The sequence below is a fragment of the Python bivittatus genome, unplaced genomic scaffold, assembly GCF_059951505.1.
Source record: "Python bivittatus isolate LINGU-HERP-01145 unplaced genomic scaffold, Pbiv_v1 ctg000310_np1212, whole genome shotgun sequence".
Lineage (NCBI taxonomy): Eukaryota > Metazoa > Chordata > Lepidosauria > Squamata > Pythonidae > Python > Python bivittatus.
The window spans coordinates 4,567,337-4,711,515 of NW_028277054.1; the positions used below are offsets into that span (position 1 = coordinate 4,567,337).

At 43.7% G+C, this 144,179-nt stretch overlaps 2 protein-coding genes and 1 long non-coding RNA gene across 5 annotated transcripts; 1 reads left to right on the forward strand and 2 right to left on the reverse strand.

Annotated features, from left to right (window-relative positions):
- Positions 1-29,424: 29,424 nt before the first annotated feature.
- Positions 29,425-35,317, reverse strand: ZNF574 (zinc finger protein 574). Of its 2 annotated transcripts, XM_015889507.3 has the most exons (3): positions 35,256-35,317; positions 34,441-34,574; positions 29,427-32,811 (listed from the first exon to the last, which is right to left on the reverse strand). In XM_015889507.3, exon 3 carries the CDS (start codon positions 32,789-32,791, stop codon positions 30,125-30,127), a length of 2,667 nt encoding a protein of 888 aa, XP_015744993.3. In that variant the 5' UTR covers positions 32,792-32,811; positions 34,441-34,574; positions 35,256-35,317; the 3' UTR covers positions 29,427-30,124. The 2 variants fall into 2 exon arrangements, with proteins under 2 accessions (XP_087996022.1, XP_015744993.3); XM_088139896.1 differs by lacking the exon at positions 34,441-34,574 and having other exon boundaries at positions 29,425-32,811.
- Positions 35,318-42,167: 6,850 nt separating this feature from the next.
- Positions 42,168-104,418, reverse strand: POU2F2 (POU class 2 homeobox 2). Of its 2 annotated transcripts, XM_088139897.1 has the most exons (16): positions 104,273-104,418; positions 65,258-65,323; positions 63,379-63,413; positions 63,205-63,261; positions 60,245-60,382; positions 58,522-58,722; positions 58,050-58,155; positions 57,416-57,507; positions 56,524-56,685; positions 54,983-55,124; positions 54,156-54,304; positions 53,700-53,876; positions 52,131-52,197; positions 50,915-51,086; positions 50,373-50,446; positions 42,168-47,365 (listed from the first exon to the last, which is right to left on the reverse strand). In XM_088139897.1, exons 1-16 carry the CDS (start codon positions 104,370-104,372, stop codon positions 47,016-47,018), a joined length of 2,088 nt encoding a protein of 695 aa, XP_087996023.1. In that variant the 5' UTR covers positions 104,373-104,418; the 3' UTR covers positions 42,168-47,015. The 2 variants fall into 2 exon arrangements, with proteins under 2 accessions (XP_087996023.1, XP_087996024.1); XM_088139898.1 differs by lacking the exons at positions 50,373-50,446; positions 58,522-58,722; positions 104,273-104,418 and having other exon boundaries at positions 47,198-47,365.
- Positions 53,771-65,605, forward strand: LOC112541653 (uncharacterized). The gene is made up of 3 exons (XR_003085640.2): positions 53,771-53,862; positions 63,571-63,738; positions 65,277-65,605. It is a non-coding gene; the product is annotated as an uncharacterized LOC112541653 (long non-coding RNA).
- Positions 104,419-144,179: the final 39,761 nt, after the last annotated feature.

Genomic DNA, 144,179 nt, shown 5'->3' on the forward strand with positions numbered 1-144,179 from the left:
AGTGGAGTGCTGTCCGCTATTCCATATCCTGATCTAACAATAGGGCTCTCTAGTAGCACAACTGCCAACCATTGTCCACAAGGCGCGAATGGCCCTCCAGCCCCTGAAAACTATCCAGAGGAATGACATAACATTTGCCATAATTTCCTCTTGATTTTTGGTCGGAAACAGAAAACAGAAAAACCGGAGAAACGGGTGAGTCAAGCCTCAAGAGAAGCTAAGGAGGGCCAGATCAGGTTAGAACTTGGATGGGAGACTTCATGGGAATTCCAGGGGTGTTAGCTAGAATTGGGAAGTGGAAGATGAATCCCAGAAGGCAGGGGCAAGCTACTCCTGTATTCCTGCCAAGAAAACGCAATGGATGCAGTTGTTTTATTTATTTATTTATTTATTTATTTATTTATCAAACAGATTTATACGCCGCCCATCTCACTATGCCTGTGACTCTAGGCGGCTCACACATAAGAAGCATAGAAACAGGATTGACTTAAGGGCATCTTTATAAGCCTAACTCACCTAGAAATGCCTCTGGAACACGTAGCACACCCGACAAAGTAAAATAAAAGATCTCCCAGAAATCTTGCCCGCTGTCTCCTATAGCAGTGTTTCTCAAGCTTGGCAGCTTTAAGATGGGTGGACTTCAACTCCCAGAATTCCCCAGCCAGCCCTGCTGGCTGGGGAATTCTGGGAGTTGAAGTCCACCCATCTTAAAGTTGCCAAGCTTGAGAAACACTGTCCTATAGCATCACTACATTACTGCCTTATTGGTAGATAAAAGTACGGCCTGCCAAACACTGGTTTTCTTGCCCCCCCCTTTTGCACACTGCTTCCCACACTCTCCTCTATCAACTGCCTTGTGCCGTACTGGCAGAGACACAAAGTTTTAGTTTCTAGCCTGGCCATCAAGGGCAGGGTAAGCTATTTAATTTGCACCACGATGTTCTGTCAAATGGGTCAGCGGTCTCTCAGCGTTACCTGCCCAGGGTTGCCGGACCTGTCCGTGGACTCTGTTCTGGGAAAGCTAGAGTTGCATGGATCCTGACAATCCTTGGTGTATCTGGGGAGTCAAAATTGCATCCCTTGATTAGGAGTGGGCAAAGGTCTCTCCTGGTTCGCCCCCAAACTACTGGACTCTTGTGACTGCTTCCTTCGAAGACGCAGACATCTTTGACATTTCCTTGGAAATAATGCTTGACGGAGGGGAGGGGGCCATCACAGCCCTCCATTGTTTGCAGAGTTGCCTACGGGAACGCTATGGGTAGTTCTTCCCCTTCCCCTGGCATTTTTTTCATTAACCACCTTTCAAAGTGACTGGAGTAGTAATGGATCAGGTTTTTTTTAAAAAAAAATAATGTGGGTGGAAGAACAATAAAAAAAAAATCAATAGTTTGTAAGATAAATGGGGACTCGTCATCTGTCCGTGGTGATAAACCTGATCTAGAAGAGGCCTCCCATACACACTTTGCACGCCCCTTCCTGCAGTGTCTTCTGCCAAGGGCCCCCCCTTTCTACCAGCTTCACAGAGCTCCCCCTACAGGCCATTGCGCACTCTGCTACCCATTTGACACTGCCTTTCACTTCGGCAGTTCCCTCCTTTAGCTGCAAATCATCCTTTGCCTCCAGCCAAAAAAAAAGGGGGGGGGGGTTCAATGCCTCCTTGTGGCTGCTAACTCCGGCCTTCCCTAAGCTCTAGGCATCTTTCCAACCGCTGATGCTGCAAAAGGACCGGCACCCTCCCGGTTGTACATGACACCTGTCCCACTTTGTGCTGAGTCAGCAACACTTCATTGTCCGAGCGCTGTGTGTTCACCTTGAGCATTAATGTTTATTTTCCATCCATCACCGGCAAATAGGAGGGAGGGGGGATATCGATGTTGGCCTCCTTGCTCCCCACTCCTTTGGTCGAGAGGAGGCGAGGAAGAAGGGTCAGCGCTAAAAAGCAGGCTCTCTACTCTAAAATCCTATTTGGGGGGAGGAAAAGTCCTACAGACGATAGGTTAGCCCAGCCAGAAAAGAATTAAAAAAGGAAAACCTCAGATAAACCAGTGAAGTGTTCTGAAAGGGAAGGCATGATGCATGCTTCAAGGCATAATGTCTCTGAATACTGGTTGCTGGAGGCAAACAACGGAGAGAAAGGGCTTCAGCCTGAAGGCCCCACTTCTGGGATTCCTGAGGGCATCAGGGCATTTGCTAGTGGGGGAAAAAAGGCTGTTCTAACCTTCTTATCTGAAGTGCCCTGGCTGGAGCCAGCGAGCCCGAGACAGACACCCTTTCCCCAGGACTTAAACGTGGCTTTTCTACCACCGTAACACCGTGAGGGCAAAAACCAGCAGCAAATTCTCTCCCCTGGGTGCAACTCTGAATGTTATAGGACACCAGCATGAAACGATCTGCAAACAAAGAGGGATGTTGACATTTGCAAATCCAACCTTTGGCTCAAATTAAAGAAGAGGTGGGAATCTCTCGGTTGCCTTTTCCCATTTAAAGAAGACAACCAGGCTGTGGAGAAGAGGGGAAACCAGATCAGGATTGGGACCCAAGGGTGGAAGGGATGTCGCTTTTTCCTATAGCTGGCACCAAGAACCAGGATATTCTGTCTCATTTTTCTGTCATATGGATTTTTACAGCTCAGATTCTGGTAGCCCTCCTTTCCTTCCTGTCATTATTGCCAAACTTCTCTTTTCTCCACTGCCCCAAATGAAAGATGCAGGCACCGCCATTTTGGCCAGGAAAATGGTCCCAGACAAGTCCCTTCCCCATGCTGCAGTCATGGAGAGCCCCTCCCCACATTCTGTCACAGAAAAATGGGAGGTCGAAAGGAATTATGGAACCTGCATATCCAAGCTAACTTGTCCCACAAAAGATAGGAAGACTTTTGTGTCTTCTTCAATGTTCCCCATCAACCCTGCGGGCCTAGACCAGTGTTTCTCAACCTTGGCAGCTTGAAGATGTGTGGACTTCAACTCCCAAAATTCCCCAGCCAGCAGGGATGGCTGGGGAATTCTGGGAGTTGAAGTCCACACATCTTCAAGTTGCCAAGGCTGAGAAACACTGGTCTAGGCCCACAGGGTTGCTGTTTAACAGCAGACCAAACTAGAGACCAGTAACAGGAAATGATAGCAACTCTTTGGAATCCAATATTCCATTTCAGTCTCTCAGCGCTTTGCAGAATAAGAACTCCTGTTCTTCCGACCATCAAGCGCTGGCTCCAATTAAGGACTGTGCCTCCCAGCAGGCATTTGTGCTGTTCAATAAACCAGTCCTTTGAAAACGCACCTCGAAAATTAATTAGAGATTCATTTAGCAAAAGCCTGCAAACTGAATTCCAGAACCAACTTCCAGGAGTTTTCACACCAAGCCTTTTTTAAAAAATGATTTCTTACATTTGCATGCTGAGCGAAGAAGATGAGCCTCTGGCTAAGCTCGTAGCATCAGCAGTTGGCACTGGGCATTTGCCAAGATGCATCGCTCAGCAGGAACCCACCATAAATCTCCCAGCCCCTCCCAGCCCCACTGCTCTTCCCTCTCTGTTTTTGAGGTCTATTCACCTGGCCTCTTGAGTGAAGCACATCCTAACAGCTTTTGCAGATCCCATATATTTAAAGCTACCAGATTGTCTTCGTCCCCAGTGAACTCTTGGCCCAAATTCTGCCTACAACACTTCCTTCCTTCCCCACAAGCAGGTCTTCCCAGAGTGGTATCTTCAGGATGATGGAAGGTGAGCTCTGTGAGGTGTCCACGCTACGGGTCAGCAAAGTCAAAATGGCAGCTGTTATTGCTTGACTGAAGCCCTAGCCCTTTAATTTCGCAGCCTTCAATTGCGGGGTTTCAATCATACAACTATGGACATCATCTTGACTTTTTTTGACACCCCCCCCCCATGGCTGCCCTTGTCCCAAACATCTGAAACATCTGAAAGCTGGGATATTCCTGGTTGGTGGGGTCTCACTGGCCTTGCTATAAGTGAGCATGTGCAGAGTGCCTTTTTATCACTTTGCTGGTGCCCCAAAATCTCAGAAGAGGAGACATGGTTGCCCCAGGCATCAAAGAGGCCAAACGCATAGCCCATCTTAGCATTATCAAGGACCAAGCTTTATACCAAGGCAATCAAGTAGGAACTGCTGTGGGCAAGTTCTCCAGCCTGGTTCGACTAATGAGGAAAACAGCATCTTTGCACCATGTGACAACTGTTGCCAGGCAACAAGAAGCTGCTAACAAGGATGCCATGGTTGCTAGGCAAAGCCATCTGCAGTGCCGCTGCCCTTCCCAACTGAGTTGCCCCTTCTCCCCACCAAGGGGAGAGAGTTTCTTCAAAGAACGGGAACTGGGCTCCACCACAAGGTTGGAACAAGAAAGCAATGTTGCTACTCCCCTTTCTCCTTTGCCTTCCCACCCCCTGGGCCCACCAAGGGGCACTGATGCGGAGTGATGGGGAGAAGAACTTTAAGTGTGATTCTTTTTTCTCATGGGTCACGTCTTGCGTTTCCACCAAGAGTCTCACACGCAAATATATCTTGCATATTGTCACCTTTCTTGTCCCAGTCCTCCCGTCCCATCTATGGAACACCTCCCATCTTCTCTTTGCCAGATGCTCCTGGAAAGGAATCCAATAACCCCCTTGAGGAATCCTGACCCATTCTAGAAATTTCAGAGCTACATTGTTTGGTACATAACACATCAGCTAGTCCTTACGCCTTCCAATATGGCCCAAACTCTACAGGTAGCTCTGGAGCTAAAGTTTATTGGGAGCCATAGGACTGCCCCCAGCCCCCATTTGCACACCCGCTTCAAGGTGCCGCCAGACTCTCTTCTGTGTTTGCAGTGTGACCCACACAGCTAATACTCCCGGGATAATGAATAAAAAGATCCTTCACGTGGAAAAATTAGCAACATTCTCTCTTTCTGTGCAACTAAGCCACATCTCACAATGAAAGGGCGAGGAAGAGGGCAAAGATTTTGTGCAGGTCCAACAACCCCATTACAGCTTTCTTCTTTTATCCTGTTCAGCGAGCACTCTTCTCCGCCCCCATGGTTTTTTTTTTTTTAACTTATGGGTGGTAATTCTGTATTCCCATGACCTTTTTATAGTGGACTAGACCAGGGTTTCTCAACCTTGGCGACTTGAAGATGGGTGGACTTCAACTCTCAGAATTCCCCAGCCAGCAGGGGGAATTTCTCAACCGCCAAGGTTGAGAAACCCTAGACTAAGACTGTGCAAGTTTTTCTTTCCTTTTAAAGGCTCAAGAGCCTTCTCCCCTGCATACACTGCCTCAGGCCAGCCTTTGCCAACAGCTTGGAAATTTTGGACTCCGTTTTCAGGTGCTGCTTAACAGAATATTTAAATGTCAAGCTCTCCCTCATTGACTTGCATGAGCGCCATTCATATTCACAGCACATTTGAAAAAGAATATTTGCATCAAAGTTCAAACAGCAATAGACCGATTCCACTTCCTTTCCCGCACCCACACCCTACGCTCTGCCACTGGCAGGTTAACAACCCTGAATGTTTTTTTTAAGTGCACATAAACAGGACCACCAAACCAAAAAAGAATAATAATAATTATCGAGCACATCTAAATACCCTAACTTTCCAATTTCTGAATATTTCTCTCTGTACCTTGTTCCCAAAAGACTCAATAAAGGCACACTTTGAACGGCTCTCTGGATCATGCTAACACATGCTTTTTTAACCACGAGTATTAAACAAGCCACATCACGAAATGGATTCGTGCAACATGTTACGTTGAAGCGGCGTTTTACAAACCATGGTGGTTGGGTTCACCAACACCCTAAGCCAAAACAAAACCACATAAATTCTAGATCAGTCTTTTTTTCAAACTTGACGACTTTAAGAGGTGTGGGCAACTCTTTGTCTTTACCTTGTCTTTACTTAATTTAATTTGTGGTTTTTAATGGCTTTTTGGGGGGGTCTTCTTCTTCTGTACGCCACCCAGAGTCACTATGTGAGATGGACAGCTATACAAATGTGATAAATAAATAAATAAATCCCCAGAATTCCCCAGCCAGCATGAATGGACTTCAACTCCCAGAATTCCCCAGCCAGCATGCTGGCTGGGGAATTCTGGGAGTTGAAGTCCACACATCTTAAAGTTGCCAAGTTTGAGACACACTGTTCTAGACTCTAGCTTGATACAATATATAATCCTCCACACAGACAATTCTAGATTTAGTCCCAGTAGCTCCAAGTAGGGTTGAGAAGGATATCTACTCAAACCAGTGTAGCCATTACTGACCAGTATAGGCAGTACTGGGATAAGACAGACTGAAAGGAGTACATTCAATTGTTCATTTTCTTGATTTATGCAATTTTCTTCATAATGCATTTTTTAAGAGGGGAAAAGTTTGCCGTTTCAAAAACTTCCTATGAAGGCTCTCGGTGAGACTCTCAGAACGAGGTTATATGAAAGACAAGGGCTACCTATATCCAGCCAGGACTTGATTAGCTGCCTAGAAGGAAGAGCAGAAGTGAAGGGAAGATTGCAATTTCTTTTCCAGCAGGCCTGCTAGGTCTTTAGAAGCTGTGTAGCAAAAATAAAATAAATAAATCAACAGGTGTTCTTTGTACCAGCAGGAAACTGCCATGATGAGTAAAGTGTTAGATGTAACTCTTTGCCAGTCTACAGGTATTAAAATATAGAAGAATTCTGCCAGGGGAAAAGACAACAACTCCATTGGGCATCAAAAAGACACAACTGCAACTCTATGTCTGTGCACTCCCCCTGCCGCCATGTTTTGAGCACAATGCTGTGACATACAAATAAGGCTGGGGTGGGGGAGTATAGCCCCCACCCCCATTTTGCCTGGAAGTTGAAAATATGAAATGTTTCCCCTTCTGGCTTCTCCCACAAGACCATCCATATCTCCAGCTTTCTGATGCAACGTTTCCACGGCCCTCCCCAAAAGTGCAGAAAACATTGGCTAATACGTTGTCCTCACACAACCTTACAAATCCATTATTATTCCCCCTTAAGTAGGCTCCTGAAACAGAAGGACTCCGCAGCTATATATGGAACAAAATTCAGCCCTCTCCATCTTTCAGGTCCAATTTACACATTCAGCAAAGAGCGAAGAGCAGTGTTTCTCAACCTTGGCGACTTGAAGACGTGTGGACTTCAACTCCCAGAATTCCCCAGCCAGCAGGGCTGGCTGGGGAATTCTGGGAGTTGAAGTCCACACGTCTTCAAGTCGCCAAGGTTGAGAAACACTGGTGAAGGGGCTCCCAGATTAACCTGCACCAATGCAAATTTCAGAGAAAAGCCTGAACGGCTGAACGTTCGCCCATCTTTTCAAAACAAAGTCTACCCACCTTTAAAAAAGAAGTGTGTCAGATTAAAGGATTCCATTTAATGTCCTTAGCGGTCTTCTTCCCACTCAAGAGGGGGATAATCACATGTGCAACCCCCCCCTGCAAACTTGGAGAGTGAAACAATGCAATGCGCACTACGCTTTACTACCGGAAAAAAAATATGACAGAGCCTACCGATATGACGCACGAATACACCCCAACCACACACATTTAACTCAGGCCTTGCTTGCAGCTTAATTAAGGACTTTCTATTAAGGACGGCGGTCGTACAAGTAAGAACCCTCCGTTTAGAAAGACAGTGAAACGGAGCAAAAAATTAAAAATAAAGAAAGCGAGGAGCTGCTATTATCGTGAGTAGGTGGGAATGAATTAACATTCTTTGACATGTTTGTTTTCTATTTATAATGCGCTCTTTGTTGTTCACCTCCTTGCCTCCACCAAACCTTCCAGGTCTCTGTATTTATTTGACGGTTCGAGCGTATTAACTGTACTTTCAGCATATCAAATGTTTCCTGGGCAAGACACAATTAGAAAACGGAACAGCCCGCTAAGCTTCTTTGGAATCAATACATAGCAGGGGAAAAAAATGAGAATGAAAAGATAATAAAGCATAGCAGATTAGCCCCCCCACCTCCTCCCAAGTATCCTGGGAGCCTAGAAAGGTCTTTATCTGCTAGGTGTCTGGCAAGTTTCCCCAAGGAGAACATTTTGAAGGAGCCAAAACCAAAATAGCTGATTTAATCAAGAGACCTTCAGAAACAGCAAAGGGCTCCTTAAATCTGTTTTTCCCTGTACAATGAGCTGATGGCCCACGTCCAACCACTAAATTTTGGTACACGGGTAAGCAAGCCACGGAGGGTGCCAACAGAGCTTCGAGGGGGCACCTCGCTTATGCCTTGGCCACACAACGGATTCTGCTCTCTCAACAAGGAACCCCAAAAGAGACTTTCTTGGGTTCACCCTGGCAGGGTTAGCCCAACACGCTTTTATTTTTTTAATACAATTGTTATTGAAGAAAGGTTTAACAAGAGAAAAACAATACAAATATGAGAAAAGAAACAAAGGAAATAAGGAAGAATAGTGAATAAGTAAGAAAGGAAAAAGAAAAAGCAAGGAAAAAGAAAAAGAAAGAAAAGATGATAAAGAAGCAGCTTCCGATTTTGACAGCGGTTATAAATGCATTTATATTTTATCCACTCTAAGGTTACATCATCATTTCCTTCTTTCCATAAACTACCCTTTCTAATAATCAAACCCATATATCACAAGTTCATTTTTTTCTGTTTTCAGTAAAAAGTCTATAAGGGATTTCCAGTCACTGATAAACGTAGTTGTTGATCTTTCTCTAATCAAGCAAGTTAATTTTGCCATCTCTGCGAGTTCTGTCATCATCACCAACCATTCCTCCATTGTGGGTATTTCAGAATCTTTCCATTTTTGCACATATAATAATCTCACAGCAGTAATCATATATAAAAATAATCTTCCATGGCTCTTTTCTAATTGACTGTCCATTAATCTCAGCAAGAAAAGGTCTGGTTTCAGTTGAATGTTGATCTTTAAAATTCTTTGTATCATTATATGTATTTGAACCTAGAAATTTCTGGCTTTTTTACAAGTCCACCAGGCATGATAAAATGACCCTTCACATTGTCCACATTCCAACATAAATTTGAAGTACCTTTATACATTCTAGACAATTTTTCTGGCATCATGCCTTGTTAAAGTACTGATTCAACCTGTTTCCTGGGCTTGTACAATGCCCTAACTCATAAAGTAACCCATCAGGCAGGGACTGCAAAAACAGCTATCTAAGCTTAACACGTTGCACAAATATAGCCACTAGGTGTTTAACTGACCTGGTTAAACATGTACTATGAACCAAACATGAGGGCCCTTGTGGTCTATCTGTCTAAGATTCAGACTGTACGAGGTGAGCTCTTCCAGAGCTTCCTTTGCCATTCCATTGAAATAAAAAGGAGCCTTTTGGTCAATTTTTCATTTCCTTTGGTGGACAGAAGCAGTAAAAAACAGCCATGTACCTTTTGGGAGCCTGACAGCCCCACTTTGCTTTGGAGAGGCGTGACAAGACCCACGCTCTAAAAAGTAGGCAGCATCAGGACAAAGAAGTGAGCAAGACCAAGACCAACATAGAATGTAAAATTAAACACAGTTGCTAGGATTACTTTACATCTATTGAATAATCTTCTTGCTCAATCGCATTGAACATTTCAATTCATGGCAAGTCATTCACTGGGAGCCCTACCCAAGGCTCAGGAGGGACATAGTTCTAGCATTTCAGCTGGTACCCTCTTGCTATAAAAATGTTTTTTTTCTATACGGAACTGGACTAAGGTCCCACATGGTTGCAGAACCTTCAACCACATCTGGATGCGGCAGCTGCAGAAGAAAAATACCAGTAACTTACGATGGTACCCGGCAGACTCAAACCATGGCAGATCTGCTTGAGGATGGGCAAACTCACTATTATGTGCAGCTCAATCTTTTGCCACTCCATGGAGCAACCACTGCCTGCCTCATTGATTGGGAACCTGGATTATTTCTCCTGTCATATGTTAGGACGGCCGTTCTTAGTAGGAAACCCTGATTAGCCGCAGGCAAAGCCTTACTAAGAGTTTAATGGGATCAAAGAGCTCCTGCCTGCAGAGCTACAATGCCAGCACGGGGAGGGTTGCTGAGATAATCAGCTTACCAAGATGCTGGTTATGCCAGCTGCCGTATGCTTTTCCGGATCGAACACATACCTTGGCCGAGCAACACAGATGCATAAAACTTAATCGTAATAGCATGTTAACTTACGGTGAATGAGATCTTCCTCAACCTTGGGGTTCAACAACTACTGAAGCATGTCTAAGACCACTTTGCCAATGCTGTTCTCCTTCACTCCTGTTCTAGCACAGCAGCTGATGTCATGCAAAGTGGTCAGAACTTAGCAAGTCATGTTGTCCAAAACTTCTGTTCTTTTCAATAGCCAAAGCTCTCCTGACACCCCTGAACCAAAAAAATTCTTGAGATGACGGACCATTTGTAGCTCAACTGTCCTACAGATATAAGCCTATTTCTGAATGGTGCCACAGGGAAAATTCCAGAAAATCTAGTTAACAGGAACAAAGCAGTGATAAAGAAGAACAAACATTTAATCTGTGCTACACAAGACTTTATTACATTCTGACTGATGGTTGAGGGAGAATAAAAATATTGCGGAAAACATTTGGTACATCTCATTATCCCTGAAGTCTTTCTTTTCTTAGTTCTTCAAAGTAGAGACTGACTTGCATGTATTGTTCAAATCCCAGCTTTCCACCAAGAACTCAACTGTACCTTCAGATCAACCGCGAGAGTCAGGTTATACCAAGAGATAGTAACACACCCAAGTCAACTGGTGAACTTCAAAGAATGGGGATTGGAACTTGGATCTCCTCCCAGTTCTACTGCAACACTCAGGATGGAGATTTGTGGCCTTCTAGAAATCACTCCCTACAGTTCCCAGCATCCCTCTGTATTGGCAATGCTGGCTGGAGCTCCTGGGAGTTGTACCAACATCTGGTGAGTTTCAGATTCCCAATCTCTGCTACATCTAGTCAGAGTCAATGCTTCTTCTACTCCACACCAGACTATATTTCCAGGATAAAGTACCATCCTATGACAACATTCTCCTTCTTCACAACACAAACAGAACCCCTGATTTTTTTTCACAATAGGAGGACTATCCTAAAACAAAATACGATACTATACAACAGGCTGCCTTTCCACCAAAATCACATTGTATGAAGCAAATATGCTCTTTTAATCTTCTATTATTTATCTACAATCCATAGGTAATGTGGAAACGGAAGTGTGCAATACTTATTTCCCCTCCCCAATACCAAAATCAGGTGCATGTTGTAAAATATTCATTTCTTTGTCCAATTATTTTCCTTAGATGAATGGAAATCTTTTGTTTCTGAAACCTTTTCCTCTTTGGACCAATAAAGTTCTTTGTACTTTGCTTTTTCCTTGAGGAGGTTTTCTTTTTTTTAAAATAAAAAGTCTGAACACACAGAATGTTGAAAAGGAAACACATCTCCCTCCAAAATACCTTCCTACGATCTCCCAACTGAGGCGCAAGATCCTCTGAGTAGCAGTGCAAAATTAGAGGGCCCAGCACACAAAAATTTAACTTCCTCATTATTGCACTAAACACTTATTTAACAAGCATCCCCACTTCCTCACAATCACTCCTGTCTATTCATACCCCATTCTGGCCTTCTACTACTGATTTCTTTGAAATCACAGCCCACGTCGCCTTGACTCTCATAAAATGCTGTGTATGGAGATACTCCTTGCACAAAAGGGGACTTTTACATCTTGCTGCAAACCACTCCAGCTTCAGGAGCTGGTGAAGTCAAAATGGCAGAAAATCTATCTACTGCTGCAAATGAACTTTAACTAGCTTGGTATCAGGCCCCAAATGGTGTGAACCTGGCTTAAAAATTAGCCTCTGAGCTAAATGACACCTTTTAGAAGTGTAGATAGATGGCCCTTTAATTTCCTGACAGCCAGGCATACACATTTTCCTTTGCCTTCTCCTTCTCAAGCCATTTCACCACACAAACAATAAACAACAAGAACACCCCACAGCCCAAAGGATTGGAGGAGCCCACCCTTTTCCACTCCACTTGCGCTCTCTTGGAGCCCCAGGAAAACTCTGACACCAAGGCCTTGGCCAATCTGCTCTAACTGTCACACCAATTGAGTTGTTGACTTGGATCCATCCCTGTCTTCTTCATGGAGCCTGATGCCCTCTCCGGGGGGATGGAGAGAAACTAATCCAAACTGGCAAGAACAGAACTCTAACTTCGCCTCCTCCATCCTACTACTGGTAGCCCCAACAACTGCTCAGCTGGATGTTTTGGGGTGCTGTGTTCAAAAAGGAAGGGACACAATTTGGCAAGTCCTGATGAGGAGGGAGCTGGCTGGACATAATACGTAACAAGACAACCTTCCAATTAAACCAAGAAGAGGGAATGGTGTGGGATATGGGAAGAAAACTAAATGCAAGAAAAAAGCCCCAAGCTGGCTGAAGGAAGTAGGGAATCTTCACTTCCACCCACTATGGAACCTTTAAATTACCCATCATTTTCTTTAGTCCACTAATAGCCCTTAATCTGCTGTTTTACACTAGCTAAAAATAGCTGGCTCTGGTAGGTAAAAGGAACAAAGAAAGTAGGCGTTGCAGAGGTGGCTTAGCCCCACAGAAAGACTACCACCGTATCCCAAACAGGGAAGCAAATCAGAAATTGCCTATCATAGAGCAAATGTGACAGACATCACATTGAGAAGGTGGTGACTTCCCCCCATGGGGATCTGTGGAGAAGGAGATGGGCAAGATGGCACAAGGGTTGGTTCACACCAAGGAAGTCCCCAACTGGATCTGGCTAAGAGCCAGGGAGATGGAGTTAGGGTGATTAAGAACAGAGTCGTAGTTGGAAGAGGTAGTAGGAAAATAAGCAAGCATCAGTACTGGAAGGAAAGTTCCATGAAGGCAGGAAAAGATAGCCTATCTAGTCGTACTCCAATTATTCACAGCTCAACAGAGGTGTACGTTGTGATGACAGCCCTGCAGGATAACCAGAGGTAGAACAGAACATGGCCTCTGCTGTCTTTAGCAATGCTGCAGAGAGAGAATTTGTCCTGTTGTCCTATAAGAAAACAGGTGATAGAAAAGCAGCAGCCACTCACGTGTCCTCTTCCAGATATCTACTCTTCATCCAAAACCTCAGCCTGGAGAACTGGTTGCTTCAGACAGATTTGTAAAGATAGGAGATTTCTCTGACAGGCATACCGTACTAAGATTGGGACAATGATTCAGGATTAGAGCACAAGTTGGCTGGTGGGAAATTCCAGGCTGAAAGCCAGGATCTCCAGTTGAAAGAGGATCAGGTAGCACATGATGGGGAAGATTTTGTCCTCAGTATTTCCTAAGCCAACTATGGTAGAGATCCTGCTCAATTTCACAGGCAGGTAATCTGCTCCAGTGGGCTGGGCCAATTCTGATGTTTCAGAAGCATCCGAGTGGTTTGTGTGTGCAAAATTCAGAGAGGGAGATATCCCTGTCGTCACTGTCCACTGTTGTTTATTTTAATGGGAGATTGAAGAGAGCAACAGGTTGTACTTCTACTGTTTGGAGATGGAGAGAAAGTGTGTGTGGTGTGTGCGCGCGCGTGTGTGTGTGTTCCCTCTGGGGCAGAAAGTGGAACTGTAAAGCAACAGTTCCCGTGGTTGTTCAACCAAAAATGCTGGAAGCAAAGAGAAAGGAGGAAAAAGGGTTTTAGCTTTAAGAGAAAAAAAAAGGAAGCAAAGAATGGGCAAAGGAGCTAGCTGAAAACAGGAAACATATCCAAAGTTTATTTCTAGACCTATTGATGTAGAAATGCTATTACTGTACTACTGTGAGTAAAGCAATGATTCCCTTATAGCAGAACGGACTGGGAAATTCTGGGAATTGAAGTCCACACCTCTTGAAGTTGCTCAAGGCTGAGAAACACTGCCTTATAGCGTGGCTGTGAAGACTGTCAAAAATAACATAAATTGCACCTACGGAATATTGTTAGAAAGGTTCTCAGGACCTAAAAAAGAGTCCTACGAAATCTGGGCCTCCGAACCCCACCTTCTTTATCCAAAAATGTGTCCACCAGATCATTTTTGAAGTCTATAAGCAGGATGCCACACCCTGTTGGTCTCCAATACACAGTATAGCTAGTATCAATGGGTGCTTCCAGATAAGGTGTTTATCGGGCCCCATTCATAGAGCAACACAGTGCTTTTGGGCTGGTAATGCCAGGCACATTCTGTCTGGAAGGATCCAGCGGTCGCCTCCCTTTTTTGATTAAGCTAGCCAAGTTGGTGGCCATCCCACCATCTTGTTTACATGGGCATTGGTGGGAGAAGGGGCAAGTGACATCACGTATGTCACAACTTCATTGTGCACGTGACACAGATTCTGTAATTTGCATCATTTGTGTGATGGTATCATATGACATCATGGGCACGTCATGATGTGACTCATGGTTAGTATTGGGTATCTCTGTTCATGGAAGTAAATTCCATGGTTTATGTAATCAACGTGCCATCAAATACTTCCCTTTCATTAATTAACTTGAATCCCCATCATTTAGATTCACTGGATTATCCCATTTTTTAACATTATGAACAATGGAAAAAATCTTTTCCGTATCCACTTTCTTCATGCGTAATTGTACACGACTTTATCATGTCTCCTCTTCCTTACACACGTGACAAATAATAACAACTTTTCTAAGCAAAAAAGTTGCTTCAGCCCCTGAACAACTCTTTGATGAATTTGTTAACACAGAGACTGGCTTCAGGCTTTCTATTCAGTACGTTTAATCATGATTTATCAAATAAACCAGAACCGGCTGCATTCAAAACAATACATAGTAATATATTCTGGTTTAGAATCACACAAATTGGCTTCCTGCCACATACTAAGCCAACATCAAACAAACCACTGAAAGCCTTAATGGGATGTACGAACCAGGCCATCCATAAGGATTCCCAAGAGGCACAAAAAGTTATGGATAAGGGAAGGGTGGATATACAGACCACAATCAGGGTGCCAAGAAAAAAAGGCCCCAGTGCTTTGGAACAAAAGTTTTGGAATGTGAATTAGCTTTTTCTTTTCTTCCTAAAGCTTTCGATATATATTAAGGACTGGCAAAGGGAGAGGCGATCCAGTGAAGCCGTAAACAACACCCCTTTTCCCCCAAATGCAGCTAGTAACTTGTGCTGATTTATTTCCACCGCTGAAGAACAGTAAGCAGAGCTGTGGGAGAGGCTGAAAAAACTGCAATAAAGGAGATAAGGATCTAAGAAATGCAAAGGATCCAAGACCTCCCTCATGATGAAGGTGGCAAAAAGTAGATTTTAGAGATGGGAGAGATATTCCAATCAGGACTACTCCAGCAAGGAGTCTATTAAGCACTAAACTTTAGGCCTAAAAGCCTGGGAAGGTCTTAAAACCTTTTTCTCTACCTTCACCAGCAACCCTTTTCAAAAATCCCTCCTGAACGTTCAGGCTACTGCAATGGAAGTCCTGTTAATATCACCATCTCAGCTGGAGTCCCAGTTAGAGTCTGCAGCCTTTCCAACGACCCAGGTAGGCCAGCCAGAGGATGGGAGGCCCAGTCGTGCTGACGCTGGGTGGCACGGAGGCCCCTTGCAAGAGCTTAGGCCAACTGGGGAAAAGAGAATGGCTCCCCGGCCTTGAGGGAGGAGGGGGAAGGCCAGGGGATGCGAGGGGAGAAACCGAAAGAGTCCTGGGGTAGAAGGTTGCTGTGAGCTGGCCTCTTCCAAAGGCTCAATTGTAATCCTTCCTAGCTGTGCCCATGGGCCAGCTGGGCAGGCAAGATGAGAAGGGGACGGGGAAACAGAGGCACGGATGGTGCAGGAGGGTGGAGAGACAAAAAGACATCTGCCAGGCTGCCCCTCCACCCGGCATATTTTCCCCCTGCGAGAAATCATTTTGCCACCACTCCATCCAATCCCTGTGAGCTGCTAGGGGTTTCTCCCTTGTCCAAAACCAAGGAACCCCCTTCCTAAATCTGCCCCCCCAGGAGGAAGTCAACCTTTACTTTCTTTCCATGCCCCCCATCCCTACAGGCAAACCTTCCTTGTTCTCATATGCACCTATACAGGCCTTCGGGCTTAGAGCAACCAGGCTCAATAAAACTGGAGAGCCCCCCCCCAAGATAACAGCAAAGTATTTCAGACTTACGGAATCCGTGAACTGCGCCCCCCAGCCTCCTTCTCCTTGCAACTCCTTTCTTTGCGGGGGGGGGGGGGGAGGGTGGCAGGGAGCTCACTTTCCTTCACAATCTTATTGTTGGGGAGAAGCCAAGATTCCTCTTGCCAGTCTTCTCGCCCCCTTTCGCTCTTTCTCTGGAAAAGAAAGCCGTAACAGCCCCCCAGCCAGCACACACACACACTCACTCACGCGCACAGACACACACACAGACACACAAACACACTTCCGTGCAATTCCTCTTCAATGGAGAATCCACGAAGAACTCCCGGCTGGCCTCTCCATCTGGGAACCCCCAGCGCCGCAAGGCTGGAAAGGGGGTGAAGGATGGCGGGGGAGGGAGACCGGAGCGGTCCCGGCGGGTCTCGTTTCTTCCCCCTGCCTCTTAAGGCCAAACTGTGGGGCACAGCGAGTTAGGGGGGGCGGGGGGGGGCTAATCAGATGTCTCAGGAGTCAAAGCGCCACAGGCCCCCTTCAGTCCAGGGGGAGAGAACTGTCCGTAAAAAAGGAAACTCCCCATGTCCGACGCTCCAGGATGCTGCATCCCCCCTTTCCTGGGGGGCTAGGAGCCCCCCTCCTCTTCCCCTGCCCCGAATTGAACGCGATCGCCTTTTTTCCCCTTCTCCTCCTGCTGGCGAAAGCAAATGTTGATCTTCTGCGAATTGGGTGGGGAGCGACGCAGCGCCCCCCCCCCTGCTCTCCCTCCCTCCTCGCTTCCTTCCTTCTCTCTTTTCCTACGCTCCGGCGGCGAGTCTTCCCGATTCCGCGGCGGCGGCGGCGGCAGGTCGAGTTGATGGCGAAGCTGTAATCCGCGGGTCCACGTCGGGATCGCCCGGAGCGGGTGGCGGGAAGGGCTCGATGGAGAGGAAAGGACGGGAACCGATCTTGCTCCGGTCGCCCCTCCCCTCCCTGGTCCTACCCCCCCATCTCAAAGCCAAGCGGGGGAGGACGGAGGCTGCGAGGGGGGGCTGCCAAAACCGCAGCAGCCGGAGCGCTCCTCGTCTTCCGCCTCCCCGCGACCATCCCCGGCCAGCTGCGGCCCCGGGGAGAGAGAGGGACGGCGGGCGGCGCGCGCGGGCGGCGGCGGCGCTAAGGGAGGGTCCCTGCCTGGGGGGCCGGGGTTGGGAGAGGCGTTGGCCGGCGGCAGCCTTTCTCTTTTTCATCCGGCTCCCGCTGCCGGGGCGGGGGCGAAGGGGGGAGCGCGGCGGCGGCCGGAGGGGAGGGAGGGAGGGAGCGAGCGGAGAGGAGAGGAGAGGAGAGGAGGAGAGGAGCGCATTAGCATGCGCTGCGGCGCTTCGCCGGCGCGCACAGAATCCTGATGAGGCGCCGGCCCGCTGCAATCCGGACTCACTCCGGCGGGAATCCCAGGGGGGCTTGGCTGGTGTCCAGCAGCCACCTGTTGGTTGCGTTCCCCGCCCCCGGGATAAAAGTGTAGCCATTTCTGGGGAGGGTGAGAGGGTGAAACAGGAGCGTGCCTCTGAGCATGTGCAAAGCTTCCAGCCACTGGGTTGCAGACTCGTGTTCGCAGGCCAAGTGGAATACCTGCGGATGAAAACAGGCCGGTGCCCGTATAGAAAGGAACTAGGATTCCCCGGGAGTGGGAAAGTCGGTGGCCCTCCAAATGCTGCTGGACTACAGCTCCCGACAGCCCCAGCCAGTATGACCAATGGTGAGGGACGCCGGGAACTCTTCCTCACTCTGATGGTCTCAGCTAGCGTTTCTCCATCTCACTGGCTTTCAGATGTGTGGACTTCAACTCCCAGAATTCCCCAGCCAGCATGCTGGCTGGGGAATTCTGGGAGTTGAAGTCCACACATCTGAAAGTTGCTGAGGTTGAGAAACGCTGGTGTAAGTGATCCCACACTTTTGCCCCCAAATTTCCACTTGCATCTCTCACTCCAACCCCATCCTCCCCTTCTACAATAAGATATTTGAGAATGGAGACATTTGTGCCCCAACAAAGTATCTTTATTTTAAGGTATGTTCTACCATCGTTTGTATATCGTACCCACCTACTCCGTAGAGCCAAGCCAGGTTACAATACAGAAGCACCAAAACTTACAGGTAGGTGAGTGAGCAGCCTCTCCCCAGTTTAGCTACCAAACCAAAACATCTGAAAACCTGCAGAAACAATTAACGTCACCCAGCCTCGGTATATGAGAGCCTGTCTTACTTCAGGGGATGAAAAGGGCCCCAACTGAAAATATCCGCGTCCTGGTTCTGACTCTTGTGCCTCTCAAACAATTGGGAGCCTAAGGATCTTCTCTTGGTGACCGCTCCAGGTGGGTAGAATCAGTTTGGAAGAGATTATCATTCACTTGTTAGATTTCTATCCCAACCTTTCATTCGAGAGCCCATGGCGACAGAGAGAGCACTCTCTTCTATTTCCCCCACAACAACATCCCTGTGAGGTAGGCTGGGATGAAGAGAGAACAGCTGGCCAAAAGTCAACCGGAGAGCTTCCATGACAGAGGGTGAACTAACACCTGGGTCTCCTAGTCCAACACCTTTGGCAGTCAGAAACTAAGCCTGGGCTTTATAGATTAAAACCAGTGCTTTGAGCTGGACTCAGAAATCTTTTAGCAGCCGACGCAGTGATAACACCGCTGGTGTTCTGCTGCTAAAAGGGTCCGTTCCCATTAGCAGCCGGGCTGCTCCGGTTTGGGCCAACTGTGGTTTCCAAGTCACCTCTGGAGGCAGCCCCACGGACAGCATTTTACAGTAGTCTGAACACATGGCGAGGAAGGCGTGAATCGCTCTCCAGAGGTGCCTCAAGTAGAACGAGCCGCAACCTGTTAAGCCAGCAAGGCGGGAGCAGAGAGGCCAGGAGACTCCTTGCCCAAGCCATGAACCTGCTCCTCCAGGGGGACGATGACCCCGTCCAATGCCAGCATTTCGGCAATTAAGCTCAGAATCCAAATTCCCAGAGCTCCGTTCTGAATTATGTTTTCAATAGCAGAGCTTCTGGAAAGGGAAAGAACAGAATAATAAACACGAGGTCTCCCAGCATGTGTAAAATTCTTTTCTCTCATTAGCAAACGGCTACAGCCTGTCTTTATATGTGTGATGTGTCAGCAATTCAAAACCCTTTGAATACATTGATTATCATCTCATTCTGAATGTCCCTTTCCACAAAAATTGCATCCAAAGTGGCTTGCGATATTTAGAAACAGAATGAGGACAAAACATAAAACAGCCGTGCAAAAGGAATGTGGGCATCCAGTTTTGAAGAACTGGATAATCCTCTGGCTGGAAGAACTCTTCTTTGTGGAAAACATTTCAAAAAAAGGGGTGGGGCGGGGCTATTTGGTTGAGAAAAAAGATGAGAAAAATAGAAAACATGAAAGGGATTTGAACTAAAAAATACAGTCAGGAGGGGAAGGCATTTCCCCCCCATTTCATTTCCGTCTTTCACAACATCTATTATTAATTTAAGAGAAGCAAAAAAGGAACCACTACACCAAACTGCTTTCTGTACCCATGGCAAAATAAAACATGCAGGGCAAATTTACACACGATACTCAGGTTCTCTCCTGCCTCTGCTGAAATAGGCCTTCAGCTGGGTTCACACAACAATCTTACATTGGTTATGGAATTAATCCCTGGCGGGGGGGGGGGGGGAGTTGGACAATACATAGAACTGTAAGCTAAATGGGCAATATGTGTGTGAGTGTGTGTGCACATGTGTGTGCCTTCAAGTCATTGCTGACTCCTGGTGACTGCCTGGACAAGTCCCTGCAGTTTTCTTGGCAAGATTTTGGAAGTGCTTTGCCCTTGCCTCCTCCTTCCTAGGGCTGAGAGAGAGGGACTGGCCCAGGGTCCCCCAGCTGGCTTCGTGCCTAGGCGGGACTAGAACTCAGGGTCTCCTGGTTTCTAGCCTGGTGCCTAAAGTGCTGCACCAAACGTCGTTTCTATAGCTCAGATTTTCTCACCCTCGCATGCTGTCTCAACTCACTCAATTTCTCTCTTTTGCTGGCTTATTTCATCCACTTTATCACCCGCTACCTCTGTTGCTCGCACGGCTCCCCTGCTCATCGCCTGCTGCCTCCATCGCCTGCTGCATCTTCTGTTGGCCCCATTGCTCACTCCATCACTTACTCTTCTTCATCAGTCTTTTGATAACCAGAGATTGTCCAAAGGGCTGGTCTTCCCAAGCCTGCCCAGTGAAATCCAACTCCTTCTGAATCTCTGTCTTCTAGGTAACACAAACTGGTTGCATTGTATTTTTCATTCTTTGAGGGCTGGATCTTCCGCATACAATATTTGAATTTCAGCTTGCATGGCTCTGCTGGTTTATTTGACAAATTTCAGTGTAACGATGTGTTTTTTTTTAATCAGTTGTATTCTCTACAGCATGTGCTTTTATGTTATGTCATCTATAACTTTGTGTAGGTTATCAGAAATTATTTTTAAGAAATACAAGCATAAACTACATGATCTAGGCTTATGAATGCAGACATCGTGGTCCAATATTTCAATGCAGAATTTCTCAGAAGAGAGAAGTACTACATAAGAGAGTCACTTCTTTCATTTCCCTCGTGAAACTAAGCATGTATATATAAGTGGAGAAGATTGAGAGGCAAGAGAGAAAGAGCATGTAGGCAAGCAAAGATGATATCCAGTTTAGTATGCAGAGCATGTCAGAAGAAGGTGAAGGCACAGATCTACCCTGAGAAAAAAGCTTCAGACAGGATATGTTAAGCACTGCCATTTCTAAAATCCACACACTGCTAAAAAGGCTTTCACATTTGGGATTGGTCTTGCTCTGTTTTGCCCCGCTTGGCTGTATATTTTTGTAAATGTTCACCATTTAATCCAACATACATTTAATCTGTGGAATTCACTGCTGTGGGATGTAGCGATGGCCAATGCCTTTACGGTTAAAGGGAATGTGTGGAAGAAATACCAATGGCTATTAGGCATCACTGATCATAAGAGAGGCAGTATCGTGTAGTGGTTAAGGAGTGGGGAGATCCAGGTTCTAGTCCACCCTCAGCCACAGAAGAGAATTTGGACCAGTTGCTCCCTCTCAGCCTAACCTGCTTCACAGGATTATTACGGTGGTGATGGGGGGGTCATGTCCTGCACTTAGATATGAATGTATAACAAATAAAATACTACAGCAACACATCCAATGGAAACTCCATGCTCAGAAACTGTTTTCCGTTCAACAACTGGAGTAGAAGGCTGCTGTTTTAATAATCAACTAGTCAAAGCACACATCTGGGTTTTGACATTGTAGGAAACCAATGCTGGGCTGAATGGACTTCGGCCTGATGTGGGAAGATAGCTCTGATGCTACAAGTCCAGAACAATTAGCCATAGTAACACTTAACATTTCTGTCATGCTTTAAAGCAGTGTTTCTCAAGCCTTAGCAACTTTAAGATGTGTGGACTTCAACTCCCAGAATTCCCCTGGGGAATTCTGGGAGTTGAAGTCCACACTTCTTAAAGCATGCTGGCTGGGAATTCTGGGAGTTGAAGTCCACACATCTTAAAGCCACTGAGGTTGAGAAAGACTGCTTTAAGGTGCTTCGATTCACCCTAGTTTGATCCTTACAACCATCCTGTAAAGTCAGTGTTGTTATGACCCTGGTTGCAGTGTAATGGTTGAGACAGAATATTTATTTATTTATTTATTTATTTATTTATTTTATTTTATTTTATTTAATTTGTCCCCGCCCATCTCCCCACAATGGGGGACTCTGGGCGAATGTTCAGGTTCAGTATGAAGCTTTTTAGCAGATAGGTTACACCAGTTATGCTAACTCAATGGTCCAAAATAAGTATGCAATTGAATGTCCCCCGGGGGGTGGAAAATAGCAAGCTCTACTGCCTTTATGCGGCAAGGCACCTGATGATGTACTATTAGAAAAGACATTGAATTTGGTGGCTCTGGGGCCTGATCCCAGCAGGACTTTGTTTATGCTTTCTGCGTGTCTGCTTTATAAATAACTACTTGGCTAATCATAATGAGAGTGATCAAGATTATCTCTGAACCACCAATAGCACAATACAGAATCCAACTACATATTATGGGAGCTACGGGTTTAAACATCAAGAGAAAGGGATTCAGGTAGAGGCGGCAAGAGAGGGAACCTAGCCAATGTTGACTGTTGTTTTTATCATTTGTATTTATTTCTAGGGTCTCTTTTACAATTTTAACCTGTTATAACTTGCCCAGAGTCTTTTGAGCTAGGCAGGCTATAAAATAAATAAGAGCCAGTGGCTGCAAACTGTGACCATCTGGCTGGTCGTTTACTGGATAAAATTGTTCATATTTGCTCTGAGCTGGAAGTTGGCTGGACAACTGGATCTGATGAGATGACAGAGATAAGTGTCTTATAATGGTATCTGGGAAGTTTTGACCCTGAAAATCTCAAGGAAGTGGCCAGAGTTCTTTGTGATCTTAGATCAGCCATTGGTGGACTTGACCCCTGTCCCTCCTGGGTAGTTAAAGGGAGCAGGCAGGGAGATGGGTCTATGCCATCCTGAAGGCCCATCCTAATCCACTATTCCTGGCTAGCTACCATCCTATCTCTTACCTTCTCTTTATGAGGAATGTTGTGGCAAAAAAAGTGGTAGGGTGATCATTGAAACAAGAGAAGCAGACTATCTGGACCTATTGCAAACAGGTTTCAGGACCAGCCCTGGCTCTATAACTGCAATTGCCTCATGGATGATCTTAGGTGGGAGTTGGAAGGAACACAGCCATTTATATAGCCGCCTCACCTTGTGTGAGTTGGGTGGCTATATAAATATGATAAATAAAATCAATCAATCAATCAATCTCTGTGCTACTGGATCTCTCAGTGGCCTTCGAGGCTGTCAGCCACAGTATCCTTCTGAGCCACCTTTGCGGATGGAGAGCAAATGGTGCTGTGTTATGCCAGTTCTGCTCCTTCCTGTGTGGGCCAACCCCATCGGTAGTTACTGGAGGAAAGAAGTCTGGCTCTTGGGCATTGCTTTATGGGGTGCCCCAGAGTTTGGTCCTCTTTTGTTGAATGTCTGCATGAAACAGCTGGGAGAGATTATCCAATTGAGCTGAGTTCAGTGCAATTCAAGGTGCTGATATCAGACTGCCTGTGCTGGAGAGATTCTGTCCACGCAATGCAAGCAAACACTGAACGCCTGTTGGAAGTCCAAGAAGTAAAACAGGAGCGGGGTCCAAAACAGGCATTCTGTTGTAACCCTTTGTAACAACTTCCCTGCAAAGGTAGCTTCCCCTCCCTCCTGCCCCACTCTCATGGCCTCCAGAAGCTCGTAAAAATGGCTATCCAAGAGGCTTCTGGGAGCTGATTGTTTTATAGTTGTTGGTGCCAGGTATGAATGTTATTACTACTACATAAAGTTATGCTTCGGTTTTATGGTAGGTTGCATTGGCTCTGGCGCCTAGACTCCTCGAGATGAAGGTGGAGGGTAAATAAATAAATCAGGGGACCCCAGAGCCGTCCTTGTCAAGAGGATGGTGTGTTTAATCGTAAGTGCGCTATTTAAACAGATGACTAATAGAACAAATAGCTTGACTCAAAGTAATTTGAAAACCCTTCTCTTCCCTCTTCCTTCCCTTTTCAAGGCTTTTGTATGCCACAGGGGGACCAGGTAAGGAAATAAGCTAGTCCAAATGTTAGCAAAACATGGCTTTGGAGGATTAATTAGCCAGGTTGCTGAAAAGGTAGGTAACAAATGAACAGACACAAGAGCAGTATTTCTAAGAAAAAGTCTAGGCTAACCAGTTGGACATATACAATGTTTGGCTGAGAAACTCACAGCCACACTGAGCTTTCTGGAACGGCATTTTTACTTCAACAGCAGCCAGATAGCCTTAGAGACGAGATATTTCAGGCTAGCAAATGGCAAGGAAACACCACATTCCCGGTGTTTCCTCAGAGCCCATGTAGAACCAGTTCGGCTACTGGAAAAAGGGCAGATGATTATACCCCCTTCTCTACCAAAACCTTTGCTAGTTTATGTTTTGGTGGGGAAATTATAAGGCTAATAGGATACAAGAGTTAATACATGCAATCATTTAATTGCACATTTGTAAGTTCTTAATTTTATGAGAGCCAGTCTGGCGTAGTGGTTAAAGCATCAGGCTAGAAACTGGGAGACCATGAGTTCTAGTCCCGCCTAGGCACAAAGCTAGGTGACCTTGGGCCAGTCACTTTCTCTCAGCCCTAGGAAGGAAGCAATGGCAAACCACTTCTCAAAACCCTTGCCTTGTCCAGGCAGTCTGTGAGAATTGGACACAACTGAATGGATTGAAAAAAAAAAGTATATGCACATTCTGTCAGAATGGTATATACAGAACTGAGAGAAGATGGACTGTATATACCAGTGTTTTTCAAACTCAGCAACTTTAAGATGCATGGACTTCAACTCCTAGAATTCCCCAGCCAGCATGTTGGCTGGGGAATTCTGGGAGTTGAAGTCTACGCATCTTAAAGTCGCTGAGGTTAACACTGATCTAAAGTACAAAAGTCCGTAAATTCAATTCCTGGGAGAGGGCTGGAATCCCATAGAATAACATCTTGGTTACCTATGTCTGATGAGTCCCCAAATAGGATGAAACCAGTCACATGGTGCCTGCTTCTTGGTGGTCAATGTAAATATATGCATTGTCATCCATAGTTGGTCCTAAATAAGGCTCTTTAATATTGGTTAAGTGGAAGTGAGGAAAAAAGTGTGGATTGTTACCTAAGGTTACAGTAGTATTTTTCATGTGACAAACTTGGCGTTATCTTCCAATGAGGCTCAAATCTAATTAAATTCCATGGCCCGTATAGCCCTTCTGACCAACTGTCTGGTCCAGCAGGAACAGAGTTTTACTTTTCATCTTTAAATTTTGTATGTTGTCCTTCAAAACTAGAGTCGTAACTTTTAATAGAGTGCAAAATGAAATCTTTCCAAGGAAGAGTTAAGAACAGTACACATCCTGATTAAAATCTGTATGTGTAACATTTACCATCAAGTGGTTTACAGCTGGTGCAGTTAACCTGTGCCATTTCATTAGCATCATTAATCTAATAGGAAATACAAAGGCAGAGAGGTTGGGGAGATTAAAAAAAAAATTAATCAGCCTTTCTCGATGTGGTGGCCTTCAGATATAAAGGCAACTCTCATCACCCATAGCCATTACATCTGGAGAAGGCAGTTTGAGGAAACTGGGTTGTGTTTATGCAGTTTTGTTATGCCTGGCCCACAAAATTTGGGGGAGTTATAGTTCAGTAAGGATGTAGTTAGGCCTCACTCCCCACTCTTCTGTAGTTTAACTAAATCTTTGACAGGCAACATGAGGTGAGGAAGCCCATCCATGGTTGCTCTAAATCAATGGCACGGTTTCCTGCTATTCTGAGGCAGGAAATACATGAAAACTGAAGTGTAAATCCTAAAATAGTAGAGACCTCCCCAAACTTGCTTCCAAATCCACTTGTATGGCATTGCCATACCAATTGTGCATCCACACTTTGCCCATTGCAGCCCTCACTCTCCCCAAAGCCATTCAGCATGGCAAAGCGTCTAGGCCTATTCCTGCCTAAACAGATGGAATAACAGGAAAATCAGTTTGCCTGCAAAAAAAAAAAAAAAAAAAAAGTGGCATGTCATATTATGAATTCTGCCCTTCATTGATTTGGGTAATTAGAGCCAGTCCTGATTGCAGAAAGGCTGAAGTCCATGTTGTACAGTCTCTGACATGAGCAAGGAGAGGCCACCTGGGATACCGCATTAAGTCCAGAGCTATCACTTCACTGTAGGTCTTTCAATAGCCATTAGCACTGAGCTGTATGGAAACCCAAAGAACCCATTTGCAGCAGTGCTCTGAACAGTAATGTTTTGTCCCTGCCTTCTTCCTACTTGCTTTTGTTTGAGGCGAGATTCCTATCTTAAATGGGCATCAGGAGCCATTGCAGGATTCATTCCCAGCAAACTGAAACACAATAGTCTCTCTTCATTAATACAATGCTGTAGGCTTACCTCCCTCCAACTCAGAGGGCATGACTAGATCAGAACATATTACAGAAATGCAGACAGAGATTTTCTGTCCTTACTAAAGAAACAAGATGGCAGAATTGTAGCAACAGACTTTTGCCCAGGTAAGGTGGACTAGATCAGTGTTTCTCAGCTTTGGCAACTTGAAGACGTGTGGACTTCAACTCCCATGCTGGCTGGGGAATTCTGGGAGTTGAAGTCCACACGTCTTCAAGCTGCCAAGGTTGAAAAACACTGGACTGGATTATCTCCAAAATCCTTTCAATGCTACATTCAATGACTCTCTAAGCTACAAAGCATATTGCCTCATTTTGAGGAATGGAGAAAAAATACCTCAGCGAGATGTTTAGAAATCACGGCTGGATGAAACATCCAAGGACCCGTTCCTCTCATGTTCTTAATTATGTGATTGAAAGGAAAACAGAATATACTGTCTGTATGTGTGAGTGTAATTAATACACACACACATATAGTAGAAAAGAAATCTAATGTATTATATAAAGAAAAGAGAAATGAGAAAAAAAGAAAAGTCCCCAGAAAACAAACAAAAAACCTTAAATAAAGAAAACACCAAAGAACTAAACAAAAGTAAAAGCTCAAAATAAAAATTAAATCTAATTCTAAATATATGTAGGGAAAAAAACTATTTAAAAACAAATTCTATCACTATTAAAATTAAGTAACTTCAATTTCAACATAATTTAACTTTTAGACAATGCACTGAACCCAGACCAAATGGATTCATATTGTCCAGTTTTGTATCACATTCAGTCAAATGAATTCAAAGGCCTCTGAGAGTTGACAAATTTTGTGAAGCCAACTTTTAAAATCTGGAACACCTGCATTCTGCCAGGAGACCATAAATCACCTTTTTCACAACAGTTCAATCTTGATATATCTGAAGTCCTTCATAGCCTTAAGGACTTTAAGACACTTTAAGTCCTTAAGGCTATGAAGGACCAGATATATCGATTCCAAGTGTTTGGAATATAGTTTTTTAAAAAAATATTTAACTCCCTTAACCCTTAACTGCCAAGGCTGAACAAGCTGTGTAAGAGCTGCCACCTTTCCTGAAGTGAAAAAGATAAATTTCTCCCACAGGGACCGTACATATTCATTGAAAACTTTGCTTCAGTGACTACTTCTAAAGCATGTCTATTTCTTCTGTAAACTCATCCATCATCTCACCTTCTCTGGGGTAATGGCCTAAAATCTGTCCCAATGTTAGGATATTTCTCTGTATTAGGTACTCAGTTATTGTGTACACTACTACAGTATCCTTTGGGGGGATGAAAAATAGTCTATGTGTGCATGCACATGCCTTCATGTGTGTATACAGATAAAAACATGTATATGCTTGTGTACATCCCTTAAAAAAAAAAAAGCTTCTAAATATTGGAGAACATAGTCCTTCCTTCCATGCTTAGTAACATCTGCTCCAAAGTATTCCTTCCATAAATCCTTAATGTGTTCCAGTGAACTGGAAGGTACACTGACTTGTGGAAATGTATAGAGGCATAAGGTAAGGGAGCAACAGCAGGAATGAGAAAAATGACCAGAAGGGAATCCTTCCTCTAGCCACTGTGACAAAACTGAAAGCATATCATCAAAAAAGCACAAGAGGAACTGCTCTGCAACCCCAGGAGAATGGAATACTTGTTATATGCAACCCCAAAGGTGAACGTTCTTTGATCCAATCCATATTTACATGACTGAGCCTTCCTGTCTGGTGTCCTCAGCACCATGGCCAGCTCCTTAACTAGCCAAACCACTAAAGAGGAAAATGTTAAGAACTCCACCTTAGGGCACCCCATGGCATAAAGCTTTTTCTACCATTCTTGACATCCAAGATTCAGGGACCCTTCTCCTCCCACCTATACCCATTCATCTTGGGTGTGGAAATGGGAAGAAAGGGTAGGAGAGGAAAAACATCTGCTCCAAAGGCCACAATCGGTCTGAGAAAGGAACTGCCTCTGGGGGAGATGGGCAGCATATAAATTGAATAAATAAGAGAAATTGTGCTTTGCAACCTAGAACAACTCTTCTGATCCTAAAAACATTTAATTTGGGTTGTAAAAGAAACAGGTTTCTGGCTGTATTGCCACTTTGCACTTTTACTTAGCCCCTCAATTTCACTGGCTCATCATACTTAAAGTAGGGCTGGGCAATTCTAATTCAAACTTTATCTCTGTATCCCACCTCTAACTCAGCCCCTTTACCAGTTTTTTTAGGAATGGCCATGTGTTGAAATTATCAGTGTGATAACAAAAAGCATGAACAGTAATTATAGATAAAATGAAATCCCCATATTCAAAGCTCACACAAATGGGAGAAGACACCATGGAATGCCCATCCTGCTTCTGATCTCTTCTGGGGTACATGACTAACTAATGCTGGAAGTAGATTGCTGGGCGAAACAATTTCTTAGTAAAATTCAACAGGACAATTCTGGTGTACAGGCCCACCTAGTGGACATTATGTCAAACTGCCCTCCTCCCCAAATAAATAGAGAAGGGCCTACAAGATGTATTCATCACAGCAAATTCTTTGCCAGTCAAAAAACCCTCACAATATGTAGACAAACCCTTACGTTTCTCACACCTCTTTATTTTCCATTAAAGCCAAGACTATCTAACTAACACTTCAGCTGATTATATCAGGAAGGAGGGCACAAATTGTTTCATTCAAAGTTTAATGGCACTTTTTAGTGTTATCTTAAACTCTAAAAAGGAAATACTGTATCTATTACTTATTTACTTATTTATATTTCGAATTTAGACACCGCCCATCTCATGAGGAAGTGATTTCTTTCCAAAAATGAATGACAGCTTTTGCTTATTTTTTACTCTCAAAAAGACACTTTATATTTAGGGTTAAATGAAAATTCTGCAGCTGGGAATATTTAATCTCAATCAAGATTTCTTCATGTATAAATAAATGTTATGACAGGCACTACCTTGCAATAAGTTTCCCTCTTTCAAGAGCAAGATGGAGGAACGTCCTTTTTAAAATGGTAATTAAAATAATTAACTGCTTTCCAGTTAATCAGGGACACTTTCCTAATTGATCAAACATTTCTCATCACCATAATAACTAATTAGATAGACATATTTGTCTTAAAAAAAACTCACTGATCAGTTAACACAGATGATTACAAAATACACTAATAGGTTGATAGTCTCTTTTTATACTCAACCTTACTCAATCTCCATTACCACATTTCACTCACCCTGGGGTTTCCTCCTTCCCAAAATAGAAAGAAAAGCTACACTCAATTAAAAAAATCACAAGTACTTTAATTTCTATTTTATTTTAATATGAAATAACAAAACACTCCCACAGCCATGGGAATGAGCCCAGTTAGCAAGAAACAAAATAAAAGAAGCTATTATGGATCATGAATGATATCTGAGAGATGGAGACCAACAGCAAACAGGGAGAGAACCCCACAGTGAACAGAGCACTCAGTCAAGAGGTATTTACAACCCAGCTTGATCCCAAGTAGGAAGGGAACCAACAACAACAACCCTCCCACCCCCCCACACAAAAAAAATTAGCATTAGAGGGATGCAACTGTGGAGAAGGTTGCCATGGGCATTGCTAGGGCTAAGGGTTGCCCAAGTTGTAAGAGAAAATGTTCCATTCTGCTGAGTGGGAAAGAACTGCCCAACACCAACCAGAAGGGAAGGGAAGCATCAGACCACACAATGGCATGGAGTGCCCAAGCCAACAGCACGGCTATCGCAGGAAATTGAGTGGAAAGTGTGTGGGAGAAAGCGACACCAGCTCATCTACAGAACTGGTGAAAAATAAAGGATGCAACCCCATTCCAGGAATGCAGAGAGCAGCAGGAGTATGGATCAAAGGCTGAGAGCAGGAGTTGTGGCAGCTACACCAAAGCCTGGGGAGGGGGAGCCAAAGAGCAGCAGCTCCCAGTCCACATCACGAGACCAACTGCCCCTCCTTACTCCCCCCAGCCCAACTCAAACTCCCCCAATCTGGACATTTTCCACTTGGATATTCTCAAAGTGAACACCTCCATCCGTTGGGTAGATTTCAATGGTCTCCACAACAGGGATGGTCTCCATAATGGTAACAGTGTTGCCATAGACTGGTTCGCTCGATGCCGCTGAGGCAGATGATGTTGCTGTTGCAGCAGCTGCTGCAGCTGCAGCTGCTGCTGCAGCAACAGCCTCTGCCATGACTTCCTGCTCATGCTGCAGGCGCTGCTGCTGATGCATTTTACGATGCTTCCAGAGATTGGAGAAAGAACGGTACGCCTTGCCACAAGCATCACAATGGTACGGGCGTTCTCCAGTGTGAATCCGCTTGTGCTCAGCCAACCGTACAGCAATAGTAAACGCCTTCCCACATTCGTCACATTTAAAGGGCTTCTCCCCAGTATGCAAGCGCCGATGATCCTTGAGGTGGGTGGACTGCCGGAAGGCCTTCCCGCAATCTGGGCAAGGGTACGGACGCTCACCAGTATGGATGCGACGGTGGACCTGCAGCGACGTTTCTGTACTGAACAATTTCTTGCAGTCGCTGCATTCAAACGCCTTCGGGCAGGTGGGGCGGCGGGGGCGGGGTGGGGGGGGTTCAAGCACTGGCGGCTCTTCTTCTACCCCTTCAGGGATTTGGATGTCCCCGTGCAGCCGTTCATGGGCTCTCAGTTGCACCGTCGAGCCAACCTTCTTGCCGCACACAGAACACTCAAAGTGGCGACTCATCTTGCCACATTTATGCTCCTTCAGCTGCTCAGCAGTGACAAAGGCAGCTCCGCAGCCAGAGGTACAGCGATGTGGCTGTTGGCCGGTATGGCTCAGCTGGTGAACCTCCAGCAAACGGCGAAGCAAAAAAGAACGACCACAGGTCTGGCACTTGTAGGGATACTCCCCGGTGTGATGATAGCGGTGCATAAGCAGGCGGTAGGGCCGGTGGAAGACACTGCCACACTCCTGACATTTGTAAGGATAGTGGCGACTATGCACCAGGAGATGCTGCTGCAGTGTGGAAGATTGTGTGAAGCACTTCTGGCAGATGTCACAGCGGTAGGGACGCTCACCCGTGTGCGTCAGGCGGTGGCGCTGCAGATTGGCCGGTGAATTGAAGCTCTTGCCACACTCCTTGCAGTGGTATGGCCTTTCCCCAGTATGGGTCAAGAGATGGTTGCGCATGTGGGACTTCTTCTTAAACATCTTGCCGCATGTCAAGCACTTGTGGCGGCGCTCCATCTTGTGGGCAAAGCGCTGATGGCGTGACAGCTGTGTCTGTTTGGGAAAGGCCTTGCTACACATCTGGCACTGGAACTCATCGGACTTCTGCTCCTGAGCACTGCCATCAATTGATGTGATAGTGTTGTCCACGGAACAAATGAGGGCCAAAGGGACCACTTCTTGCTTTTCTTCTGATTGCTCTGAGGCTTCTGGTGGCTCTTCCTCAAGTGGCTGGTCCTCAGGAGGAGATGAAGGCAATTCATGGGTCTGTGTTGAATTGGCACTGTGGGAGCGCCGATGATAGAGGAACTTCGTCATGTTGATGAAAGTCTTGCCACAAGTGCAGCGGTACAGGGGGTTTGAAGAATGAGTGCGTCGATGGGACAACAGCACTGCCTCAGTGCCAAAGCCCAAGCCACAGTCCACACAGAGGAAGCGCGACTCCCCACTGTGCTCCTCTCGATGTTTCTCAAGGGCAGCTGGAGATGGCAGCACCTTACTACAAAGTGGGCATTTGAAGGCACCCTGCCGATGACTCCTCATATGCAGCTGGAGCTTATGGGCTGATGGAAACAGCTGGTCACACTCAGTGCACAAATATTCTTTAGTGGCCTGCTTCATTTTGCGGAGTGGCTGCTCCCCAGGGTTGTTTTTAAGTTCATAACTGTGATCCGTAGCTGTGACACTAGTCTGGATTTGTGCTGGCACAGCACCGTTTTGTACACCCATTAAACTTGGTGGCAACAACTCCTTTGGCTCTGCAGGGGAAGATACAGGCAACTCTCTCATTTGTGCCCCTGGGGTTGGCTGTATCACTTGATGTGAGGCCTGGTGCTCTAAGAAGTCTGTGGTTGACTGAAACAGCTGGAAGCACTCACCACACTCATAGAGCAATAACTGCACAGTTCCACAGGAATCTCCTCCATCCTCTGGCTTACGGTATGAATGCTCCAGGTTTACAAGCGCCTGACTCTGAGGAGGAGGAGCTGCTGGTCCTGGTGGCTTGCGGTGGCTCTGGCGGTGGGCAAGCCACACATCCTGACTTGTAAACAGTGCTTTGCATTCTGTGCACTCATAGTGGATCTGACTGGAACTCAGAGGTTTGACCAAAGGTTCTGGTTCATGAGTAACCATTTTCAAGTGCATCTCCTGGTGTTCAAGCAACTGACTTGGAGACATGAGGATCTGTCCACACTCCAAACACTGGTACTGGCTTTCCTGCACAGTCACTGTTTGATAGAGACCAGCCTCGCCACTTGCCATCAACCCAGCTTCTGCCAACCCCACTACTTCATACTGCTGCTCTTGGGAGCACATGTGGCTCTGCTGATGCACCAATGCATCCTCTAAGGAACTAAACTGCTGACTGCACTCTGAGCAGACATAACGGTGCTCTACATACAACAGAGTTTCTTCGGCTGATTCAGCCATCATGAAAGATGGCTTCCAGTGTGCTGGGAAGAGAGAGAGAAAAAATTAGGGAGCTGATTGGTTGAGACTGTGCTTGGAACATCTGGTTGATTGATAAGAACGATTAAATTATTTTAAAAGTGCTCTCAGTCATGCAGACTTTTAAAACGACCATTTGTAACACAAGTACTTTCAAATCCATGGGTGGCAGGAAGCTACTCAAAAGCATTCTTCTCTTTTGCACAAAATTGCAAACTGCTGTGATAAATGAATCTGTCATCTTTAAACAAAAAAAGAAACCTTCCTCCATTCAATTAATGACCAAGATTATACGTATTATGAAACAGACAGTGTAAAGGTCATTGACAAATTCCCCAGCAAGAAGCTTGAGCTGTAAGAGCAAAAACTGCAAGCAGCGCTGTCCAATATGGACTGTCCCACTGGAGTTTACTCTCAAGTAAGGGTATAGAATTCCAGTCTTCATCAGTCAACTATGGGTTGCAGTTGGTTAAAAGGGAAAACCATTAATTATCACTTGGTTTATTTGAAAAGGTTGTTTGGTTTATCTGGTTAGTTTGGAAGGCTTACTTCCATGCGTTACTGTTTCAGGATATGAAAAATAAAATATTAAAGATGTCACTTCCTTGTAACAAAGACTTCCAGAAAGTGTAACAATGCAATAAAGAAAAGAGAACATTATTTGATTCCTGTTCAGGTTATTTGTCTGCCATATCCAATATTGTTTACTGAGACTGACACTGTCTCTACATCTCATTAAACATACTACTGCTCCTTAATTTGGGATTGTCCTCCAACAACAATTAGGTGATCAATCTGAATGCCAATCCCATTTCAATTTTATACTAAATTATTCAGGATGATAAAAACTCATGGAGGGACTGCAAAAAGCTCCAAAAGGAAATTTCTAAGTTAGTAAATGAATTTCAGGGCAGGGCTGTCAGCAATTTATTTTTAACAGATTATAACTGCAGACTTTGTATGCATTGTTTTCAGATTTTATTTTAACACCTAGTTATTTTAATGACAGAAAATTCTTTTTAATACTACAATGGAATCATTTAAAAACCCACAAGGTTCCCTTCTCCCAACCAGCTGTCTGAAGACACAACTTTATTTTCTCTAGCCTCAAGGAATCATAATATTATATGCTGAAGAGACCTTATAGGTTATTTAGCCCAACCTCCTGATCCGAGCAGGAATTTATTAAATCAACCAAGGCAGGTGGCAACCCAGTCCATATTTGACAACTGCTAACAAGGAGGCATCTACCACTGTTCTAGACTAACTTTTCTACTTCTTACCAATTCTTACAACCAGAAATTACCTCTAATATTCAGCATGAATCTCATTTCAACCCCTTGGTCTTTCTCCTATTCTTAGTTTCAACAGAGAACAAGCCTGTTCCCCCTTGCACATTACATCCTTTAAAATAACTGTACACCACTATGTCATCTTCCTTTAGCATTTTCTTTTGCAAACTAAACAACCCAACTCTTTTAACTGTTGGTTTCCAGACTCTTATCAACTTGACAGCAATCCTCTGGCACCCCCTTCAGCTTCTCAATGTCCTTTTAAAGAACAGTGCCCAGTAGCAGACCCAATGCTCCAAATATGGTCTAACCAATGCAGTTTATCTAGTTTCTCTCACATACCTTCCAGGCCTAAGGTCAATGAGCAGCCCAAGAAGGACTTGTGGCCCTAGAAACTCATCCAGTCTGGCCTCTTTCAGCAACATGCACCTCGTTTCGTAGCAGAAGATCCTTTCTGAAAACTTGAGTTTAAAAGACTACAAAGAAGACAGCAGAGAAGGTTGCAGATCATTCATCCACCTCAGGCCAGAGCTTCTGACCCACCCTTCAGAATCAAGGAATTCCACTCCTCCTTCGATTCTTAAGCTACAGCATGAAGCGGAAAACCCAGCTCTCACGTCCCTTCACCTCCACGCCTTTACAGTTAGCATGGGCTAACTGTACCTCACTTTCAAAGACAAGCCCTCTCGCTTCTCCTGCAATGAAGAGCCCCCCCGACGCTCGAGGCTCACTCATTTGTGGCAAGGATCCGAAGCCACATCCCCAGATGCAACCCCCACCCGGCCTTGGGGCCTGTTCCCCCGCCCTTTGCCTACCGGGCTGTTTTGCCCAGGGGCACGTCCCCTTCTCCCTCTGCCGACTTTAGCCCCCACCCCACTCCCCCTCACGGAGTTCTGCCCCTCCCATGCACGCAGGAGGGTTCCTACTCCCACAGCCTTGCAAAGGAGGGGGAGAGCATCTCTCTTCCCTTTATCGCTCACACCCTCTCACGTTGCGCGCTCCGAGCTCCCCTCCCCCACCCCGGCGGGGGGTGGCGGCCCGGCTGCTCAGCCGCCCTCCCCTATAGGGTGGGGAGGGCTCTAGCCTCCCTCTTGTCTCCCTCCCCCTTAGTTCCCCCCTGCACTAGGGGCGCTCTCCCCCAGTCCCCCTCACCTCACCTTTTTCTCCCTTCTGTCCCCCACAGCCCAACCTTCTCTCTCACCCTCCTGCTCGAGCAAACCGTCTCTGTATTGGATGACAGGACGCAGCGAATCCGGAGGCGGCTTACTCAACGCTAGGCCAATCGGCGGCCCCGTTGGTGCGCGGCGCGCGAGCCTTTGCCCGAAGCCTTCGGGATTCGCATAGGGCGATGTCATAATGACGTAGCCCTGAGGCCAGAGCCAGGCGGCTCCCTTCCCCTTGAGAAAGTGGGCGGGGCGAAAAGGAAAAGCGAGGGAACCGGCCGGCTGGGCTGTACCAACGTGAGCGGACCGGGGGTGGGGGCGTAAAAAGCGGCGAAGAGAGTGGCCGTTGGGCCGAACCAAAATGCTGGGCGAGCGTGAAGGCGGCGATGGCCGTTTCAGCGGTCGGAGGAGCGAATGCGATCGTATATATATTCGTTCAGGAGATTTATCCCGCCGTCTCTCTCACGCACCGACACGGACGTTATCACTTAAGGCAGGTCGACAGAGCTGGCCCGGACGCCTGGCGGTCAGCGGCTCCGACGGCCTCCCGAACCGCCGCCACGGAGGCCGGAATAGCGCGCGGCGAGGCTCCCGGTTGCTCCCCTCCTCGGACATGGATGTATTACTAATAATCATTAAATTAGGAACAGGTACACCCCCGTGGCAGGCGACTCGGTCTCCGTGCAAGGGGCCGTCGGGTCCGCCGGGGCAAAGGGCGGGAGGCGACTTTTATTCGGGGCTGGGAAACGTCCGAGAGCTTCCCCGGCAGTCTCCGCTCACGGTTGGGAACGGCGCCCGGTGCAGAAGACCTTAGTGCAGCAGGGCCCCCTTATCTTCTCCGGCTGCTGCTCTGATCTTCTTGGAGGAAGGAAGACAAGTTCCGTTAAGAAGGCCCTTGGCCAGATGTTTCCTCTTTACCTCTCCAGTTGCAGCTCTGAACTTCTTGGAAGAACGGGAAGGAAGATGCATCCCGTTAAGAAGACCTTTGGGCAGATGAGCTCTCCTGACGTGCTGCAGCTGCTGCTCTGGATATGGAGGACAGGGAGAAGGAAGGCAGGATCCTCAGCAGGATTTTTTCCCCCGGCTTCGTTGCACAACAAAGGTCCTGATAAGCATCGTGAGGGAGAGGCTGAAGCAACCAGAAGAGGAAAGAAAAATGATGGGTAAAAGCAAGGAGGAAGGGCAAATGAAAGCTCTCAGAAAAGAGGAGGAAGATGGAGGGAAAGTGAGCGAAGGGACTGCTTAGAGAAGGAAAGATTGGAAAGGGAGATCCGAAGATCTGACCTGGTGGAGAAGCACTATGAGGTTGTCCTACTAATGGTGCAGTTTCAGGTCTCCCAAGACAGAGAAAGAGAGGGAGAGAGACCCGGCATGCATTTCTTGCCATTCAGTTACCGTATTAGAAGTCTTCCTAGAGCACAATGTTTAAAGTAACTTTTCCCTTTATTGTATATTCTTGGAGCACAATACTTTCACTATGTACTTTCCCATTACTTCCCTCTTCCTAGCAGATTAATTTGCGGCTTGGATGGACTGCAGATCCAGAATGAACACACTCGCTTCTTATTGCTCTTCAGAAATGATACCCCTTGACATTATGCAAATAACTCCTGCCTGGCTTCCAACAATCTGGGCTTGTACAATGTCAACTTATGGCTTATCAGCGAGTCTTTCCTCCCTGTCTTCTCATCCTTTGCAAATTAGTGAGGCTTAATCTTTGTACCATTCATAGTAATTTCCAGAACTCGGAGCTCCTTGACCTTTGTAGTAACTAAAGAAAACCTCACTTGGAGACCCTTTTCTAAGGATGTGTATCAGATTCTGGCTTGAATCAGTTTTTTTCCCTAAGATCCTGTGGCACATCAGGCCAAAGCAGAGTGATAAAAACTAAACTGAAATACTTCCAACATTTTGGGAAGAATTGGTCATATCAGGGCTGTGAAACAACCAACACAAATATGTTTAAAAAGCAAAAAACTAATCTTTGCCTTTGTTTTTTCCACATACAGAAAATGCTGTGTTTCAGGTGGGACAGGAGATGAATGATAACCAAATCTGTCTTTTAATCATGGGGAATGGTCTAATAGGCTTTCTCCAATCACAGAACTCAGGAATACAATGTCTCAGTAGTGCTGCATACTTTCTCTACTATTGATAATGTCTCTTTTAATACTGAATGTTTGAAAAATGTTTTAGTCTAGGGACATCTAGTTCGGGGAAGGGCAAACAGGTCAAGATAGTGGCCACGGCCATGCAATCAAAGACCTACCTTTTTTTATATATACATATCACATATGTGATGCACATAAAAAAGGGTGGGCTTTGATTCCACTGTCATGACCACCATCCTGATTTTTTTGACTGAGTCAGTGAGAAAGCAGAGGTTTCTTCCACCGAGTATTATTCCAGCTTCCCAGTTTAGCTATTAAAATCTTTCTTCTGATCCAATCCATTTGTCTATATTTGTGTTCCTTCTTCAGGAGTAGGAATAGTCAGTCTTTTGTTGTTGATACATTTTAAAAACATTCTCACTTCCGTATAAATATTAAAGATGCAAGCATCTGCTGATTTTGGATCAGGTGACTATAATTAGATGGATATTGACATTTGTCACTGCAAAATTTAAAGTAGCAACATGGAACAGAAGTTGGATCCACACAGGCATTGTCCTATCAGTGTGTTAACTGTCTCATTCCTGGCATACGTGATGCGTGCTCCAACTTGTCCTCCTGACATTGCGGTCTACCACATTATCACATTACTGTGGCTCTGCTGCTAAACACACACATTCCAGTTACAAAGCTCCATTAGCAAGCCAGCAGCAGCACATCAGAAACCACAGGAAACACTGATTTCAGAAATAGCAAGCTTATTTCCACCCCCTCATTATGTGCTTCACAAGCAGGTGGAATGAAATTTCCTGTACGTTCCTCCCATGGTCGTGGGTTGTTTCTCTTTCATTGGAGAATTTGTCTGTTGCACACCCTATTTCCCAGCTCTCATTCTCAGGCCAGCCTGAGGAAAAACAGTAACAAGATGAGCTGCTGCCATGCAACAGCAGGCTCAGAATTCACAGCTTGCTTAATTGCTAGCAAGGAGACTTGTCTGCCGTGGCTCCCACTAGCCTTTCAAGTGCCTTGGCCTCCTGATACAACCCAACCCTTTAATCCTCCGTTGGTGAGAACCGCCTACAAAAAAGCACATTGGGCGTAGAGAATTTATGAACAATTTGCAGATTACTGTACTTGAGCTGGGGCGTGACAGTGTTCACTCCTTTCCCTCAAAAATCTGTTTTTCTCTTCAGGTGCTTTTATGATGAGCTTTGTGCTTGACCTTCTGTTCCACTTTGCATACTAATCCAAAATGCACGTCTCTCAGTTCTCATCCCAATCAGATCCTGAATGCATCTAGAACATAGCTGCTGGTGGGGCAGGAGATGCAATTGGCAGTAGTTGCCTGTACTTAAATCAGGGACCGCTTCCATTCCATCTGCCTCTAGGGCACAGGAAGACAACATGGCAATGGTTTCTCTGTGAGCTGCCAGGATGTTTGGGTGGTTTGTCTGAAATGAGGCCCAACCAGACTGCAGCCACTAAAGCAGTGCCAGAGGTGTGTCCACCTGCAGAGGCATCTTACCACTGTCCATCTGATGGGGTTCAGTACTTCCTGGTAACTGGAACTTCCATGCACTGCCCAATATAATGGACTTCAAAGCTGAAGAAAACAAAATTGGTAGAAGTGATCAGAAGATGTGTTTGTTAGGACACCCTGTAAATTCTGTTTTTGAAGCAAGGCAGTTGTACGGAAAAAGCCTCGTGTGGAGACATTCTTGGGGAAAGTGTCTGACCTGGGTTACTTTCACAACCAGGGGCAGGTGGAATTAAAATGACAAGACTTTAAATAGCTATCAGGTTATCCACTAATGCCGCTCTGTTGAGACTAGATCCTCTTTTTAATGTTTACTCATCTGCAAGCACAGTTTAGCAAAGGTTCTCTGCAATTAAGTTTCCCCTTGCAGGTTGTTCCTGTTTCATTGCTTTTCTGTTCAGTTTGCTGAGGGATTAGTGGTGATTTACCACTTAATTAGAGTGCTTCTGTTCTCTGCAAAGGGGGGGGATGGCAGCTTTAATTACTTGTTTCTTTTATTTTTTTTTCCTCTTTATTTTATAATGAGAAACTGCTTTTTCACAATAAAAGAAGGGGGGGAAGGAAACCAGTTATTAATCCCCAACCCTCAGCAGGAAAGAGAAATTGACTAATTGATACACAATGAATCTCTAATCTCTACAGCAGCACTAAAACAAGAAAAAGGGCAGCTTGTCTAAGGAAGAAACTTTTAAACTAAAGATAGAATAATCTTCAGTAGTACTTTAGTCCATACTGGAAAGGCTGATGCTACAACTGGATTTTACTGTAAAAATACAGGTTTACACCTAGGAGGGCACATATAACACCGCTGTTACATGAGCTGCATTGGTTGCCAGTCTGCTTCTGGGCCCAATTCAAGGTGTTGGTCATCACCTTAAAAGCCCTTCATGGCACAGGACCAGGTTATCTGAGGAGCTGTCTCGCCCCGGTTACTTCAGCCCGCCCCACTCGGTTCAGCAGAAGGGGCATGTTGCAGACCCCACCAGTCAAGGAATTTCAACTGGTGGGGCCTAGGCAGAGGGTCTTTTCTGCTGTGGCCCCCGCCCTATGGAACAATCTGCCTCCCGAGGTCTGGTGTGCCCCCACTCTCATGGCCTTCAGGAAAGGGGTGAAATCCTGGCTGTGCCAGAAGACCTGGGGCCAGATGGGGGCTCGCACCAGTGGAGGTGGCTTGTGGGGTGATTGACCTTGCCCCCCTCCCATCATCTTGAATGTTTTAGTATTTATGTACAGGGTTTGTTGTCTATATTTGATTTTTAATGGATTAATTTATTTTAACCATTTATGGGGGATTTTTAATTGTTGATGGGTTTTTTGATTTTAGCTGTGAGCCGCCCAGAGTCACCCGTTGGGGGGAGATGGGTGGCATACAAATTTAATAACACACACACACACACACATTTACAGGGTGAAAAAATGGAGCAGCTTATAAAATGCTGCCATGCAAAGATTTAGCAAAGTCACTGACTGGATTTTTCTTTATAAGGTGAGTGACCAAAAGATGGTAGGTCAGGAATAAAGAGTTGTATGGAAGCAACTGTTGTGCCTTAAAGGTCACATGGAGTCCTTGAAAGCCCTGAAACTGCAGCTCAAGTTAGAAGTGGGATTGAAAAGACCCTTCAGCAGAACCTTTCCTATAACAATCATGAGACAAGAAATGTCTATGTTCTAGAGGGAAGAAATCTCTGCCTTAATTTTATATGAATACACTTTTCAGTTGCGTTTGCATGAAGCACATTTTTAAAAAGCTATTAAGGAGGTTGCATGCACATGATTTTATCATTCATATATATATTGCCCTCAAGTCATTGACTCCTGGTGACTGCCTGGACTAGGCCCTGCAGTTTTCTCAAGTGCCTAAGGCCGTTGGCTCCTAATCCGATGCCTTTAACCACTACTCCAAACTGGCTTTTACCTAATACTCCCAGCTTTTTAAACAAATTGTATGGCTAATGGGTATTGTCTATACCAAAACAAAAAACAAACCCAAACCCACCAACCACAATTTTGGGTTTCCAGAAACCAGGATATGTAGTTTACGACAGATGTTTTAGGATTGGGTGAGATGGTGAACCACAAAACTTGTTTAAAGAGCCCTGCAGAACAGTTAAAATCATACAGTAGTGTCTGCATGCTTGTTAAACAACTTGAATTTATCATATACCAACATGGCTTCATATGCCAGTGTAGAAATTTAATCTGGATATAGAAACATTTGGTAGAAACATTCTTAGAGACTTAGGCCTATGTTTTAAGTAGAAAAGAGCACATTTTCAAAGCTTGCTCCTTTCAGATCTAATTTGAAATATCTGGAACTATAACCAAGAATGTAAACACTTTTTTTCTATTTCTGTTTTCTTTTGTTGTTAATAATTGTCCTTTTAAATTTTTTAATTTTCTGGGCACTTCTGCAAAGGCACAGTTACTTCCCAAATCCAGAGGGCCACTCTGCAAAGCTCCACCATCATTCCACGGCAGCTGTTGCCAAGAACTCAGAATAACCAAAGAGCCCTCTCTCGAGGTATCCATTACAGGAGCGCCAAGTCAGCCTCCAGCCTTCAGGTCCACTTTCTATCATCAGTTGGCTTTGCAGAAAAAAAATAAACAAAAATCATGCAAGATGTTAGCTGCAAAGCTGCCGAATAGCCTAATGCAAAAACTCTGGTGTGCTACAGCAGCATAGGAACTGGGAATGTCAGAAGTTGATGATGGGAGGTAAGATTGGCAGCATTTTCCCCCCAATACTTTTGATCCTTTAGAACAGGGGTCCACAATAGTTTTGGACCAGTGAGCACAAATTTGAATGTTGAGTTGTTATAGGCATATCCCTCTCATTAAAAAAATGGCTATGGTGGGAGTGGTAAATCACAACATACCCATATATTAGAAGGCAAACAAAGCAGTCAGCTGTAGATCACTTTATTTTCCAATAATACCTTTGGGATCTAAGTGGGGCCTAAGGCATGTTTGAAAATACAGGTTATGTTGAAGGCTCGTGCTTTGTTACTTTCCCATTTTTATTAATTAAAAGAATCAAAACAAACTAAGTCGGCTTCAGAGCTGGGCGGGTGGCAAAGACATTATCAGCGGGCACAGTATTGTTTCCAGGTGCCATGTTGCTGATCCACGAATTAGAATGTTTCCCTTTCATCCTGTGATCTGCAGCTCTGTGCTGTGAATTAGTCACCATGACAGATTTTCAACTTCCTTTCAACTCATCTTTGGTTGCAAGATTTTTATTTTGTTTTTGTTTTTTAATTAAAAAAAAAAGACAGGGAAAAAAACACAAAACCACGACAGAACCAAATGAAAGAACAAATTAAAAAAGCACTCAGAATATTTGTTACATTATCATCATCATTATTAATTTTTTTCAAGTCACTTCTAAGCCCCACAGTTACAAATAAATTAACAAGACAGGATCAGACCCCGGAAGATTAAAAATTTTTAAAAAAATGAATACTAGGAACTAACTACCTTTGGCAAAGTTATCACACGATTTTTCCACTGCTCCCAGGTCGGCTACAGCAACAGGCCAGTCATGTTGGGGTGGTGTTGGCAAGAACTTGGGGTCTAGTGCAGCATCCTTCATGCAAAGGCCAGCCCATTTGATCCACTCCTCTGGGGCTATCAAATTGACCAACAACCCTCCTGGGCATATAAATGGTATTCCCTTTTCTCATAACCTCAATACTGGTCAGAGTTGATAGAAAGCAACCTGGAGAAGGCAGTTCAGGGAAGGGAGAGACCCTCCACCAGACCTTAAGCATCACCCCAGTCAAGATTTCTTAAGGAGATTCATGTCCCATGTAAAACAAAGCCCAGCTTCAACTTCCTTGGATACAAACGTGCTCTTGCACCACAACTGAATTACAGCTATCCTCCAATTTACCCTGGTGTACAAAGTGCCCATTACATCAGGGCAGAATACTATGTAAGCAAGGCCCACAGAGCAATGTCCAGCCCCTAGTGTGTGTTTTTCCACTTCTTTGTGGACCCAGTCTTCTGTCCTTACCGTGGTTCCATCCTAACCACGTCGTCCTTTTCCAAGTTGACCGAAACAGAATATCCACAGAACCCTAGAAGCTGAACTGAATAGAGCCGATTTCATCGGACCTGGGCTGTCCTGCTGATTTCCCTCTGTGGGGTGAGAGGATGCTGCGCCTGATCCCCACCGCCCCAGACCGACCTGTACGGCACACACCCTTAATAAAGCTTTTCTATTTGGTTTATCATTAAAGTATATGAGGTATATGGCGGGCTATCTCCAAAGAGCCTTGTGGTGGATGTCTTGGCACTGTAAGGAGAGGGAGGGGGTTTAGCCTGCCTCCCCTCCCTTGTGCCCCCCCAACCCTGGGTCGGGCACTGGCACGGAGGCGTGTGAGCAAATATTTGGTTTTACAGCTTTGGTTTTACTTTATTTCCTTCCTCATTCTAAAACTCCTAGGAGTGGGGAGGTCAGCAGAACAAAGAGATGCAACTGTTTTCCAAGAGGAAGGCACAGCATCTTCTAAGTTTTTTTGTTTTTTAAACCAGCCAGTTGAAGAAGTATATGGACTAGAGAGGTACAGATGGTTATGGATTTTGAACTATCACGCCACATAAAATCATTAGCCAAGTTAGAACTAAATATCAGCTAGTTTTCTTCTGGATCAATCAACCTCAACATATCCATCCCCATACCAAGATTAGTTTTACGTTCAAAAGCCTTATATAGTCACCAATCTGGGAGGGAAGGGGAGATAGTGATGTCCCCATGGATTATGTGTAGTTGTAACCTCCCGTATCTCCATTCCTAAAGCTGAAGCTAGACAACTTTGAAGAGATGTGATCTGAAAGAGACGCATCACTTCTACAACCTGCATCTGCGTATTTCCTTTTGTCCCACTGTCATCGCTGGTCAAACATTTGGCTGGTTTTTGAAGGCAAAAGAGGGAGCAGTTACTTGCCACCCCCTTTCAAACCTTTTTCAACTTTCTGAAAAAGCTAATGCTCATCTCCAGGTTGACAGCAATCTAACCTACTTCCCAACATCCTTACTTGCCCTATAAATCTTGACTGTTCCCCTCCATGCCATTCAACCACCACTCAGCTCCATGCATGGAGATAGGGTCATTTTTGGTCTAGAATCAATTTTTTTTTTAAAAAAAACACATTTTGGTTTTTGGTATTTTTTTTTGTTGTTTTTTGTTTAGTTTTTTTCCCCTTTTTATCTTTTTTTTTGTTGCAAACCTTTAGCGTTTGTTTTTTGTCTTTTTCTTAATACAGTAAGAAGCGATAAAGCGGAACATAGAATTTTCTCTATAAAAAAAAATAGATACCCCCCCAAAAAGTAAAAATGAAAGAAAAATAACAAATATCACTAAAACAGTTACATTCCACCTAGAAACACGTTCAGTAGCACATGAGAGAGAGAGAGAGAGAGAGAGAGAAAGCGAGAGAAATATTTCTCCCAAATGTTTTTTTTTTCCCCAGATGTCCACCATTATACCATAACTGAAATCTTAAAAGGGCTGAATAAATACTTGGCGGTTCTCTCTCACTCACGCACAGAATGGGATGAAAACTTTTTTTTCAAGTCAGTCTTTTAAACTAGGTGTTTCCTGGTTTTTTTTTTTGTTGGTTCGTTTCTGTTTGGGAAAGTTTCACAGTATTTTTTTCTTTTGTTATCTCAAACCCACCTGAACGTTATAGCACAGCAAAAGCAGGAGATAAAATGAGGTTGAGGGTTTTTGTTTCTGTCCTTTAAGAAAGGTTTCAAAGTCCTTTTGTGTTTGCTTGTTTATCTTTTTTTTTTTTTTTAACTCTGTCCTTTTGTTAGGTTTCTGTTTTCTACCAGATCGCAGTATGCCATGGCTAACTTCCTTCTCTGCAACAGCAAGACTTTGGTTCGCAGGAGTTGAAAAGAAAAGACAAACATTCAAAGAGCCCCCAAAACGTCAACTAACCCGCCCAACACATTTAAAAAAAATAAAAAAATCCCAAACCATCCAGTTAAAACGAAAACAAAGAAGACCAAGAAAAGAAATGTACAAAAGAAGTTTTAAAACAAAAAAATTAAAAAAGTGTTTTGAGAAGCCATTTTTAAAGCTTTCCAGACTTCTGGGAGAAAGTTACAGGATCTTCGGATCTTGCCCTCCCACTTCGGTTGATTTGGTTTATTTATTTATTTGTCTCTTTGCCATTTATAAAATCTTGGCTTCTCAACACAACTTTCCATGAGGTATTTTTTTCAGGACAGAGAAAGATGGTTGAGCCATTTTGTCTTAACCAGAGAAAGTAAAGATTTCCCCTTTATTCCCACATATTTTCATCCTTTCTTCTTCAATTAAAGTTCTTTGTGGTTCTTTGTTTTAGCTTCCTTTATTCGCTTGGTTGGTTCTTTTTGGTTAAAAGTTTTTCTCTCGCCTCCGAGTCTCTGTGATACCCACTTACTGAGGAGATTTTTATCCCTCTTCTGTGGTTTGCTTTTATTTATATTCCCCAGTGGTCTTCATTTTGTTGATTTCTGTAGTGATGTCTATCAATTTTTGGTTTTTTCTGGAAAATGTAAAGAATGCTGAAATTCCCGTTTTTTTTGTTTTGGTTTTTGTCAGGCACTGGAATATGAGTATTTTTTTTCAGAACACAGATATAAAAATAATAATAATAACAATAATAATAATAATAAAAATTACACATCCCCTGTTTTTCAGAAAAGTAACCCCTGATACTAACCCCAGGCAAAACCATTTAAAAAAAAAAAAGCTAAGCTCAATAGAAAAATTAAAGCTGGCAAAGAAAAGGTTCAAACTGATAGGAAAAAAGTACAGATTTAGTGCTGCCCATCCTTAAAAACTTGAAGACTGAGACTTTCAATAATGCCTCTTGTCCTGCAAAGAGTATTTACATTATATACCCTCTGAGTAGCCCAGCTAATATTAACAAAGTAATTCCAGCCAGATGTAATTCATTCCATCCTCGCTGTAGGAGTGGTGGAGCTTTCGAGAGAGACAGAAACAGGCATTGCAATGCCTAGAGTTTGATGCACCAGATATCCCAAGCTTGCAATACATCAATTATCTCAGGAAGGTCATCAGCAAAGAACTTTTGTAAACTGGTTCCCCACCTCCTTCTTACTTCAAGCCCCAGAGAGCTAACATCGGTTTGGGCTGGCAAGTAATCAGAATTTTGTGATCACAAACTCTTTTTGTGGAGTCTGTGACATGGCTGAATAATCTAATAACTCTTTGCAAACAAGAAGAAGCAGAAATGCAAAAAACATTGCAGGATGTCAATCAAGAAACCAGTTTCCGTCGTGGGAACTTGGTGTCTGATTTTCATTATTGCCTTTGAAAATCCTAGCCTTCATTTCTTATAAGAATCCCCATACATGTATAAAGCTTCTTATCTGTTTCATTTAAAAAAAAACAGCAAAAAAGCAGAAATATTTGTTAACCATTTAAAAAATAAAGAAAATATTTATAGGAAGATCCTGAAATTAAATCAATCCATTCTTTTCCTGCCCAACCCCTTCTGGATCCAAGGAAAAGAGAAAGAATAAATAAGAATAAATAAAAGCATTTTGAAAGACATTCGACCAGACACTGAAGATAGAAAAGTCTGTAAAAAGCTTTGGGTGAAGCTAGAACTGGTGATTTTTGGTGTGAGATTTGTATTCCCCTTAAGGATTTTTAAAGGTTTTTTTTTTAAGTATTTTTTTTCTTTTTTTTTACAAAAAAAAAATTATCCCCATTTATTGGTTTCCTTTCTGGTACTGTCCAGGAAACGAGCAGATGAAAAAGATAAATCATTAAAAAAATCAAACAGACCATTGACTGTCACCTTTTGCAGAGGGGAAAAACAAATGAATGCCAAAGGTTTGGGGAATTCTTTTTGGTTTCTTCCTTTTTTTTCCCTTTTTGCTTTGCTTGTTTGCTTTAGGTTATTTTATTTTATTTTATTTTTTGGTTGTTTTTTTTTCGTTTGGCTGTTGCTGACAATTCTTTGTTTGGTTTTGGTGGTTTTGGTTTTTGTTTTTTTTTTTGGTTTCATGTGTCGGTTTGTCCGTCCACTCCTGGCTACCCCCACCATGTCAGAAAAGGCAGCGAGGATGCTCCTGAGCCCTCATTCCGTCTTGGCATCCGGTTCAGTGGATCCAGGACCAACTTGCCCCATTGTCTGCGCCATGTCACTGGAGGAGCTGCATGAGGAACAAGAGGAGGAGGAAGAGGAGGAGGAGGAGGAGGAGGTCAAGGTAGGGGACTTGCTAGGCATAGAAGCAGCCACGGCAGCAGCTGCTGATACCAGCCCCACACCTCCTGGGGCAGCACTCAGCAAAGGCAGGCCCGCATGGTTGAGGAAGAGCGGTGAGGTCACGATACTCTGGCTTCCAGTTGTGCCTGCACTGGTACCCAATACCAAGTTACCACTGGCATCAAGGCTGGTAATTGGCAGGCTTCCACCACTGGCCAGTGCTACATAGAGAGAAGAAAACATTGGTTAGGCCACATCTGCAATGCTTTCCTGTCACTGGCCTTGGGGTCAATATATAATTGGCCCAGAGAGACAGAGCCAAGACTGCCCTCCTGAAGGATAATCTTGCAGGAAACCATTCTTACAGCTGATATCCTTGGAGGCTCTTCTCCCACACCAAAAAGACAGCTATAATTGAAATGGCATTTCCCTGTCCCACACAGCTCCACCATCTCTCTCCCCCAACATGATTCACACAGAAGACACATGGTGTGTGAAGACAGGTTGCACAATAAATGATTAGCATATATGATGTGAAAGATGCATGTAATGAAGCGTGATGCCTTCTGGTATATGCAAATTCAAGATGAAATGGAAAAAGACCCAAGGAAGAATGGGAGTAGGTTGTGGGGGACTCCACTGACTTGCTGCACTCTCACACACCTGTACTATGTTTTCACAGCAGCTCACAAGCAATCTCACAGTCTTATTCATTAGGCCAGACCAAGATGTGGGGAAGAGGCATAATTCAATCTGTAACCCTGAAGGTGGGGCAATGGGTTCAGGAAGTGATAAATGCCTCCTTGAAAGAAGAAATGGCGTGCTTTCTCTTGGAGGTCATCTCTTTACCCCACTGTGTTAGACCATTTCTATCTGCATAGTCCCAAACCTTCTCTTCTGGGGGAAGATTTTGGAGAAGGCAGTGGAACTCCAATTGCAAAAGACCTTGGGTAAAGCTGATTATCTGCGTTCTTTTCAGTCAGGATTCATACCAGGGTATGGGATAGAAATGGCATTGGTTGCTCTTGTGGATGATCCTGCCAACACTTGAATGGTGTGAATGTAACTCCCTTTGTCCTGGGTCCCTCAGCTGCTTTTGACATCACTGTTATATTCTTCTGGACTGCCCCCTGGTGGGGGAGAAGCAGTCAAGTCTACGGCCCCATTCACAAGGCTTGGTCCTTACAGTATTTAACCTCTATAAGAAGCCAGTGGGGCAGGCCATCGATCAATTTGGGGTAAGGTATCATCAGTATGTATGGTTGGTCCAGACACATAGGTTCTTTTTGTAACTGATTCTCTATTTTTAAGTGTAAGCCACCCAAAGTTGTTTTGGAATCAGGTGGCCATTATATCAAATAAATTAATAAATAACATGGATGATCCCAATTATATATCTCCACCTGGAGCCAAACAGGAGATGCTGTGGAGGTCCTTATCTGATGTTTGGAGGCTGTAAGGATCTGGATGGCACAGAACAAATTGAGGATGGACCTGGCAAGACAGAATGGCTGTTGTCCAGCAACCATATCATGGCCAGGTATCTCCTCCACTGGCTCTGGAAGAGGTAGTGTTCTCGAAGGAGCAAGCTCATGACTTGGACATGCTCCTGAATTGGCCGCTTCCCCTAAATCAGCAGCTGGAAGCCCTACCCAGGGGTACCTCATCCACTTTGGGCTAGTGTGCTAGTTCAGCCCTTTCTGGAGCAGGAGTTGCTGGCAATGGGTTTACAGGAATACACTTTACCTGGGGCTACACTTGACGACTACCCAGAAACCGCAATTGGTGAAAAATGTAGCAAACCATATGCTTACAGGTGGAAACCAATTAAGCAGAATAACACAATATACTCTTTTATGGATATCATACTAGCTTTCAATAGGTTTCTGAGTACAATTCAAGATATTGGTTTTAACCTAAGCCCTACAATATAATGGCCCAGGGTACTTCCAGGAGCATCCATTCCAGGTTGAGTTTGGCCAGCCCATCCATTATGCTCAAGGAGTCTAGAGTCCTTTCTAGAGTCCCCCAACTCAGGAGGTAAAGGGGATCCTGAAGCAATGCTTCTCTACAGCTTTCCATAGCCTCTGGATCAGTGTTTCTCAACCTTGGCACTTTAAGATGTGTGGACTTCAACTCCTGTTGGCTGGGGAATTCTGGGAGTTGAAGTCCACACATCTTAAAGTTGCCAAGGTTGAGAAATACTGCTCTGGAGTATACCAGCCCTCTGATGCCTGGGTAACCCCAATTTTAGTCACCTCTTAAAAAGTTAAGGTTTCTCTGACAAGCCTTTGGAAGCATGTCTGTGCCTTGTTTTCTATCCAATCATTAGTGGGTTATTTTAAAATCTGACACTTCTTAGAGTTATGATGTTTATGGTTTTTATTGTTTTTATGATTTGATTTGTGAACTGTCTCAAAAGGTATAACTGTGGTGGGATATAAATATAAGAAATAAGTGAACAAATATGCTTTGCCTATAAAAAGTCTGGATTAAGTTCCTTATTATCTTCTTTTAGGAGAACCTCAGATTAAAACGAGATGCAAAAAGAGATGGGCGTAAATATCCTGTTTTTATTATCATGCAGATTGCAGATGCTGGACTTTTACTGATATTGCTTTTAGGCACCAAGTACATTTATAATCCTGTCCCAATTGCTACTTCAGAGAGCTTCAGAACCTGAAGACTGACTGAAATTAAACTTGCTTCCATTCACAAGTGATTATTTGTATTTTAATTCACAAGTTTCTAAGCACACTCATTCACTTAATCCAGAAAGAGTGGGGCTGCCAAACTCTCTGAGTACAAGTAGTTCTATAAATTACTGGTGACAAACGCCATCCTCTGTTTGAGAGGAGAGGGGAGAAAATGCTACTTTTGGAATGATGCCTGCTGCAACTTTTGGCTGTCACCTAAAAACAAATCAAGTTAAAAGAAAAAAAGAAATCTAGAGATTTAATCTACAAATAGTAGAGTAAAACTCCTACCAGTAATCAGTTAAGATTTCTTCAACTGTGTGGCAACCATAGTTGCTTTATTGCCAGACACACAAGCAAATATCTCCCAAGCTTTCTGAGACATGCAGCAATCGTACGCACGTCGTGCACACAACGTACAGTCTCTACAACCTCACATCCATTCCTTTGCACACTTTTTCTCTCACACAAGCAAGCCAGTGGAGTGAATGGCAGCCATGACATCATGGGTTTTCTTCTTTTTTTCACAAACCTTGTATGGTGGCCAGTGGGTTGGTGGCCATTAGCGCTGGGTTTAACCCTGCATTCACCCCTAGCACTGTGCTTCTGCAATCAAACCAAATGCAGGAAGTTAAAGTGGGGGCTTTGTGGTGGAAAAGATGATCGTGCTCTCCTCACCCCCAGCCCCATTTTTCCACTCAGGTGTGTCCAGAAGCGTATCCATAGGATCCAACCTCCAACGGCTGAGTCAGTGTGGATTTTATATCTCTCCCTTCCCTCGGATCAGTTTACTTACCTGCTTATTATACTGTCAATTGCTGAAGTTGCACAGAGATTCACAACAGAAATAAACCCATAAATACAATAAACCCCAACTTAAAACCAGAGATATTAAGAACAGTTAAGAACCCCAAACCTTTTTTTTAAAAGTGGTTTGGGGGCCTTAAGTGAACGCAGACCCCTTGACTCAGCTCCTTAAAGAACTGGGTGTTACAGTGCAGCTCCACCCAGGATCACAGTCCAACCTCCTAAGGAACCTGACCCTCCCGAAGGTTTTCCAGTCTTGCCACTTACCCTGTACTGGGATTCAGGCCTTGCAAGCTGAGAGCTGGATGACCGCTGCTCTGGGGACTGGGATTTGTGCTGTTGCTTGGGGGTGGCGTGACCGAGTTGAGGGTGGTGCCCCCTGCTCCTACAGCTGTCCGACTGGGGGTTAGGGAGCAGACTGTTGGGGACAAGGTAGTAACTGCCCCCAAAACAAGAACAGGAAGTTAAAATGGAGGTTCTTCAGGAGGGGCTTCATGCAGAGAACCCCAAGCTACCTAGTCTGCCTTTATTTAGATAGTAACACCACCCTCCCCACACAGAAGTCAATGGAAGGGAAGGGCATAATGTCTAATATTTATTCAATTTATATCCTGCCCAATGACTTGGCTTGGTTTGGCTACTCAATGTTCCTGAAACTCAGGAGAGGATTTCAAGTGAGACTCGATCATCTCTGACGTTGTGCTGGGATGGGCAATTACACAATCACCAGGGGTGGCTGCAACTGTGAATCGTTGGTCTTAATTCTAGAATAGAATTATGACACAAAACCCAGAATTTGATGCAAAGCATTTGGTGTCCTTTGGTTTGCATTCAACTCGTGTCTTACTTATGGGGAATTATAAAAAACATTAGGCAGTGTTGGTGATGTACTAGGTTCTTGTGGCTATCACTACATCTTGTGCCAGGATATTTGGTGTTCATTATTTCTTGCACGAAGAAAAGTTTCATAGGGAGAAGATGCTGCAGAATGTCTAGACCACTGTTTTTCAAACTTGGGAACTTTAAGGTATGTGGCTGGGGCATTCTGGGAGTTGAAGTCCACACATCTTAAAGTTCCCAAATTTGAAAAACATGGTCTAGACCATCCTGTGCTGGCCAATGAACATCTCATGTTCATCACTTGTAGGGCATTTGCTCTCAGCCCATGGAGGAATATCCCTGAAGCCAGGGTCTTGCAGTGGGTGCAGCAATGGCTCAGGACCAATACGCCCAAGTGGCCCTGGGTTCAGGAATCCAATATGATCAGTCCCTGGTTCTGCTCTCTTACAGTCCAGAGTTCCATCAGTCTCAGAAATCCCTCAACCTTTTGCAGGTCAAAGATCACGATGCTCTTATATTCCTATGCCTAACAACAGATCAATTTTGCACAGTACCAACATGCTCTCATCACTCCACCCCAGTAAATTGTTCTAGGAGGAAGGGAAGGGAAAATAAGGTCCTCCCCAAAAGGGGGAATGTGTACCTGTTGTGCTCAGACTACTGGAAGCCTGGGAGAGGGGCAAACTTGTGCCGGTGCCTGGGCTGGTCACCTGAGGAGATGCAGCACAAAAATACACACAGAGACAAGAACTTGTCACAGACATAATGGATAGAAACATGTAGCAAGCTTTCTCCCTTGTACCACCAGGGGGCAGGAAAGACTTTCAAAAAGTGCTAGTTAGCCTTGTTGAAGGAGGTGATAAGGCAAGAGGGCATCAGTCATAGTGGGCAGCACGTTGATGACATCCAACTGTATCTCTTGACCCCTGGCTGACCAAACAATGTTGCCAACCCTTGTCCCAGTGCCTGAAAACTGTTGGGGTCTGGATGGGGAGGAAGAAGCTTAAATAGTATTCCAGCAAGATCAAGTAGCTGTAGGTTCATGGACCAGCCAGCTCTGAGGACTTTCCAAGTTTAGTTCTCCATGGGGTTGCATTTCCCCAGATGGAACTGGAGTGCAATCTGGGGGTTTACCTGGACTGATAGCTCCTGCTCAAAGAGCAGGTGGCAGCTGTAGCCAGGAAGGCCTTTGCCTATCAGTCCAGGTAAACCCCCAAATTGCATCTTGTGCATCAATTCCACCCTTTTGTGGAATGACAAGCTCTTCTCATAATTTCCCATGCTCTCATCTTAGGTCTGGGCTATGGCAGTAGGGCTGCCTTTGAAGACCACTCAGAACTTACAGCTGGTCCAGAATGCAGCAGCATAAGTAATTATGGGCATGTTTTGGTATGTCCATGTAATACTTGCTATGTGAGCTGCATGGTTACCAGTAGGCTTCCAGATGCAGTTCAAGGTGCTGGTTGTTACCTACAAAGTGCTCCTCTCATAAGATCCAACAGGGTAGGTTTGTTCTGGATCCCACATATTAACCAGTGCCACCTGGTGGGACCCAGGAAGCATGCCTTCTCTGTCACCACACTTGCCCTCTGGAACAGCATTCCCACCAAGGTCCAAACAGCCCTGAGATTGCTGTCCTTCAAAAAAGCCTTGAAGACCAGGATGGGATAGGATGCATCTGCTACGAAGGGGACATTTATGAATTCTGGTGGTTACAGTTTTTCCCCTGGTATGACTGGCTTTTAGTTTTGCTATCTGGAGCTGTTGATTAAGGGGTGGCAGGAAGGAAGACAAGCAGGACTGAGGAGGTTGCTACCATATATAAGAATTATCGAGTGAGAAGGTCAGGAGTATGTGAACACAGCAGGACTGGAGGTGAAGTGAATGTAAATAAAACAGGCAGATAGAATTCTGCAGAAGGATTAGGCAGGTAGGCATTCCTTCAAATGACATATCAAGGAAGGAAGATGGGCAATTATGTGACATGTGGAGGTAGGTCAGATACAGTCAGATATATATGATCCATCCAGGGTGTAGAACAAGGGCAAAGAAAGGGTACGGGAAATGCAAAACAAGATTATAGCAGGCAAAAAGAATGTAAGACGTGTCCCTCAAGGGAATTTTGCAAATGTCCAGAGACGTAGCATGGGAAAGCCACAGGTGAGGTCAACTGAGACAGATCGTCACGTATGAGAGAAGGGTTGGAATTTACCATGTGAGGGCTGAAGCCAGGAGGCTTGCCCTGAGCAGGCAATATGGGAGCAGAGCTGCAAGGGTTGATCCGTTTCTCCTTCTGGCGGCGGTTGCAGAACCAGACACGAATCACTTCCTTCTCCATGTTCAGTTGTTCGGCAATAAGTAGGATCTCCTCTGAGGTAGGCTTCTGGTTCTGTCGGGGGATACAGAAGTATAAGAATAACATCCATTCCTAGGGATAAGTGAACACCTGAAGGACAGGGAACCATGCGGGTAATTCTTTTATACTCTGAAAAATGGCTAAAATTGACCTAAATCAATTTTAAATTGCACACTTTAGTGGAAGTATTAAAGAAAGCAGCACATGTGAAAACTTTACCTAAGCTTCTTCTCCATTGCATGGCATAACGTATGTTAATTTTGGGAGGGAAGGGATGAGGGAAGTAGCGTTGCTTTGTAGGGAATTCCTTACCGCTAGAAAACTTTTTTCCAATGCAAAGCGGACATTGGTCTCAATGCTGGTCCGTTTCTTGCGACGTCGGCCTGGCAGCCCATCAAAACCAAGGTTAGGGCTGCTCAGCTGGTTGGGGCTGGGAAGCGTGGAGTCCACAGACATTGTCTCTGTAACATGCCAAGGATGAACATTTATTCACCTCTTGAGTAACGCTCATGAGGTACGTCTACTATACAGCTCGACCCCTTCTCTTTCTATCTATCTCTTTTCAGATGCCTCATTTCCTCAAACTTGAACATCTCCAGAAATGGCATCACCTTTCTCTTCCACTTGATTGTAACTATGTATAACTGCATCCTCTGTCAATGGAGCAAACAAGAAAAAGTTTCTCATTGAAGGGTAGCGTACTCATCATGGTGCCATAAAGCCCACCACTCAGTCCCACGTGGATTGTTTGACCCTATCTTCATTCTGTCAGCCTCAAACCATGAAGGATGTTGCTTGGCCCACACATCATGCTACGCCATGGTTTCTGGATGAGCTACAATTAGTTGGCTTCACACAGCATGCTAAGCTTGTTTACGTGGGTTACCAAATGTGGGAAAGCCCAAACTAAAAAAATGATGTGATAGCTTATATATGGTTCTTCCCTGTTACCTTCACTGCAATTCTTAGGATAACCTCCTTGGCGTCTCTTAGTCTCTCGTTTCTCCTCTCCACCACCAGTACCTCCAAAACCTCTCTCTTCTTTCCCTCTCTGGCGTTTTCAACAAGCCTTCACTCCCTCCCAGGTGGGCCATCCTGAACAGGATTCAGCTTTATCACACTTGGCTGTCTTTCCTTACCCGCATCATTCAGCCACTTCTCCAGAAGAGGTTTGAGTTTACACATGTTCTTGAAGCTGAGGTTCAGTGCCTCAAAGCGTGAGATGGTGGTTTGGCTGAAGTCATTCCCATAAAGCTTCCCCATGGCCAGCCCCACATCACCCTGTGGAGGATGGAGGGAAGAAAAGGGAGAGAAGCAATTACTGAGAGTATGCCAAGGCTGTGTGTTCCACAGTTCCCTGCAAATATAGAATTATAGACTGAGCAAAACTGTTGAGGGTTTTAGCATTCACATCATCTATTTTTTAGCATTTCAGATTCCTCATGTACACTTTAATGTAGACCATGGAGAATCAGCCTCTGCCCCCCATAGATTTAAAAGGATAAAACCCCTACATTCCAGACATTACAAGTTATCCAGTGTAATGCAAGCTGCATTACAAAACACTCTGGAGCAGTGTTGCTCAACCTTGGCCACTTTAAGATGTGTGGACTACAACTCCCAGAATTGAAGTCCACTCGTCTTAAATTTGCCAAGATTGAGAAACACTGCTCCGGAGGATGCAACTTCAAATTTATACTAATGAGCATAAAAAAGGAAACAGCTTTCCTCCACTTACATTCTTCATATTACATACATGTCACTCTTTACAGCAAACAAGTTTTCTCACTGTTTAAACCATCTCCATTTTTCCCCTAGTGGACTGTCTGCTTTTGGTTTCATTAAAACAGTGCTTTTTAACTGGAAGAAGAATACAAATGCCTTTTTTTTTTTTAGTTTCAACCTGAAGAACTACTTCAAAGAGGGGACAGAAGCTTGCTTGTAGGTATCACAAATGCCCAGGATTCTGCACAGCCCATTTCACTGTAGAGCTTGTTCCTCACTCTAGTCCACAATTAGATGCTGGGGCAGAACTGGTATAGGTGACACAAACATGGAGAAGATGCAAAGGAGAGCAGCTTAGATGGCAGAGACTTGACTAAGTTTCCTTGTGTCCAGGAGGTCAGCTATTACTGACTCTTTCTCCATGAAGAGTAGGAACAGAATCAAGGTGCACCTGACCTCATTCAGGGATTTTAAAGGGAAGGAACAAGAGTACAAAAAAATTCAAAGTGCTCCTTTGTAACAATGGTGTGTTCTTTCCGGAATCAGTTTGGCTCTCAGTTCCAGTTGCTGGAGGACAACTGGAAGAATACGGTTGCAATTATACTTTGCTTCCCTGAAATATTTGATGGATGTAAAGCTAGAAAAGACAGGACTTTGGTCTTGTCCAGCATGATTTTCTTACATTCCTATGTTATGTAAGAGCAAGTAGTAGTTTCCCTGTTTTGATGATATTATCAGGTAGCCAAATCCAGTTGGCTTTGTTGTGGTGTTATCACACTCGGTGATTTTGATTGGCTTGGGTTTCATACCCAGGAAGAAGGTAACATACATTGTTATGGTTCCAAAGAAATAAGCAACTTCACACCATTTTCACTCCACACATAACTGTTCTTCTTTCATGAGGGAAAACAACATCTTACTCTTCCTAGTCTGAACCAAGCATTCTGATACATACCTGTGTGAAGCCCAGTTTGATGCGCCGCTGCTTGAAGGTGCGGGCAAACTGCTCCAGCTCCTCCAGGTCACTGGGCTCCTCGGGGTGTGAAGGGGTCTCCAGGCATTTGGGCGGCTGTGAGTGAGTGAGGTGGGACTCGGGGAGGCCAGGCCGAGTCACTTGCTGGGGGATGGGAAGAAATCAGAGAAATGGGAATCCAAGAGACACAGAAGGACCAAACGCAAGTCCAGGCAAACTGTATCACCAAACTTAAGTGGAACAATCTAATAATCTCACTACTCATTGTTTAATTAATAGCTAATCCTATGCCTGGGCCAAGATGGGAAGCCCTTCCTACCAGAGCTTTCATTAGCTGCAAAAGCTATTTCCTTCTTTCAGTGTTTAGGGCAGTGTTTCTCAACCTTGGGAGTTTGAAGACGTGTGGAGTTCAACTCCCAGAATTCCCTAGCCAGCCTTGCTGGCTGGGGAATTCTGGGAGTTGAAGTTTACACGTCTTCAAGTTGCCAAGGTTGAGAAACACTGGTGAAGAGGCTTCTGGATTAAACCGTACCAATGCAAATTGCAGAGAAAGGCCTGAACGGCTGAACATTCACTCATCTTTCATTAGCCGCAAAAGCCACTTCCTTCTTTCAGTGTTTAGGGCAGTGTTTCTCAACCTTGGGAGCTGGGTTTAGAGGGTTAGGAATGGAGGTATTTGCTCACTGAGATTCAGGGCTCAAATTATCACAACTGAATTTATTAGTAGAGGAAAAAAACCAGTATAATCAAATTTTTTAAAAAAGAAAAAAAGGAATGAAGGCATAAGACAAAAAATGAAATATTTGCACGGTATTTCTTTCTTTCTTTACCTCCCTGAACATTTTACCCAGAGGACCCCTCCTTCCTTGCTCACCTGTGCTGGGAGTCCTGCACGAGGCTGGTTCGGCAGGAGGCTCCCTGGATTTTGCTGAGGTAGCTGAAATAGATTTGGTGTCGGAAGCAGCCCTACAGGGAAAAGAGGGAGGAAACGTCTCAGCTTAGCTCTGAAGAGGACCAGTGTACTCTTGTCCTTTCTGTGCAAAGTTACAGTCCTGTTTAATTAATTGGTAAGCAGCAATACCTGTAACAAGCTACAAGGGCATCAAAATGACATGTGCATCATGACGTCATCACACCAATGCCACAGTTAAGTGACATAAATTATTTTAAAAATGGCTGGCTGGGAAAATTGATTCCCATGCTCTGTCATGCCTTCCAAGAAGAATGGAAGTAGAAAATGCCCCAGATCTGGGAAGACAATTGCAATGAGAGAGAAGTGACTGAGTGAGGTTAATAGTGGCCTGTCTGAAAATCCTTCTTCTGGAAGCAGTCCTTGGTGACCTACACATCCCATCACCCCATCCTTCCTTAACCTACCAACGTCCAGACGTCTTGTACCACAACTCCCCCATCGCTTCTGGCTAGCAGGCAGGCTGGAGATCCTAGCAATTAATTCTAGAACATCTGGGGGGAAGGCTGCCCCATACCTTCCGGTAAAATCTTCTCACCTTGCTGCCCCTGCTGGGCCTGTGGCAGCAGGAACTGTGCAGGGGGCTGGAGGTGGTGCCCTGGGACAAGGACTAACTGCTGGAGCTGCAGCAGCTGCTGGATATCCTACAGGAGAAAGAATCAGGAGAAACAGGGCGGATACATCTCTGCACAGCACAAAGACACCCAACCTTTTGATGAGGTTGAACTTCTTTAGAGCATCCTGGGAATCATACTTGCCCTGAGAGCACTAGCGCTTTTCTTCCACAGAACTGTGGCTCTGGGCATCCCAAGAAGCGATGACTATGTGACCAGTTTCAGTGGACAATGCAGGCAGGCCCGTGCCTCAGGCCATTGTAGAACAAGCCGGTTTTAACTTTGAAACAACCCTCCAGGAGCGATGGCTCTCCCTTCCACGGGGAGGTGACCTAGCAATGCAGAGACCTGTGTGGCCAGCCCTGGAAGCTCCCTGTTTCATGCACAAGCCCTTACCTGTGCCGTGAGCTGGATTGGTTGGGACAAGGCCAGCTGGGGCGTCTGGGGCTGGCTCTGTGGTGCTGGCAGTTCAGCCCCAGGTTGCTGAGAGGCGGCGGCGGCAGCAGCAGCATTAGACTGCTGCACAGCAGCTGCCAAAAGCTGTGCTTGTGCCTGCTGCAGGAGCAGCTGCTGTTGGGCGGGCATCAGGGCAGTGAGCTGTATGGGAGAGGGCAAGAAGAGGGCAGCAGGGCGGGTAGCAAGCAGGAGGCAGAGAGACCATCCCCAAACAAAGAATGAATGGTAGGAAGGAAGGAAGGAAGGAAGGAAGGAAGGAAGGAAGGAAGGAAGGAAGGAAGGAAGGAAGGAAGGAAGGAAGGAAGGAAGGAAGGAAGGAAGGAAGACAAAGAGGATAAATCAGAGAGAAGGAAGAAGCAAGTTAGTCAACTACATTCCCTGCCCTCAGCAAAGAGCCAGAAACTTTCTCAAGTAGACAGCCATGCAATTCTTCTCCTGACAGAGGCTGGCCTCACACACAACATGGAGAACTTGGCCAAGTGGGAGAGAAGAGGGTGTGTTGCTTATTCTCATGTGTGGAGGTTCAGGAAAAGGTACACCTGTTGGATTTCTCTTTGTCCACTGGAAAAGGCACAGGGGGGATGGAGTGGGTTGCTGATAAGAGGGAAGCATCAGCAGAGTTTTACTATGCAGGGTGGGGTTAGAGCTCCTTCTCTAACCACCTTTGTGGCAGAGGCTGAGAGATCTCCATCTTCTTCCCCAGCCTCTATCCATCACAGAAGATCCTTGACATGCACAACTGAAGAGAGAGTGGGGCTTCAAACTACCCATTTCCTTTCCTTAATTTTGTAGCTTCCGTCAGCCTTTCCCAATCTAATATAGACCATCTGTTTTGAGACTACCACTCCCATGGCACCTGGTTGTGCTGTTCTTGCAGCCCTGAGATGCCACCATACTGGGAAAGGTTGACTGCAGAACTCCAGGGACTCCAAACAAAGTTCTCTCCAGCTATCTCCCACCTACCATCTTACAGTCATCATCTGCTTGCCCACACAGCCATAATCCATCAAAATAGAAATAAAATAGTAGCACCAAAATACCAATAAGCCCTACTTGCTGTTTCTTTACTTTTTTGGATCACCCAATAGTTCAGCCAGAGTCTGACATGGAAAAGGTGCTTTTGATGTGCAAGAACAAGACTATTTTGTTCATGTACTCAAAATTCAGATGTTAATGCTTAGCAGAAATGCAGGGTGTAAACTGAATAAATCAAGAAAATAAAATATTATCCCAAAATCAATATTTTGAAATATTAGGAATGCAGCAAGTTTCAACAACATTCCCAAGTCAAGGTTACACTGACCTTAACACACATGGCTTTTTAAATTATTACATCTAAGAGGTTTCTATATAAATAAACATTTATATAAGTAAGGTATAGATACAATAAACTATTTAAATATGCTCAGCATAGAGATTCTCCATTTAGGAGAATAGGTTTGTTGCACATATTTTATGATCTGACCCTACAGGGAATGTCTGATCTTGCCAGCATGGATGGCAACCTCCCTCCTCTGCTTTCTTCAACCTTTGATTGCAATACTCAGGGTAGAAATAATTCAAGAGGTTTCAGTCCCAGAAACATGATCTTTCTGTTCCACCTCACCTCACTTCACCCCAAAGTTGCTTCTGCGGAACTGCAGAAACTGCCTCCTGTACTTACCCCAGCAAGCTGGCTGCCTGCTAACATAAGCTGAGCCTGGGGTAGGTGTGGCTGCTGAGCTTGGGGGGCTGGAGCTGGGGCTGGGGCTGGGGCTGGGGCTGGGGCTGGAGGCATTTCTGTAGAGTCTTCAGCTTTGATCTGGAGGGGAATAATAATAATAACGATAATAATAATCTGGGGCAACACTTGAACACCATTGGCATTGACAAAATCACCATCAGTCAGTTGCAAAAGGCAGCTTTACTTGGAAAAGCTTCCATCCTGCAACGATACCTTTAATACCATCAAACAACACCTGCCTATCCCAAGTCCTTGGGAAGGACTCAATAGGTGGATAAAAATGCCAAATCCAGTCTAAACATCTGGCTGACTGTGTGGCCAACCATAATAAGGGCAATTTGCTTTCCAACTCCACATAATAATCCTCTTTCTGGCCCTGCTGTTTTCTTCCTTTGCCCAAACTCTGTTATTACAAGTACAGAGCTGATGGCGCCTTTCTCGTATTTTTTTAAAGCCCTGAAGCTCCCTCATCTGACGAAAATAGTTATGTCTTGCTCTGGAACCAAGAGTCAAAAAAGGAAATGGGGCAGCTGTAAGAAGTATCTTATACTGGGCAGATTGAGCTATCTGTCATTGCAGGAAAAAGAGGGCGATTCAGGGGAGACCCTGAACTGCAGCCAAGATTCTGTTCAGCCCTTCAAGCTAAGGAATTCCAAGCAAGGCAATTCAAATTCTGCAACTTGAATATCGAATGGCACATTGCAGGTATTTAGTAGTGAGCCCTTTGGAGGGACAAGAAACAAAGCAATACATTCACCTCCCGCCCACTGACCAGTGGAAGATGATTTATCGTTACTTGGCTTCCTGTTTTGCTGCCAGGGTTGGGGCGCAGGGAATTCCCCCCTTAAACCAACCTTGATTCACAAGTTCCTATCATGTTGATAGCAAAAGTGCAGGGCACTTCCACTGAGGCTCTTGCTTTGTAAGCATGATTTTGACCTGCTAGGACCAGCCCAGGCACTTGCTTCAGGTGTTTCAGGATTTCCATGGAAGCAGCCGGTCATATAAGAAGGGCCACCTAGAATTGTTTGCAATATTGCAGAAAGTGCAACTTTTTAAATTATGTCAAGAGCTGAGCTGTTAAAGTTACCTAATTCTGCCTTCAATGTCTCAAAAAAAAAAAAAGGAACAGATTGTGGTTTGGGCAATATGCAAATTTTTTCTGTACAATCAGTTAATCAAAATGCAACTGATTAATCCACTTAAAAGTATATATACAGACATGTCATAGCAATCACTCCCTGGGCAAAGCAAGCTTTGAAGGTTTCTGTCTCATTTCAAAATTTCACAGACCCTGGACGGACACGGGTAGAGAGGCAATTAAAAAATTGCCGTGTTGAGTGATGGACTATGACATCCTCTTCCATCATACTTCCAAGACTTAAGAAGATTATGTGTATATAGTCATTGTCAAATAAGATGTTTGTTCAGCTTGTCATAAAGACTTGCCTACACAGAGTACTGATGCACTTTTAAAGCTAGGAAAGCAGGCATTAGCCTAGACCAGTGTTTCTCAACCTTGGCCACTTTAAGATGTGTGGAAGTCAATTTCCAGAATTCCCTAGCCAGCCATGCTGGCTGGGGAATTCTGGGAGTTGACGTCCACACATCTTAAAGTGGCTAAGGTTGAGAAACATCAGCCTAGACAGTATCCCCCTGAGATTTGCATGGCTCCCACCTTGGTCTTCTTCAAAACCCCCTTCAAACCTGTTTTTTTACCCAGCCCTTGGGCTAATCTGGATGGTGGGGTCCTTCACAGAGCTCTTGACTATGTGGGGATATTTTGATTTGTCTGTGTCACCATTCTATTTTGATAATTCTTGGTTTTTATCTGTTTTTAATATTGTATGCCACCCAGAGTTGTTTTGAACTGGGCAGTCTTAAAAATCCAATAAATCAAATTAAATTAACTGATAAAGGATAAAGTAAGTCACTACTGAAAAAATGAGCTTGAAGTATGGCAAATAAATAAATACAAATAGCACCCCACTGCACTGGAGGAAGTTAAGGTAGAGACAGAATTATCTGAGATGGCATCTCATGAGTAATTTTAATGCTAATTGGAAGCCTTTTTTGGACTTTTTTGCATGAAACAGAAAAGAAAACGAAATTACGATGTATGGATTTAATGACTAGAAATAATAGTGGACAGCAGAAAAAATGAAAGTTATGCGGTAAACTAGTGTAAATCTATACTTATATCTGTTGTGAGGAAAGTTGGAAGCCATTCTTTTTTGTATATTTTCTTTCTTTCCTTTTTTTTCTTTCTTTCTGGATTTTTGACTTTGTTCTCCCTTCCCTTCCTTCTTTATTCTCTATCTTTAATATTAGATTTTGTTAGTTTGTACTTTTCTTATCTTAGAATCTAATAAAGTTATTTGAAAAAAAATGAAATGCCATCTCATTGGCAGCAATCATAGCTACGTCTAGGAGTCCCATATTGAAATAATTATCAATGTGTGTATATATCTGTTCTGATATATAAATACATTGATAATTATTTCAATGTATACAGCCAGGGTAGAGCAATGGTATAAATAATGGACCATGGGACTGGTTAAGACCAGTGAGGATGATTTTTCTATCATCAGAGTAGGTTATAGAGTCTTTGTGTGGAAAAAGAGGATGGCTACTTGAGAGGAACAGAGTAATCTGGCATGTTAGGGTACAGGAAGAGCACAGCGGGCTTGTTCCTTATCCAATGAACAGGGATCTGCAGTTCAGACCACAGGAATTCCATAGCTGGACTGTGTTGAAACCTTCTTGGTGATTGCTACTAGTAATTCACAATTGAATTGGGCATTTGCTACGTCTTCCATCTATGAGAGAAAATTCCTCCTAAGGAAGAAATGTCATCTCCTAGTGGACCTGCATGTAGGCAGAGAAAAGATGGGGCTTACCTTGGTGCCCGTGATGGTTGGGGATGGGGAGAATGGGGAAGGTTTGCTCTGCTGAGTCTAAAAGGGAGAACATGAAACATTCGCATTGACAATCTAAGACTGTGGCCCACCTCAAGATACAACTACTTCCCTAATCCCACTTTATACCTCCTGCTCCTGCCCAAATGTTCTCACCTGATGGTTTGTGTCAGGTCCATTTCTTTCTGTATCTAGAAGCAAAAAAGTTAAATTCACCACACAGGGTCCATACTAAAATAGTCTCAAGAAACCCCAGTTTGTTCTGAACGATCCACCCCTATCTCACATTCTTCATTATGGATCCCTCAGAGGCTGGTCCATCTGTTTCTTTCTCACATTCCTTTAAAGATCCTGCGCCTACCTCTGCTGCTTACAGTGACTGGAAGAACTCCATTTCTGGTGATGAAATTTCTACAATATTGCTGTGTTTTATCAAATATAAATCATTGAGTTTGGGCCACCGATAACCCCTATACATTGGGATGGATAACAGACTCCGGAACGGCACATGAAGAGGTGAGTTGGATAAAAAGGGAGGAAACTTCAAATATGCCTAGAATACAATGTATTGCCTAGTGTATTTTAAGTTCACACTCTTTGTTGGGGCAACTCCAAAAACAACATCACTGTACAAGTCTTATTACGGCACTGACATTTTTTGAAAGTGCTGATAAGGAAACAGAAGCAATCATTATTTTTGTGACACACAACTGTTCAATTTATTTACATATTTATATTTAGATATAAATAGATTATCCTTCTATGCTGGTCTATGACTGTATTAAACAACTGATTTGATTTGATTTATGTGAACATCCATAAACAAACTGTTCACCATTAACAAGTTATTCATGTGTCTTGTTAATGTTTGGTTTACTTTAAGAATCATCCTGGAATGTGGTGCTTCTCTTCTTTTCCCCAAATCAGAGTGGGGAATATTTTCCAGCTGGAGGGACAAGGTGGCTCTCAGAACATTCCCCACCCTCCCCTAACTCATTTCCTCCAACACCTTCTTTCAGGACAAGCTCTCTCTGTCCCACCTTCCCTTCTTCCACTCAGAGATGATTCTTCATGCCATCCACAAATGGGATAGTCCCATTCTTGCCAAACTATTAAGACGGAGTCACAAAGCACTTGCTCCCAGCTTCTCTTTGCACAGAGAATGGGACTGCCCAATGGAGCAAAATTGTCTTATTTTATTTTATTTAGTGATGGTGGTCCACAGGGAGATTTTTCATCACTGCTTCAAGGGCTGAAGTAGCACACAAACCAATAAGTAACAATACTTTGTACTAAACATTGCCTGATTCCTTCTACTTGGTCCTAAACCATTCTCCTTTGCTTATTTATTTTGTTTATTAAAAAAAAGATATGGCCGCCCAACTCACACACAGTGACTCCGGGCAGCTTACAGAATTAAAACGCAAATACAAAAAACAAATACCCTCCCCCCACCCCCCGCCAACAACAAAGTTTAGTTCCTTATCCTTTCCAGAACAGTAACTTTTAATCGTTTTTTCACTGCTTTGTTTCTCAGTGCACTGAGGATCTTTCCTCCCCTTCTTCATCACTCTCTCTTGTTCCCCTTCATCCCCTGCTTCTGGTACTAATTCCGATTCATGGCCAAAACTGGCTCATGCAATACCATAGTACCAAGTTATCTCAGCAGTATATTAATAGTATTTACTGGGCATAAATGATCTTTTATATCTTGCAGACAACTGGAAACAAAATTGTATATCTGAAAGACAATTTCTGGGTTCAAGACTGACTTTTCTGGCAAGGCTATCCAATGGAAACATGGGAGTCTGACCCTGCAGGACTCATCTTTATTTATTCATTCACTTGCTTATTATATTTCTAATATCTTCTTAAATTTAAAAGGAGAAAGAAAATGAATTAGCTTCAAAGAGGCCACAGTTGCAAGAGCGAAAGGGAAAGGTGTGTTCTCATTTCAATCAGCCTCAGCCTCCCCTGGAGCCTTTCGCTATTAATGAATGTATACATTCTTATCCTTCCCACCACACAAGCTTACCCGTGTGTTCTTCTTGCAGCTCCAGCCGCACCTTCTCCAGTTCCAAGGGCTTAGACATTCTTACTTCTATGAGAAAAAGGAAGGAAAAAGAATGGAAAGGAAAATGCAGATGAGCGCTGAACCAGACCATAAAGGGACACTAATTAATGGGATCAGAAATCAGTGCCAAAGCTATATGACATGGCTTGGACCAACAAACAAATGGAAAACTGAGAAATGGAGAGAAACCAACATGGATGGATTTAAAAAGAAAGAAATGAAAAAAAAAATAATCCAAAACTGTCAGGTTTGCCCATTCCTACGTTTTAATATCGATACTGCAGAATTCAAACTGTATAAACTCTGAAAATAAATGCCTAATATATGTCAAATTATTCTAACACTACATAACTTTGAAACTTCTGAAACTATCAGTTGTGGGTTTTCTGTGTTTTAATCTTTGTAAAGATTAAAGTTTACAACTTTTTTTTTTTAACGTAGCTGTCCGTTTCATACCAGTGACTCTTGGCAGCTACATTAAAAAAAAAAGTGGGCAAACTATTGTCTACATATTTTTTTCTAAATCTCCTCCCAGAAATAAAATAGTTTAATCTTGGTTTTCTTTTAATGAAAACTGTAATTCAGCAAAGAAGCTTAGAATATCCCTGAGGGATCCAGGCTACACAGCTATCTTCCTGCTTGGAACGCAGGAGTCCTCTCTCTTCTGTCCCCATAAGAGACCCTCACCTAAAACTAAACCTTCTGCTAAGCATGTTACAACAGATCTTTAAAAGATTAAATATTTTAAAACTTTTGGGCAATGAATGCATGGATGGATAAATAGGCAAAAGGGAAACAGAAATGAATGTATATTACATTAGGGCTAAATACGGGGGCTGCAGAAATCTGGAGGACTACTAGATTTTGCTACCATCCAGTGATCATCTGGATTTTTGCAGCCCAGCTAATGGTACCCTTAACTCTGTCAAGAATTTGTAATTCTTTCTATTTCTTCTTCAATATCTCAACACCTCCTCCATGGTGGGCAGGGAGCAATACAATAAAATAATACAAAACTCCAACAAAAAAAATAACAACAGGGTCCTCAAAAGACACTAAGGCCAAAAGATGCACAAACCAAATGGTTCTCAATTGTTTGTGAAATGCAAGCCGGGGTTGGGGCCATCCACACCTCTGGCAGGAGAGTATTCCAAGCAGTGGGGACCAGCACTGGAAGGTCTGTTGCCTGGTTCACAACCTATGGATCTTGTAAGGAAGGGGAAGCCCTCAACAGGCCCCCTCTAGATATCAGGACAAGATGGGCACATTCTATTCTAGAAAGGCATTGCCTGATATTTTCCTAGGACAGCTCCTGTTTTCAGGAATCTATTGTTGTGGGATGGGGTTACAATCACTGGTTTTAACACAGCCATGGAGAAGAAAAGGTATGTCACTGCCTATTGGCTTTGTGAAATGGCACTGATGCTACTGCTGGAGGGGGAACAGAAGGATAAGGCTGTTACCTTCAAGTCTTACTTGTGGTTTTTCCTGAGACAACTGGTTACCTTGATCAAAAAGACTTTGGCCCCAATATATCATTGTTCTTCCTAAAGCATCTTCTCCCATTATACCCTAGGTTGAGAAAACTAACCTACTTCTGACAAGTTGCTTCCATGATTGAGAACCAGGCTTATTCCCCTTCTGAGGCAGGATGCAAAGCCACTGTAGGCAGGAAATTTGTACCAAATAAGCCTCTTTTAACCCGAAGTCTGCCCATTTTAGTTGATAGATGTGAAAAGCTCCATCATGGGCCTGGGCTTGATGAAGCTTTATTTAGTGATTTCTTTCCAAGAAATTATGCTAACTGGTTGTCGATACTATTCCTAGTGCCAGCCTTCTCATTAGACAGACTGAGGGAATGGTCACTGGCAGCAGATGCTGGGAGTGGCCAGCCCTGACAATCTACCAGCTTGGATTCCCTGGCCGTTCTCCTCTTTCAGAGAATGCTACAGTGTGTGCTAAATAACCTGCCCTAGCCTAATCTAAACTCTGTAGTCTAATCTAGTGACATCAGGACTGGAAAGGGACACCATCCCATCACTAGCGTCCGGCCAACTTCTCTTCACGATCCATTAGATGCACAAGAATCTACAGGTTAGCATTATGATGTCATCATCAGCCACGATAATTCACTCTTTTCCAGCAGTGATGTTTTCCACTTAGTAATCCCATAATCACCACTTTTTAAAATCTAGCACAATATACTGTTTTTTTTAGCTTTCTGAATTAATTGGTGTCATCAACAAACACAACTGCTTTACTGTTCACCTTTTTACCCCAGATTGTTTTTCCTTAAAATGCTGCCCCATTTCATACAGATCTAATTCCAGTCAATGTAGAAGACAGGGAAGGAAGGAAGGAAGGAAGGAAGGAAGGAAGGAAGGAAGGAAGGAAGGAAGGAAGGAAGGAAGGAAGGAAGGAAGGAAGGAAGGAAGGAAGGAAGGAAGGAAGGAAGGAGCGAGCTACATTAGTGGGAGACGATCTGAACGTCTTCAGAAGGTTTTGCTTCAGCATCAGAATCTTCCTTTCAAGCTCCATTGCAGCGAGAGGAGGGAGGGAGGGAGGGAGGGACTGCTTTTCCTACCTGTCAATTACTTGTCCCTGAGTTCATGGATTGATAATAGGAAATTATACCACTAATGCTAAATCCTAACTAACATTATTTTTGTATTAAGGAAGCCCATTTCACATTGTTTAGCTGGCCCTCTATTTTTCAGGGAGTCCGAACTTTTTTCTCAAGCAGGTCAAAAACTCAGAACAAGAGGCCTACACCACCTTCTATTTCTGCACGTTAGGATAGAATGGCATAAAAGATACAGAAATAGCAAAATCTTTTGCAGATTCATGAAGCCACAGCCACCTATTCTCACCTCAGCCCTCAAAATTCCCCCACACCACCACCAAATAATGCAGCACAAAAGAGGCACACTATTATAGCATGTCTGAAGAGTGTCATCATCCACCATTTAGCCAAAAGTAAGGAGAATCAAAGGGTGGGGTTTGACTATAGTCCCCCCTTCACACACCCACACATTTGATGTCCCACCATTGCAATTCAAGCACTTGACTGGCTTGAAGTAGGGTGGAAAGACACCCATGCTTGCATTCCTAAGAGCCCAACATGACTAAGTAATTCAGGTAGGGCTGAACCTTCATAAGATGTAACTGAAAGTGATTGAAAATAACCCCCTCAGCTCATCTCCTGCAATGGAAAACTTTCATGAACATATTGCCCCTGGTCTCCACCTTCTTCCTGACCAAAGGAATGACATTTAACCTTGTCCTCAAGGGCTCTTCTGGTCCAATTCCACCCGTCCTGGCCTTTACCTTCTACCTCATTGCCTTGAAGGCTAGATGATAGAAAGTTAGAACGTTCCCTCCAAGTTGCTGCATCTGCTCCCACCCTCCCACTCTGGCCAAGCTTGGCAGTTTTTCTCTGATTTGCATAAACTTAATGAGTCATACTAATAAAGGAGATGAAGCCCGTTCGAATTAAGACAAATCTCAGCCCAGATCAGGAGGGGCACAAGAAAGGCTCAGGAACCCTCTTGGTTTTCTCATTGTGCGAACAATATCAACAAGCAACAACTGTATACTATTGAGTATAAAACATGGGGAGGTGTTTACTGATCACACAGGCCAGAAGCCACCAAGTTATTTATGCCAGCGGGTATGGAAATAGTTCTAACCACACCATGCCCTGACTACAGTTGACCCTTTTTAATCCCAATGGTAAAATTCTCCTTCCCATTGAGCAGGCTACCCTTTTCTAATGATAATTGAATTCTTCTACCTCTTACCTTTGCACCCCACCTTTCCTCTACTAGAGGGGTGCGCAAACTTTTCAGTGCTGAGGGCTGCATTTAACATTTGAGGAGAAGCAATGTAAGTAGGGCTTTTTTCTTCCCTTCAGAAAGTTCGAGAAAGTTTTTTTGTTTTTCATCTCTTCGCTCCTCCTAAAGGCAGGAAATTATATTAACAGTTTGCAGCAGTCATATTCAGAAGGTTTCTAGAGTTGGGGCTGCAAAGGTGCCCAGCTTTGCTCTATGGAGCCCCAGGGAGTGTATATGGGGAGCCATTTTATTTATCCCCATAATAAAAAAGCTGTGAAATCGTTTGGGTAGAAAGAGAATGACTGGCTCATGGTCAAGTCAGGACTTGAATCTTGGTCTTCCTACTCCCAATCCAATCTTCTAATCACTACACCACACTAACTTAATGAGTGCTTTGTTTTCTGGTCTGAGGATTACTTTTGCACCTGATCAAAACCAAGGGAGGAGTAAAATTTCTCCCAGTTTTGACAGGATGGTACAGAGAGCTGGCCATAGAGGTACTCAAGCAATCCTTATGGGAACTCAATCAACAGGACAGTTGGGTGGTCTACATGTTCCTGCCAAATGGAAAGGAGAATCATATTCTATCAGGTGGTTATCTCTTGGCTGTCATGTAGTGGCTACCTGGATTTCTTCAGCCCAGTTCTGGTAGCTCTATTGTGAAGATATGGAAGAAATGCCCTTGACAATGGATGGATCAAGCAGTCGCTTGCTTAGTGTGGTAAATGCTTAGCTGTGTTCTCCTATTCATTCAACACCAATCAGAATCCCACTTGGTCTGTAAGCAAACACTGAAAGCTATCACTTTTAAAAACTGGACATGAGAGCAGGAGTTCAAGCAGTGCCATCACTGATTTTTACCTTCATACTATGAGAAGGATAAGTCCAACAGATTTAGCCGAACATGCACCTATTAAAGACATGGCAGTCATACAAAAACAGGAAGGAAGGAACTAACCCTTTTCAGCATCTATCACTACATTCCTTCATCTACTTCGTATTAAAAAGCAATCCTTAGAAGATAGCCCCATTCCTACCTCCCCCTGCCTTCAGCCAGTTCTCAGGTTATGCCATGCAGAAAAAAAAGAAGCAAAATATTCTCAGAACTTGCAGCTAAATGTTGAGACTTGTAACTAAAGGTTGCTAGATAAAACTATCCTTTTCCAGAGCCCACCCTGCCTCTGTTTCTAAGGTACTCAGTTTTATTCCTTTTCCAGTCTGGTTTTCCATTTCACTCCTCAGAAAGCTAGTAGGCTGAAATATGGGACACTTCTGCTCCCCCCATGAGGTTCCAACCTAGATCCCCCCCCCCATTTTTCAACAGCCTGTCTGGTAGTTCCCAAAGCCTCCAGATATATTCTTTAGTGCAAGACTGATGCCATTCTAACTAGATTAGAGTTGGCACCTGGAGAACTAAATTCCCATAGTAAAATGAACTTCAGGAACACAAGGAAATATGTTTGCTATCTTTTTAAACTGACTCCAACAGAGAGACAGCAAATAGATGGAGCTTTCTCCTGGTACAGTGAAGTCAAACGTTCATACCCCAGCTTCTTTCTATCAAGCCCAAGCTGAAGACACAGTGTAATACCGGGCAAATGGCATTCTCATATATCCACCATGATCTGCACAACTGGCATTTATTGCTGCAAGCATTTTGTAATAAGGGAATGATCAGGGTACGATAACAGCTGGGGAAAAAAATCAGAAATGTCAATCTATAATCTGTGATCAAAGATAATAGAGAGGCATTATGTACGTAAGAATCAAATTGGTTTTCAGACAGAATAGAAGCTAAAAGGGAGGTTTTTATGAGAGATATAAAAATACCTCTTAGGTGTGTATATTGTTTAATGCACAGCCAAAATATAATGGAGCCTATTTTCAAGTTAAATTCAGCTTCTCCTCAAAAATGTCCTTGACTATTAATTTCTTCGGAGTTGAAAGAAATTGAAGCGTGATTCTCAGGATCATTTTAGCTAAAAGCACCCAGGATTGGATTTTCTTAAGCAAATTTTATCTGGAATTGTGTTTTTGTTCATTCGTCTCTAACAAGGCTTCTGAGGCATGCAGAAATTCAACAGGCAAAGTTTTTCTTGATATGCAGAAAACTAATGGAGATCTAATTCTTGATTGAATTTCTACATGCCATGGGGTTCCAAGGGCAAATACTGCACAGCAGGAACTCCTAACTCATGCTAAAGGCTGAAAAGTCCAGCAAGGGGGGGGGGGAAAGTAGTTCTGAAGTATCTTCCTACTTTATCTTCATTTGGAGGGGAAACAATTTTCCAGGTGCTATGCTGGGTATAGAGTCACTACACAGAACTGCAGGAGAAGATACTGCTTCTGTAAATTGGAGTGATGGGGTCTTACCAAAGTTTTTGCTGATTTTCCATACAAGACCTTGAGAAAGTTTTCATACAAGTCTTTGATATAGCTGCCTGAAAATCCAACCAATAGAGCAGCTGTGAAGATGGTAAAGTATGGCTGTGTATTAAAACACTGAATATGGGATGTGTCTGAATCTTTTGTTCATTTCTCACTAGAGTGACCAGTCTGCAACACAGCACTGTTAAAAGTCTATGGACGAAATTTTAAAACACAGAAATGCAGCAAAAGTAACTCCAGCTGCAAGTTTCCCCCCTCTATTTTGGAATTCCCATGGCTCAACCTGTATCTTTCTTTGCTATGGATTAAAAACAAAGCAAAACAGCTCATTGTTTCATCCGAAAGATGTTGATTGGGTTGAGAAAGGTTAACAGCAACCACTTCTAGTTAGAAGTGATACAAAAATGGATGTCATTATTTTTGTGCTGTTGATATTGTTGATTTTGTTCCTGTATTATTATTTCCAGCAGTGTTTTACCCCTTAACTACGAGCATTATTTGTATTTTTATATGTTGTAAGCCATCTTGTGAAGGTTTTTCTCTGAAGAAGGACTCCACATAGTTTAAATAAGCAAATGGTAGGTTGGGGTTGATCCCCTGGGTTGAACCCCATGCTAGAGGGGTCAGATCACAGGCATCACTGATTAGTTTGCTGAAGATTTTTTGAGAGGAGATAGAGAAAATGCAGATAGAAAGAAATAAAGGTCGAGACAGGGAGCAGGAGAGGTAGAGACAAGAAAACATGGCTAAATTCATAAATTTTGCTAAGCCATAAACTACTGTATGTTATCTGGACCTACGGGTCACAACTTGTGCTAACCCAAAATGAAACAAATCAAATTATAGTTTATCTGCAAAATAACTAGCGAAAGAGAGAGAATAATGCATGCGCCAGAATTAAAAAGTAGGTCTAGTGTTACAGATGAGGACTGAAGATGTGCCCAGATTCAGAAATGATTCAGAACCACTGCTTTCACCAGGCCTGTTTCTGCTCTGGTCTGCTCTGCTATCCACACCTGGTCTTGCAGGCATAGAGTAAGTCAAACTTTTTCCATTCTTTTAAAATTTCCATATGAGGAAAAGCTTCACTTGTTGAATGTCTAAGAATCAAGTGGGTGTCCCAAAAGCACAAGCAGAGTGGGTGAAAGAACGTGGCAACTTCTGTGATGAAATTCAGAGGTTCCTGGAGTTATTGAGTATTATAGAGACTTTTACTAAGTTTGGTGGAACACACCACAGGTTGGAAAAATTGTACCTGGTGGGATTTTCTCTTTAAGGGGGTTCAGAAGATACAGGAACTCTTTCAGGAAGAGCTGGGCATTTTATCTGGACCAGGGATTTGCTTTCCATCCCCCCTCTCCAAATTGCTGGCCACTCTTTGTCGGCTTTCACTTCTGCTTCCCTTTCACATTTTTAGATGGTTTAAAAACAGCCTCCAATTTACTGAAACTTGAACTAAAAACAGAAGCCCCAAAACCAGCCCCCTTGGCAGCTCCGGGCAGAGCTCCTCCTCCTCCTAATCACCAGCCCCAGTTCCCCTGCCTTGCTTTCTATGGCTCCTTCATCACAGAAAAGTTGGGATCAGAAACACTGGGGTGGCCTGTTGTATAAGGAGGTAGGGCTCATCTGCTTTGCACATTTCCATAGAAAGGGGACTTTCCCACTTTTGCCAGCCTCCCGAAATATATTTTGCACACCAAGAAACGTCTACTAAAATAATTATCTTCCAAACAACAAACCCTGCCTTTTGTTTAGTAGTCTGATCACCCTACAAAACACAGAAACAAACAGCCCAGGCAGTTTGCCTAGCGACCAACATCTGACCTGCTGATATGCCCTTAACAACTTCTTAATCTGCAGAGATCAGCAGCAAAACTTCATAGCAAGGAAAGGAACGATGATTGTGTATCAAACCACTGTTCGAGGCACAGTGACAGTGGCTGGTTGACAAATCCTCACCAGTGCTCCTAGTCAGATTATCCTTCTTTTCCAACCATGGATCCAGTGGCTTCAATAGCTGGACAGAAATCCAGTAGGAATAGCTTACCCTCTGCTGGATGGGAAAGCCTTTGTGTTTAATTCATACGAAGCAAGCAGATCTTTGGTGCAGGGTTGCTCCATACTTCCCAAAGTCCTCTCATCCTTACGGATTACAGCACTGAGTGCTGTAACTCCCCTTACACGCACTTCCTACCCCTGTCCCCCTGATCTTAGGATCTCCCCCAGTATTGTCCTCTCTCTGTGTCGCAAGAGAGGACTGGGGGCAGACAAAATTTGTTGTGACACTCCGTTATTTGTCTGTTGATTGGGGTTTGTTTCAATGACAGAGCAATCACAAGTTTTAAAGCAGGAGCAGCAGCAGCCAGAACGGTCAGTCCCATCACTGCACCCTGCCTGTCGTCAGCCTACCCTACAGTCAACTTTTTATTGGCATCAAAGAAATCTCCAGAAGAAGATGGCAATGCATCCCGGAGAGAGAGAGAGCTGGAAAGAAAGCAAGGGGAGTGAGATGCCTTCAAGTTGCAGTACGCTCCTTATCACTTACCTGTTGCCCACAGGCCCGAGTTCACCATGGCTATGATTCTTCTGATGTGGAAGAGACAGCCCCAAAGGGCCCTGCCTGCCAGTGAGGGATGGTACTTGTTCCTGAGAGGAAAAAGCAGGTGGCAGGACAAGGAAGGGCCTCTGAGCTAGGGGCAGGTCTGGGGAGTCCCCGGGTGCTTGAGAAGCAAGAACAGTGAATGTGGCAGGAAGCAGCTGGGAGGAAGAAGCCATGGCGGGGTGTGTGTGTGGGGGAGTGAAGAACACTGCAAGGACTGACACACAGTAAATATATGTACGTCTGCAATTGCCATGGTACCCACAGGTCCCCAAACTTCAGTCTGCTGCGTCAAAAGTTCTGGAGGCCCTTCCAGACTGCTAGTCAAGGGTAGTTCAAAGGATCTGTGTAACATATATGTGTTCCAAGGCTATTGCCACATAACCAAGGATGGGCACAGAGAAGGTTTCTCTTGCATTTTACACATACTATTTCCAAATATCATGGGGATCAGCTGTATCCTTTCTGACATGTTGGCATAAAGAATTAAATAACAGCATATATTTTCCTCCCCAGAATACCTGGGGATGGGTTTGCCCAAATGCTAGTCTTGACTAAAATGGTATTGGGTAGTTTATGGTTTAGTGTACTGCCAAAACCCAAATACTGCCTTACTATGTTGAGTGGACCAGGACATTAAATTAAACCATATATGGTTTATTCAGCCATGACCCATTATGTGAACAAAGCAACTGGGTTTATAAATATGGGTTTGGGATTTGGTGTGTTATGAGACGCCAGGCCCAATTTGGTCCTGGAGCTTCACCATGGTGTCTCCTCAGTAGTTTTGGAACTCCCTCTCTGTGGCTGAGAGTGGTGCCATATCCTCTTAACAATTAAGCAGCTGGAATTTCCATGTCTGCTCCGTTTTGGCCGGCATGCCATTATGTGTTGTTCGTGAGCCACAGCAGGAGCAGCACAGAGGCTAATGCAGGAATGGAAGGGGGGAAGGCATCTTCTTGACTGCTGCAAGAGAACTGCTATTCTAGTCAACCAACATACTAAATTCCAAGGCCAGGTTAACACAAGACAAACGTTACACCCAGAGAACATGACATTAAGGTTTAATATGACAGCGTAGTTCACAACAGGCTAAGACTACTCACTGAACCATAAAATGCCCAACCCCATTTTAGCCTATCCTAGCATGCAAACCCAGCCAATGTGATCTGTTTGACCTTGGCTTAGTGTGTTGTGCAAACCCAGCCATTGTGGCCTGTAAATCATGTTTATGGCTTGGCAAAATATGTGAGTCCAGCCACCATGGCTTATTCAACAACCATCACGATTTAGCATGATGCATGAACCCAACCACTCTCATCCTGGTGGCAACATCCCAGAGTCTGGATTAGCCATCATAGGAACTCTATCCCCATCACTTGCACAAAAACCTACAAATGAGTATCTTCATTGGAGGGAGCCACACAACTCACTGCATATGACCGAAGATAGAGCCAGCTCTGTTAGGTCTAAAATACTTATAGTACACTGAAGAGAATTGTTCTCCTGTCTTTGTACCTAAGGAAATTTCAGAGCAGAAAATCTCAAAGACCAAGTAGGAAGATTCTAGCTATGCTGAACTAGTCCTGAAGAAAAGAGTCCCTGTTCATGCAATATTTGTCAAAATGTGTCATTCGTGGCACATTTTATTACTTCGTACACTTTAAGGCTGATCTCCAGCATCTAAAACATGTTTTGAAGCTAAGTCCTCATAAGTCGCCCCAGTCTTTAAAGTCTGTAAGACAGCCAAGACAGCAGCTGTATGTTAGCATCAGACCTGCATTTTTCTCCATTCAACACTTGGGGGAAGCAGAATGCCACAAATTCTCCAACTCACCTGTGGTTATACAATCCACAATAGTCGAGAGAGACAGCAGCACAATTGCAGCAGAAGACTTATGATCATCATGTTTATTCTCAGCATCAGACACAGAGACCTCTGTAGCACCCACTAAATTCTACTCCTCCTGATCTCCCCTATTCAGATGTAGACAGATGTTGGAGCATTCATTTGCCATATTCAGAATGAACCCACATAATGCAAAAAAGCCTATCTGGGGACAACCACCTTGCAGATATAACCAAATTCAGAGATACATCTGAAGGGCATTAAGAAATGGGAACTGGAGGGCCAAGTCCACCAGTTTGTGCACACCCACTGCCAAGTCTCAGTGGCACATAGAGTAGTGGGTTTATCCAAAGCTGACTTTTTCTACTGAAGTTGGCACCTGAGGCCACACATGTAATACCAGTACAATTGCTCACGTCCACACAGATCTGCAATCTATGCCCACAGCATTCAGACTAAGGGCCTTTAACCACACTCACACCTAAGTACCCACAACATCTTTCCTGCTGTGTTCCTGTAATATTGCCATGCTGTGGTCTCCAGCCCAGGAGTAAGCCAGGTTTAAGTTGTCCTTAACTGTACCAGAGTTTAGTAGTTTCTCCCCTATTCCAACACTATTCAAGGGCAGCCTCAAGGTGTATAAAATTTGTTAGGCTTTATGTCCCATTACCTTGGAAGGAAGTCAAGTGACTGCTGGGACTGGCTATAGAGGCAACAGAGACAGGATGGGGATCTGCAATGGAAGCAGCAAATTATATTATGCTATAAATTTCTGCTGACTCAAGGATGGATGGAGAGCATTTTAAACTCAGTAGCAGGGAAATGTACCAAGCTCCAGAATCCATAACAATCCACCTTGCATAACTTTGTCCTCTCCCCTTTAAAAGTTATACTGTGCAGAAAAATCATGCATAATCCCTACTCCCAGGGCCCAACTCTTCCTGTTTAAAGGTTTAAGGATTGCAAACTTGGGAAGGAACTCTGCTTGATCTCTTAAAGATTCACTGCTGATTTGCATAGATATGGCTAAACTAAATGAACTTCACAGGAGACAGCTTCATATATTTATTTATTCAGTTAAATCAGCCTCAGTCCACTATCTGTAAAATGGGAACCATGCCATTCTTCAGAGAAGTGTTATCAGCCATATAAAAACAGTTTGCAAGTTTAAAAAAGGATATAACTCCTCATCCACTTAGGCTGTAAAACTGGATCACTGCTGATATTTCCAGGACTATTAAAAAAAAAAAAAAAAGAACAGATTTTGGCTTTAGCAGCCTAATTCTTAAATATTTACCTGGAAATAAATTTCTCTGAGTTTAATGAGACTTTTGTCTCAATCAGATGTTTAGGATTGCAATGTAAACCACTGAAGGCTACCTGGCTCTATTTTGAGAGAACAATCTAGGATCTAATATTTGAACTGTTCCAAAGTTTCTTTTAAAACTAGGTTTTGCTGCAAAGATGGACCCCAGGCTGAGGTCAACCCCCTCTTGCTGCTTTCTTAGTTGCAGACTAAAAATAAATGTCACCAAAAGTTTTTGGACTCTTGTGCATGGAGCCAACATCCCCAAAGTGTACAGAAAGCAGTTAGGTTGGACTACCCAAGTTACAGAACAAGGTCATTAGATGTGGAGCAGTTTGGGAACATGGTTTCTGGCACATTTTCCTGTGACCTAAGGTTTGGGTCATAGGCCTTGTGGGGGTACCTTCTCCATGGGCATCTCCATGGACCTTGCCTTCACAATTCTAGATTGCTGGCCATCTGGAGTATTAGGATCTCTGTCTGCCTGGGGTCTGACTGGCTAGTAGCTACAGGTTGAACGTATAAGGCGTAGAGCAGAGCTGTGTCTTGGGCAAAAGGGGGAGATTCATTAAGCAACCAGCCATGTTTCCTACCCCTCCCTAGCACTGTATATGAGAAACCTGTGGCTAGAATAGCAATAGGCCTATAGGTCAGTAGTGAGGGCCAACAGCGACGGCACCCTGCCCAGCCCGTCTCCCTGTTCCCATGGCTGGCTGAGGCAGGCGGTAATGAGAGGAGACGGCCGGTGTCGCGGGCGCTCCCCCGGGGCTGTGGTTATTGTATGTGACGCGCCGGCTCCATCGCGCTGCTCATATTTCTCCCCCGATCAATACTTTTGACTCCCTACAAGACAATAATCGCTTGTCCGCGGCCGCCAGTCGATCAAATACATTATTAGAGTGCACTCCCGGGGGACCAAGGAGCAGGGTGGGCAGGAGAGGGAAGGAGCAGGGGGGGTGGAAAGTAGAGGGAATGTGGCAGGAGGGGGGGCAGGATGGCAGAAGGCAGGACAAGTTTGTAAAGAGGTGGGGAAAAAAGTAGAGAATCTTTGTGTCTCCTCTTGCCTATAAGGAGGAATGATTCTTTCCAACAGAATGTCCACAAGTATTCATCATGGCTACACATTCTCGCTCAAACCTGCGCAAAAGTTCCCTGAGGTTTCGCTCCTGGTGTTGAAACATCTGGCCTTCCTTGGAACTGCTCCAGGGTTTCACCTAAGGATCAGCCCCCAAATTTCCAAGCTTCAAATTCAAGCCCTGCTAAGTAGCAAATTAAGAATGTGTAGAAGCCCGCTGAGAAATTTTGCTCAGTTCTTTAAGATTTTTTTAGTTTCCCTGATATATTTCACTGTAAGGGAACACACTTCAGGTGAGATTTCCATTCAGTTCCGCTCCTGGTCCACAGCACACTTCTTTGCTCCTCTGACATAACTTCTGCTTCCATTGAGGATTAAGCACAGTTTAGCATGCCATCCAAACTGAGACTATGATTAATCTTAATGAGGCTTAGCTGAAAGTAGCCAACTTCACAAAGCAGGTTAAAAGTCACTTGTTTCTACTATTCTTAATTAAGGTGAACATAGTTTGTCAGCTTCTGACAATATGGCAAATGTGAAATGCGAGTGAGAGTTTCCAAATGCATCTTTGTGGCTGCACCCGAGGAGAAAGAAAGGGCAGGATCCCAAGATTCAGTGCAGTTTATTCTTGTCTCTAAACCACTAAACTATGGTTTATCTTGTCTGAATGTGGCCTAATCCTATTTTTGTAGCCCCCTCAGCTACTGCAATCTGCAGCAATAGCTCTCCCTTTCCTAATCTCCATCTCTGGAGCCACCTCCTTGTGTTCTTGGCTAAGTGTCAACAAGAAACTGCAAGTTGCAGAGTCTTCTTATTAGTCTTAAGAATGTCCTCATTTTATACCTATACAACCAGTTCATCGCCATATCAACCTCATGGCTCAGTTCTACCCACAGCTTAGTTGACAGATTTATTTTGTGAGAGAACATAAGAGGCTGTGACAAAAAAGGTCACCTTTAAGCATGTGCAGAACATAGGACTGAACCGCCAAGCAACCACACTACGCTCTCACATCTGAGATGGAGTCAGAGGTAAAGTAATCATGCATAAAGAAAAAGGGGGAAAGAGGAAAAAAAGTCTCCTGCTGTAGATTTAAAGATTATCGATATGAAAAAGAAAATCTGGGCTCTGCACTTTTGAAGGGTTATGCATCAGAAAGGGCATTTGGCAAATGTACTTTTACTCTCCCTTGCATGAGAAGCTGACCCTTGATTAAAGGTAGATGATTCCAACTTCATCACACTGGTCACTGGTCAGCAGCGAGTGGCCAGAATTCAGAGGCAGGTTCCAGGGAACCTGGAAATGTGCAGAAAAACAAAAGCTGTAAGCATTACGTTGTTTTTAATAGTAGCATGCAAGACTGCTTTTGGCCAGCTAACCTTAGAAGTCTCTCCGACTGGATTCTGTGATTCTAACAAAAATCTACTTTTCCAAAGAGAGTTGAACTGTGGCCGTTTATTTTTTAAAGGGGGAAAAAAAAAGATGCATTTCCTCCCCTCAGGGCTGAAGCAAATCAGTCTCTCAACCAGATAAGAGGAAAGGCATAGGCAACGTTAGCTGATACACTTCTTTAGAGAAGACCCCCATTCCCAAGCCCACTTCCTCACCTAAACTCCTATTCCTTAGGAAATGGACTCCTTCCCATAGCCACCTACTCATTGTAAAGTCACCTGCCTGGATGTGATTTTCACAGAATCTATACCAGAGTCTTTGGCTGAGTTCATATTTGCATGCAGAAGAGTGCAAGTTCAAGCCTTGGCATTTCTACTCAACGACATTGTGCATAAAAGGATGGGAGATTCATGTTTAAAAAATACCATGAAATGAAAAACCCCAAGTAGCAGTGCTTTGAAAAACAAAACAAAAGGTACTCCACACGGGGGCTTCCTCAGCTTCCAAATCAGCTTTGTATTGGTGCAATCCTATTCTGCTGCCTCTGTTTGGCAGCTGAACCAATTTATTTTCAGCTCAGCTGTGAACCCAATTTTCTATTAGAAACTCTGGTGATCTGGGAATCCCATTGGTGGGAATTCTTGCCTCACCCTACCTCCTGGCTCCTGGTTCCTCTCTCTTCTCATAGAATCATAGAATTGTTGAGTTGGAAGGGTTCCCAAGGATCATCTAGTCCAACCCCTTTACAATATGCAAGAAAACCATTTCAACTATCCATGAGAGGTGGCTGCCCAGCCTCTTCTTAAAAACCTCTAGAGGTGGAAGGCCCACAGTTTGCACAGAAAGACTCTTCCACTGTTGAACAGATCTTACCATCAGGAAGTTTTTCCTTATATTTGAAGGAAATCTAGGTAGCTGCAATGTATACCTGTTATTTCTGGTGCTAATTTCTGAGGCCATCAAAAACAGTTCATGACCATCTTTCCTGGAGCCATCCCCTTATGTACCTAAACATGACTATTATGTCTCCATCTCTCCTAAATCTACTTTTCTTCAGACTGAAGATCCCAAGTTCCTTCAGCCTGTCCTCATACTGCATGCCCTCAAGGACTTGAATCATCTTTGTTGTCCAACTATACAGTCTGTCAATGTCCTTCTGGAAATGGGGTGTACAGAAATCTTTCTATATATAGATTTGGCTAGCTACATACTAGCATTTCACCTCACTTTTAGACTTTTAAAAGAGATGGTACCTTGTCAGCCCCTCATCACAGCATCCCATGTTAAGTCACAGCAAGATTCACCCAGCTCAGGACTGCAACCTTCTCCAACCCAATGCCCTCCAGAAGTGGCAGAGGGTAACGCTCATCATCTGCAACCATGAATGGAAATAGTGATGCTAGTCTCCAGGCCGGTAAAGTATCAAAATGAATAGAACGAGTTCCACCGTGACCGGCAGCATTCCCCAGATTTTAAAACATGACTCTTTTTTCAGCCCAACCATGGAGACACTGCTAGAGATCGAACTTGAGACCCTTTGCATATATAGTGCTAGCCAGAATTAACCAGGAAACCCATTGCAGCTGGTTCTGACAGCATTTCTTAGCTATTTTGATATCCCTTCATGCCAATTCACAGAACCGTTTTACAACAGGGTGTTACCATTCACCACTCCCTCAGATGGCTACATGAGATTCTGGGCAGAACCTCCCTGGATCAGATGAGAAAGATTCTCCACTCCATCATCTGTTCCCATGGAGACCAAAGAAGTGGGAGTCTACAAGGACTTGTGGCCAATGGACACAGCAAGGGGCATTTTGCACTAATCCAGGACCTAGATATGGCTATCATGATTAGCCACTGATAATCACTTTATTGTCCATGAATATTCTATCCCCTCTTTATAAAACTAACCAAGCTAGTGATTCTCACCACATTCTTGTGAGATTCTATAGGTTAACTCTGTGGCTGTCTGTTGGGTAAACAAGTGCCTTTGTCTGTTCTGAATCTCTCACTATTCAATTTCCATGGAGGATTCTGGATTCTGTTATGAGAGGAGAAAAATGTAAATATATCCACTTTTCCCACACTATGCAAAATTGTATAAGCTTCTATCATGATCCCTTTACCTTTTTTTTTTTTTTTTTTTGGCCTAAGGTGTAAAATGTCTCCACAAGGGGAGTTTTTCTAGCCTCCTGTTCATTTTAGAGGCTCTTTTCACCATCTTTTTCTGGTTGTGTCAATATACTCCACAGGGGCAGAAATTCTAGAAACTGCAATCCCAACATATTTGGGGGGAGAACCAAGTTGAAGAAAACAGGGCTAGAGCTTCTCTTTGGTCTCTGCATTCTTATCACAAGCAGATCTAAGAGTACTGCATTTGAGCAGATAAATGATCCTGTAAGAATGCAAAAAAAAATTGTCTGGCTGGATCACACCAAAAACTACTTAGTCTGAAACAGTTTCCACTGACAATAAGCCCAGGGCTGGTGGGGCCTCACAAGCAGGATACGAAGGTCTGGAGGTAACATTTGTTTCTGGCATTAGGCACAATTTCTCAATAACAATAATATCAAGTGGTATTGATGTAGTACCAAAGACAGAGTGCCAACTGGGGGTGTAATGAGTCATCTATAAAAGCAGACACCACTCCACATTTTAAATGACTGAACGACCAAGCCACACTGTATTCAAGCAGGTAGGACCACCAAGTTGGTAGGGGTTGGACAGAGCAAAGAGTCTCTTAGATAGACAAGAGTCTCTGCTCAAAAAGTTTTAGAGAGGAAGGAGAATCAGAAGGGTTTGGTATGAGATTATGCAACAGTAATAATAAAGAGAGGATTAACCTGGAAGAAAATATTCAGGAAAAGGAGAAGGTTTAACTGTTCATGAAAGACCGTCATGGAAGGAGATACTGAAGAGGATGTAAAAAATGAAAAGGCAGATATGTAGCTATTTTAAAAGGGAGACATGATTATAGTGATGAAAAAGGAGAAAATAACTGGCAACTAAGAGGGTTTAAGTTAGGGATATGGTCCTATAAAGAAAAAACTCTTAGGCTGTTAAAGAGGGATGATGGGAGAAATAAATCTTCATGTTTTTTTAACAGACTATAATATTTGGAACGTGTGTACATTCAATAACCTTTCAGATTTCTACAAGACAGCTTGACTTTGTGTGGTACATTCCAGGTGTGTTGATTATGCTGTTTGGGGATAATGGGAACTGCAGTCCAGAGAACATCAGCTTCAGGACAACTGATACAAGGCACTGGCTCTTCATGTCAGGGTACAGAAGAATATTAAAAAATATTATATTGGCAACAAAGCAGCAGCGATGATTCCAGCTGCACATCTATGCATCAGATCTGTGGAGCTTGCTAAATTGCAAACCGACACATTTGACCCACCCATTTGTGCAGGACGTAAAACTAATCTCACCTATAGTTAGTGATGGATTTCACCCAGTAAAAAATAGGCCAGAAATGCTGCGTGGAATTTCCATAGTTCTGCAGATGCTCTGAGAATCTCACCTTTCAGTTTTCAAAAAGCAGGTTTCTAGACCTTAATGCAGCCAAGATAAATTTGAAAGGATTTCCTGAAGAAGCCCTACCGTGAAGCTGATGAGGATTTCCAGGGCTCAGGGGACAAAGCAGATAAGGAAGGGAATATGATATCCATCGTCATATTACACTTTGGGTGAGCATACGTTATGCAAAATACTTCATTTTGCACATATATTCATGGCTCTTTGCATTTGCTGTCCAACCTGTCTTCTTCTTATGCACATTTGGCACATACACACACTCATACCCTATGTGCTTATATGTACACAAGTTGCCTTTTTAACTTATCTTAGCCTCTTCTTATAGCAATAAACATAAATGGTCTTCCTTTTATTCTGTCTTGTGGATGCCTGACATCTGTGCCATGCCTGCTCTGTGTCAAGCAATCCTCCTCAAAATAATTTAGGGTTCTTCCACATGCTCTGGATTTCAAGTTGCTAGAGCTTCTGATTTCTCAAAGCGCTCACACCTCAGACAACTCCAGTTTCCATACATGTAAGAACAGTGACGCATGGAAATCCAGAGGAGGTTTTTGAAAAGGTGTTTAACTAGGTGGGGAAAAACTCATTTGCGTTTGTGGCTCTCTTTTGCTTCTCCCTGAATCTCTCCTGCTCTTTTCTTTTTAAAAATACTTCTAATCCTCCCCTCCCCCCGCCTTTTTGCAATATTTTTATATAGTAACAAAAGACTGAAGAAATAAAGGGGTCATCAAGTTGCCATGTGTGTATAAATGACATTTATTAGATATTTTTTATCTCCCTCTTTGCGCTCTTCCCGTTTGCACCTTGTCAATAATTATAAGGAACACTTTCCTTTTTTTCAGGATCCGCGAAATGCTGTTTATTTTAAAACTAGAGGAATAACAAATAACAAACCCTGACACCACAGGGAAACAAATTCTAAGGCTATGTTTGCGCTCAAGGGGAGGGGATGGATATACGTGATGACGGGGAAACGCTAGATAATTTGACATTAATCAGAACCAAGGTTTGGCACTCTTGTTCCAGTGCTCAGCTCAGGAATAAAGATTGAGTCTAAACATGGACTAAGTGCTTTACCCCTTGCTAAGAATAAACCTCAGTCCCCCCACCACATAGCTTGGATCAGAAGGGTTTCCAACTCAGCGTATTGGTACCCAGTTCAAGAAATGACCAGAGTGAATGCATGAAAGTGACTTATTCCTTGTGAGACACCCATGAAGCCTCACCCATGAAGACACAATGGATTGCGAAGATGGGGGGGTTAGCACATACAATAAATTCTGTTTAACAGAAAGAATCTTAACACACAACCATCCCACATTCTTCCTATATTATGTTCAGGACTTTGGGTCATTTGCCGACGCCGTTCCTATCCACGCAAAACCTCAACAGCTTCTTCTTCTTTTTTTTTTAAAGGAGGAAAATATTTTTCCTTATTTTGGTGCGCTTTTAAGATGTGGTGAAAAGTACCAACAGGCAAATATTTTATACAAGTAGAGTGATGGTGTGAGCCGAATGGCTGCATACATGAGGCAGAAAAAAAAATCTACAAAATTTGGTTCATCGTGAGGGAACAGAAATATTTTTTGTACATTCAGTCTTGCAGTAAAAGCAACAAAGTGATTTGACGTGTGTGTGTGTCCGTGGGACGGTGTCTGTGGATGTAAGAGAGTGCCAGACATAGACATGCTCTTTGTGTGCAAAAGAATAATTGCCAAGTAACAAGATGTTTTGACGATGTGCATGAACACCACTGCAAATGGAGGAGGGAACCCAAAAGGCCCACCTGTTTACAACGTATTCAAGGGAGAGTGAATGAATAGGGTATGAAATTGGGTGAATGTACATCATAATGAATGCAGATATCAGAATTTGACTGGACATCATGATGAATGAGGAATAAGAGGGAGCGAACATGTGGATCATTTTTTATGACATTATTTTAACTGTTTACATTTGGTTTGTATTTGTTTTGCCCAGAGTTCATCAGGAGTAGAACAAATTATAAATATTGCAAAGTTAGTAAATAAAGGTTCTTATGTGGAATTTTCACAAAATGCTGCGTGAAAGGATAAGCATGTTTCAGAGTCGATTCACACAAGTGCTTTCTGACTCAAACGTGATGTGGGATGCCAATCTCCACTCCATAAGAATGTAAATTTCCTGAATTATTTGAGCTCGTATTGTTACTCATTAGAACAATCCATGCTGAGAACACTTCTGAGGATGGAGAAAAGGTGGGCTGAAAATACAATACTTATACCATCTTTTCATTTCTGTCTAGGCTTAATCACGCCACAAATGAGCTGAAAATAGTTGTATCTGCACACAGTATGTATCACTGATGGTAAAAATGACACTACGGGACACAGACTCTTGTCTCCACATGGACAAAACTTGAGAGTTTTCCCTTTCTTTCTACTCAAGTCCCAAACTTGCTTTTACAAAACCTCCATTTTTAATGTCTTGGAACATTTTTTCTCAGTCCTTACAAAGCTTCTGCACTTGGTGCTCCTTCTATGCCCGGGCCTGGAAGCCTGGCACAATCCACCCCCAAATCACAATGCATAGCTTCAACACAATAAATCTTCAGTCAAGTTACATATTAATTCTCACACAGGATAGGACTCCATCATATCATCATATATAGTGGAGGCAGAGGACATACATCTCCACATCTTCTCACTCTTGCCTTCAGGTTAATTTACCATTTCATACTTACGGTCTCCAGCCTTGATTAGGATCATATAGGAACTGAAGCACTGAAAGTGTGTGTGTGTGTATGTGTGGGCAACTGCATGTCCCAACCTCTTCACCACTCTTGAATGGCTCTGCTTGCAAGTATGGAAGGATGCTTAATATGCGCTAAGGAGGTAACTAATCTACGGTAAGGGATCTGGAGTATGCCCCCATGATAAGAGGAATTTGAGAAACATGAAGTGCAGGTGGGGAGGGGCGCACCTTACAGGGAACAATGCTTCTTCTCAATGAACGATAGAGGGAAAAAACGGATGGGGACAGGGGAGAAAGAGAAATACAAAGGGGGACACTGGAATTCGCAGTGAGATATTATTTTGGAGGGATAAAACTGAAGCAAGGATGATAAATAGGATTAATATGATGGGGCGTGGGGAGCCAGCCCCCAAGCTGCAGCATCCCTTTCCATCCCCCAGCGGCTGCGCTTTGTGGGGGGGGCATCCGTCAGCCCAAGCGCCTGACAATGAAAATGGTTTCAAGCCACGGCTGCCCGATCGATACTGTGCGGGGGGAGAGAGGGGGCTGCTAGCTACAGCAGGGCCAGGCCTCTCGCTCACTTGCTGGCTCTCTCACCCTCCCCCCCCACCTTTTCCACCCAGCGATTTCTCCCTTCTCCTCGCTTCAGACGCATTTCATTTTCTTTCCTATTCCATTCCCTGGTTTCTGCGTTGCAGCAGACTTGGGGGGGTGGGTTGGAATGGGGGGAGGTGACATCCCCACCCTGTCTGGTCTCTCTCTCTCTCTCTCTCTCTGTGTCACAATTTCGCAGTTCTCAGCATGCCTTGCCAAAGCTATAATAGTAATAATAATTTTTTAAAAGCAATAACAGCAACAAAACCTGGGGGAACAGCTGGGTTTCCTTCCTCTCACCCAGCTCCCCCCACCCCAGCCCCATTAAATTAAAGCACACAGTGGAGAACCAAGAGATAACCCCAAACCTTTCTCTCTAGCCTTTGTAGCTACTGACAAAGAAATCAGTAACCGCCACCACCATACAGGTAAAGGAACCCTGCCAAGGTCACACACATGCATACAATGGATTGGTGGGAAATTGCACCCCGATTCCTCCTTCCTGCTTCTTCTATCATCAGCCTCCACCCGACACAGGCCTAGAGACACAGAGTTGTACCCCCCGCCCTCATGCCTGCTGGCTCCCAAAATCAGCCCTTTCCCAAGAGCAGAGCTCTGCTGGTTCCAGCCACACAGTGAGCATCATCCGAGGACCCAGGGTGTGGGGCACAGCCCTTGGGCAGGCTGGTTTGAGTTTGGTCCTCTTGAGAAACTATTTGGGCAGACTGAGGCCCTTGCCTAATGCATTCAGTTGTATTAAAGGGCAGCAGACGGTGATTGTTTAATTTGTAATGGCACTGTAACCCCAGGGAAAGATGGGGTGCAAATGGGATGTTCAACCTTAGGCACCAAAACATCTCAGCAACTACATTACAAGGTCACTTAATCACGTTGGAGGAGCTCCAGGGAAGAACAAGGAAGGCTAGGAATAACATAGGATGGGGGGACAGGGGTGCACAGAGGCATTTGGGATGGGGAAAAGCTACTTCGTGGAGCTCCAGCATCACCATGCTCCAGTCCACCCACCAATTTTCCCAACAGCCTGTTGCTTCTGAACTCTTCTTCTGTCTTCTCACATAGCTGCTGTATCACTTCCAATGCCTTCAATAGCCCCCCCAGCTCCAGGCAACCCATTTCTCTCTCTCCTCCAAATTCAACCTGAGGTCCCACACATTTCCTGAAAGATCTCCCTCCACTCACCGCAGATGCATTTCCCCAACTCTTCCTAGCCAGACTCTCCTTTTTCTCCTATTCAGCTAGTGTACAGAAAATCGTCATCTTAGATTTATATTCTACCTTTCCTTTAGGAGAGCTCAAGGCAACATTCTTTCCTCCAATTTTCCCCCCAAACAGCCCTGTGAGGTAACTTGGGGTGAGAATGTGACCCAGTGAGATTCCATGGCTGAAGGTGGACTTGAACTTGCATTTCTCCATTCCTAGTTCAACACCTTAATCCCTACACCACATTGGCACGTAGCTACCCAGAGTTGCATTGGTGAGATGGGCAGCCATATAAATCAATATAAATAAATAAAATTGCTCATACTTTCCCTGGTTTTACATTGGTACCCCAAATAACTTTTCAATCAAAGCTTCCCCCTTCTTTTCTCTTATTCTGGATTCAAAGCAAGATTCTTCAAACAAGCACCTTTTGCCTTAATTGCATCACATTTAAAAGGAACGGCAGACTATTGCCATTTTCAGGTAACAAAAACTACTTATTATTTTAAAAATTAAATTATACTTTTTTTCACCTTCTCAGCTGCCTGTCACTTACTTTGTGGGGGGTTGCTACGGTAAAATGCAGAGTATGGGTGTCCGTGGGGAGTAGGAAGCAAGACATCACCCAACTCATGATGTCATTGTGCAAATCTATGACATCATTATTTAATTCATGTCAGTTGCACAATGGCATCATGATCATGTGAAGTCATGATGGCCTTTACCAGTCTCCTATAGAGGAAAATGGAAGATGAAGACATTATAAACATGGTCAGGAGAAATAGGTCACTTAGCTGTTACTCCCACCTGTTGGCTCCTTTCAACTAGAGGACAACCCACAGGAGTTTTCAAGCACAGCATTATGGAAATCAATAGAAGCCATTCAAGAGTATAGTTTTTGCTCTTACATTTTATTTCAGCTGGACTTGGCTGAGAGAAGTTACTAAGAAATTGGGGCTCAAGGGTCAAATGTCTATTTTCTTCTCTCTGCCACCTTCAGCAGCCTCCCAATTCTGCTACCTGAAGAAATGGCTTGTCAGGATTAACACCTACAGACCGTAACTTTTAGTAATTCTCCCTCTGTTCCTAGTAGGCACTTGTCTTAAGGTGTACTGAAGGAGATACTGGCTGGGTTCTGTAAACGCACTTAAAATTTTGCTTCACTTAACAAAGCACATTTGCAACTGTGTTCCATAACAGGCACTACCCAAACCATTAAACCATATTATGGTTGAACATGATGGCCTGATTCATACAACATACTAAGAGTGGATGGCTTCCCACAACATACTGAACACAAATTACCCAACTTCATTTTAGCCTCATCTAGTATTTGTATAAATGCAGCCATTTGGTGTTGCAGGAAAATGCATTTATTCCCCATCTGGCTAGGGCTTTCAACTTACTTCGGATAACCACAGAAGAGATTGGAAGGCTCCAAATATCCAGGGTCTTGTGATGGTGAGTTTCTGGATTTGAAAGCAGTTCACCGAGCCACTGGCTCTCTCAAGCTTCTTGCAACTCCTACTCCCCCTTCACACAATTTGCCCAATTGCCAGACCTGTCCATCAGGCCTGCGTTGGCTGCTAGGAGTCACGCTGTGAGGTGAGGATGCTGCATCCTCAGGGGGGCAGGAGTAGGGTGGGGGGGGTCATAGTAACACCTCCTCCTATAACAAAAGGGGTTAGCCTATGTCCCCCACCTCTACCAGGAGATTCCTGATGTCTCTGTGTTGTGAGCAAAGGAAGAAAGCTTTACTTTCAGGAAGTCATCAAGAATGAAGTCCAGCTCTTGTCAGACAGAACCTCTGGATATAATTTATTTTTTTTCCTATGCCTTCAAGTCATTGCTGATTCCTGGACTAGTCTCTGCAGTTTTCTTGGCAAGAAGAAGTGGTTTACCATTGCTTCTTTCCTAGGGCTGAGAGAGAGTGACTGGCCTCATGTCACCCAACTGGCTTTGTGCCTAAGATGGGACTGGAACTTATAGTCTCCCGGTTTCTAGCCTGGTGCCTCTCTGTACCCATGGCAAAATAAAACATGCACAGCAAATTTACACATGATACTCAGGTTCTCTCCTGCCTCTGCTGAAATAGGCCTTCAGTTGGGTTCACACAACAATCTTACATTGGTTATGGAATTAATCCGGGGGGGGGGGGGGTTGGACAATACATAGAACTGTAAACTAAGTGGACAATATGTGTCTGTGTGTGGATGTATGGGTGTATGTCTGCCTTAAAGTCATTGTTGACTCCTGGTGACTGCCTGGAAAAGTCCCTGCAGTTTTCTTGGCAAGATTTCAGAAGTGATTTGCCCTTGCCTCCCTCTTCCTAGGGCTGAGAGAGGGGGACTGGCCAAGGTCACCCAACTGGCTTCATGCCTAAGAAAGGACTAGAAATCACAGTCTCGTGGTATTTAGCCCACTGCCTTAACCACTACACCAAACCGGCTCTCTCTGGATATAATAGCACTACGTAAACCAAGAAAAACTAAGCATTACAGCCATGTTAAGGGTTGTTACCACAGGAAAGAGGTCTTCTCGAAAGTTCCTCATCGTGATGTTTTTATGTCTTGTCTTTTTATTTGCTTTTAGCATTTCACTCTTTTATATTTATATTCTTCATTTTGTATCATCCGCTTGAAGAATGTAAAGTGACTATATGCTTATAATAAAGCTTTTTTCAACAACAGCAACAAGCCAGCTCTGAATATTATACAAGAGATCAGCCTGTCATCTCCCAACTCTAAAACCCCTCCAAAGATGTAGATGAATTCAGTATTTCCATAACTACCTACTACATGGAATCAGATCATTCAGTTCAAATGTTCTTTAATTACAAGGTGTTTGAATCATGATTCTCATATTCTTGGCATTTGTAACACAATAAGACGTTAAGTTTCCATGTAACCATAAGCCATTTATTATAAAATGACTATTTTAACTTTAATAGGACTTCTCTGGAGTAGATGTGGATTTATGAGTGGAATATGCTTCTCTATGTTATTAAACTGTAAAACTGGGAGGGCGGGGGGGAGAGAAAAGAATTCTAATTTGGACCAGGAGAGAACGAATTCAATACTCTGGGCTGCTCTTAAAAGTTGTCATCTCCGCCTCCCAGTTCTGCTCCTTTGCCTCTAACAGCAGGCTGACTCGTAGCCTGTGAAACTCTCCTTAACATTTATCTCCGTGCCAGATCAAGCTTTGCCTGCAACCTCCGCACATACAGGTGGAGCGCCAGAACAAAAGGTGATCACTCCTGTTACCTCATCCCCAAAAGTCAACCATTTCCCTCTGTCCTGGACTTGAAGCTAAAGCCCACCTCGCTACAGCTTCTCAATCCCATCTCAGTCCAAGCCAATCTGAATGCCGGATGCCTTCAGAGAGATCAATAAAATGGAACCCATAACTGAGAAGGGATGAGGAGAGAAGACAAGACACAGGAGCTAGGCTTTCTGAGAAGAACATTAATACGCTTCCTACCCCAAATTCTCCCGTGGCAGCTTTTTCTAAAACTAGCAAGGGAGCTGCACCTCCATCACTCTGCTGGAAGCCAGTCTCCACTGAGTTGCTAGTAATTAAAATCCCGTTAAACTTCATTAAGCAGCTTCACTTCCAACCTCATTACATGATGAGGGGAGAGGGACAAAAATGCAATTGCTCGCTAAACCTTAGCTTGATCACTCACTTTGCATTTTCTTCCTTTCTCTTTCTCCCCCCTTCCTCTCTTTGTACTAGACTAGGAACCCTAGATTCACTCTGTAATGGAGACAGGGTGAAATGCAATTTTCCAAAAACTCTCTATTGGTTTGGTTGGGTTGTTTGCTTTTTTTTTAAAAAAAAAAACAAGCTGTAGTTCAGTACAATCTTGGACTAATACAAGGTTTTGGCAATCATTTTTATTTTTACCAGATCCCTGTAGTCAACTAACCAGGCACAAGCGGAAAGGAGGTTACAGTGGACGCAGACGATGAGTTATTCACCACAACCTAGATGGGGATGATCGACATATACAAGTCTAACTCTACACCTCAGTCACTTAAGATCAGAAATGCAACAGCCTGAGGGCGGAGGGAAGGAGAGAAATTTTTGCTGGCCATGAACTCTCCAAGTAGGAAACCATGGCTGGTTTATTACAAATCATGCAGTGATCTCTTACTTTGCTCCCATCTAAAATCTGTCTTTCCTGGATGCAGAGAGTCACCAAGAAGGGTTTCTGAACTCCACAATTCTGCATAATGGCCTCCCATCTCCCACCACATGAACTCAGAAACACTCACTTCTTACCATGCAAATGCAAAGCACAGAATTCCCTTCACTTCCAGAGCCCAATGTTCTCAGCTACGATAGGCAAGCTGTGACCCAACAGCCTATACCATCTGCAGACATTTTCTTCCCTGTCCCTTTACCTACACAAAAGAGACAATGGCCCTTGAGGCATCATTGCTTAATTCATGTTAAGCCCCTTGTTTCAACTATAAAGCAAACCAGCCACACACCAGGTTCCATATCAATGTTGATATGCTACTTTTCAAGCTTCTAGTCTTTCCTTCCAAAGAACTATGGCCTAAGACTTTTTGTAGCATCAAAGCTCTAAAAGGCAGGTTTTTTGTGACCACCAGAGCTCTACCGATCATATCTATGTTCTGCCAAAGAATGTAGCCTGGTTTACTTCAGTTTCCCCCATCCGATCCTTGTAACAACCTACCAGGGAAATTTGCCTGAGATTGGCTCAAGGTCACCCCGTGTGATTTGTGGGCGAGCAGTGGTTTAGACCCAGGTTTCTCCATGCAAACAAATAAACAAACAAAACCCCCATGAAAACAATAATTAATATAACACACTTTCTATTTCTGCAGTTTTCAAAATGAAGACTGCCTAATTCTCCTTCCTTTTAATTATCTGGCACCTTTAATTGTACAGAAATTTAACAAAGTGTAATGACTGCCAAGCTGAGCATTTGTGAAATGGCACTGGCCAATTTTACTGCAAAGCGAAACAGACTAAATAAGGCAACCCGCTTGTATTTGATGCCACAGAAATCTTGAGGTCCCACAACCATGTTTTTGTCCTTTTGCCCTTTCTTCCAGAACAGCTTTCCTCCATCTGATGCCCTCCAAATCTGACCAAGTTACAACTCCAAAAGTCTAGCTAGTATGACTCTTGGTATCCAACACATCTGCAGGGGAAATTTGTTCGCATTCTTTCCTCGGCTCAGGGTGACAGCAATCAATTTCTCCATGTTGCTAAATCATTAGGCTTCAATTGCATTCACACTCAGATAAATCTGAACTGTTTGGAGCACCAGGGAGGACAAGCAAGTTACATATAAGAACGGGAGACATTTTAATTATTCAGCCACAAAGTCTTCTAACTTTAGGCCCACTAGAGAACTCTCTAGCCTCCAGCATACCCGCAGCTGCCATATCCTCCTGGGCCTTCCTATGGTTGGCTTTCTGGTTGTGAAATGCAATTAAAAAAATACCCATTTAAGCAGCATTTAAAGCCAATGTATTTTCCTTGGACAATTTTTGTCACCAAGTACCATTTTATTTTTTTACTTGCATATTTATACGATTTTCCACTGGGTTGTTTTAGTTTTTTGTAAGCTGCCTTGAGGGTCTACTTTGATGGAAAGGCCCAGGGTATGTTTTAAATGAATAAAAAACTAAATAAATCCTTGCTGTTTCAATTTAACAGGTCAGATAGAAAATCTCAAGGGTTTTTTTTTCCTTCCACACTTGTATATATCCTTCCACCATAGCTTGTGAAAAATACTTTCCTTTCCTCCCTCATTTCAACTTCTTTCTTCCATCATCTCATCTTCCTTTGTCCTTCCCACCTAAGCTATTTTTTAACGTCTCTGAATATAGATGTATATTTGGAGAAAATGCAGGGGCTTTGCCACAGAGTTTAGCATTGATAAGCTGAGTTCACACACATTTTTTTGTCTTACAGTACAGTATTTTATGAATCGAACCCAGTTGGTTAGTTCAATGTACTATACAGTGCAAAACCAGGAAATAAAGTATCTGGAATAAGCATGTTGCCTGAACCAAGCATTAAAAGATTTCACCTTGGCAAATACATGGCATTTAAACTGTATTTGCAGAAATAAAAAGGGCCACATTTGTAGGGTAGAACCCCTGAGTAAAGTAGGGCACTGGCCTTGATTTCCAGTTTTGGAGGCCAATTGGGAATGTGTGGGTAGATGGAGAGAGATGGGCTAAAAATGGTAGGGGCTGTTTTAGAGAGAATTTATGCAGAGTAAACCCTCTCAATGAGTCTATTTCCCCCTCCCAAAAATATATATATTTCCCCTCTACACTATTATATAAGACATTCATAACTTTCATAACATGTACCGCCACCCAAAGTCTGCAAACCTTTGCATGCTTACTTAAGAATCTTTTCTATTATACTGGTCAAGCTTTATTTTGAGTAAATACACAGAGGATTTGGCTGAAAGTTACTATGGAGGTTCCAATCCATAAAAAATGGCCCTTTTTGCTTGTCTGTGGAGTAGCCATTTGGCTAAGCACACTGTTTACATTACTATGTGTCTCATGTTAGACTTTACAATCTAAATTCTCCAAAATGCTCTGTAATCATTTGGTTACAATGCCAAGAGATTAGAAAAGTTGGTATAACTAACATTTCTATTAATTCACTATTTATATGGGATGTTTAAGAAACAAAGCACTTCACAATTTTAATCCTGGCCACACTCACGCTATTGCTTGTGAGATGGGTTACTTTTCACATTTCATGGGAGTGCTTTGGAACGCTTTCCATATGATAGGAAAGTGGTGACAAATGATACGTGAAGGGGGAACTTGCACATGGTCCCTTGTTTTGAGGTCCTTGGAGGAAAAGCAACATCCAGATGTCATCTCAAAGTCATTTCATACCCTAACCCTAACCTTGGATGTCGAGTTGAAAGGCAACACTTTTAGTCATGTCAGGGGCAATGGAAGATGCAAACACTGTCTCCCAGGAAGGAGAAAACAAACCAGCAGCACAGATCAGCCAAGGAAGAAGCAATGCAGCTGTGTTCCAACATTTGTGTTCTTCTCCTTCTCCTTTTCCTTCTCCTTCTCCTCCCTGTTTCCTTTGGTATTGTGTCCCTTAGATGACAGAATCTACAACCAGGGATGGTCTCATGCTTCAGTATCAGTATTCTACTTAGAAAATCTTACCTGCTCTTAAAGAGTTAAATAAGAGTAACAAGAGTTATTGTTATGTTCGTCCTTGTGTTTGTCCTTCTGGACATTTGGGATGCTTCGTGATTTTTTCTTCTGTTTTTACTGTCTTTTATTTTATAATATTTCATATTTATAATATGAGCCCCTAAGGCTCATTGGGAACCAGGCAGGCTCTAAATTGGAAGGAAGGAAGGAAGGAAGGAAGGAAGGAAGGAAGGAAGGAAGGAAGGAAGGAAGGAAGGAAGGAAGGAAGGAAGGAAGGAAGGAAGGAAGGAAGGAAGGAAGGAAGGAAGGAAGGCAGGCAGGCAGGCAGGCAGGAAGGCAGGCAGGCAGGCAGGCAGGCAGGCAGGCAGGCAGGCAGGCAGGCAGGCAGGCAGGCAGGCAGGCAGGCTAGAACAAAGCTACGTATGCAGGAGCAGCCTAGCCTTGTAATAGCTACAATCACCAAAAGTATATTATTTTCTATGATATTCATTTCCACCATCCCCTCTGGTTTCTCCAACATAAATTATCATTACAAGTTATGATATGGAGAAAATAAAGGAGTGTACTTGGGGAGTTTTGTGTTGAGAGTCAGACCTACCCTCCATCTCAACTTCTGTGTGCTCACTGGATGAGATCCGTTATGTATATAGCACAAAAGAGACATTTGCTAGGTCAGGAGTGGGCAATTTTGAGGTGGATAACAGCTACCCTTAACATGGGGAGGGGGCTGCAAGTGGATGGGGTCACAACAATGCATGGATGGTGCTAGGGAGAATTTGAGGGGAATGATGATACACCTATGCTAGTTTTCATCTGTTTCTAACCTCTAACTGGTGGCAAACTGGGATGGCAATATTCCTCAATCAGAAAGCCACTAAAGAGAGGTGTGGGCCACCATTTCCTTTTTCTTGCATTGTATCTTTAATGGGTGCTATTAGTATGTAAGACCTCCCTCCAGAGATACACACGTACCCTCTAGCATTAACGATGGGGCATTCTTCCCCACCACACCTTCCAGTTTCTGATTTGAGATCTAATTCCTTGGCTCAAGGAAGCATTTAGAGACATTTTGAAAACTATAAACTATGTTCATCAGCCAGGCAGCCCATTCCATCCTCATGGTCCCCTGAAAATTCCATTGGAAGAATTATTTTGCCAATGCCTTCCTCTAAGGCCAAAACACCCATCTATGATGACTTTCTCTACCCGATTTTTCTCATTTGGGCTGGTTTCATGTGTGCAACTGTTTCCTTTAACAGCATACTTCAGTTAAAGCTTTCACTATTCTAATACGCACAACCACAATAATCTTCATAGATCCAATATCATGCACATGCTGTCTCATGCAAAGAGGACTGGATGAAAATGCAAAACAGGAAAGTATCATGCTTGTTTGCAACAAGAAAAACTTTAAAACGTGTACTAAGGGTGGATTAAATGCAAACTATAACTTATCACTTGCATCTTCAGCAACTTAAATGTACAGTCACTATATAATTTATACCCTCCCACACATGTACACAAGAACAGCTCCACCATAAAGTCTGTACATGTGACTCCCGAACAATCTGGACCAGATGGTTCCACCACCACCTTTGATTCAAGATATTCTCCTTATATTTTGCCTGTAGAACAGAAAGGCTACAAAATGCTTCACCCTACACTTGAGTTAATATGATGGCTTGATTCACATGCTAACTTCTGGGTTTGCCATGATATGCTGAAACTGCCAGCTACCCAACCCCATTTCAGCCAACTGATACATCCAGGCTTGGCCACAAGAAATAGCACACAAAGATAGCAACCTGTAGGTACAAGCTAACTCATTTCAACCCATTCAGACAATCTGTTGCTATGCAGACACTCAGCAACCTTCTATTTTCCTGTACCTTAGATTGGCCTCCACACTCAGCCTTTAGGAAGGTCCTGAAGACATGGCTCTGCCCCATGCCTGGGGCCCAACAATGGTGGGGAGCTCTTACAGTGGCTGTATTGAACTGATATAGAATGAATTCCTCTGCTGATCCTGATGTTATGTTTCTTAAACTGATTATGGACAGTTTTTATAAGTTTGTATATTGGTTTCTTTTTACCTGTTGTGGGCCACCCAGAGTTGCTTAGATGAGGTGGCAGCCATACAAATTGAATAAATCATCATCATCATCATCATCATCATCATCATCATGTTCTATACAGCAATATAAATTCAAATAAAGTCCTATTTCAAGGACAGAATATAGGGGTTTTGCATGAAAACTTCACAGACTTCATCACACTACTGCAGGGCATATCCTGAAACACGCAATGGATGACTAACACCAATCAATAGGTATCATACACCCCAAGATGATTTGCAAATGTTTGTGCTCCAGGAGTGAGTCTGCATTCTTCTTGCTAATGAGCCCTTCAGCATCTCTCTCAATAAACTAGTTGTGAACTTTATATTACAGCCTTCCTTAAGCTAGTGCACTCAGATGTTCTTGAAATACAGTTCCCATCGTCCAAAGACAACATAGAATCATAGAGAAGGCATGGCCGATTTAGGTCACTAATTCCAACCTCCTGCTCAGTGAAGGAATACAGATCCTGATGGTGGCTTTGAGTGATGGAAACTGTAGTCTACCCCCATCTGGAAGCTCCCTGGGGTTTTCCAGAGAAGAAGCAGGTTCATATATTAATGGCTTCCTGCCACTGATTTGTATAAGCTGGAACAAATGGGCTGCCATTCATTCTGATGGAACAGAAATCTGGAGGTGGTTTCATTAAACACCTTCTAGAAGTAAGTCATTGTTATCCTTTCAATTATTGGGGGGGGGGGGCATACAGCAAATAGGTAATAGTTTATCCAGTTCTAGCCAGCCATGAATGTGGGGATCAGGCACAAGTTGGCCATGATGGCTTGATCCCTTAGATCAGTGTTTCTTAATCTTGGCAAGTTTCAGATGCGTGGACTTCAACTTCCAGAAGGCTGGCTGGGGAATTCTGGGAGTTGAAGTCCACACATCTGAAACTTGCCAAGGTTGAGTAACACTGCATTAGATACTCAACACATTCATCCAGATACTGTCCTCCCTGCCACTCTCTCCATTAGCACAAACAGGAGCCTTGAGACAATTCCTCCTGGCCACTATTCACATCAGGAAAGCAGCCATTTTACCTTTGCGACCAAAATGAACCCACCTGGTGTTTAGCTGCGACAAAGCTGAGGAGAGGGGAAGAGGACATTTTTTTAAAAAACAGTACAGAGGGTTAGTTTGGAGACTTAAACTCCAAAGAAGAACCGAAATCAGGCAGCAGAAAAGTGCAGGAGGTAGCTAGATGGGAAATGCAGATACTGAGATCAAAAAGGATTCCTCGCACTGAGAAAGATGTGTAGTCAGCAAAACTGAAGGCGGTGGGGAGTATTCGAAGGGAAGGCAGAAGAACCGACAGGCATTTGCTCTTGGGAATTTCACAACAGTTGCTGCCTCATAGCTTCCATCTTCCTTGGTTAATCGGCAACTCTCATACAAAATTCTCACAATCGCCTACTCAAGGGCTCAGAGTAAATCCTGGGAGTTCTGAAAAAGGGGACATCCAGAAACTTTGATTTCTAGCAGGACTGTGGTGGGGAACAGTTGGCCAAAGTGCAGGAGATATTTTGGCAAGCCAACCATGTTTAAGAAAGGGCAAGGGGAGGAAATTGAGATGTGGAGAGAGAAAGGATGCTTGCAATAAGGGAGGCAGGTGGGATGAGAAACACAGGGCAGGAAGGCATTAGAGAAGGAGGAGGAACAACGTAGGCTAGAAGGACTAAATACTTCAAACTAAGAGTCAAAAGTGTCTGAGGTGCATGCTTGGTATGTATGGGGAGAATCAGAGGCACACCTTTATCACCATTGGCTTACATCCTGGCCAACACCATTTCTAGCAACATCCGGACCAGATCAATGATGGCAAAAAGGTGCATCGTCCATATGGATGGAGGAAGCTAGACAGAGAGCAAGAGAAGGAAAGAGGCGAGCAAAGGGTTGTGGGTTGAGGGTTGTGAGAGTTGGAAAAGCTGCCTCTGCAAGAGGAGATTTTATACCCTGCCCTCATTCCCCTGCTTCATACACACACACCAGCTTCAGCACTGACCCCCTCTCTGCACCATCACCATGGCCAGTCCCTTGGGAAGACTGTCCTCCTCCTCCTCCCTCCCCCAATCCTGCTGACCCTGGCGCGTGGCTGTGCCCGGAGGCTCGGCTGGAACAAAGGGCCCAGAGCTCGGCCAATCAGGGTGTGCAGCTCTCCTGCCGCTGACCTTTTTATGATTATTATTTAAGGGAAAAAGCAGAGGCAAGGAAAGAAGAAGAGGGGGGAGGAGGCAGCAGAAGGAGGCAGGGGAGGGGGAAGAGGAATGGAGCTTTGCAAAGAAGAGCTGGCCTCTCTGCAGCCACTTTATGGAAATACCCCTACATGGCTCATGTTCGCCCAAACCCCCTGGCCAGCCTCTTGGGAGCCCATATTGGCCGGGATCAACCAGGCCATGACCCAACAGGAGCACGTTCATGTGTGCAGTGGCTGTAAGGAAGCCCCTGGCAGTCTCCTCTCTCAAGAAGGTTGGGAGGGATGAATGTATTTGCCCCCAGCTGTGCTAGCAGAGGGAACAGATCCTAGGTTTTCGCCCAGAACTGTTCCTTATAAAGGATCACCACCATCTCACACTGGTGACTGGGCCAACTGGCCATTTCAAGGAACATCCCACCTCTGGAGCAAAGCTGCAGAGTCTTTAGGAATGATCCTCAGAAGCCCAAGACTGATCAAGACGGTTGTTAAATGTAGCCATTCTTCTTTTTTTTCATATAAACAGCTGTACCCCCTGGCCAAGCTAGCTTGGGTCCTCCATATATTTGCCAAATCATTTCTTTTTTAACTCCATTGTTTTCACATCCATCTCTACTCCCACCATACCAAAGATTGTACCAAGAGCTAGTGCCAGTCGTTGCTCACACTTGCAAAGTATACACACGCACACACATACAGAATACTCATGTACTAATAGCTTGTGGATCTGAGAGAGCAGAACTCTATCACCATCATAGCAACAGCTTTCTTGGCCAAGTGATATGTAAAAACGTGCATAGGGAAGAGACCATGGCTTTCCAATGCTGTGAATGGTCTATTAAAGGATAAAAATACAACTCAGTGATCCCTTCTTTTGCTTTAAGACACTTTGGGTTCAATTCACACAATGCTCTTGGCTAAGTTAATTGGGGTTAGATCGTTTGGGGAAATGTTACTATAGGAACTGGACCATCATTGAACTATAATATGGTTAATTTCTTTGAGCACCGAACATGGCGGCTGTGTTCCCCTCACCCAGATCTAGGACTTAGTGTGTCTTTTAAACTCAACATCAAAACTGTTATCTGAGCATTCATATGTGATGGGTCCTATTCAGGAAGTATAAAGCATCCACTGTTTGATCATGTGGCAGTCATGCCATGGAAATGGTTGTGCGAAACAAATGTTATCACCATGTCTTTGAACTGTTCAGCTGGCTTTGGTGTACTTTATAGTTTCTTGGTATGAGGAGCCTCTCATAAAGCATTGTGTAGAATATAAAGTTTATATTTCATTATAAAATAGCATAGCATAATCCCAAGCAATGCATGTTCACCCAATTTCTCTCTGTGTTTGGAAATTTGTCCTTCAAATTCACAAAGGCTTCATGCTCATAGAAGACTCAGTATGTTATTAGCAAATATATTACTTGCCAGTGTCAACTGAGTAGACGGGAATTCAAAATATAACTTATGCTCAGTTTTTTTTTTCCTGGCAGAGGCATGTTTTGATTTTAATCGGTCCTCAAAGCAAACTAAACAACGTCTCAGATACAAAGCTATGGAACCCAAATCAAAGTTTAGTCAAATGAAAAATTCAGAGGTGAAATTCAAATGTAAATCTCAACAGCTGTCAATAAGCATGGCTGCTCAGATCTAAAACTATGCATTTAGGGAGCATTCTAGAGACACAGTGTTAGTCTGATGAAGGTACATAGGAGGTGGTCTTTCAAATTTTTATCCTTTTGCAATGGACATAGGGATTATTTCATTTTTCATCACAGCAACCTTCATTCTTCTCACACTCTCTCTCATATTTTGGCCAGTTAATGTACAAAGACAGATACTAAAAACCGTTTGAAGAGCACACTTGTCTAACTTAAAAGCTTTCTACCTTATCCTATTAGTAAAGCAGGCAATAAAAGCATTATCCAATTATGAACACCTAAAGTTTTAAAATGCAGCATCGAAAAGGACATTTTAGTATGTGGACTTTTTGTCTATCAACTCTCATTTCTTTTTAAAAAATATTAGGGATTTTCATTTAAATTACAGATCAGGGAAAAGTAAAAGCAGATCTTCCCTTAACAACACATGTAAAAGCACGAAAAAACACATATGCATCACAGCATAAGCCAACTATACAACATTAAAGGAGACACAATCTTATGAGATATCATGACAAAGATTCCTGTAAATATATACACAACTGTGAGTGTGCACATGCGCGCACACCCACACACAGCAACACAAGACAGCATACAGTGACAAATCCACAGCCCCAACATATCTGGTTGGCCATCTGGGCCTCTGTCTCATGCTGAATTCCCCAAGTATGTTTCTAAAACCAGGAAAATACCTGGTAGTCCTAATATTTTTACAATCTCGATCGCTGTCCTCTCAGTCTGGATTCATCCCTTTCACTTCTGCATGAAATATGAGCATTTATGAAGAAAACCTCCACAAATGTGATGCCCAAAGTCAGGACCATATTATGCCTCTCCTCGCCTCCCCCTTGCTCCTGTGTAAAAACTGCCCAAGTTTTCCACACCCCATTACCACAACTTTAGTGCAAAACCTGGCTGGTTTTTTGGACCCCCCATTTCCAGTCCTACATGAAGGCACCAAGGACACAGACATTCATACATGTGCATACGTATACACGCGCGCGCACACACACACATATTTACTACTCTGTCCAGAGAGAGAGAGAGCATGTGGGGGTGGAGGGGGGGGCAGTTACTACAGGCTGGAAAATCGATTTCTGCTTCTGAACAAGCTTCGCTTCCCAGACCTCCGGGTTCATTAGCACGGACTGGGCTTGACACCAATACAATTTCCACACCAAGCTGGCTGCAGCAGAGCTGGGGGAGGGGTGCACACAGAGGGCCAGCGCTGCAGCCACTTCTCTGAACCCCCGCCCTGCCAGCCCTGGAACGTGTCAAGAGCAGATTCTGAAATCGCCTCTTGGTTTTTATTTCCCCAGATCACACCCATGCCTGCCTTTGCCCCTTCTGAGGGTTCTTTCCCTCCTCACCCTCCGATATCCCACTGCCCACATTTCTGACCCTTCCCCATTCCCATCCCTGCAACTCCTAAATCTCATCTGTCAGATCTATGAGGAAAGATGACTCTCACAGGATCAGCTGCGTAATAGTAGAAGCATCAGTTATCAGAATGCCTGGTTCCCCTCTTAACTTTGGGAAGCAGGAGATAAAAGGAAGGGAGAGACGGAGAGGCAAAGAATGAAGCTTAGCTTTGCTTCCATCCACCCAAGTCCTACCGTCCCAATCCTGGCATATTTGCATCCATCAGGCCCCATCCAATGTACCAGCTCATAATCTTAAAAGACAGAAGATACATTTTCCCCAAGGTCACTTAAAAATGTCCTTCGTAGATTCAGGGAACTCCAGCTCCAAAATCGATCACCTCTGTTGCTTTTTGCTCTAACCACTAGTCTCTGAACCACCATCCTTCCCTGAGGGGTCAGCCTCTCTAACCCACTCTGCTTATCTTTTGATTTTAGCATCCCTGGTTGAACACTGGAGAGGTACAGTAGTACAAAAATCTGTTTAATAACCATCTAGATATAAATGAATGATGGGGGTGGGGAGGAGAAGGTGGTAGGCATAATATTATGAAGCAGCTTGACAAAAGAAGACAGAGAAGCCCCCTATCTTGGGTTGAGGTTAAACAACTGGATTGGGGACTGAATGCCTGAAAACTGGGGAGAGCAGGGAGCCCCCAAACTGACTGCAATTTGGGGAGGCAGAAATAAGGTTTCTCTTAAAGCACAAGACAGCAGTCATATTTATTACCGCCAGCTAGAGAACCTCATCCCATGGAGACAGAGAACTGGATGTTCACAAATCTAGAATTTACTTCGAAGTAACTAGAGAAGGGCTGGGTGGGAATGATGAACATGGAAAGAACTCGCTCAATTTTAAACATGTTAGGGACAAGTAACTAAATGTATTGAAACAGAGTGGTACTCGGTGGGAAGGTGGGCACCACTGACAACTTAAACCCGAAATTACTGAATCAGAGTAACTGCATAACTGTGGTTGTACCTGAAATCTCAACCAGGTATTGGGGGGGTGGATTTTGATGCACTGAGGCAAATGAGAATTAGGCAAGATTAAAAGGGGGGGAGGCTTTGGGGCATCTGCGGAGATGGTTGCAGGACCCCTCAAGTGCCTCCTCCCTACCCCTCACCGTTGCCCCCCCCCAATTCCCCTGGTCCTGGAAAATTCTCTCCCTCCTCCAATTTTCCAAAGCCCCCTCCCCATCCACCGAGCAGTCAAAACCTTGGTTTGTCTCCAACCTCCGGAAGCGACCAGGGGAACCTAGCAGAAACAACTGCGGGGACGCGGGAAGCTCTTTTAAGGGGAAGAGAAACAACCATGATTACACTTATAAGGTTGCTGCTGCTGCGATCGCGACGGCACGGGCGGGGGAGGGAAAGAGCCAGCCGGTTCTTCCGCCCCCCCTCCCCGCCAGCCAGAGAAGGGCTCCAGCCGGAGGGTCCTTCCCTCCCCATCCCCGCGTTTGCCGGGACCTCTTCCGACCGGCGCCCGCGCCACCGGCGCCTTCGGCCGGCGGCTCGCTCTTCGCCCCTTTCCGCTGCTGCTGCTGCTGCTACCATCCACCCCCTCCGCCCCCCACCCCCTCCGTCTATCGACCGCAGGATGCCGGCGCCGGAGGTTCGATACGGAGCAGTGACACTCCGGATCAATACCGCCTGAATAAAAACCCGCTCGCCCCTCGCCGCTTTCCGCTTTCCGCTCCTTTCCTCTCTCGCCTCCTCTTCGGCGGCCGGGCGGGAAGAGTTGGGGGCGCCTTTCGCTTCCTGGCTTGGCTTCGCAGCCGGGCCGGGGGTCCCGCGCCCTCTTTGGGGGCTCCCCTTCCCTCTTCCTCGGCTTTCTTTCTCTCGCTTCCCTTCTTACCGTTTGCAGAGCGCAGGGCGAGCGGCGATTTGAGGCGCCATCCGTGCTCCGGGCCGGCGGATCTTTGGAAGACCAAGGGGACCGGTAGTGGGATGAACATTGCGAGGACCTGTGAGTGACACTCCGCATAACCCCACGGAGGGAAAAAAAATATAAAGATAGAGAGAGAGATAAGGATGGGGGGGCAGGTGAACGGAAAAGGGAGCCGGGCGCGGGGGAGACACACGCCGGACAGGGGACGATCTCCCGAGACTGGCAATCAACGCGGGGAGTGGGGGTGGGAGAGGGGGTGGGAATGGGACAGAGCTCGGTCTTCTCTCCCTCCAACAACGCTCCGCTTTCGGCACTTACACACGTGCGTGCATGGGTCTGTGGCCAGACAAGTATGTGTGTGTGTGCGCGTGCGTGTCCGCCTTGCAAGGCCGTGTCGGGTTTGGTCACTCGACCAGGACCAGGACAGTGTGAATCATTTTAAGGCTTTTGCAACAAAAAAGAAAGAAAAAAAAGGAGGGGGGGGGAGAGCATGCATGCGTGCGTGTAAAACACACCGATCACCCCCAACAACGCCTGTGAATGCGTGTTTGTCTTGCCCCCGTTCAGAGACCAATCCCCCCCTTAGCCTCGTCCGAATTTCTTCTCTCCCCTCTTCGCCTTGCCCCCCTCCCATCACACGCAGCCTGTGATTCCCACTTTATTGTCTTCTCCGTTATCTCTCTCTCGCTTCTCCCCCCTCGTCCCCCCTCCCTCTCTCCTTCCAACCACCCCGCTTTGACAGATGACATCTAAGCAAGCGACTTGTCGTCCCTCGCAATCCCCCCCCGCGGGGGCCTCCGCTTCCAATATCCCCCCCCCCTTTTCTTTCTTCACTCTTTGCACAAGTACAGTCCTTACCCAGACAAAAGCAATTACTCCTTAGGTGTAAGCTTACAGTACTGTGGATGTAGAAAAGAGGAGGGGAAGCAGAAGAATTGGGGAAAGGGTGAATTATTGAACCCCCTCCCCCAGCAAATAATCTTTCCTTGCCTGCCCTTCCTTCTTCAACAATTAACACCAATACACACACGCGCACACACCTGACACTTTCTGCGGGTCAAACTCCGCTTTAGCGGCGCTAAAAATAAGCTTCTTTAATCGCCTCGTAGTTTCTCCTCTGGCTTCCTTAAATTAACGTGTCACCTCCCCCCCCATCGCGGCTCCTTCCGCGTTTATTATTACGGGAGAGATTTACACGGATAATCACTGCAAAGCACCGCGATAATAAAGGGGTGACCTTCCCGCTCCCCCCCAAACTAGCCCCCGGGATACATAATTAGGCGGGCTTTTTGCGAGCAATAACTCTTCTTCCCAGCTGGCCTTCGCTTCCTCCCACTTTCGCTCCAGAGTTCACGCCTTCGCCTCTCCCGGAATCGCTGCGCCGTTTTCGCGCTTCCTCGCGAGGAAGGAAAGCGATGCCGAGCAACTCTTCCGGAGCCAGGGCGAGCGCTCCGTTCGCCGCGCCGTCCGGCTCCTCCACGCCCAGGCAGGCCTCGTCGCCCACCTCCGCCTTGGCCCCGGGAAAGAGCGCCCGCGGGGAGAGAGCGCTGCCGCCCCGGGCGAGCGGGGCCCTCCCTACCCCTCCCTTCGGCCCCGAGGGTCACGGGAGGCCAGGAGCGCTGCCGGCCCGGCCGGGCGGCCGCAGTCCCAGGAAAGGAGCCAGACCCTCGCGTCGAAGCGGCTGCCGAGGACGGAGGCTTCGACTCTCCCCGGCCAGGGCACGCGCTCCTCCGGGCAGGAGAATCCGACCACCCGGGGAAGAGCAAGAGCGCTCTTTCCGAGGTTCAGGATTTGGGAGACTCCCTCGTTCCTCTTGTACCGCTTCCCTTTCCTTCTTTCACTCCCCAATACTGTCTGTGGCCCACTCCGTTAAACCAGCCATGGGTGAACAGAAACGTGTAGTGCCCAGGGCCAACCCAACCCAAGACCGGAATCCGGAATCCTACTAATAACTGCCTCCGCTCCAAAGAGCAGAACGTTTTCTCTTCCGCAATTCTCCAGTTTATTCCCTGGGCAAAGATGGATCTTCTTTCTCTCCCTTCTTCCCCTAATTCTGCAAGTCCTGTTCAGCTGCGGGGGGGGGCAGAAGGAAATGAACAGCTAAAACAACCAACACTATTTCTGTATCCCATTTGAACTCGCCTTTCGGGTATAATTTGACCCCCCTTCTACCCCCCCAGAAAGTAGACCAAGGAGGCCAAGAGGGGGAGGCATGTAGTGAGTGCAGTTGGAAAGACAGAAAGACGGACAATATATAAAAGGAAGAGAGAGGGTCGTGGATGGACAGAAAATGTGATGGAAATATATTACTGACAGGCAGAAGGAGAGAGGGGCATATATAGTGCAATGTAGAAAGAGATCAGATTGATGGTGGGGCAAATAGATGAATATGTATGGGGCAGAGGGGGAGAGGGAGCCAGAGTGAAAAAGAGAGGAGAGGAAATAGCAGAGTTGATGGGATAGAAAGAGTGCAATTACTTGATTCAGTATCACAGTGTGGAGGTCAGAAATTAACTGCCGCTAGCATTAAAGTGTGTGTGTGTGGGGGGGGGGGTGTTAATATGTCCCTTCTTTCTCTTTTTCTCTTCTTCTCCCCCGGTGCCTAGGTCACCAAAAAAAAAATAGTAATAATAAGATATAGAGGACACACCTACACACACCCAACCCATTGTAGGAGATAGTCCCCACTATTATAACAAAAGCCAGACTGGAGGTTTTGGATTGTGTTTGGTTTCATGTGAAGAAGCAGGGGAGGTTTGTTTCATTCCTGCTTTCAGTGGGAAAAAGAAGGCCTGTGCATGCTAATAATAAATCACTGCAGGGAAGAGGAGCTGAGTTATCACAAATCTGCCCATCCCACCGTACAAAAAAAAAAAAACATATAAAGCAGGGTCACCTAAGAAGAATTGGGCTGTTTTCACAAGAGCCACTTCAACCAATAAGTGCCACAGCCCACATGTGTAATTTAAATGTACCTTGAGAATCTTATTGTCTCACTTCCTAACCTGTATTAACAACATTCGGAATGCCTCTTCCCAGATGAGGGTGGCCTGTGAAAAAATGCTTTTCTCTCTGCTGATCTCCAGATGCCTTGTCCCCCCAGCAAAATAGAAATACTCTGCTCTTTAAAAATACGGTGGATGTGTATTTTTCAGTCCCCACCCTTTCGGTACTAGCGTGTACTTAGATGGGGGAAGCAGAAGTTGAACAGGACTGTTTTAATAATGTAACCTGCCCCAGATCCCTGGGATTAGAATGGAGAGAGGTAAAAGTAACTGTTCAGAATAACTGCTTTCCAGGTTAATGGTTGCCCAAAGTATTTACTATTGCCTTTATGTATTCTTTCAATTTATACTCCTTTTTCTACAGCAGTAGTCAAGTATGGGAGAGGATAAAATGGGAGCTGGAAGGGAAGATGGCACATGGAATAATGGATAAAAAGAGGTATTTTTTATATATACCCTGTGTTCAATGAGCCTCTTTAGGTGAGTTCAAAGACAGTGGGATTTTGGACTACTTTTTTTCTATAAGCTGGTTCTCCTTCATGCTGCATAACAAACTTATTTTAAAACTCCTCTGTTTCAAAACTAGTGCCTGCTTGATAACAATATGCTAAACCCTTTTTCAGTGAAAGCACCCATTCATGCTGTTCTTTGGGCCTTTATTCTTCTCCAGAGAACATGTGTGTGTGTGTGCGTGCTTAATAACCCAGCTTTCTAGCTGCAGTTCAGAGACAGTGGAGTGCAAAACGGTTTTCCGCACAATTAAAAGATGCAGATAATAACTATACACACTGCATGGAGCATCCTATCCGTATCTTAGAAGATGAAAGGGAAGACACATTCTATCCACACCGTGGGTGTTGGGCTTGACTGAACGTTTCCTACTATCAGGAACTGCATGTTCAGACTAAATTCCTAGATGCTTGCATCCAACCAAAAGATACATTTATGCAGCAACAGGTTTTGATCCAGAAAGAAAATAGAAAAAGATCTAACTATCCATAAATCTCTCTTGCTAAACTAAAGTGATCACATCCATTTTTCTCTGAATCAAATTAGAACAAGCAGCACCAGGTAAAAAAAGGATGATCACAAAACATGTGCATATGTGCCCTTAGCTGAAATATTAAAAACTGTCTTGTAATAAGGTTCCTTCAGAAAGCATTCTTGTTGTTTTGCCCAATGCAGGGCCTGTGACTCTGCAGTTCTAAATAATATTCTTGCATTTATTCAGATTTTTTCCCCTTAATTTAGAATTAAAAGCTGGGAATTATGCAATAACCCTCCTACTGCTGACCTGTTATGTCTTTGCCTTTTAAGCAAGCATTGGAATAGAAAAGATGCGGTTTCAGCTTTCCTCCCATACAAACTTAGCCCATGCATAATAGGAGCAGCCTAACCCCCTCCAAAACTTTGGAAGTTTAAAGAGTGATGTAACTCAATACAACATAAATGAGGATTTGAATATTTCTTTTCATAAAGTGATCTAAGAGGATGGTTTGTGGACTCTCTGAAAAAGATACTGAAAAATCTGGAATGATCCTTATTACGGCTCTTAATTCCACACCTTACTAAAATCCTGCAGATTTTTTGTTTTTTTAAATGCTGTTTACTAATTTCCCAGCAGTTACAGAGAAAAACCTTAACAGAGCCTTGAAAAGAAGAGGTAATCCTTTCTTTAAAGAGATAAATTTAATCAAAATGGCTCTTCTCTTCCAGAAAGTAAAACAAAATTAAAAGGGCATTGAGGCAACAAAGAGAGAAGAACGGAAGATGGAGTTCCTTTGTTGATATAGAACACTCACTAGGGTGTCATCACTGAATGTAGGAGGGAGAACATCATCATCATTTTCCCCTTTTCTTTTTCTTTTCTTTCTTTTTCTTTTTTTAAGGGTGCAAGTAGGGAGATATTTAGAAAGCTTTCTATTCTCAGTGTACTTTTCTTATCTAAAGAAGTGGAAATATTTTTTTTAAAAAATGGTTGCTGCGAAAGGGCAACAGTGAAGGTGCCAAAAGAAGTATTCTCTGTATAACACAGAAGAGAAACATCTGGGCTAAACCTTCATCAACATGTGGCAGGGTCTCCGTGTTTTGAGTTACTTTATTCCTGTCACGGGTATTGATGTCAGCAGGCTTTGGGGACCATCCTTTATACTTTTAGCAAAGACATCATCCTAAATCTTCCCACCTTTTCCTCAAGAGGCCAATAACTGGGCAGAGGGCTGGTGTGCAGGGAAACTCCACAATCTGTGTAACATACCGAAAACTCTATGCTCTGTTGCTTCGTGCTTGGAAAATACTCAATAAAGGCGATTCTGTATTTTTAAATGTAAACGGAGAATGCCACTTATTTCAAAGAATCATGGAATCAATGAGCCCCGCTAAATGAAACAGAGACCCTATAGGATTTGGATGCATAAATACATTTTATCCAATTATTTTGATTCCAGATTAGAGGCCAATAGAGGATTTCAGAGACCAAATCCATTTTCCTTGCCACTCCGGAGAAAGTTTGTAAAGGTTTGGCTTGGATGGATAAAGTTTGGTTCTCAATCCTTGGTCTTCCATTTGAATTACTAGCCATACTACAAACCTGAGTAAAATACCTATTGGGTGGTAATCATGATGGTGATGGGTTATTTATATAGTACTTTTTACGATCTCTGGCCATCAGGCAAAGAGGGGAGAAAGTGTATGCACAACAAAAAACACCAGTGAGCTGTACCACAGCAGCTCCTGTCAAGATACTGCTCAGTTTTGAAAGCGGCTTTCAGCCTTCCTTCTGCAGGAACAGCAAAGACGCCACTATTCATACACAGCGGGAATTCCTGGCTTCTGCATGCATCTTTCAATCCCATTTCTTAGTATTGTAGCTTCTTCCCATGTTAAATTAATCCTAGAAGATTAACTGTACAGGTAGTCCCCGGGTTAAGGACACCCGGGTTACAGACAACCCATAAGTTAAGAACAGAGCCTATTGTAGCAAAATTTGAGTTAAATACACAAGGATTCAAGTTAAATACACAATGGTTCAAGTTCATTACACCATACTACTTATACAGTATTATACAATAATACCATTCCAGCTTACATATAACTTCGACTTAAGGACAGACCTTGGGAACCGAACTTGTTCTTAAACTGGGGACTACCTGTAGTAATACCTATTTTACAGACACCATAATTTCTTTAAGCATCCACAGACAGACACCAGCAACAAACAGTTAAGTGTTGGGAAACCAAACATCCAACGTTTTTTTTCATCCTTCATTGGATGTGCCTACAATGTCCATGGATTTCACTACAGTATCCACATACGGTCTATTGCTGAAGCAGGTCTTAAGAACACAGTCAAAGCTATCATTTTTCTCCAAACTCCCAGCTTCCTTCCATGCATTTATTTGTTAGATTCATATTTTGAGTTTCCTCCTGAAGTTCAAGATAATGGGACATAGGACTCTCTCCTCCAATTTTTCCCCACAACAACCACTCTATGAAGTACCTTGGCTGAAAGAGAGAAGGCCCAGTCAGCCAATGAGTTTCCATAACAGGGTGGGCTAGAACTTAGTGTCCTCAGTGCTAGTCCAAAACTTTACCCACTACACCACTCTGACTCTCATGGAGTCCTGTTTACTATTTCTGGCTATCAATCTGCATGGAGAGCAGGATGGTTCTGAAGAAAGGACAAAGGAGAATTTGAGCACTGCACAGCCAATCTGTGAATGGAAACAGTGGTAACAGGCAATATCGGCTTTCCAGACCATGTGCTCTAAAATGTAAGCGTTCATCCCTGAGGCTGAAGCCAACTTGGAGGCTAACCAAAGTCATCGCTGTCCCCAAGGCAAAGCAGCTCTTTCTCTTAGTGCTGGATCTTGCTTACAATCAAACTAGATATGACCATGGAGTCCTGTTATTACTTCTCTCAACATTTTTCAGTTTTGTTTTTTGCCTAATAAGAGCCACCAGTAGATTTACTCAACTGAGGCTTGGGAAGTGGAATTAACTGTCTTGATAATGCTGATTCCAGACTGCAAATCACATCTAGAGATAGCAGCTGCTGTTGGCTGCAGAGGAGAAAACATTCATCTGTGTTGTACCTGTATATTTTCCTCTGTATAGCTAACAGCAGTTTTGGATTAGGGAAGGAAGAAAGGATTAAACTCCCTTCCTCACTATGGCAGCTGTCCTTAGAAGAAAATTTCCGTAGAAGATCCATTTGAGTTCAACCTTCCTCAACCTGTTGCTTTCCAGATATGTTAAGCTAGTCTAAGGAACAATGGGGAGTTGTAACCTAGCACATCTGGAGGACACCACCAGGATATAAACGGCTGATTTAGAGCTCAGGGACATACTTAACGGTTTGGAGCTGACAGTTAAGAGTATATGTAGAGAAGGTGTTGCAGAAATGAAAAAGAATTCTGGAAGTCCACTGTTTTCCTGGAGTGCCTTAGAACAGCTCCAAAATCCTTGCATTTTTATTCCAGTAGGAATGTCTCCTATCTTTTCAGCTGGCATTTTTTTTGGATACTTTCCACACATAAGGCTTTGAATATTAGTTTTATGCAGTATAACCATTATGGCTTCCACTGTAGCATCTTGGGAGTGCTACTTTGATGGGAATACTGAATATTATCCCCTTATTTTGCATGTCTGTAGCATACAAAAACCCATAGCTTCCATTAGAAGGATGCTGTAGGATCAGTGGTGTACCCTTGGCTTAGAGTGTTTCCAGACAGGCATCACCTAGTGCTACTGATGACAAGGCAGGGGTAATAAGAAAACTTGAAAGAAGTGTAAGAAAATACAGGACAGATAGGACTGGAAGGAGGCCCGGGGCTTTTCCTCATGGTCATGTTAATGTTCATTCCTCTAGGGCAGTGTTTTTCAACCTTGGGAACTTTTAAGATGTGAGAACTTCAATTCTGGGAGTTAAAGTCCGCACATCTTAAAGTTGCCAAGGTTGAAAAACACTGCTCTAGTGCTTGAATTGGCTGAAAACTAATAATTGGTGCTATCTCAGCCACCCATTTCCAACCTGCCTCAGTAAAGAAGCTTGTAAGTGATCCTTTACTTAGAGCTTCACTGTGGGACAGTTTAACAACCACAGCTGATGGAGTCCTCTAGCTTCCTTTCCCCTCCTGTACAGAACCATGGAGCTGACGCTGGAGAAATTAGGCAACGGAAGCTACAAAAATAGAATTTAAGCCCAAGGACGAGAAGAAAACATTAGAAAGAAACTTAAACGGATTCCACCTTAACTCTCTTGGGTATAAAAGGGAGGGAAAACGCGATGGGGCTTTCAAGATTCTGTTACTAGAGCTGATATCAATAAAGTAAAGTTCCAGTAGTTCATGCAATGTCTGTTTTTGACCTGATGTACCTTAGGGGCTAATATCTCCCAACCAGTGTCACCAGTGTGGGAACCACCAATTCCTCAGCTTAAAACATGGTAGAGACAAGTATGGGTGAGTGCTTGAGATGGAGACTTTAGGCACTTTCCAAGTTGCCCGAATGACCTGTCACCTGGAAGGCTAGTAGCCCTGGATTCAAAATAGCCCAGTTATCACATTGTCAGAGTGAAAGATGGGTGAAGTGGGAGGGAACTTGAAGCTCCTTTCTGTGTCTTCCCAGGCTCATCCTCATCCAACCTGTCAGATGGTTATTCTGGGTCACAGTTTATTGCTCTCCCTGTCCCTTTGGCTCAAAGTGGCTGAACTCTTGTCAATTTCATCCCAGCTTCCAAATCCCTAAGTGCTTCAAGGAAACAGCAGTATTGACAAGTGGCTGCACTCCACAGCACCTGGAAACATCCCATGGAATTTGAAAAATGGTGTTTGGTTAGGCAAAATGTCCCCTCCTAAATCATAACCATAGTAGGAAGCAGAGCCGCACAAAACCTCTTGTTGGCAAAACCACTTCTTTGAAATGCAATGCACTAATTTGGACCATGACCGGAGGGGAGGCCTGCAGCTACCTCAACCAGCTATGAACAGCTGCATAGACCAGTCACTGACTGCATCATCCCCAAGACTGGGAATGTCGTAGATAAGCCAAGACTTGAGTCAGGAGAAGATGGAAAACACTCCTTTAAAACTGGAGCAGCTAAAGATAAATTTAGGGTACCTCTACAGCAGGCGGGGGATGAAATGAAGGCTGTGTCATGATGACACGTACCCTAAAAATGGTTAGCAGGGCATTTTTATGCCACAGTAGAAGAATGTGAGAATAAGCCCACTGCCAGGGACCCCCATCTCCCTAACATTTGATGTGCAAGGCAAAACAACTGTACAACCACAGCCTGTCCCAATGCACTTGTAATGAGATTATATTTAAACTGGTCTGGAGTGTGAGCGTACATCTGTATTGCTGAATGTGATTTTCTTTCTGTTTCGAAACCCATTTTTTTAACCAGTGTTGCAGCATGCGTAACTAGATAAAGAACACTTAGGAACTTTGGACAGGCCAATTTTTGAGGAGAAAAGTTGTAGGAGAGTATCTAAATCCTTCACTGCCTGCCACTTCTCTGGAGCAAACTGGACTTCTCCTTTATCCTAAGAGAGACTCTCTTGGATATTTATATATATCTGGAGCTGCAATGATGGTACCTGACTCAGAGAAAACAATATGGAGTGGTGGAGTAGGTTGAAAAAGAATTATACATTCCATAAACTCCCAGATCATCTTTCTCCAACCTGAAGCTATTAGATTGATTACAATGATCAACACCCTCAAGCCAATATAATGGCCAAACTGATGGAGAAGGATGAGAGTTGTAGACAGAGGTGCCTGCAGGTATAGTCAAAAAAATCAAGGGCAGCTGCAACAGTGTAATCAGAACTCTACCTGTTTTCATGTGCATCGCAGATAGAAAGTTGAGATATAACATTGACCCTACTCTGTGGAAAAACCTGGTTGTAGCCCAAAGATATCTAGAGGGCATCAGGTTGGAAAGAAATACTTCCAGCCCTAGATGCTTTCCTGCCCAACATTATCTTCTTTCCATCCAGCACTTTCCCAGGAAAACCAGCTATTAGACTTCTGCATGTGTTTATAGGTAATGTGAGTATAATAAAAGTGTTTTTTTTTAAAAAAGCCATTTTCTCTTGTCTATTTTTTCCTTTTGGAGGATAAGTCAGCAGGTTCCCCATTTGGCCACAGACCCCAGAAACACACTTTGGAGAATCACTGACCTTTTAGGCAGAAGTGGCAGCTGTAGTACATTCACTCCAGTCCAGTCCAGAACCTGAAGAGAGAAAACTCTGTGTTAGAAAAGTGAACCAGCTGTGGGAAGAAGCTGCTGGGGATGATACACTGAGGCCCACTGAAAAAGTGACACTCCAAAGTGCAGCGCTGGTACATGAATTGCATAAACTATGCATGCACAGATTTTTTTGCATAAATTCAGAAGAGCCAATGTTAATATATCTTGCAATCAGAAGCAGACAATGGTTTTTAAGAAGGCGGCAATGACAGACTTGTCTCAGTACTGCACACCCTCATTTACTCTGTCCCATGGCCATCTCTAATCGAACAGGTTTTGCAGGCTTTTGAAAGGCTAGCAAACCAACCAGGCCTGGTGGATCAGAAACAATAACAGAACAGGAAGAAGAGCGTCTTTCAAGCCATCCCACCACTCTCTTTGCCTCAAGATCAACCTATCCAGAAGCCATCCATCTAGCTTGTAGATATAAAGCAAGGGGTGAAACTGACTTTTAGAGCAAAAGGTGGAGGTGGGAGAAGGAAGTTTAATCTTCCCCCCACCTCTCCATCCACAGCCCCTGACAAGGTAGCATGATTCAAAGATACTACAGGACGTCAGACTTTCTGGCAAACAAGTCGGGTCCATTATCCTAAGCCAGTGTTTCTCAACCTTGGCAACTTTAAGATGAGTGGACTTCAACTCCCAGTATTCCCCAGCCAAGAAGCAAAAGCCCTTCAGCACACCCATACTCATTCTGAGCTCCTTAGTGACGGACACCAATGGTGCCTGGAGTAGTGATGGGTGGCTGGATGTAGCTGCTATTCTAATTGCATATTATGCTCTGGAGCAGAGCTGCCTCAAGGGCATTATGGGAAAAGGGAATGGCAGAAGCCCTACAGAGGACCAAAGTCAACATCCATCGTCATCCCTGCCGATGGGCCGCCTATAAGAAGATACTCCGCTCAGAGAAAAAGACAGTAGTTTCAGTTTCATACGTTTATTTGCAACCATAGGTTTTAGCAAAATTAAAAGAGTAAAAAAGCTACGTGGTGGCTTTGCCTTTTCCAGCTAAGCTTGGGAGAACTTGGCAGTGCAATGCTTAAGGAGAGAAATAGCATGTAGGCCCAACTCTCTAACAGCCACATCCAATCCCTCCGCTTTTATTTATGAGTACTACAGAATCCTCAAACTGTATCATTTATAACTATGCCATCCATGGGCTACCTATGGCCTTTGTCAAGCTACACACCAGGGTACCAAATTCTGGACTCATATTAGTCACTAAAAAGTAGGGTCATGCAACTGAGAGAAATCAGATTCTTTTTCCTGCAGCACCTAAAACAAGGGCACACTCCAGCCACCAAATTGCCCGTTCACCCAACCCACTGGATTATGCACAGTATCACAAAAGTAGGTCCAGTTTGCAGTTGACCAACTATATGAGCTTCAAAGGGCCTTCTTTCAAAGTCTGGGCTATTCTCAAAAATAAATATTTCAACCCTATAAAGCCAGGGGAATTTTTCAAGGCCAGTAGGAGAAATATCTTTTCCTCTATCTTTTTCTCTCTTTTCATTTTTGGCTCTCCCCACAGCAAATATTTCAAAGTACTCCTGTGAAAAAAGGAAGAGAAAGGCCTCTGTTGTGTGAATAAAACTGATTCTGTGTTTCACCATGGACCAGCAAAAGAATTCACAAGCACACTCGCGACTCCCCCGATTATTCCAAAAGATACCTTGCAGTTAGGCTTGGATGTCTGGATGTTCTCTTCCCAGAATGCCAAAACCTTTCCTTTCCACCTGTAACCCTTCTTTGCCCACTCATCTTTCCGCACTCTGTCTTGGTGTCTTGATTCTCAGCCCCTCTAGAATCGACATAACCAACCCACCCGCCCCTTGCCCCCACCCCCCATCCCACCCCTGGCGATGGCGCGCACCCACAGTTGTTCCTGCTAATCAGCCGATGTCATCTGCGGAGTGAAGTCTTTGCTTAAAGAGATTTAGGGCAGGAATCAATAGGAAATTTAAAAATCAATGCGGTTAGTATGAGAAAATCAATGCCGTTTAATCGGCCTGCCGATCCCCAGTCACAACAATTAGAAGGCTGGGATGTTCTACATCCTGTTACACAGCCATTAGCGTCAATATTTGTGTAAGTGATGGCAGGGGGTGGGGGGGAGGAAAGAGGGGAACCCCAGACCTGCAGTAGAGAACTTGAAAGCTGGAGGAAGCATGTATTTGGGGACGGGGGAAGGAAATCCTACATCTTCTACCTGCTGTTTCCTTGGGGAAGGGACTACGCACGTTTCTCTCCTTCTTCTCCCTTGCAGAGTGATTAGGGTAGGCTTTTTCTGGGTGCCCTTCCGGGGCCACAATGTCGAGTTTGGGATTCTGAGTCAACGAGAAGCCTAGGCTTCACGGGCAAGAAGAATGTTTTTCAAAAGGGATTCTTGATTCTGATCTCCCGCTAAAGGGCCCTGGGAATGAAATGGGGGAGAAGGGCTGACTTTGCCAAAAGCTGAGTGCCAGGCGTTGCTTAGGACAGCATTTTGAAACGAATGGGTGGGCAGAACGCTTTTGCTGCAGCAACAGATGCCCCGGTGCCTTCTTAATATTCATCCTCAGGAGCAGCTGGGATTGAAGAAGGAGACGCCACGAGTTGAGAGCTGCCCCAGGAAGATGGAAGGTGATAAAATGTTGAGGGCAGGAAGCACTGCTGAGGCGTTTGCAGCAAGCCCTGAGAAGTTGAGTTGACAGAGGGTTTTCCTTATCTTCACGCAGCTCAGTGTCCCATAAAGTACCGGACTGGAGACTCCCAAAGAAGATCAAGAGGCCTATGATTAAGCGTCTGAGACGGGCCCTCGAAAGAGAGCCAACCAGCATGCCCCTTCGATCAGAGGTGGCAAGCTTTTGATGGCTGAGCATCATGCTTAATATCGGGGGCGGGGGGAGACACAGTGGGAGGAGCCACAATGCAAATTGGAAAGAGTTGGGGTTTGACCCTGCTTTGGGGAAAAGCTTTGGGAAGCGTTTCTTGGGTTTCTGAAGCATGTTAAGGCCATCATAAGGCTTATGCTGGTTCTTCCTGCCTTAAAATGGTAACAAGCAATGCCCTTCCATTTTTAGCAGTAGCAATCAGAGGCAGCCTGGGGGGCTGCAGAGAAACGGCTCGGGGCCTCCAGGACCAAACTATCCTGGGCCTTATTTTGGAAAGAGATCAATGAGGCTCATCTTAAGCTTATCTTTGGCAGGCAGTGCAGCTCCAGAGTGGTCCACTTCAAAACTCAGTCTCAAACCAAGATTGCAAAGCAGAGGATCAGACGCTGCTCTTCCTTCCCTTTTGGAGGAGGCAGCTGCGGCTTAGTGGTTAGAGCAAGGGGCTGTGCATTGGGCATTTTTTAAAAAATATCCTTTGGCTACAAAGGCAGGACCTGCTGCCTCCAGGCCGGCTTCTAAGTGTGGGCTTGACTAGAAGTGGCTGGGACAGGAAGGCCAGCTTGCTGCGAGGCGCTGACAGAGTGTCCGTTCCCCGGAGCCAGATCAATGTGTCAGCGCGGGGGTCGCTGGGAATCCCCCCCCCAATCAATGCGCTGGTGTTTCTGGGCTGTGGTCGCCTAGATTAGCGTGGTACAGAGCTGACAGGGGCACTAATCAGGCTGTCAATAACCTTGACCCTGGACAATTAACTTATCGACAGGAACAGGGCAAAGGGAAATACATGGGCTGTGGGGTAGGAGGTAGGAAAAGATCCATGTGCAGCCTGTGAAAAGTAGGGAACACCTTCTTAACTCGCCACCCCATTGTCAGTTCCTTCTTCAGGGCCAAAGCCCCCCAAACTGGAGAGCCACAGCTAACTGACTGACTTTAATGGCCCGTCTCTATTATCATCCTTGTTTTAAAAAGGTCCACAATTGCAGCAATATTTTCTGTCCCAAGACTGGACAGTCAAAATAATTATTTTCCAACCTTTGGCCATTCCTGTTTCAATGAAAATTGGGGCCTAGAATCTTGAGGTCTAGAAACATCTTTTTTAAAAATCCAATCTGGCATTTTGAGTGTTTTTATGTTCCACCATGTCTACAAAGGAGGATCTGGGGGAACATCAGTTATCAGACATCAGTTTGGTCTGAAGAATTCACAGATTTAGCCCCGCAGCGGTTAAGTCTCCACTAAAAGAGTCCCAAGACCAGATTAGGTTTTGGAAACAGATTTCATTCCCACAGAGCCACAAACAACCAGGAAAACATAGAACTGCGAAAGTGGGGGAAACATGGATCCAGCTTTCTGAGCAAGTATTTTCCTACTTCATTAGGTATAAGGCGAGTTAAGAACATCAGAAAGAGATCAATACATGTGAAGATTGTGAGGGACTAAATGGAAGTTTGGGGATTGAAATCTGATTTAAACTTAAAGTTTAAAGTTTAAATTTGTAACTTAATCTGGGTTTCTTAGATTTCACCACCCACCCTGGAAGTTGACCTCCTATGTAGCAATCCTGCCTCCAGAACACATTTGCTTTTGGAACAAATTTTCAAGTATCAGCCCACATTTGACACCCATCAGTGTGAGATGTGTGGAGCAGATAGTAACTAAACAGAGTTTACGTACACTCTTCCAATTTACAAAATCTTTACTGCTCAGTCAGTTGCAAAGTAATTTGTCATTCACCGTAGGTGACCACATAAGTCACAATTTGCAGGTCTCCTTTATCCCATTCTGAGATAGATCTGTTTTTTCTCTCCTACAATCTGAATGCCATGGTTAGAAGATACCGGGGTGTCTGCAGGACGTGGTCCAAGGTGGCGCCTGCGATGGTGCAATCAAAGCTCCCCTGTTTCGTACGTGTGGCAGAGCTTTGTTTGTGCTGTCACTGCTGCCATCTTGACTTTTTCGACCGCAGGCTGGGGACACCTCAGAAGATACACCTCTAAGTTCACACCTCTGGCAATAACAAGGCCTCATAAAGGGCCAGCCATCTCAGGGAACCGATATAATGGGCAGAGCATCCTACAAAGTTTTGGGGGCTCAGTGAAGATATACAAGATGTCAAATCTACCCATAGTACTGACACATCTGAAAAGAAGAGGCTGAAAAACAGTTCTCACTTTTTTTTTTAGATTTTCTTTTATCCCGCCTTTCTCATTTTTATAAATAACTCAAGGCTGCAAACATTCCTAATGCTTTCTCCTCCTCCCATTTTCCCCACCACAACAACCCTGTGAGGTGGGTTGGGCCGAGAGAGAGGGACTGGCCCCAAGTCCCCAGCCAGCTTTCATGCCTGCGACAGGATTAGAACTCACCGTCTCCCACTTCCTAGCCCGGAGCCTTCACCGCTAAACCAAACTGGCTCTCACTTTCAAATACTGGTTTCACCTCTGCAAAATCTGAGCAAGAAAAAGAGACTGCAGAAACCTCGACCGACGGGCTGCTCTGCTGCAAATATTTCATGAGATTCAAATATCATGAAGTCACGGCGTGTGTAAAAAGGGGGCGGGGCTTCGATCACATGGTTGCGGCCGCCATCCTGACTTTTTCAACCCCCCGGTAGGCCTCCCCGAGAGGTCACCTGCATTCAGCGGCAACTACATCTTTACACCTTGCAGACCATGCTCAGAGCACACGGCTCTCTTTCAACGCCGAGATGTTTTCTCCCCCCTTTCCTTCATGAGCAGCACGCATGCGACAAGATGAACCGTGGACGGCATCAATCCTTATCAATTTGGTTATGTTTAATTAATCAGACGCTTTGTGTCCTTCCAGGCACAATCTAATGTTGGGCCTTTAAAGACTAACCACAACTGCACACTCCTGGATGGTGCTGAGAATATACTGTGTGCACTGGTTGGAGTGTCCATATGGCTTGTAATGTATAGGGTACTGTGGGGGTCATGTTTGCCCTGGATCCCATTGTGTTGCCACTCCTCCCCCACCCTCACCTTTTATGACCCCATAAATATGAATTCGAAGCCATCCTGGTAAAGGTCAGAAGGGCAGGGAAGGAATAATGGCTAGGAGACATGATTGGTGATAGGACCCTGATATTTCCATTGGCCACAAAATATGCCAAGGTCTCAAAACGAGCAAGGGAGGGGAAAAAAAAAACAGAACCTCGTTGGGGGCAAACACACAAGGAACAGAACAATGTAGCGTACATCCCAAAAGCCATACATGGGAGAAAATGCAGACAAGCCGGCACCAATGCAAAAGCAGGGAAATTCATCCATGCTACAAAACATGCAGTGAGGAGAAATACATCTCTTGACGTATTCGGAGTAAGTAACAGTATATATGTTAATGATTGTGCTCCAGTGGTTTTTAATTTGTTTCCCTGGGGCTGGAGACATAAATAATTATTGCTTTTTGAGGACTGAAAATGGTTGGAGAGGCACTTTCTCATAATAGTCACTCGCTGCTCATTGGGCAAGCCGGTTTGGTGGGGCTTTATTCAACCTGACACACCTGTTCTCCAGAAATGAAAATACACAAGTTGCCCCTGTTTGTTCAAACTACCTTCCACAGTTGGAATAAAGGAACATATAAATTGTCTTCCAGTTTTAAGGAACAGAGTAAAAAAAGAGAAAGTAGAAGAGATCAAGATACATTCAGGGCTGGTTCTTATGATTTGCATTTTGAAATGCTCGAAAGTCAAATTGTACTGGACAAGTACCGGAAAACACCAGATTAGGCCAAGATCTACTCATGTGCTGAGGACACAAGGCAGGTATGGGGGGAAGACACATTTAAGCCTTGCTTGGGGGCTTCCCAAGGCATTCTCGTGGGTCACTTTTGGAAAGAGGATGGTGAACAAAGTGAATATTTAGCCTGGCATAGGAAAATTACAGAGTACTTTAAAAGCATGCCTGGTTGTCTCGTATTCAAGAATAGTTAGTGTTTTGTTGTAGGATGAAATAACTAAATAACGTAAATATACCTTCTAGCGTGGCTCTCTTATTTTAAAAACAGCATGCCTACACATTTGAAATGTATTTTACACTCAGACATACTCCCAAATGTTCTGAGAAAAATAAAAGTGCATTGGGTCATAGGTGCCGCTTGTCCAGAAGTGTCTGCAGGAGTCGATGAAGCAAGGAAAGCGCACATCAGCTGGGCACTGTGCTCAAATGTACACATCTATGAATGTTTGCAAACTTGAATGTATGCACTCAAAGATGCTAGTAATATGCATAACGTCTCATTTTGTACGGCATCTGTCACCAGTGTTTTTTCTGCAGAAGAAGGAACACAACTCATTCCGAAACTAACAAGAGACCAAATGGGTCAGAGGAAGAGAAACTGCTCTACACACGGGCAGGATACGCAGTATAACCTTAGCTTCCTCCCTCTTCCCTTGCTTTCAAACTGCTGGACTAGAATAAATGTGGATGGGGAACTGAAGAACTGTACAGCCCAACATCCCCAGTCAGGAACTGCTGAATCTGTGAAAATCTGCTCCAGAAATCTAGTTAGCAGAATCAGTTATAGCCCAATGCTCTGTTCTAGGAAAGGATGGTGGCAGGAGAGGCAGCCATACCGGGAAGCTACAAATCAGGACTGTACAACTATGCACTTGGGATAGGACCAAGAGATGCACATCCCAGGCTTCTGCAGTCCAGGGACCTTCATGATGATTGTGGAATTTGCCACACTTCCTCCCCCCCCCCTTTTTAAACTCCAGACAAAACACACATACACAAACTGTGGCAACAAAGTTGGCTGTAAAATAGACGTTACAATGCTGTGCGTGCGTGAGGTAAGATAATTTGCACTAAAATAGACTGGATGGATGGATGGAAGGAAGGAAGGAAGGAAGGAAGGAAGGAAGGAAGGAAGGAAGGAAGGAAGGAAGGAAGGAAGGAAGGAAACTAAACTAAACATCAGGTCCAATTTTGCAAGCACTGATCTATTTTCTTTCTTACTAAACCCCATGGGTTTCAAGCTAGTTTTTCTGTAAGGGAATCTTCTATCAGGGCAGTAGGATGGGGGCTAATTATGAAATAAAACTAATTAATCACTGCAAACCACAAGGCTGGCCCAGCAGGGCATTAAAGAGATGGCTTTTCTTCTCCTCCTCAGGGCACAGAAATTATTTGCTGCGAATGAATTATTTAATGACGTGGTGTTCATTATGTATTATTGATCAGAAAGGATGGTTATCGTTGCCAAGATAGCCTAAATTCCTACCTAGTCACAAAATCACTGTCACGGAGGAGGAACTGGTCTAATAAGGCATTATTCCTCCCATTATAGCACCTAAAAATCTGCAGTTCTCATCTGAGCTAACAGTTTTACTCCCAACTGATTCAATTTGAGGTTGAACCTTAAATCACCCAAGTACCCACCCATGTTCCTTTTTTATATCTTTATTTATTTAAAAAATGCATATGCAGTCTTCTGAAAGCACAGGCAGCTGACATTTTAAAAGATGGAGAAGAAATGCTATGTTGTGTTGCCTTTGAACTATCCCTACACCACAGATCGAAAGGAGGCAACACCTCAATCTTAGGGTCGGCTCCCTGAGTCCATCAGATTGTTAATACCTGTCCTGTCCCACAATTCAAATTATCTGTGCCACTTGTAGGTCCAATGCCTTCTTTGATACCCTGCCCTGTGCAAAAGCCTCTTATCCAAGGATCCCTCAAGGAGATCCTTCTGCTCCCCTTTCACCCCTTTACCCCACAGTGTTTTTAGGGGAAATGCTGCACAGAAGATCACTTGCCAAGGCAACAGAGAAGCATTTTCCTTCTTAGTTAGGAGGCAACTGCTGGCTTACAGATGTTGTGGAACCGTCCCTTTCATCTTCGCCAGCTCTGGGGTATGATGGCCTGACTCAGAGCTATGACTTAGCTCTGGAATGAAGGATTCCCTTCTCAAAACCTTTGGGAGTCTACCTCCCTCTTTCCACAGCACGTTCACCCAAAAGCAAGCTCCCCCACTTCCACAGGAATGGATGATCCCACCAAAGTTAGTCAATGTAAGATCAGGATCGACTTTTTCCCCAGATCTGCTTCTTGGCTCATGACCTCATCCAAATCATTCCAGTCTCAGGGTGTATCACCACCTCCCTATTTCAATGAACTATAAGTAAAACCTTTGCTTCAGAGCATCCCATTTACCATAAAGCTCCACTGAACTGAAGTACCCCACTGTACATATATTCACTTCATTTCTGCTTCATTTTGACTCAATTTCTGTACATCAAGTGCAGCAAGAACTTCACAGCATCCCTTAGTTTTGCAGCCCCAAACTGATGAAAAAAAGCAAGACGTTCCTCCTCCCACCCCCATCCATGGATGCAACACATTTGTCAGGTTGCCAACTTCTTCCTTGGTCTTTCCTTTATGCCTTTAAACAGGAGCCATTTGTACAGATATTAAGCAGGACAGATTCATGACAGACAAAAGATAGAGCTTCTTTGCAAAGGATGTAATTAACTTATGGAAACCACTACTACAAGGTATGGTGATGGCCACTAATTTAGACAGCTTTGAAAGGGGGGGGGTTAAACAAATTCACCGAGGACAAGTCTGTGAAAGGTTATTAGTTCTGACTGCTGCTGAGCGCAACCCCAACGTTCACAGGCAGCAGGCCTCTGAAAACCAACCTCAGAAGACAACAGAGAGACGCCATTGACTTAAAACTGCCCTTTCGAACTTTCCACGCAGGTCTGTCTCACCGCCCTTGGAAAGAAAATGTTGGACTGGGTAGACCTGCTGCAGAAGGGGCACAACTCCTATTCTTATGCAGCTGAAGCTTTCTGGCCAGAAATAGAATTTGACTGCTTAATTTCAAAGCCCAGATCTGATGGAAAGCCGGCAACCCCTATACTCCTCTGCCATTGCAAGGCATTTGTACAACCATGCTAGAGCTGAGTTGAGCAAAACTGCAAGCATTCAGTGGATATCTGCAGCACAAACAAACCATACAGGCAGCTGTCCATAGACCCCACCTGCCGTGGAGAGAAACAGGGCAAGATCAAGCTAGCTGCTCTTAAGACTGATGATCTGCTAGTACAAATCTCAACTGAAGAATCTTCCCATTTTCCAAGAAAGAAGACTTATACCAGTGACCTTTTTCTCATTTTAAGAGAACAAATCTAATATTTTAACATTACAAACCATTGTAGGAATCTTGTCACAGCTAGAGGCTTGGAGAGCACCTGGTTGAGGAAGTCTACAAAGGGCTCCTCAGATTATGGGATCTTCCTGGCTGGATCTGCAGCCCAGAGCCCCAAAGACTTTGGCCCCCTGAAAATCACTTGCCAACCAAACCAACATTCATTCCTATCAGAGCTAGTGGGTTTGGTAAACTTTGAACCAGTCTTTCCTTGGCTCAAGAGAATGTGTTCCCTTAGTCTCCTAGAAGGTTGTTATTATGCCCTCAACAAGGAGGGCTAGAAAATGAGAAACTTCCTTTCTGACTGTAGATTTACCATCTCTATATGGAGAGAGGTTTATTTCTTTTAATAGCTGGAAGACTTGATAATACTGTCCTAAGGGACATACAAAAAGATCAATATTACTATTTATCATTTCTACACTATCTTTTGCAGTATGATGCGTCAGAGCCTGTTCTTAGCACTTTCGAATTCCGAAATAATCATTCTAGAATCCCAGTAACTTCCTGACAATTTAAAATTGGGACTCAGTGTATAAGAATACATTACAAAACAAGAATTGGGGAGCAGGTAGAGAGAGAGAAAAGGATCCAATTTTTAACAAACATTGTTGCATGGACAAAAGCATAATTCTAAATATAATATGCCCTCTGTAAGAGCTACTTCTGTCCTCCTAGATAGAAAGATTCAACTTTTAAAAAGCACCAAAATTCCCTGCCTTGTTAGAAAATATGAAGGAGGCATAGGAAGTAGAAACCACTGTAGATCAGTCCTCACTGAAAACAGTAGAAAAGCAGCCAGTGAAGTTAGCATGAGAATATTATGGTAATGGTTTCTGCCCATCCCACCAGATCTGGTAGGGTGGGCATGTTCTGGATCTCCTCTGTGAAGCAATGTCACTTGGAGGGACCTAGGAAGTGTGCCTTCTCTGTCATAGCATCTGTCCTGCAGAAAAGCCTCCCCCCACCCTGAGATTCAGACAGACCCAACCCTGTTGACCTTCTGGAAGCCCCTGAAGACCTGGCTTTCCCCCCAGGCATTGGGGTCAGGATGTTAGTGGAGTCTGGCACATGTGTGTTCAAGTTGAGACAATTGTTACAGGGGCCTCAGCTAGGTTTTTAAATTGTTTTTGTCTGTTCACTGTATTTTTTTTTAATCTTCTTGGTCGTCGCCCAGAGTTATATGGGTTAAGATGGGCAGCCATATAAATTTATTAAGTACAGTACTGCAGAGGAGAGGAGAACAGAACAGAATAAGCAAGAGGCATTCAAGAGGCAGGTGTAGGCTTAATTGTTTCACGCCTACTGCATAGATCCTGCCCAGTCTAGTGCTCTCCAGATGTGTGGCAAAAGTATTTCCATTAAGTCTTTCAGGCTTCTGTGAGGTCACTCATAAAAAAGAAAAAAAATCTAAGGTAGTAGACAAGGTTCTCTAAAGAAAGCTGGTTGTCACCATGACCGTCTTCTACGGAAGATGGCTGACTGTACTGTAAATGTATTTATTTGTTTTATTTTTGCAATTTATATAGCTGCCCAGCTCACCAGCAAGTGACTCTGGGTCATGTACAACAAGGCTAAAAACAATCAATAATTACATTAAAAGATATAAAAACCAACTAAAAAAACCCAGACAAAGGGATGTTAAAAATAACCGAGCCACCTCACTAGCTCACCTGTCCCTGGGGTTCCCAGGCCTGCTGGCATAACCAGGTCTTGAGGGACCTCCAGAAACTCAACAGTGATGAGGCCAACCTCACCTCAGGGGGGAGAGGATTCCACAGCGCGGGCCCCACAGCAGAAAAGGCCAAATCAAAGGTGGGCAAGCTGCAATCCTAAGGCGAAATAAGGCCCTAGGCCTGACTTCAAAAATCCACTGCCGGAAATTAGTTCTGGTCTCTGGAGAGAGATCCCTGTCCCTTCCCTACTGGAGGAAGCGAAGAGGGTATCAGAAACAGAAAGGATGAGAGAAAAAGAAGGGAATTGGAGGGAGAAAAGCTGCTTTTGGCCCACTCGCTGTTTATTTTAGCTCCTGTAGCATGCGGCTACCATGGACTACGCTAAAAAAAGGCAGCCTTCAACAGAAAAAGATTGCAGACCAGGGCTTTAGGTCATTTTCTCAATGCAAGGCTTTGCCTGAACTGAGTAGGCACTGTAAATAATGACCCAGCATCTTCTATGCTTCTGGGTTCTAACCTATCTTTGTTGCATTCTCTAATGACTCTGTCCAAAGTCCAAAACTCGTTTTTGTAAGTCACTGGATCAAGCTATGAATGAGCTAGAGTGGTAATAAAACTACAGAGGACCAAGGAGACTTGCATTCAAATCCCTGTTCAGCCAAGAAATTCACTTGGGTGACCCACACTAGTCAACCTCTCCACATCTAACCTCCTTCAGATAAACTGCCCTCCCTTCAAAGCTTCCTATCGTTGTCATTCCCTTTGTACATCTATAGCAGCTTTAACAACAAGAGAAAACTTGAAAAGTTTGTTGGATCCAACATGAGGCTCCATTTTCTTTTATTTATAAGGGTGTGGGGAGAGAAACAATGGACCCTACTCAAAGAGTCAAAGTTTCTAGGTTAATTCCTTCTCTTTGCAACAAACTTTTTGTGTGATCTTGGGCAAGACACTATGGCTGCATCAACATCTCCATTTAAAGTACAGAGTGTTTTTTAAACACATAACCAAGTGGTGTCAACTACATGTTCTAATCAATCTATTCATGCCCCAGACTGTTTAAATTTATCACTAAAAGGTAGCTTCATTTAACCAACCCCTTAGCAAGAGAGAGCTTACTTGTGAGAGACTCTAAAAGAGAACAGGATCAACGGTTAGCCAAACTTGAGAAACTGCCAATTAGAACCCCACTATTCCTGGCGCCTCCTCATGAAGGAAAGTGTACAATTTCTACAACTGAAGCAATCTCGAAAGCACATCTCCTTTTTGCTCTGCTTATTTTAAATAATCACACTTACCCCAGCAGATCGCATCCAATGAAATTCTGTGGACGCCATGGAGCAAGCTATATTCTGCTGACATCTGTCTGTAGTGGTACCCCCTTCTCTTTTAAAAAGAACATGTACTCTTTCTCTGGTTTTATTATATACACTACAAGTGCTGAAGCTAGTTTAACAGTAATACTCTTTGTCTACGAAAACCTACAGTTATGATGGGGACCGGCAATCTCTGCAATATCCTGATTCAACACACTCTACAGCAGCATGAAACCTCTCATGAATAACTACATTTGCCCATGGTTGCAAGCTTCCTACAACATCCACATATACTTGCAGAAGGCAGAGGTTTATGCGGTGCAAGAAACATCTATCCCCAGCCAGAAATCTGGGAAACCAGAGAGGTGGATAAATTCTCCTTCTACTTGGTTAGCTGTACAGATTTCCCTAAATGCTCCCGCTGTTTCTTGTTCTGAAACCCTCTTATGAAATTGTTTGCTACCTTGCCTTTTGTGAACATTTTTAGCACTGTAACAGCTTTAAACATACACTGCCCAGGTGGTCACACACACCATTCCATGCATAATGTTCAATTCTGTGTACGTTATATAATGTGATATTTGATATTAAGCACATGTACCTCAGGAACGTACATTAAATTGAGCATAATAAACAAGAGATTTAATAATGCATTTGCCTCAGACGCCCCTGCAGGGCAGGCAACTACAGAACAAATGAATACAGTGTGCAGTGGAGAAAGAAAAGCCTTGCGCAGTGACCCTAGATGGACATTATCCTGAGCCACAGTTAAGCATAAAAAGCTACAGTGAGTCTGAGGATGCAGCTGTAAGAAAGTCTGTTCTTACTATTAGGGGATTAACCCCAGTATGTTGCATTGTCTGAACAAATACAACTTTTATTGATGACAGCTCACCTATGGATTGCTTGAAAACAAGCTGACTTCAAATTGTGTTTTGATTAACTAAGTTTCCAGGCCAGATGACTTCATAAGCAAAACTTCCGAACTCTGCCCAACCGGGTTGGGAGATGGTTGGAGATCCCGTAAGGCCAAAACATGCAGCAGCTCCATCTCATTACGCCCAGTGGCTGTCTTTACCCTCTGACCCCTGGTTTTCTGTCTTTGCACAGCCCACTCTGCCACAAACCAGCCAACCACATTTTTAGCCTAGCATATTTTGTGACACCAGCCAATAAATAAGGGAAGCCAAAGGTGTATGACAGTGCAAAACTGAAGGGGATGCATGCCAATGAAATCAGCGGGGTCCCTATTTTTCAGCAGACTATCTAATGCAGGGTTCCTCAACCTCAGCGACTTTAAGATGGGTGGACTTCAACTCCCAGAATTCCCCAGCCAGCCATGCTGGCTGGAGAATTCTGGGAGTTGAAGCCCACCCATCTTAAAGTCGCTGAGGTTGAGGAATTCCTGATCTAATGGATGCTTCCAGGTGGGCACTCCTAATGTGCTCCCAGTCCAAAGGCACACGGTATCTAGTTTGCCTTCTCCTTTGGGATGACATTCCAATCGCACAGAGGTTCTACATTTTGGCATCCCAAAAGCAGCTAGGAAGTGATCCAGAATTGTCTTTATTTCTGCCAACCTGAAATGCTGAGAATAAGGAGCAGAAATCACAGCCCTACCCAGGGCTGCCGTACAGCCTGCAGCAAACACACACGCTCCGAAGGAAGGCAGGAAGGCAGGTAGACAAGAAGGCAGGCAGGCAACTGGCAGGAAGGCAGGAAGGCAGGCAGGCAACTGGGAGGGAGGGAGGGAAGGAAGGAAGGAAGGAAGGAAGGAAGGAAGGAAGGAAGGAAGGAAGGAAGGAAGGAAGGAAGGAAGGAAGGAAGGAAGGAAGGAAGGAAGAGGGGGAGGGAGGGAGGGAGGAAGATTAGGTTTTTGCATGCAAACTCCTCTTGTGTTGAAGAGAGGGGGAACTGTCCAAACTCCTGCTCCTTTTGTCTGCACAGCCCTCAGGCGAGCTGCCTCCTTACAGAGCCTGAAGCTCTGGTGCTGGAGGAAAGTTGGGAAGAGTTCCTTCCAATGGGGAAAGAGAACCACACCATCTCCCCCAAACAAACTACATCATAGCTGAACCAGCCAGAAATAAATCAGCTCCGCTCTCCGACGCTGAAGTTGTGCAAGCAGAGAGGCCTGGAGCTGCTTTCAAGCTGGTGCAGAATTCTTTCTTGAAAGCATCCTCAGTTAAAACATGGAAGCCAGAGAGGCTGCAGCCTGCTGGAAAAGAAAGGATGGGGCAATGGCAATCACCTCATAATTAAGGAGGTGCCAGGATACAACATGCCACATGAATTCCTCTGAAATTCTCTTCTCCTTTGAATAAACACCAAAAGCAAATTGTCTTTCATCAAACTGAGAAACAAGGCAGGAGAAATGCCTCTGTGGCAAGCTCTTTTTTTCCCCTTGAGTTGAACTCAGTTCCCAAAGACTACATAGACTGGTGTTTCTCAACCTCAGCCACTTTAAGAAGTGTGGACTTTAACCCCAGAATTCTGGGAGCTGAAGTCCACACATCTTAAAGTGGCTGAGGCTGAGAAACACTGACATAGACACTTCTACATAGTTTCTTGGCAGCAGTACATACATGGTTTGTCGCTGCTTACATCTTTTATTTATTTTTTTTAATTCCCAGTCTACAACCCTAAGATTTCTGGGTGGTCTCCCATCCAAATAATTCCCCATCATGATATAAACTAAAATAAAGTTAAAGATGTCTGCAGGGTGTGCATGAAGCAGTGAGTACACACACACATCCATGCATGGTTCATCATTCCCTTCTTCCACAATGTTTTTCAGATTTACCTATCTCACTTTTGTCTAGCTTACCTTCCCTGGTGGCCTCCCATCCACATATCAGTCAGGCTTGACCTTTCTTAGTTTCTGGTCCAGACAAGGCCAGCCAGGTGCTGCCACCTGCTGCAGGCAGTGGTTATAAAGCCCAAACAAGTTTTCTGTTTCCCAGTTCATGCAAATTACAGGATATCCTTTTTTCCCCCTTTGCTCCAATTAACAACACGAGCCACCTTCATCGCCCCCCCCGCCCCTCCACTTACAGAGAAGCTTTACGTTTTTCAGCAGAGGTTGGAAATGGACCATGCTGAGTTTCTACTTGTCAGGAGCTGTTACAAACAGAAAGCCCTTAAACTCAGCCATTGCTCCTCTGTCATATGATAAAGAAACAGCCACCATTTCCTGAATTATACCATATTAAAAAAAAAAAAAAAGCCCAGTGCAAGCTTGGCACAAAAAAAAAAAGGAACCAGCCAAACCATTTATTCTGTCTGCGTAAGGTAGAAGCATTATCCATCTACCTAGGACTCTGTCTTGCACCTACGCGCCAGGCTGCTGCTATAACACATTGTCTCTTGTTCTCTTTACCATTGCCCATATTCCTCTGCTGAAGCTCTACATTCCCATGGCCCAGTCCCATCCCAATAGTTCACAAGTTTTGGCTTTCTCCTTATACTGTCTCACCCCCTCTGCTTCACTCCATCTCTTCTGAGGGGCAGTTTCCTGAAAATAAGAGGCATCCTTTATGGACAAAGGAACTGTAAGATCGGAGAACAAGGAACAATCCTTTAACGTACCGTGTACTCCTTAAAACAAGAAGCAAATGGGGAACTTTGCTGAGCCCAAATTGCAGTGGGCGTGCAGGGAATGCCCTAAAGAACCCACCCTTCCTTATAAATGAACTAACAGGGATTTACATCCCTGATTCTGCATTCAAATTCTCCAAAAGTGACAAAAATTCTGGACGTACAGTCTTAAACAGACCCAGAGGGGGAGGAAGAATTATACATCTCGTCATTTGATTACCTGACTGAGAGCACCAAATGAAAATAAAACGTACCCACAGATTATTGACCTGGACTGAAAACACTGGGAACATGTTTACCTATGATAGCTCCTCTTCTGTCCCAAGACAATGGTGTTCTCTCACTTTGGAGCACGTTGAAAAAGCAACAGATAACAAACTGATCTTCATCATTCTTATGAACTTTAATTCTCTGAAACTGGTGCATATTCAAGACACTTAACAATATTTAATTAGTGCTAAAAAGTATTTAACCAAACCCACACTCACAATCAGGGTGGTTAAAAAAGAAACAAAACAGGTTTTTCACACCTCTTTGGACAACCAGGTATGGGCTAAATAAAGCTCTAACCCATTTGCAAAAGTTAGCAATCCACTTCAGAATGATGTTAATTCAGTCCAGATTTATTGGCCTGCACAGGTTTGAATGAACAAATACATCCCTTTATTTCCTGTCAAAAGGAACATGGAAAAAACGCTTTTCTGGTCACAAAACGTTAATAATGTAAGCTTTAATTCCAAATGTTAAAAAAAAATATTTTAAGTTTCTTAATTGTCAGATGCAAGATTCCAAAGAGTTATAATTTTGTGTGTCTTCTTTTGAAAAGAAAAAAAAGTGGGTTTTTTTCTTCCATTCTGGTCCATATATTAAAAACTCTTTTCAAATGGAACAAATTTATTAGAAGAAACAAAGAGATAAAGGGGAAGGGGAAAGAGGAAGGTCCAAAACAAAATCACTGTTACCATTTTTTTACCAGTTTTTTTGTAATCAGGCGTATCTTAAATGTGGATATGGAATTTAAGACATGGAATTATTCATTAGGGAAAACAGAAACATTTGATAGAATATTATTAATAGCAATATATGTGGCTTCTTTTGACCAAATGTATTTTTGCAATAAGCAGATTTCAAAAGCTTTAAAACAAAGTATATTTTATTATTTATCAAAACGTTGCAAAATTTTGCAAAAACCCTAGGTGGTGGCCTATGGATTTTTCTGGACATAAAAAGAACATTTGCTGGTTCTAACTTCTTGAAATACTAAGTCTGGAGTCAGGCTTGCTTTTAACAATATTAAAAATAGGGATAGGGGAAAATGCCAAGAGATGGGATTTATGTTGGAATAGTTTCCACTACTGTTCACCCGGGAATCTAGACAATCAAAGCTGGATGCATTGATAATTATCAGTGCTACACAATGATAATAGCTAAGTTAAGTAGCATATAAGAGCCAACACTACGTGAAACAAAAACATTTATTATTAATCAAGAAATAACTAAATTGAAATACCTGGATTTAACCTATTCTAGTTTTTTTAACTAAGATATAACCTAACTGTCAGAATTCCTATTTATTTGACTATCAATGTGGGCAAATTTAAAACAGATCTTCAACCGTAGATACTTTTACAGGGCATTTGGAATAAAGTCATGTCATTGGATCAAAGTAGCATAATCCATGAACACATACCTGGCCACTTTTATGTCTGGTCCAGAAGATGGTTAGAAGACAAATGAGACAAGCAACTGTAAACCCTTCACAAGTGTGCTCACAATAGTGTGTCCGGGTGTGTGATTCACAGAGGAGCCATCACATGTCCTCATCCCCTCAGAAGCAAACAGGAAACTAGACAGAGGCATGGATCAGCTTACACTACACATCTGTACTGCGATTAGGCCAAAATTATAAAGATCACAGCATCTTTAGCTCAGAAACCTTACTCCAGGCCAAAAATAAAAGAATGTAACAGAGATTGTTTTAGAGGTCTGAATGAAGGATAACTTAACCGGATAATGCAAAAACCCACACAATATAAGCGTGCGTGTGCGTGCGTGCGTGTACACACACACGCACACACCATATACATTTCCCCCCAGTACAGAACCGTTTGCTCCTTGCAGTGGATTCCATTAATGTACATTGTTGTTCAGAACATGGAGGCCATTTCGTCCTTACGAGATGAGGTGGCAGTGGCCGTCTTCACAGCTGTGGGGAAATTTAACATCCTGATTGCTGCCTGCCCAGCATGAAGAAAGGAATGACTGTGTTTTCTCTAAAGTAGCAGACAGTGTAGACTGTAGGATTATTGGAACTAAGGAAGTGATATTTCCCTCTGCAAAAGAGAATGCAAAGTCCAGAAGTATGCATTCCTAGAATTTGTCTAAAACCTTATTATATTACAAGAAGGTCTTTGTCCATCCAAATTTCACACCAGTCACTCTTCTACTAAGGCATTACTGTTGAATTTGATTTCATCCATTAGTCTGATTCTCACTACTTCTATTCCATTCTCAGATCACCTTAATATTCTCCTAGTTTTCAAGTGTGTTATCAAAACCACAGGACACCACTCATAAAACATCCTATTTCATCTCTGTGAAACCATGTTTTAATTCCTCTGTTCTGAGTAGTTGAAATGATAAAGATGATGATGATGATGATTTCAAAGTACAACTGCTGAAGCAATTTTAATTGGGAAATTTATTGGAAGGCAAGGGATGTATCTCTCTCTGTGTGTGTTGTATATACATACATCTGCTCCCAAATGTGAATGCTTGACTTTTTCTTTAACAGAAACCTCAGTCTCCTTATGTATCTGGAATATAGCAGAGGCCCATTATTTCCAAATAAATTTGAATCATGCCAAGAAGATAGGAAATGTTTGAGCCCTAGATAAATCTTAATTGTAGTACCTATATTGAGTAATTACTGCATTTGGCAAGAGAGGTGCTTTAAATTATATGGCATGCAGCTTTTCCACATAGATATATCTATTTTAAAAACAGATCTTCTATATCTCTATATTTAAGCTAAGCTATGTCAGTTACATATTTACAAGCTTAGGCAACTGCTACAATTATTTCAAAGTATGTTTTAAAGAACGGGAGTGAGGACCAGCTGAGCCAATGTAAGAGACCTTCTCCCCTTTCCCCCCATCATTTTGTGTCAATTGCATCTGAAAGTATTATTTAGAACAAGGCTAGCTGATTATAGCTATGGTTAATTTGGCTATAACGAGGAACAATAGGTGGAACAAACATGGGAGGGAAGGGACGGGGACGTAGAATTATACTATAATTTGGCAGGAGACTAAAAGCACTTAATTTTATAATTTGTCTGCCTCTGAAAATGTCTATGCAAATCTATGCAAAAATATTCAGCAACAGAGGTATTATTTCTGGCCTAGCACTTCATTCCAGTTAGAGCGCCTTTTAAAACCTGCAGTCAGTGGGGCCAGATCGGCTGTTTTATAATACAGTAGTCCTTTTACACCGCGTAAGTGCTTTGAAGTGTTCTTGGTGTAATGGAGAATGAAGGATGCAGTGTAGTGATGTATATTATTTATAGGTTTATACATCGATCCTTTTCTATTTATTGAACTGTGTTCTAGAGACAGATACTGGATATTATTGATACAGTTGAATGAATTTACCAATTGATTCTGCTATTGACAGACCCATTTACAGATACTCAAAACAAAATATACTTTCAAATGAGAATTTCTCTCTATTATCCCTGAAACACTGATCTTTTGTATAGCTGTACTGATCTGCAGCAAAACACTTGTTATATGTACCTATCCTAAAATCTATAAAATAATATTGATAAGAAGAGACAAGCTGAAAGACTTTGTAAAGAAAGAAATGTAGACCGTATTGTGTGTTTGTGTGTACATATATAGGAATAATGGAGTTCCAAAGATTCTGCTTTAAAACTGTAAAAGGGTAAAATGGGAACATTTTGTAACTTTTAATTACTGTACAAATCAATCCTCTAGGATGATTTAGAGTGAACTGTAGATGAACCGTCTTTATGTATTTTCAAGCACAATCATCTTTATCAACCAAATTTCAAAAACTTTTAAATCAGGAAGGATTTATAATTATCCCTATGGGTTTGCATTTTTAGTTTGAAAGTACGTGTGAAAATAAGTCCTCATCATATAGAAAGATTATTAATTAAATTGATTACCTCCCATTTAACATGCATTTATAAATGGATCTCTTAGCCACTTCTAACAGCACAAGAGATAAATTGTACACCAGTGCTAGAAATAACAACAGATTCTTGTTAATTGTTACTGGGGAGGGGGTTATTTTCTTTAAAGATGCTTAGCTTCTTTTGTATGTTTTTCCTTCTGTACTTAGACAACAGAGAATCTGTAATTTCAATTCTTTCTTTTAAAATCTCCAACCATTCAGGAGATTCAAGATGAACGAAAGAACAAATGGTTTTAATTCACCTCTTTCTCTGCTTTTTCTGGCCCTTCCGTTCTACTTGAGTTAGAGAGTAGGGTTCTTTTCTCTGATAAAAGACTCCAGATATATTTTCCCTCTTCCTCTACAACACATGCTCAAACCATCAACAAAACAGGCCTTCTAAATATCTCCCTCCCCCCAGATAAAAATATAGTAAAGGTGTGTTTGAGGGTGAGGTGGGAAGCATCTAATTCCCACTGAAACTGACACCAAAGTAGGACGGGGGGCGGGGGGGAATGGAGTGTTTGATGGCTGAGGGTATGACTGCTTTCTTCCCCCATCTCCTCCCTCCCCAGGTGACATTCATGGAATAAATGACCTGGACTCTTTGTCGGGTGAGATGGAGCTGGCGGTCAGTTTCTTGACCAGGAAATGGCTGCTTTCACATAGCACTGGAGAACTGTGTGGCTGAATATTCTCCATTCAAGCAATATTCCTCATGATTGGGTGTAGGGTTCACCGCATCCTACAAAGCTAAATCAGGATCTCTTTTCCGATTCCCTACAAGAAAATGCTGTTTTGTTTTATTTTTCATTTTTAAGAATTGCTATACTGTCACATCTCATATTCTGGGTTTCAGGAAAGAGAAAAAAGGAGATCCTTTCCCTTCCAATGGAAATATTACGATACTTTCCCTTCCAATGGAAATATGACTTCTGGTGGGGAGGGTGGACTTCAGGGGAAAAGGTTATTGAGACAAAAAGGGCTAATGCACTGAGACAGAAGGGAATAGAATTTGGAGGGATTCTATCAAAGAGTCTGGAAAGGAAAAGAGAAGTAAAAATAGGCACCGAATGACACAAATGTATGTGGAGAAGAGAACTGAAAAAGAATACAATGAACATTAGAGAGAAAGTAGCAAAATATATAAAAGGAAATAAATGGAAGGTGTCCCAATGCAAGAAAAAGACTTTTAAAAAATCACAATGATCAGGAAAATATCTATATATATAGGATGAAGAGAGTGTTAGGATACAAAGATAGACAGACAGACAGACAGACAGACAGATGATAGAGAAAGAGAAAGGAAAGCATATCCTTTGAAGTCCTAATGTTGAGCAGAAAGGAGCTGGTCATTGTTGGAGCCCAACTGAATACACCTCCTCAGAGAAAGAAGTGAGCTGCTGCTCAGTGAACAGCAAAAAGCTTTAGAGTGATATATAACCAAGGCTGAAATGTCGGGGAAAGGGGCATAAATGAGAGACAGCTTCCTGAAAAGCAGGTTGCTTGAGAAATGGCAGGCCAGCTCCATGAAGCTTCACTGCTAGGCCACACCAGTAGGGGGAGCCGTAGAGGACAATCAGGGGCAGAGTCCCTGCAGTAGTGGAAGAGTTCCTGAGACATAAAGACACAAGTGCACGCATGCACACTCACACATGCACACACACCAGGCATCAAGAAAAAAAGGTCACTGCAGAGAAACGAGGTCTCACTCGACAACAACCGAAGCATACCCAACAAAGACACACACATACACAAGCAATCAGATCTACCCACCCATTGATGGAATACACCACAAAACAGCATGGTGTTCCTCATGAAGGGCCTTCTTGAACCACATCAGATGTACAGGCACTCGCTTAAAAAAGGAGGAGGAAGGGGAGGAAGAGGAGGTGGTGGCAAATGCACTAAAGAGGCATTTAATTTACAGCAGGCTGAGGTGCACCAAACATCTATGCATTAGGGTTCACCATAAACCACACATGGATTCCACATCACTCTTCTATATTCAGGTTCACCTGATGTGATACCTTCAGCCACTATGTCATAGAATGAGGGTGGCTGAAGGGATTTGCCCCCTATATGTTTTCAATAAATGCTTATTGGCAGATTTAGGATTCTAATCTAGATTACATACTGTGAGAAACCCAGGGGATTCCTTATCAGCAAACAGAACACAACAGTATAATTCCTAAGGACTAAGTCCAACCCTCACAAAATGAAGAATCCTAGCATTTTAGCTCCTATTCCTCTTATGGAAATGGAAAGGGAACTGTAACTCTCAGTTCCCTTCGCCATTCCCATCAAAGGACTGCCATCCACAATATATTGCAGCCGTTCCCTATTAATTTTTCCAGATGATGAAAAAGAAGCTTTGCATATACAGAGCAAATGTTTCAGGAGTGGGCCTATTATAGCGAGGAAAGTGTTGTATGAGATCCAAACTTGCAATAGCCTTCAGTACCAGAACTTCAGAACAACCCTCTGCAACCTTATAGCTGTAAAGATCCATCCCAGGTAGAAGCTGACGGAGGCAGGAAAAGGGACAATCGTTCGGGAGGAGCGTCTGTGATTAAAGTCCTTGTTAAGAAAAAGACCTGCTCAATTACATTAACACTTACTCAAGGCCACAAGATCTTGTATCACTGTTTACCCCTTAATATACTTTAATCATCCTTTAATATATATTCAGTGTGTATATCCAAGAGAATTTAATGCAAATTACTGTAAAGAGCCTTGGTGCCTTTATTCACATTACTGTACTCCAAATCAAAGTGATAAAGTGCAGGTTTTGTTTTTTACCCGTTAGTCTGTTTGTACAAGAAGTGAGGATTCTGTTTCATGTCAGGGGATGTTAGTACTTCCAAATTAATTAATGCAGAGTATTAGGGTTGGACATTCAGAGTACCAGAGAAGTAGATGTTTTCCCCCAACTGGATTCACTTATCACAATAAGTGACAGTTTGCTTTAACTACACTTTGTTCAATAAGCTATAATACTTTTGCTCACACTTAATGCTAAGCCATAAACCATAGTTTGCTAGCCACAATGCTGGGTTCCTACATGCCAAGCCAAAACCAAGTTCATTATGGCTTAGTACAGTACCTGAGTACACGCAAGTACATTATGGCTTAGTACAGTACAGCTGTGTACGCAACGGCCATTCCTGCCTGTCTATGAACACCAAAGCACGGGAACAGAAATAACTATTAAATACCTATTAAAATATTACTATGGAATAAAAAGTGTGCAGTTTTCCTGGTGTACTCATATTGGTTCACATTAACTTTTTTGGGAGCAAAGACATTAGAAAGTAATATAATCCATACTGGGAAACATGGACTGCACTCCCATGGAGTCAGTCTGTGCCCCTGAAAGGAGAGGCTCAAATCAGGATATTTAGCATAAGGTAATCAGTTCTACTGGGGGTGAAGTACTCTTAAAAACTCTTTGCCACATACCCATTTCCTCCCCCCACCCCACAATTCAGGCTAGGTAATTTCCCCTTGTCCCCCTGGCTTAGAAATACTCCTAATCCAGTATTGCCTTATTATGTATTTATTTCCCAACAACTGCATACAAAGAGACTTGTAACTCCCTCAACCAACAGTGTAGCAGTAATGCTGCAATTTAGCAGCCAGAAGTAAAAATGTAATGTCTGAAATTAGTACATTCCCCAAGCAGGAAGGAGCGGCGAGTCAGTGTCAAGGTCTTGCACGCTTTCCATCAGAAGGGGCCACGAGTCAAGACCCTCTTCTTGAGGGTTTCTTCAGCAGGGATCTTAGTAGCACAAGCACAGGGATTCAATTTCCCCATGGCAACATCCTGTAAGTGCTCACACGTGACGCAGACACACACCACCACCAGGTATAAGCTCCCCTCCATAGCAAGGCCAGAGAATCATTGCTATGAACTCCAAGTAACTAAGGAGAACTTTAGAAATGCAAATCTGCCTTGGTCATTCCAGGGTTTGGGACAGAGGAAGAAGCAACAAGACTGGTTCACATGTTCCCCAGCTCCATCACTTTCTCCAGTGTGAACATGCAGGAAGGAACAACAGCATCACAGGGTTGCAGAACTGCAGCACTCCACTTACAAGAATTGGGGTGGGGGTTAGAATCTGGATCTGGGGGCCAGAAAAGCTGAAAGCTGAAGTCCATCATTAGATGCAGTCTTTTGCTTCCTTTTGGGGGGAAAGGTTAAATCTCCCCACTCACATATATCCTATATTCTGGTTTTCTTCATCCACTTGCCTCAATCTGCCTGATATTTCAGCTCCAGCAAATCTATAATGCCCCCCCCCCGCCATGCCTCTTTCGTCCAGGAGCTTCTGATAGCTACCACCCCGCTTTAGCCTTCTTCCTTGGTTCTTCTCCTTAACTACATCCTTTGCTCCCAGGATCACCTCTACCCACCTTCTACCTAAATATGGGTTCCCTTCTCTCCCCCCCTCCACTTCCAGGCCCAGTCAGGATCTGACCTCTTCACCCATCCTTACCCCACATCTCTCCTATCCTCCTCCTGACAATCCCTCCCACTCCCAACAATAGCTGCCATGGGCTACTAATAATTATTAATAACATTCATCCTTTCCTCCCTCTTCTCTTCTTCACACCCCCCCTTCCGCGGACAAAAGAGGAGTCCACTTCTCCTTGTATTTATCTGCTTCCCCTCCCTTCTTCGGCCATTGCACCTTCCCACCCCCCTTTATTTCCTACCCGCACCCCCACACACACACTTTGGATCTCCGGACAAACCAAAGCTTTACAGCTTCCTTTTTTCCTCTTACGCAACTTGAGTTTTATTAAGACGAAAATCATATACCGTAGTCTCAGCCTCAGTCCCGTTAAATCACCACCCTTTACATTAAAGCCAGCACCCACAATTCACAGGGTACATGGGGGGTGGGGGTGTCCTAATATTGCAACAACACATATTTACCGAGCATTAATTGCCCGCTTTGCAAAATCGTAAACGCCGGAGATACGAACGCCCTGTCTCCTTGGGTCTCTTCCCTTTCATTTCCCCCCCTTCTTTCTTCCATCGCCAGAGTATCAGAAAGCCGAAAGCGAAAAGACATTTACAGAAAATCCGCTAAAGCTCTTCCTCCGTCTTCCGATTTTATTTCATTTTTATCCATGCAACACTTCTTTACAAAAATGTAAAAAGAGCTACAACCTCTGCTAAATGCACAAAGCCATTTGTAAAAGGAAATAACAGGAAGCAAACACATTGGATTTTTTTTAGTAACCATTGCAAAAAACACCTCCCCTTTTGCAAGGAATAAAAATGTCTTTTAAAACCACGCCGGTATCATTTTTGCCTTTTACTTGCTTTTTCAAAAAATGCATTGTTTTATATTATATATATATATATATATATATATATATATATATATATATGCATCGTCCGTTATTATTTTTCCCTCTTTACATTTTTTTTTTTTTTTGTCCCTTTCCTTAAAGGTTGAGCCACGGACACCACCACCTAAAAAAATAAAAAAATAAAAAAATGCCAGAGAGAGAAAAAAAGAAAGCTCTTGGAAGGAACAATTGCAGCTGCCGGCTCGAGAGACGAAGAGAAAGGAATAGACTGCCGTGTCTCTGTGTGTGTGTGTGCAATAGACCAGCTGCTGCATTAAGCATTTTGCAATCAATAAAGAGCGGGTGAGATTTATGCAAAGTGCAGATATTAATATGCAAAGTTTTAAAGATTTTTAAATGGGAGAGAGAGGGAAGGAGACGGAAAGGAGGAGGCGGGGTGGGGGGGATTGCATAGAGACTGCACCTACCTCTGCTTCCATCGGTGGGCGCAAGCTGACTCCTCCATGCGCGCATGGGGGCAGCCCAGATACACAGGGACTGAGGGGGAAGCAGCAGCAATAGCAGAAGCGGCGGCGGCGGCGGCAGCAGTCAGAGCGCGAGCCTAGGCGCGCGCTGGATTCTCTCCATCAATTCCCCCTCCCCTCCCCATTCCCGGCGACGGTTGCCCAGGCAACGAGAAAGATGCAGCAGCATCAGCACCAGGATAAAAGATGGTCAGGGCAGCAACAGCAGATGGGGATGGAGAGGGGGCGCGCCTGAAAGGGAGCCCTTATTGAAGGCGGGGGGGTGTGTGTGTGGAGAACAGATAGGGAGGGAAGAAATAAGGGATCCTCCGTATTTTAAAAATTCGAGGGGAGGGGGAAGAGTTCCAGAACAGTAACACAGAAAGGAGGAAGAGAAAGAAAGGTTTGGGGAGATGATAGAATGAAAGAAAATACCCAGACTGTTCCAACTTGGGGTGTAGTATGAAAAATATGGGGGAAGGGTCAATTTAGGAAGTGGGGGCAGTTTAGGATTTGAAGTCTTTAGAAGTGGGTAATGAAGGGAAATAATAAAGTTTGGCCAGGAAATAAGCACTATCAAACTTTAGGATACGGTGGAATCCTAAGATATGAGATAAGGGAATATGAAAAAGGCTCCAGGGTTTGACGGGAGGGGGAGTTCCCTAAATTTGGGAAACTGTAGGAAAAAGTTCACCCAGAATTTAAAACTGGGTGCATTAAATAGAAGAGGTGGAGAGAAGTTTATATGGTGACAAATTAACCATTAGATATAGTTAAATTTATGCATGCGTAACTCAGGATCCTGGAACTGTAAAAAGCATGAATGTGCATGGTCATCTGTGTGCAAATGATGTGCAAGATGTGTATAACTAAAGCCTTTATAAAAATATTGACTGGCTGTTAAGTTATACCTTTCTCCTTCATTTGCAACATTATACTTTCATTGATTATGCATAAGAGTTTAAAGGTCCTATTAATAACTAATAGTTTTCCTTCCATACATTGGCTTCCATTTATTTAAGCCTATCTCCTGGAAATGAAAAGTATTCTTTGTGTTCTTCATCCAAGGGGCCATGGAAAAAAATCTGCCAGTTTGGAACATAACACTGTAACATATTGAAAAGATTGAATCAAAATCTAAATGTCCTGCATTGCGCATATTGGCGATTTTAATATAATTACTATTTGAGAGAATTGAAGCAATATTTAATATGGAAATTAAGATATTAAAACAGATACCTTTTAAAAATCAATTTAATATTCAGGATTAAAATGATTGCATCCAGTCATTATATGCAAAAATATAGACAAAATTATTAGAATTTTTAGTAAAAGCTGCTGAGAAAGCCAGGCTGTTCCATTATTCCAAATAATATGGAGCAGATATTATGAGTAATGTGTAAATTGTAGTAAAGGATTATATGCATATTCAGATTTAAAATTTATTTACAAAACAATGTTCTATCTGAGTCTTCTAGGTACAAGGCATAACATATGCAATATTTCTGTATATTATTCAGAATATTATTCACATATCTTGCACCAAAGTAATTAAGAGGTTTGCATGCAGAGTATGCTAAGTAACAGTGCTGCAATTATCTTAGTCAAAAAGCTGTATTTATCCTCTCTTTCTGAACAGCAAGGTAATCTTATGTAAAAAATAATAATTTGAATATGCAAAATAGTTAATTATATTTAATGCATATTTAAGACTCATAATATTATTTGGAGATCATTAGAATTATTCTATATACTGGAAAAATATATACAGAATATGAACCATTCTTGAAATGTAATGCACTAAAATGATCAAATCCTGCATATCACCTAGAATTAAGATTATATACAAAATAATGTATCCTCTAATTAAGAACTCTGAATATTTTTCATACAGTATCTAAATGCAGTAAAAGTCTGAGTTATTCTATTGATAAATAAAGCATTAAGTAGCATTACTTACAACCAATTAAAGGTGGATGTTACCCACATAAAAATAAAATTAATGCATATAGTAAATATTCAGAAAAAAAAGTAAATGAACTAACTATAAATGACAAGTAAAATTAGATTTCTTTTTCAAATAATGGGTTTTCATATCAAGGATTAGTATCCAAAATTATTTCATTTAAAATGTATGAAAGATAAATTGTTTATATATAAAAGAACCAAATGCTGTAATCTTCTAAAAGTTAATCATTAAAGTAAGTATTATCTGAGTTGATGAATGCCCCTTCAGATATTAAAATCATGTATAAAACTAATTATAGTTTTTACATTGAGTAAATATAGAAAATTAATAACCAAACTGTATTAAATGATTGTGTATAAATTAAACATGGCATAGAGAAATGTAACTTTTGCAAGCAACTTGCGATAAACAAAAACTCTTGTTTAAATAATTTTCACTAGATGCACTGTAATGTTTTAACGATTTCTTCTGACCTAGTCAGATAGAAATGTTAAACCTAATACTGCTTAAATAGATTTGATTTGTAATATGCATTTTCAAAAGGATATAAGAAATAATCTATGAATCTATGCAAAATATTCAGAGCACTAGAATTTTAAGTTCTACACAGCTAAGGAAGCACAAAAGTAAAAGAAACATATTCAGTATTTACATTAAATGGAAATTAAAAACCTTCAGTCAATGCCCTAAATATTTTTGCATCAATGAAAGACAAATTTTGCAAAGCTGCTTACCCAGTTTTTAACTTCCAAATACATTTAGGTAGCTGAATAGTCATAGCTGAAATAGATACAAGGTATCTAATTTCCAGAAACAGAACTGTGAAATTCCCTTGTTTGATGCAATATATTTATGCTGTAAAGTTATTGTAAAACCATTTTTAAAAATAGAAGAGATAGCTGTAGCTTGATTACAAATGTATGCTTCATCAAAAAATACACTGAAAATCCTCAAACATTTGAGGCAGAATTAAGAATTA

Coding starts and splice junctions, on each gene's coding strand:
- POU2F2 (XM_088139897.1), bottom strand. CDS start 104,372: ATGTTCATCCCACTACCGGTCCCCTTGGTCTTCCAAAGATCCGCCGGC. Junction 55,125..56,523: donor TCAAACTGGGCTTCACACAG/GTATGTATCAGA, acceptor CATCCTCCACAG/GGTGATGTGGGGCTGGCCAT. Junction 52,198..53,699: donor CTGGCTTCAGCCCTCACATG/GTAAATTCCAAC, acceptor GCATCTCCTCAG/GTGACCAGCCCAGGCACCGG.
- ZNF574 (XM_088139896.1), bottom strand. CDS start 32,791: ATGATGGCTGAATCAGCCGAAGAAACTCTGTTGTATGTAGAGCACCGT.